This window comes from Ornithorhynchus anatinus, chromosome 6 (genome assembly GCF_004115215.2).
Source record: "Ornithorhynchus anatinus isolate Pmale09 chromosome 6, mOrnAna1.pri.v4, whole genome shotgun sequence".
Lineage (NCBI taxonomy): Eukaryota > Metazoa > Chordata > Mammalia > Monotremata > Ornithorhynchidae > Ornithorhynchus > Ornithorhynchus anatinus.
Genome location: NC_041733.1, coordinates 630,602 through 770,937, shown reverse-complemented (window position 1 = coordinate 770,937; position 140,336 = coordinate 630,602). Strand labels below are relative to the sequence as shown.

The 140,336-nt window shown below is 56.3% G+C and overlaps 3 protein-coding genes and 1 long non-coding RNA gene across 4 annotated transcripts; all 4 read left to right on the top strand.

Annotated features, from left to right (window-relative positions):
• The first annotated feature begins 30,218 nt into the window (after positions 1-30,218).
• Positions 30,219-48,303, top strand: CYSLTR1 (cysteinyl leukotriene receptor 1). Its single transcript, XM_029067031.2, has 2 exons — positions 30,219-30,593; positions 45,541-48,303. The coding sequence occupies exon 2, from the start codon at positions 45,568-45,570 to the stop codon at positions 46,585-46,587; it is 1,020 nt and encodes a 339-aa protein (XP_028922864.1). The 5' UTR covers positions 30,219-30,593; positions 45,541-45,567; the 3' UTR covers positions 46,588-48,303.
• Positions 48,304-49,771: 1,468 nt separating this feature from the next.
• On the top strand, positions 49,772-51,542 carry LOC114812890. The gene is made up of 2 exons (XR_003760512.1): positions 49,772-50,400; positions 51,053-51,542. It is a non-coding gene; the product is annotated as an uncharacterized LOC114812890 (long non-coding RNA).
• Positions 51,543-61,086: 9,544 nt separating this feature from the next.
• Positions 61,087-98,943, top strand: LOC100091680 (fibronectin type-III domain-containing protein 3A-like). The gene is made up of 26 exons (XM_029067582.2): positions 61,087-61,212; positions 71,416-71,554; positions 71,986-72,061; positions 72,890-72,966; positions 75,796-76,057; positions 76,550-76,828; positions 80,615-80,670; positions 84,179-84,336; positions 86,991-87,050; positions 87,453-87,591; positions 87,985-88,038; positions 90,137-90,258; positions 90,340-90,514; positions 90,696-90,782; positions 91,529-91,667; positions 92,248-92,316; positions 92,578-92,696; positions 93,019-93,124; positions 93,983-94,158; positions 94,275-94,388; positions 94,796-94,945; positions 96,008-96,291; positions 96,803-97,015; positions 97,237-97,403; positions 97,867-97,988; positions 98,091-98,943. Exons 2-26 carry the CDS (start codon positions 71,459-71,461, stop codon positions 98,412-98,414), a joined length of 3,624 nt encoding a protein of 1,207 aa, XP_028923415.1. The 5' UTR covers positions 61,087-61,212; positions 71,416-71,458; the 3' UTR covers positions 98,415-98,943.
• A 6,566-nt stretch (positions 98,944-105,509) lies between these two features.
• On the top strand, positions 105,510-115,405 carry TAF9B (TATA-box binding protein associated factor 9b). Its single transcript, XM_029067106.2, has 7 exons — positions 105,510-105,594; positions 107,862-107,943; positions 113,548-113,684; positions 113,827-113,961; positions 114,374-114,455; positions 114,656-114,772; positions 115,063-115,405. Exons 1-7 carry the CDS (start codon positions 105,532-105,534, stop codon positions 115,233-115,235), a joined length of 789 nt encoding a protein of 262 aa, XP_028922939.1. The 5' UTR covers positions 105,510-105,531; the 3' UTR covers positions 115,236-115,405.
• The last annotated feature ends 24,931 nt before the right edge of the window (positions 115,406-140,336 follow it).

Here is a 140,336-nt window from a genome sequence, read left to right as displayed (position 1 = left end):
AAATAAATTACAGATATGTATGTAAGTGCTATGGAGCTAAGAGTGGGGTGAAGATCAAGTGTTTAAAGGGGTACCTATCTAAATGCAACGGTGACATAGAAGAGAGAGGGTGTTGGGGAAATGAGAGCTCAGTTGGGTAAGGCCTCTTGGAGGAGATGTAATTTAAATAATTTTAATATAATTTTAATAACCTTCACAATATCGCTGAAGTCCGCCTTTTCCTCTCCATCCAAACTGCTACCATGTTAATCCAAGCTCTTATCCTACCCTGCCTGGATTACTGTATCAGCCTCTTTGCTGACCTCCCTGCCTTCTGTCTCTCCCCACTCCAGTTCATGCTTCATTCTACTGCCTGGATCATTTTTCTACAAAACCATTCAGTCCATGTTTCCCCACCCTTCACAACCTCCAGTGGTTGCCCATCCACTTCCACATCAAACAGAAACTCCTTGCCATCAGCTTTTGAGTGCTCAATTCCCTTGCCCGCTTCCTACCTTGCCTCTCTGATTTCCTCTCTACTACAATCCAGCCCACACATTTTGCTCCTTTCATGCCACTACTCACTGTACCTCAATCTTCTCTATCTCTCCAATGACTCCTCGTCCTCATCCTGCCTCTGGTGTGGAGCTCCCTTCCTCTTCATGTCTGACAGTCACTCTCCCTAACCCCAAAACCTTAGTAAAAACACATCTCCTCTAAGAGGCCTTCCCTGACGAAACCCTCATTATCTCTCCTCCCACTCTCTGCTGCGTCACTCTTGCACTTGGATTTGTACCCTTTTGTCACCCTACCCTCAGCCCCACAGTACTTATGGGCATATCCATAATTAATATATTTCTATTAATCGACACACTCAATACCACTCCACTCCCCTTGCTCCCCTAACCCTCCATCAATCTCATACCACTAACCCACAACCCTGGATCACCTCCACAGTACACTTCCTCAATTCCTGTGTCCAAACTTCAGAGCACTGTTGGAGGAAATCCAGATAATCACATAGTACGTGCTCAATAAATACCATCGATTGATCGATTGATAATACCTGTCTCTCCCTCTAAACTGTAAGCTCTTTGTGGGCAGGGAACATCTCCACCAACTCTGTTATATTGTACTCTCCCAAGCGCATAATACAGTGCTCTGCACACAGAAAGTGCTCAATAAATGCAATCGATTGATTGATATGAAAGGAGAGGGATTTGCATGCCAGAGGCAGGGCATGGGCAAGGGGTTAGCGGTGAGATAGACAAGATGGAGGTACCATGAATACTTTGGTTTTAGAGGAGCAAAGTGAACATGCTGGTTTGTAGTAGGAAATCGGGGGATACAGTAAGATGATTGAATGCTTTAAAGCTAATGGTTAGGAGTTTCTGTTTGATGCAGAAGTGGATAAGCAACCACTGGGGGTTGTTGAGGACTAAGGAAACATGGATTGAATGTCGCTCTAATGCCAACCTACTTACTCTTCCTCAATTTGTCTCTCTTGCCACTGACCCTATGCTCATGTCCTCTCTCTGGCCTGGAACTCCTTCCCACTTCACATCTGAGAAGCAGAGTGATCTGGTGGCAAAATCTTGGGCATGGGAGTAGGAAGACCTGGGTTCTAATCCCAGGAAAGGAAATGGAATGGAATGGAAAGATCCCGGGCTTGGGAGTCAGAGGTCATGGGTTCTAATCCCAGCTCTGCCGCTAGTCAGCTGTGTGACCTTGGGCAAGTCACTTAACTTCTCTGGGCCTCAGTTCCCTCATCTGTCAAATGGGGATTAAAAAACTGTGAGCCCCACGTGGGAAATCCTGATCACCTTGTATCCCCCAGTGCTTAGAACAGTGCTTTGCACATAGTAAGTGCTTAACAAATACAATTTATTTATTTATCCTAGCTCTGCCACTTGCTTGCTTTGTGACCATAAGTGATTTCTACTCTGTGCCTCAGTTTCCTCATCTGTAAATGGAGAAGTCATACCTGTTCTCCCTCCTACCCAAATTGTGAGCCCCAGGGTCTGTCTGACCTGATTATCTTTTATCTAGCCCAGGACTTAGTAGGGTTTTTGGTACGTAGCACTTAACAAACACCACCATTATTATTTAACAGATGACTACTATCCACTTGCTCAAAGAAAATGCTATTAAAATTGCATCTCCTTCAGGAAGCCTCCCATGATTAATCTCTTATCTTTCCAGCCTAGTCTCCCTCCTTTCTACTTCATCTCTGTACTTGGTCCTTACCCACTAAGCACTTTGAAACTCACCCCACCTTCGGCCCTACAGCATTTATGTCCATATCCTTATACTCTGCCATTTTCTCTATCTGTAATTTATTTTATTATCCATCTCTCCCACTAGAATGTAAGCTCCTTGAGAGCCGTGGTCTTGTCTGCCAACTGCATTGTATTCTCCCAAATGCCCGGTACAGTGCTTATCAGACAATAAGCATTCAATGAAGACCATGTTGCTTAGGACAGAGTGAAGGAGGAGGAGGTTAGTGGTGTTTGTCAGTCTTCTCTGACCATGAGATCGGGTGTTCACAAGGGAGACCATGGACGACTCTTCCAGGAATCCAGGAATCCATGTTGGAGACAGATTTCTGGGCTGGCCAGATGAGCCAGGTTGGGCCAAAGGGCTGACCCACGGGACAACTGCCCGCTCGCTGGGGTGATGGGAGGGTTGGCAGGAAATGAATTCATTCAATATTCATTCAATAGTATTTATTAAGCACTTACTATGTGCAGAGACTGTACTAAGTGCTTGGAATGTACAATTCGGCAACAGATAGAGACAATCTCTGCCCATTGACGGGCTTACAGTCTAATAGGGGGAGACAGACAGACAAAAACAATAGCAATAAATAGAATCAAGGGGACATACATCTAATTAACAAAATAAATAGGGTAATAAAAATATATACAAATGAGCTGATGAGCACAGTGCTAAGGGGAGGGGAAGGGAGAGGGGGAGGAGCAGAGGGAAAGAGGGGGAAAAAGGGGCTTAGCTGAGGGGAGGTGGGGGGGCATAGAGGGAGCAGAGGGAAAAGCGAAGCTCAGTCTGGGAAGGCCTCATGGAGGAGGTGAGCTCTCAATAGGGCTTTGAAGAGGGGAAGAGAGAATCTAGGGAAGAGTTGTTCTAGGTTGGGCCTGTTTGTTTTCCCAGTTTTCAGTTACTCCTCAAGCCTTGGCTACAAGTTGGAACCCCAGACCCAGAGGTGGATGGTTGGCAGCAGTTAGATCCCAGGGCCCCTACCCCCAGTCCCGAACCCCTCCCCAAAAAAACAGCCAAACTTGGGCAATGGTGGCCAATTCTTAATACATTGATTAATTTGGCCATGTGGAGCAGGTCTTGGGCTCTCATCTTGGCAGGGGCAAGTCCTCTGTCTTCCGGGTAATTCCTACTGGATCTCCTCCCAAAGGAACAGTCTGATCTCGCCGTACAAAGCGCTGGACCGGAATGTCGCAGAAAGTATCTCGAACTGTGGCTTTGACATTTGTTTTCCTGGATGCTGATTAAATCTTTGTTTCAGGCCAGATTACTACTACTTCTCAGAGACAGAGATTACAACATCAGCCCTATCTCTGTCTCCATCATCAGTACTTCTTGAGCAACCTTAGGGCAGAGTAGTCCCTGGACCACACTGCTTCCTTCTCCAGAAATACATTCAGAAAGTCCCTTCATCCCAGGCTGGAGTATCTGTATCCTACTTGGACTCTGAGCGCCATGAGGGACAGGGACTGCGTTTGACTTGATTAACTTGTATCTACCCAAGTGCTTTGAACTGTGCTTGACACAGAGTAAGACTTAACAAATAATAATAATAATAAATAATGACATGAGCAAGAGGTTGACAGTAAGAAGTGTGTTGCAGGGGTTATACTCACTCTCTTGGTGAACTAATTTGCTCCCATGGCTTCAACTATCATCTCTATGCAGATGACACCCAAATCTACATCTCCTCCCCTGTTCTCTCTCACTCCCTCTGGCTCATGTCTCCTCCTGCCTTCTGGACATCTGCACCTGGATGTCTGCCCGCCACCTAAAACTCAACATGTCCAAAACTGAGCTCCTTATCCTCCCTCCCAAACCCTATCCTCTCCCTGACTCTCCGTCACTGTGGACGACACTACCATCCTTCCCGTCTCACAAGTCCGCAACCTGGTGTCATCCTTGACTCTGCTCTCTCATTCACCCCACACATCCAATCCACCTCCAAAACCTGCCGGTCTCACCTTCACAACATCGCCAAGATCCGCCCTTTCCTCTCCATGCAAACTACTACCTTGCTGGTACAAGCTCTCATAATATCTCCACTGGATTATTGCATCTGCCTTCTCTCTGATCTCCCATCCTACTGTCTCTCCCTGCTCCAGTCTATACTTCACTCCGCTGCCCAGATTATCTTTCTTCAGAAACCCTCTGGGCATGTCACCCCCTTCCTCAAAAACCTCCAGTCATTGCCTATCAGCCTCCACACAAAACAAGAACTCCTCACTCTTGGCTTCAAAGCTCTTCATCACCTTGCCCCCTCCTACCTCACCTCCCTTCTCTTCTTCTACAGCCCACCCTATACGCTCCACCCCTCTGCCGCTCACCTCCTCACGGTCCCTCGTTCTCGCCTATCCCGCCGTCGACCCCTGGCCCACGTCCTACCACTGACCTGGAATGCCCTCCCTCCTCACCTCCGCCAAACTAACTCTCTTCCCCTCTTCAAAGCCCTACTGAAAGCTCACCTCCTTCAGAAGGTCTTTCCAGACTGAGCTCCCCTTTTCCTTCTTCCCCTCCTCCCCTCCCCATTCCCCTACTCCCTCCCTCTGCTCTACCCCTTTCCCCTCCCCACAGCACTTGTGTATATTTGTATATTTTTATTATTAATGTATTTACTTTATTAATGATGTGTATACATCTATGATTCTATTTATCCTGATGGTAATGATGCCTACTTGTTTTGTTTTGCCATCTGTCTCCCCCTTTTAGACTGTGATTCCGTTGTTGGGCAGGGATTATCTCTATCTTTTGCCAAATTATACATTCCAAGTACTTAGTACAGTGCTCTGCACACAGTAAGCACTCAATAAATACAAGTGAATGAATGAATGAATGAATGACAGGAGCAAGGACAGAAAGGGGAAAGAACTAAAGGAGGGCCTTAAAGTGAATTGCCCCCAGTGCCCCACTTCTCTGTTTCTCCTGCCTCCCTGGTCTCCTTCCTTCTCTTCTCCACCCTGTCTCCTTCTTTGTACCTGGTCTGAGAGGTTCCAAGTTCAAGCCCAGTCTAGGAGGGCCCATGTTGGTCGCTGGTCTGGATGGGCTTGTATTGGTACTTGATCTGGACAGATTAGTGTTTGTGCAACTGTGGCAGGGTCCATGTTGGTGCCAGGTCTAGGAGGGTTCACACTGGCACCCAGTGTGGGAGGGTCCACATTGGCACCTGGTGTGGGAGAGTCCTGATTGATATCCAGTCTGCCTGCCAAGTGGGTGGGGGCCTGGAAACAGTGGGGCACCTAATCTATCCATTTCCACCCCCTTTGCTGATGTGCTGGACCTTCTCCTGACCCTGGCCTCGACCCTGTTACAGCTGGATGGATCTGTCTGTTTTCAGACCAGCCTGGGCCTGGTGGGTTGCGTTGCTTCAGGGGTGTTGGGGTTGGTGGAGGACTGCAGGGCCTGTGACCCCCATGCCCTCCCCCTTCATTATTAACTTCCAAGCTGCTTCCCCAAGGAGAAGGCAAAGAGAAAACAATGCCTGGGGGGTCGGAAGACCTGGGTTCCACTTCCAACCTACTGCTGACTGGCTGGGTGACCTCAGACAAGTCACTGAACCTCTCTGGACCTCCATTTCCCCATCTGTGCCACGCAGCTGAGATAGAGGGGAACCTTCTGTGGGACAGGGACTGGATCCGGCCTGATAGCCTGTTGCCTAACCTGTCACTTAGCATATAGTGAATCAGTCGATCGATCTTTTTATTGAGTGCTCACTGTGTGTAGAGCCCTGTACTAAGCCCTTGGGAAAGTACAATACAAAAGAGCTGATAGACACATTCCCTGCCTACAAGGAGCTTACAGACCAGAGGGGGAGACAGACATTAATACAAATAAATTATGGATATGTATATAAGTGCTGTGGGTCTGAGGGTGGGGTGAATAAAGGGTACAAATCCAAGTGCCAGGGTGACGCAGAAATGAGGCCTTAGTTGGGGAAGGCCTTTGTGGAAGAGATGTGTTTTTAATAAGGCTTTGAAAGTGAGAAGAGTGGTGGTATGTCAATCAATCAGTCTTATTTACTGAGTGTTTAATGTGTTCAGAGCACTGCATTAAGTGCTTGGGAGATTACAGAGTTGGCAGACATATTCCCTGCCCACAGTGAGCTCATGGTCTAGAAGGGGAGACAGACATTAATATAAATAAACAAATAACGGATATATACATAAGTGTTATGGGACTGAGGGAGCAAATTAGGGCAATGCAGAAGAAAATGGGAAAAGAGGAAATGAGAGCTTTGTTGGAGAAGGTCTCTTGGTTGAGAGAAGAGATTAGAGAAGCAGCGTGGCTCAGTGGAAAGAGTCTGGGCTTGGGAGTCAGATGTCATGAGTTTGAATCCCGGCTCTGCCACTTTCATTCATTCATTCAATAGTATTTATTGAGCGCTTACTATGTGCAGAGCACTGTACTAAGTGCTTGGAATGAACAAGTCGGCAACAGATGAGACAGTCTCTGCCGTTTGACGGGCTTACGGTCTAATCGGGGGAGACAGGCAGACGAGAACAAAGGCAATAAATAGAGTCAAGGGGAAGAACATCTCGTAAAAGCAATGGCAACTAAATAGAATCAAGGCGAGGTACATTTCATTAACAAAATAAATAGGGTAATGAAAATATATACAGTTGAGCAGACGTGTACAGTTCTGAGGGGATGGGAAGGGAGAGGGGGAGGAGCAGAGGGAAACGGGGGGGAAAAGAGGGTTTAGCTGCGGAGAGGTGAAGGGGGGGCGGTAGAGGGAGTAGAGGGAGAAGGGGAGCTCAGTCTGGGAAGGCCTCTTGGAGGAGGTGAGTTTTAAGTAGGGTTTTGAAGAGGGGAAGAGAATCAGTTTGGTGGAGGTGAGGAGGGAGGGCATTCCGGGACCGCGGAAGGACGTGGCCCAGGGGTCGACGGCGGGACGGGCGAGACCGAGGGATGGTGATGAGGTGGGCGACAGAGGAGCGGAGCGTGCGGGGTGGGCGGTGGAAAGAGAGAAGGGAGGAGAGGTAGGAAGGGGCAAGGTGATGGAGAGCCTGAGTTTTTGTTTGGAGCGGAGGTCGATAGGCAACCACTGGAGGTGTTTAAGAAGGGGAGTGACATGCCTAGATCATTTCTGCAGGAAGATGAGCCGGGCAGCGGAGTGAAGAATAGACCGGAGTGGGGCGAGAGAGGAGGAAGGGAGATCAGAGAGAAGGCTGACACAGTAGTCTAGCCGGGATATAACGAGAGCCCGTAGCAGTAAGGTAGCCGTCTGGGTGGAGAGGAAAGGGCGGATCTTGGCGATATTGTAAAGGTGAAACCGGCAGGTCTTGGTAACGGATAGGATGTGTGGGGTGAATGGGAGAGTCAAAGATGACACCGAGATTGCGGGCCCGAGAGATGGGAAAGATGGTCGTGCCATCCACGGTGATAGGGAAGTCTGGGAGAGGACCGGGCATGGGAGGGAAGATGAGGAGCTCAGTCTTGTTCATGTTGAGTTTTAGGTGGCGGGCCGACATCCAGGTGGAGGCATCGAGGAGGCAGGATGAGATGCGAGCCCGAAGGGAGGGGGAGAGGACAGGGGCAGAGATGTAGATCTGCGCGTCATCTGCGTAGAGATGGTAGTCAAAGCCATGAGAGCGAACGAGTTCACCAAGGGAGTGAGTGTAAATGGAGAACAGAAGAGGGCCAAGAACTGACCCTTGAGGAACTCCAACAGTTAAAGGATGGGAGGGGGAGGAGGCGCCTGCGAAGGAGACCGAGAATGACCAGCCAGAGAGATAAGAGGAGAACCGGGAGAGGACGGAGTCCGTGAAGCCAAGGTGAGATAAGGTGTGGAGGAGGAGGGGATGGTCCACAGTGTCAAAGGCAGTAGAGAGATCAAGGAGGATCAAGGAGTAGGAGCCATTGGATTTGGCAAGAAGGAGGTCACGGGTGACCTTAGAGAGAGCAGTCTCGGTAGAGTGGAGGGGACGGAAGCCAGATCGGAGGGGGTCCGGGAGAGAATGGGAGTTAAGGAATTCTAAGCAGCGATTGTAGACCACTCGTTCTAGGATTTTGGAAAGGAAGGGTAGTAGGGAGATAGGGCGATAACTGGAAGGGGAAGTGGTCAGCTGTATGACTGTGGGCAAGTCACTTCACTTCTCTGTGCCTCAGTTACCTCAACTGTAAAATGGGGATTAACTGTGAGCCCCACGTGGGACAACCTGACTACCCTGTATCTCTCCCAGCACTTAGAACAGTGCTCTGCACATAGTAAGCGCTTAACAAATACCAACATTATTATTATTATTATGAGATGTGCCTTCAACAAGGCTTTGAAGGTGAGGAAAGTCATTGTCTGTCAGATATGAGGAGGGAGGACCTTACAGGCCTGAGGCAGAATGTGGACAAGAGATTGGAGGTGAGATAGGAGAAGCAGCGTGGCTCAGTGGAAAGAACACGGGCTTTGGAGTCAGGGCTCATGAGTTCGAATCCCAGCTCTGCCACTTGTCGGCTGTGTGACTGTGGGCAAGTCACTTAACTTCTCTGTGCCTCAGTTCCCTCATCTGTAAAATGGGGATTAAAAGTGTGAGCCCCACATGGGACAACCTAATTCCCCTATGTCTACCCCAGCGCTTAGAACAGTGCTCGGCACATAGTAAGCGCTTAACAAATACCAACATTATTATTATTATTAGATAGATGAGATCAAGGTATAGTGTGTAGGTGAAGTGTGTAGTGTGTAGTTTAGAAGAGTGAAGTGTGTGGGCTGGGTTGTAGTAGGAGAGTAGCAAGGTGAGGTAGGAAGGGTCAAGGTGATTAAATGCTTTAAAGTCATTCATTCATTCAATAGTATTTATTGAGTGCTTACTATGTGCAGAGCACTGTACTAAGCGCTTGGAATGTACAATTCGGCAACACATAGAGACAATCCCTGCCCAGTGACGGTCTTAAAGTCTAATCGGAGGAGACAGACAAAAACAAGTCAAAGGTAAGGTGTTTCTGTTTGATGCAGGGATGGATGGGCAACTACTGGAGGTTCTTGAGGAGTAGGGGAACATGGCCAGAACATTTTTGTAGAAAAATGAACTGTGCAGCAGAGTGAAGTATGGGTGACTGGAGTGGGAAGAGATAGGAGGCTGGAAGGTCAGCAAGGAGGCTGATACAGTAATCAAGGTGGGATAGGATGGGCCTGGGAGTCAGAAGGTCAAGGGTTCTAATCCCAGCTCTGTCACTTATCTGCTGTGTGACCTTGGGTAAGTCACTTCACCTCTCTGTGCCTCAGTTACCTCACTGTAAAATGGGGATTAAGACTGTGAGCCCCACAGGGGACAGGGATGATGTCCAACCCTATTTGCTTGTATCCACCCCAGCACTTAATACAGTGCCTGGCACACAGTAAGTGCTTAACAAATACCATCATCATCATCATCATCATCATCATTATTATTATTTTAAGTGCTTGGCTTAGTGTGATAGCAGTTTGAATGGAGGGGAAAGGGCAGATTTTCGCAGTATTGTGAAGGTTGAATTGACAGGATTGAGTGATAGACTGAATATGTGAGATGACTGAGCGAGAAGTCAAGGGTAACACCAAGGTTATGGGTTTGTGAGAGGAGGGATGGTGGTGCTGTCTACAGTAACAGGAAAATAGAGAAGCAGCATGGCCTAGTGGCAAGAGGATGGGCTTGGGAGTCATAGGTCATGGGTTCTAATTCCGGCTCCATCACTTGTCTGCTCTGTGACCTTGGGCAAGTCACTTCACTTCTCTGTGCTGCAGTTACCTCATCTATAAAATGGAGATTGAGATTGTGAGCCCCATATGGGACAACCTGATTACCTTGTGTCTACCCCAGTGCTTAGAACAGTGCTTGGTACATAGTAAGCACTTAACAAATACCATAGTTATTATTATCAAGAGGAAGGCAGGATTTGGGGGGGAAGATAAGGAGGTCTGTTTTGTAAATGTTGTTTGAGGTGTTGACGGAACATCCAAGGAGAGATGTCTTGAAGGCAGGAGGTAATGAGAGATTGCATAGGGGAAGAAAGATCAGGACTGGAGGTGTAGTTTTGTAGGGAGTTGAAGCCGTGGGAGCAAATGAGTACTCCAAGGGAGTGGATGGAGATGGAGAATAGAAATGGACTCAGAACTGAACCTGGAGAGAGAGTCCCACAGTTAGAGAATAGGAGGCAGAGGAAGAACCCGCAAAAAAGACTGAGAATGAGGGGCCAGAGAGATAGGAGGAGAACCAGGGAAGGACAGTATCAGTGAAGCCGAGGTCCGATAATGTTTCGAGAAGGGGGCGGTTGACAGGGTCAAATGCAGCTGAGAGGTTGAGGAGGATTAGTTTGGATTAGAGGCCATTGGATTTGGCAAGAAGCAGAGAGGTCGATTGCTGTGAAGTGAAGGGGAAGGAAGCGAGATTGGAGGAGGTCAAGCAGAGAATTGTATATGAAGGGCTTATGTCAGATATGAAACTCGAGGGAATTCCAGGCCTGATTTGGGGATGGGCGGGGTTGGCAAGGAAACCATTGACTAAATGCCACCGGGGAAGCAGCGTGGCTCAGGGGAAAGAGCCTGGGCTTCGGAGTCAGAGATCATGGGTTCGACTCCCGACTTGGCCACTTGTCAGCTGTGTGACTGTGGGCAAGTCACTTAACTTCTCTGTGCCTCAGTTCTCTCATCTGTAAAATGGGGATTAACTGTGAGCCTCACGTGGGACAACCTGATGACCCTGCATCTACCCCAGCGCTTAGAACAGTGCTCTGCACATAGTAAGCGCTTAACAAATGCCAACATTATTATTATTATTACTGTGATTATTGCTCGGGCCTGAGCTTGTCCTCCTGTTCTTGGTCCCCCTGTTCCCAACTCCCAACTGGAGCCCTGGTCCACCACAACACCCCCCCCCCCCCTCCCCCATCCCCCCGCTTCGCCTTCCCCTAGAGGTGGGGTCCAATTCAAAGGAGCTCCCGGAAATGTTGAGAACCGAGTTCCTGGTTCCCCGAGGAGTGAGTGGGTGGGGAGGAATGAAGGAAGGTCACTCCAGGCTATGCCAGCCTCCAGGGAAACATCTAGAGCCACAGGCTGGTGATGGGAGCGGAGGACGCATTCTCCTCTCCATGCTGCGCTACCTCCGCTCTGCTCTCACACAGTCTCTTTCCCCTCCCCAGGCCGTGGGACTCAGGCTACTTGTGCCCAACAGCCAGTGTGCACATACACACAGGTCTGTGTTGTGTATTCAGCACTGACTCTGCACCAAGCACTGCACTCAGCATTTGGGTAGGTGCAGGACCATCTAAATGGACAGAGTCTCCACATGGAGATCTCAAGTCTAGCACACTCCCCCCTTCAAAACCCTACTGAAAGCTCATCTCCTCTAGGAGGCCTTCCCAGACTGAGCCTCCCTTTTCCTCTGCTCCTCCTCCCCTCCCCATCGTCCTGACTCCCTCCCCTCTGCTCTACCCCCCTCCCCGCCCCACAGCACTTGTGTATATATGTACATATTATTACATTTATTTTATTAGTGATGCGTATATATCTATAATTCTATTTATTTAGATTCATTCAATAGTATTTATTGAGCACTTATGTGCAGAGCACTGTACTAAGCACTTGGATTGTATACTTCAGCAACAGAGAGAGACAATCCCTGCCCAGTGATGGGCTCACAGTCTAAAAGGGGGAAATTGATTATATTGATGCTACTGATGACTGTCTTCTCCTTTTGTTGTCTGTCTCCCCCCTTCTAGACTGTGAGCCCATTGTTGGGTAAGGATTGTCTCTATATGTTGCTAAATTGTATTTTCCAAGTGCTTAGTACAGTGCTCTGCATACAGTAAGCTCTCAATAAATACGAATGAATGAATGAATGAATGAATGAATGAATGAATGAATGAATGAGAGAAAGAGCAGGGATTTTTGTCCCCATTTTTCATTTTGGGCAGGGAACATGTCTACCATTTCTGTTATACTGTACTCTCCCAACCTTTTAGTATAGTGCTCTATACATAGTACACACTCAGTAAATATGATTAATCGACTAATTCAGATGAAGAAACTGAGGTCCTGAGAAGTGAAGTGACTCACTCAAGGTCATATAGTGGGTTATTGCCCTCTCTCCCTCTTCCCATTCCTGTTCAAGTTCTTTAATTGTCTGGTCACCCTGTCTGCATCAACTTCCTTCCCTCCACCGCCATCCTTGACCTACTACGTTCTCATTTCCACCTTCTTCACTCCACTAAGACTACTCTCTCTGAGTTTACCGATGACCTTCTTCTTGCCAGCTCTCATTGACTCTACCCTGTCCACATCCGCCTTGACCTCTCAGTAGCCTTTGACCATGTGGACATTATCCAACCTCCACTTCAATGACACTGCCCTCAAGGTTCTCCTCCTTCCTCTTTGGCTGCTCGTTTTCAGCCTCTTTTCTGGGCTCCTCCTCTGCCTCCCACACATGAACTATCGGGGTCCCTCAAGGTTCAGTTGTGGGTCCTCTTCTATTCTCCATCTACACGCACTTCTTTGGAGAACTCATTAGCTGCCAAGGCTTCAATTACCACCTCTATGAGGATGATTTCCAGATTTACACCTCCAGCCCTAACCTCTCTCCTTCTCTGCAGTCTCGCATTTCCTTTTGCCTTCAGGACGTTTCTCTCTGGTTGACCCCGACTCCTCCAAAACACTGAGCTTCTCATCTTCCCATGGCCCTTGGACTGTGATTAATAGAGCTGAGGGTGAGGTTACGTGTGAGAGAGAGAGAGAGAGTGTGTGTGTGAGAGTGTGTGCACCAGGAACAGTGCATAGTGGTCAGTGGGGAGGGAAGAGTGTGGCGGAGGGGAGGAGGGGGGTGTCAAAGTGCCACAGATCAGAGGGGGAGTCGCACAATAACCGGAAACAGTTCGAAAGTGTGGAGAGTTCACACCAGGGTCTTCCAGTCCAGACTAGCTTTACTGTTCCTGGTTCTTTCAGGCCCTCAGGCCAAGGGCGAGGTCCCTTCCTGTACCCGTCCTTAGCACCCCCGCCCCTGCCAGGAACAATGGTCCCATCCCTCCACAGCCTGTCCCAGCCAGGGGCAAGGTCCCTTCGCATCGGTCCCCCCTGCCAGGGGAGGGATCCTACCCTCCATACCCCCTCCCCACAGCCCCCAGCCAGGGACAAGATTTCTTCCTATCTCTCCAGACCACCCAGCCAGACATGGGCAGCTGGAAACACTGCAGCTGCTGACCTCCACCTGGCTTTGACTCTCTCTCTCTGACCCCCAGAATGGGCAGGCTCACAGCGGCGGCATACAAGTTGCAGAGACCCAATCTGGCCTGCCCCCCGCCAGGTCCCGGCAAGAGAGGACATTTGGGACCTAAATAATAATTATGGTATTTGTTAAGCACTTATTATGTGCCAGGCACTGTTCTGAGCATGGGGGAGTTACAAGATAAATCAGGTTGGACACAGCCCCTGTCCCATGTAGGGCTCACAGTCTTAATTTCCATTTTACAGATGAGAGAACTGAGGCACAGAGAAGTGAAGTGACCTGCCCAAGGTCACACAGCAGACAAGTGGCGGAGCTGGAATTAAAACCCATGACCTTCTGACTCCCAGGCCCGTGCTCTACCCACTAGGCCATGCTGCTTGTCCTTGGGCAGCAGGCCCCAGCACCTCCTCCCCAGCACCCAGAACCAGTCCCTATCTTGACCCCACCCCCCCAGGCTTGACTCCACACCCTAGCTTCCCTGCCCCCAGTCTTAACTCTCCACAACCAGTGCCTTGACTCCACACCCTAGCCCCCTGCCCCAACCTCAATTCCCTAACTCACCTTCCAGCCTCGACTCCATGCCCCAGCCCTATGCTCCCAACCTCAATTTCCTAGCCCCAACCTCGACTCCATGCCCTATTCTCCTTTGCCCCCAGACTCAACTCCCTACCCCAACCCCACCCCACCCCCAGGCCTGACTCCATGTCCCAACCTCCCGGCCCCCAGCCTCAACTCCCCTCACCCCCAGACTTAACTGCACCCCAGCCTCAACTCTCCACTCTGACCCCTAGCCTCATTCAGCCCCTCCTGGCCCAGCCTCAACTCCATGCCCCAACCCCCGTCCCCAGCCCCAGGAGGCCCAACTACCTGAAAAGCCTCCTCTTCCCCTGAGACCAGCTGCAGAAATTGAAGCCATTTCTAGCCTGCTACCAGGAGATGATCAGAGATTGAGTCTCTGATTATCTCTGGCTATCTTTCTCTTTGCATTTCTCTGCCTCTGTGTTTAACTGTGTCTCTCTCTGAACCTCTCTGACTCTATCTCTGCCTCTCTCTCTCTCTCCATCTCTCTGTTTCTCCTTGTTACAAATCACCTTTCTCTGTTTCATCTGTGTCTTTGTCTGTGGTCAAGGTGTTTAAGCACTTTAAGCACTGGTTAGATAGGAGGTAATCAGGGTGGACACAGTCCCTGTCCCAGACAGGGCTCAAAGTCTATGGGGGATTTAATCTCCATTTTACAGATGAGGAAACTGAAGCCCAGAGAAGTTAAATGACTTGCCCAAGGCCACAAAGCCAGTAAGTGGCAAACTCAGAATTAGGACCCAAGTAATAATAATGACTCTGGCGATTGTTAACCATTTACTATGTGCCAAGCACTGGACTAAACAGTGGGGTAAATGCAAGGAACAATTCTGCCCCAACCAGTGTTCACACTCTCAGTATGAGGGAGAACAGAGAACATGACAGGTCCTCTGACTCCCAGGCTTGTGCTGGGTGCTAGTTGTGTACAGAGCACTGTATAGGGTGCCATCTGTGTGCAGAGCACTATACAGGGTGCCTGTTTTATGCAAATAACTGTCAGAGCACAGTACTAGGAGCCTTCTGCAGACCTAATACTGTAGAAGGCAAGGGCTGGTCTGTTGTTTCTACCGAACACTCCTAAATGCTCAGTACAGTGCTCTGCACTTGGACACTCAGTGTATGCGCTGATTGATTGATTGTCAACCTCTAGCTGCTGCAGAGTGCCAACCGCAGCCCATGGAGGGCCCTGGCATGGCCTGTCCCCAAAATCCGTCAATCACTTGTATTGATTGAGTGCTTACTCTGTGCAGAGCAATGTACTAAGCATTTGGGAGAATACAATATAACGATAAAGAGACACATCCCCTGCCATAGGAGCTTACAGGCTAGAGGGACTTACAACGGGGGCAAAGGGGCAGAAGGGACATCTCTGCACCCTCCAGAGGTGGCAGAGTGTGGGTGGGCCGGATGGGGTTGAGGAGGGGCTAGGTGGTCCATTTGGCATTTTAGTGGGACACGGCCTGTGTGGACTCCTCTAGTGGACGCCACTCCCAGCCATCAGTGTGAGCCTCATTTAGATCCCTCCAGTGGGCCCCATCCTTGGCTTCCAGTGCATTTATTAATTCATTCAACTGTGTTTATTGAACACTTACTGTGTGCAAAGCCCTGTTCTAAAGGCTTGGGAGAGTACAATATAACAATAAACAGACACATTACCTGACCACAATGAGCTTACAGTCTAGAGGGGGAGACACACGTTAATATAAATAAATAAGTGCAGGTCTGGCTCATGTAGACTACTCCAACATGTCCCACCCCGGTCACCAGTGAGGACCTGCCTGTGTGGCCCCTCAAGTGGGCCTGGCCTATGGAGATCCCTCCAGTCCCCACCATGGAAGCCAATGTTGGCTGCGTGTAGACTCCTCCAATGGTCCCCACCCCTGTCATTTATTCATTGTCATATTTATTGAGCGCTTACTGTGTGCAGACCACTGTACTAAGCTCTTGGAAAGTACAATGCAGCAATCAAGAGAGACAGTCCCTTCCCACAAGGGGCTCACAGTCTAGAGGTGCCCATATTGGCCACCAATAAGGGTTGCTTGTAAACTCTTCTAGTGGGCCCTTGGCCTCGTGGTTAGAGCTTGGGCCCAGGAGTCTGAAGGTCGTGTGTTTTAATCCCGGCTCTGCTACTTGTCTACTGCATGACCTTGGGCAAGTCACTTCACTTCCTCTGCCTCAGTTACCTCATCTGTAAAATGGCAATTAAGACTGAGCCCGATGTGGGACAGGGATTATGTCCAACCTGATTTGCTTGCATTCCCCTCAGTGCTTAGTACAGTGCCTGGCACATAGTAAGTGCTTAACAAGTTCCACAATAATATACCTGCCCCGGGCCTCCAGTGTAGGCCTGGCTCATGTAGGGCCCTCCAGAGGGCCCCGCCCCCAGTCACCAGTGTGGACCTAGCTCATGAGGACCCCTCAAGCAGGTCCCAAGACCACCCAGCCCCACCCCTCCTAGTCCATCATGTAAAACAAAGAAACAGATGCATTAGCACCTTCCCCACCCCAGTTGCTCCCTCAGAGGGGTAAATGTGGGAGGGTTTCCCACCCTGATGTTAACATTGCCTGTAAGATTTGCTTCCAGCTGCTGCTGCCTAAACTGGCTTCACTCTCTATCCAGGTCTCACTGCATTTACAGTGTGCAGAGCACTGTACTAAGCATGTGGGAGAATATAACAATAAACAGGCATAGTCCCTGCCCTCAGTGAGCTCTTTACTCAGGTCCTTGCCTTGTAAGGCATCTCTCAGCTGCCTTCCACACTTCCCCTTCTATTCTCCATCTACACCCACTCCTTTGGAGGACTCATTCACTCACATGGCTTCAACTACCGCCTCTATACAGATGATTCCCAAATCTACATTTCCAACCCTGATCTCATACCTCTCTGCAGTCTTGCATTTCCTCCTGCCTTCAAGACAGCTCTACTTGGATGTCCCGCTGTCACCTCAAACTTAACATGTCAAAAAGGAAACTCCTATCTACCCTACCACACCCTATCCTTCCCCTGATTTTCCCATCACTGTACCATCCTTCCTGTGTCACAAGCCCCAAAACTTGGCATTCTCCTTGACTCCTCTCTTTCATTCAACCCACATATTCAGTCCACCACTAAATCCTGTCGGTTCATCCTTCTCAGCATCGCTAAAATCTGCCCTTTCCTCTTCATTCAAACTGCTACCATGTTAATCCAAGCACTTATCCTCTCCCACCTTGATTACTCTATCAGCCTCCTTGCTGACTTCCCTGCCTTCTGTCTCCCCCAACTCCCATCCATACATCACTCTGCTGCCCAGATCATTTTTCTGAAAAAACACTGTCCATGTTTCCCCACTCCTCAAGAACCTCCAGTGGCTGCCCATCCACCTCTGCATCAAACAGACATTCCTTACCATCACCTTTAAGCCACTCAATTGCCTTGCCTCCTCCTACTTCAACTCACTACTCTCCTACTACATCCCAGCCTGTAAACGTCACTCCTCTAATTCCAACCTACTCATTGTTCATCGATTTCATCTATCTCACCACCTTTTCCAGGGTCCATTCCCTTCCCCTCCCCCAGGAGGGCCTCACCTGAACTGGCACCACTTAGTGCTCGGTAGATAATAAACCCACAGCACAGTAATAATGGGAATGCTCCTTCATTGTTTTGGGGTGGCAGGTTTTACGGTATTTGTTAAGCACTTACTATGTGTCAGGCACTGTACTAAGCACCGAGGTAGATACAGGCTAATCAGGTTGGATACGGTACACGTCCCACATGGGGCTCACATTTTTAATTTTACAGATGAGGTAACTGAGGCACGGATAAGTGAAGTCACTTGCCCAGGGTCACCCGGCAGACATGTGGTGGAGCTGGGATTAAAACCCGGGTCTTCTGACTCCCAGGCTCGTGTCCTATCACCAGGCCACGCTACCCCACCAGACTCTTAGAGTCTTAGAAGGAGGGAGAGCAGGGATCTTATCCCTATTACACAGATGAGAAGAATGATGCCCAGAGAGATGAAGGGAATCACCTCATGTCATCCAGCAGGCCAGGGACAGAGCTGTGACTAGAACCCAGGCGTTTGGCTTCTCCAGTGACCAGCCCTGGTGTCATTTCCCTCCTCTCTCTCTATCATTCCCCCATTTTTTTTTTTCATGATATTTAAGTGCTTACTATGTGCCAGCCATTGTACCAAGGGCTGGTGTAGATACAAGCCAATCAGATAGGACTCTGTCCATGTCCCACATGGAGCTCACAGTCTTAATCCCCATTGTTACAGATAAGGTACGGCTTGGCTCAGTGGAAGATCCTGGGCTTGGGAATCAGAGGTCATGGGTTCGAATCCCCGCTCCGCCGCTTGTCAGCTGTGTGACTTTGGGCAAGTCACTTAACTTCCCTGTGCCTCAGTTACCTCATCTGTAAAAGGGGGATTAAAACTGTGAGCCCCACGTGGGACAGCCTGATCACCTTGTATCCCCCAGCGCTTAGAACAGTGCTTTGCACATAGTAAGCGCTTAACAAATACCACCGTTATTATTATTATAAGGTAACTGAGGCCCAGAGAAGTGAGATGAAGTGACTTGCTCAAGGTCACACAGCAGACAAGTGGTGGAGTGAGGATTAGAACCCAGGTCCTTCTGACTCCCAGGCCTGTCCTCTATCCACTAGGCCAAAACGCTCACAGAGGGACCCCATCCTGTCCAGAAGGAGCCCTGAAAGAACGCAGAAATAGAAGGCTCTCCATGGAGGATGCCCCCCCCAGATAATGGATAATGGATGCAGGAACACAAGGGATGCTGCTTGGAAGACACCTAGCACACAGTGTCATGTGATGTCACACACTTCATTTAGTTGGAGTCCACCCAAGAGACCCAAATTTATGGCCTGTAGGTGGGTGGAGAGGCTGCAGTGATGCAGGAACTAGGAGGCGGTCAGTCAGAGGTCCTGAGCTGCTGTGCCCCCCATCCCACCAATCCCCCTCTAGGTGGGCATCTTGTCTGAGTGGTGGTAAGAGTCAGTCAGTCATTCCTATTTATTGAATGCTTACTGTGTGCAGACCACTGTACTAAGTGCTTGGGAGAGTAGAGTGTAACAATGAATAGACACGTTCCCTGCCCACAGTGACCTTTCAATCTGCCGAGGTGGAGGGAGGAGGCTAGGAGGAAAAAATAATAATAATAGTATTTATTAAGCACTTGCTATGCGCCAGGCACTGTACTAAGTGCTGGAGTAGACATAAGCAAATCAGATTGGACAGTTCCTGTCCCACATGGGGCTCACAGGCTCAAACCTCATTTTACAGATGAGGTAACAGAGGCCCGGTCAAGTGAAGTGATTTGCTCAAGGTCACGCAGCAGGCAAATGGCAGAGATGGAATTAGAAGCTAGGTCTTTTCGACTCCCAGACCTGTGGTCTATCCACTAGGACATGCTGCTTTTACTAGACGACGACGCTCTAGGCCAGACACAGGTCTACGGTCCGTATCTCTACTGTGAGAGAACAGTCTGGTTGGACATCCTGATCCTGACTGCTGTGCCCGAGGAAGGCAGAGAGGAAGGGAGGGCAGGCCGCAGAGACCCTTCTGTCAGCCTGTGGCCAAAGTCAGAGAGGAGAGTCCAGCCAACACCAGACAGGCTGTGACATTGTCTCTGCTTTGGACCTGTGAATGGCGGTGAGACTCCAAAGGGGCCTTTAGCCAACCTCTTCCTTTGGAGGGGTCCAGAGCACCGTCCACCGCCCCCCCCCCCCCCCCCCCCCCGTCCCATCCATCCCCTGGGGCTGAGCAGCTCAGAGTCCAGTCTGGCAAGACCGGCAGATGGCCAAGCACCACTGGGGAGTTTTTCCCGGAGCTGGCCTGCCCGGCACGGAGGCGTGGTTGTCCCCTCGGCGATTCACACTGGCGCTTCCCACATCCGCGGGCTGGAGGAGTAGGGTGGAAGCCAGGAAGTGAGGTTAAAAGGGTTCATGGCGACAGTCCAGCTCCCTGTAAGCATCGTAAAGCAAGAGATGAAGCCGTGCCCCTCCCCTGCTCAGGATGGTAGCATACCAGGAAGGGGCCGGGGGCAGGGAGGGAGGCATGAGAAAGAGGTCTCCACCCTCCTGTGCGAATGGGAGTGGAGTCTTCGAACCTTCTGCAAGGGGCAATCAGAGTGAACGACAGGCCAGCCCTTGGGACTCAGTGTAGAGGGCATCCAAAGGCAGTCGACTGACGGGATTCATGGTATTGATGGTATTTACTGAGCACCTACTGTTGGTAGAGGACTCTGCTGAGCACTTGGGAGAGCTCTGCCTTCAGAGAGTTTCCAGTGTGGCAGAGGGAAGTGGAGATGGGCAGGCACAGATGATGTTAATTAAGCACTCATTATGTCCCAGGCACTTTTCTAAGCACTTAGTTAAATACAAGATAATTGGGTTGGACACAGTCCCTGCCCCCCAAAAAGCTCATAGTCGTAATCCTCATTTTACAGATGAGGGAACTGAGTCCCAAAGAAGTGAAGTGACTTACCCAAGGCCACGCAAAAGACAAGTGGCAAAACTGCGATTAAAACCCAGGTCCTTCTGACTCCCAGGCCCCTGCTCTAGCCACCAAGTCATGTTGTTTCTCTAGTGCGAGCTGGGGAATATTGGCAGGGAGAGCAGGGTCAGAACCTGGAAGCTGCGGGTCAGGAGCTGGTGCTTATTGCCAGGGAGGCAGAGACCAAGCGACACCTCAGGAAGATTATCTGGGTGGTGTCACAGAAGTACGGAGCCAAGGGAGAATAGGCTGACAAGTGGGAGACTCCTGGGGGGTGCTCCACGGGTCTCACTCTTTGGGGCAGGGGCACCGAGGGAGGCACAACATTTTCAGTGATATTATTGAGTGCTTACTGTATAATACCCACCCCCAGCCCCACCCCACTCAAGTTCTACTAAACCCTGCTCTCGCGTGGCTCAGTGGAAAGAGCCTGGGCTTCGGAGTCAGAGGTCATGAGTTCGACTCCCGGCTCTGCCACTTGTCAGCTGTGTGACTGTGGGCAAGTCACTTAACTTCTCTGGGCCTCAGTTCCCTCATCTGTAAAATAGGGATTAAGACTGTGAGCCCCACGTGGGACAACCTGATTACCCTGTATCTCCCCCAGCGCTTAGAACAGTGCTCGGCACCTAGTAAGCGCTTAACAAATACCAACATTATTATTATTATCACTAGAAACCCCATGGGGTAGGGGACTTGGTCCCATCTTATTATCTTGCATAATAATAATAATGATATCTGTTAAACATTTGTATGTGCTAGGCATTGTTCTAAGTGCCAGGGTAGATACAAGATTCATTCATTTAATAGTATTTATTGAGCGCCTTCTATGTGCGGAGCACTGTACTAAGAGCTTGAAGATAATAGGGTTGGATACAGCTCCTGTCCCACATAGGGTTTACAGTCTTAATCTCCATTTTAAAGATGAGGAAAGTGAGGCACAGAGAAGTTGAGTGCTCTAGCACTTAGAAGAGTGCTTTGTGCTTAATAAATAAATAATCGATCGATCATGTTTATCGAGTGCTCACTGTGTGCAGACCATTGAACTAAGTGCTTGGGAGAGTATGTTATAACTATACAACTGACACATTCCTTGTCCACAATGAGCTTACAGTCTAGGGAGATAGACAACAGTACTGAAACACTGTACTAAGTGCTCGGGAATACACAAGATCATCAGGTCCCACCTGGGACTCACAGCCTATGTAGAAGGCAGAAGAACAGGCAATGAATACCATTTTGCAGATGAGGGAACTGAGGAATAGAGAAGTGAAGTGACTTGCCCAAGGTCACACAGCAGACAGTGGTAAATCAGAATGAAAACCCAGGTCCTCTGACTCCCAGGCCTCTGCTTTTTTAACTAGGTCACACTGTTTGTCCCATTCCCATTAATATTATACTCCACCATTTCCCCTAATTATAATTTATTTTAATGTCTCTCTCCTCCAGTCGACTTTAAGATCCTTATGCTGCAGGGATCGTATCTACCAATTCTGTTATTGTACTCTCATGAGCACATAGTGCAGTGCTCTGCACACATTAAGTGCTCAATAAATATCATTGCTATCAGAGCAAGCACTGTACAGGGTACCTACAAAGAGCTGAGTAATGGACTATCATGTTTACTGAGTACTTTTCATGTGCAGACCTATATAAGGTGACTGGTGTGTGCAGATCACTTCGAAGCAGAGTGGTCCAGTCGATCGATCACAGGCCTGGTAGTTAGAAGGACCTGTGTTCTAATCCCGGTTCCCCAAATTGTCTGCTGGGTGACCTTGGGCAAGTCACTGGAGAAGTAGCGTGGCTCAGTGGAAAGAGCCCGGGTTTGGGAGTCAGAGGTCATGGGTTCGAATCCCCGCTCCGCCGCTTGCCAGCTGTGTGACTTGGGGCAAGTCACTTCACTTCTCTGTGTCTGTTACCTCATCTGTAAAATGGAGATTAAAAACTGTGAGCCCCACGTGGGACAACCTGATCACCTTGTATCCCCCCAGCGCTTAGAACAGTGTTTTGCACATGGTAAGCGCTTAACAAATACCACCATTGTTATTATTATTACTTCTCTGTGCCTCAGTCACCTCATCTGTAAAATGGAGATTAAGACTGTGAGCCCCTCCTGGGTCATGGACTGTGTCCAATCTGATTAGCTTGTATCTACCCCAGCGCTTAACATAGCCCCTGACACGCAAAAGTACCAAAAAAAATAGTAAGTACTTAACAGATACTATAAAAAAAAATCAGAGAATATATGCAGGGCGGATAATATACAGGACATATTTATTGAGTGACAATTGTGTGCAGAGATCTGGACTGGGTGCTTCTGGCGCTAACCTCCTCACTGGGCCTCGTTCTCGCCAGTCCTGCCGTCGACCCCTGGCTCATGTCCTACTCTGGCCTAAAAAACTAACTCTCTTCCCCTCTTCAAAGTCTTACTGAGGGCCCACCTCCTCCAGGAGGCCTTCCCAGATTGAAGCCCCTTTTGTTATGCTCCTCCCCTCCCCATCGCCTCGACTCCCTCCCTCTGCTGTACCCCCTCCCCGCCCCACAGCACTTGGGTATATATGCACATATCTATTATTCTATTTATTTTATTAATGATGTATGTATATCTAAAATTCTATTTATGTTGATGCTGTTGATGCCTGTCTACTTGTTTCCTTTTGTTTTGTTGTCTGTCTCCTCCCTTCTAGGCTGTGAGCCTGTTGTTGGGTAGGGAAAGAGCCCGGGCTTGGGAGTCAGAGGTCATGAGTTCGAATCCCGGCTCTGCCACTTGTCAGCTGTGTGACTGTGGGCAAGTCACTTAACTTCTCTGTGCCTCAGTTACCTCATCTGTAAAATGGGGATTAACTGTGAGCCTCACGTGGGACAACCTGATGACCCTGTATCTACTCCAGCGCTTAGAACAGTGCTTGGCACATAGTAAGCGCTAAACAAATACCAACATTATTATTATTATTATCTCTATCTGTCGCCGCATTGTACTTTCCAAGCGCTTAGTACAGTGCTCTGCACACAATAAGCCCTCAATAAATACGATTGAAAGAATGAATACTACGTGCAGAGCACTGGACTGACTGCTGCTTTGTGTAGAGCATCGTATTAGGAGCTTAACGATGCAGTCACCAGGAAAGACTGGTGAATCTTGGTCCGGGCGTGTGTGTGTGTGTGTCTGTGTGTGTGTGTCTGTTAGTTAACTTGCTAAACTGCTGCCTCGGAAATCCTGGGCGGGGGTCGGATGTCAGGTTGATCTATTAGGCTGCGGGTGGAGCATCTTATCAGTGATACTCCCTTCTCCTCTTCCCCCTCCTATTTCCCTCTTCTTCTTACCCTCCTCTTCCTCCTTCTCCTGTCCCCACCTCCTTCCCCTTTCCCTCCCTCTCCCCCTCCCCTTCCTCAGTCTCCAGCTCCCTTTTACCTCTCTTACTCCTTCCCCCGTTATCTCTTCCCCGATAATAAGATAGGGCTGGCGGAAGCACATCAACCTCCTTGAGGCCTAACTCAGTTCCTGAGCTCAGCTCCTCCTTGCCCCCACCCCCGCCCGGCTCGAGGTCTCCCCCTTGCCCCCCACCCCCCCCCCCCGGGCCGGGGTCTCATGGGCCTGCTTCCCTTCACTTCCCTCTGGCGGGGGTCTCAAACAGTCAATCAGTGATATTTATCGAGTGTTTACCTTATGCAGAGCACCGTACTAAGCGCTTGGAAGAGTAGAATACAATAGAGTTGGCTGACTAGTTCCCACAAGGATCTTACAACCTAGAGGAGGAGACAGAGAGTTAAATAAATTATGGATATGTACATAAGTTCTGTGGGACTGAGGGTGGTGTGAATATGAAGTGATTAGAGGGGACAGATCCTAAGGCATAAGTGACATAGAAAGGAGAGGGAATAGGGGAGAGGAGGGTTTAGTCAGGGAAGGCCACTTGGAGGAGATGGGATATTAATAAAGCTTTGAAGATGGGGAGGGTGGTGGACTGTAGGATATGAAGGGAGCGGGAGATGATTAAATGCATTAAAGCCAAAAGTCAGGAGTTTCTGTTAGGTGTTGGGGTGGATGGGCAATCACTGGCGTTTCTTAGGGAGTGGGGAAACATGGACTGAATATTTTTGTGGAAAAATGATCCAGGCAGCAGAGTGAAGTATGGACTGGTGTGGGGGAAAGACAGGAGGCAGGGAAGTCAGCAAAGAGGCTGATGCAGGAGTCAAAGCGGAATTGGATAAAAGCTTAAATCAGCATGGTAGCAGTTTGGATGAAGGGGAAAGGGCAGATTTTAGCAGTGTTGTGAACGTAGGATCTACAGGATTTGGTGATAGATTTGAATATGTGGGTTGAGTGAGAGAGATAAGTCAAACTATGGAGGATGGTGGTATTGTCTACATTGATGGGAGAGACAAGGGGAGGACAAGGTTTAGGTGGAAAGAGGAGGCGGTCTTTTTGAATTTGCTTAGTTTCAAGTGGGGAACATCCCGCACCTCATCCAGTTCACCTCCACGTGGACTGTAGACTGTAAACTCGTTGTGGGCTCAATAAATATGATTGAATGAATTAATGAACATGGATGCATCCTGCCTCTCCTTCCACCACCTTAATAATAATAATAATGTTGGTACTTGTTAAGCGCTTACTATGTGCGCTGTTCTAAGCGCTGGGGTAGACACAGGGTAATCAGATTGTCCCAAGTGAGGCTCACAGTCTTCATCCCATTTTACAGATGAGGTAACTGAGGCACAGAGAAGTTAAATGACTTGCCCACAGTCACACAGCTGACAAGTGGCAGAGCCGGGATTCGAACCCAGGACCTCTGACTCCCAAACCCATGCTCTTTCCACTGAGCCATGCTGCTTCCCAACACTCGGCATGGCCAGAATTGAACTCCCCACCCACCTCCCCTCCTTTTTTTTTATGGTATTTGTTAAGCGTTTACTTATACTTACACGTTTTACTTATATATTTTCTTATTTGTTAAGCGTTTTTATGCCAGGCACTGTACTAAGCGCTGGAGTAGATACAAGCTAACCAGGTTGGACGCAGTCCAGGTCTCACAAGGAGCTCACAGTCTTAACCCCCATTTTACAGAGGAGGTAACTGAGACAGAGCAGTGAATATTTGCCCAAGGTCATACAACAGAGAAGTAGTGGAGGTGGGATTAGAACCCAGGTCCTCTGACTCCCAGGCCATTGCTCTTTCCACTAGGCCATGACTGTCCCTCTCTGGGGCTATCACCCAATCAATCAATTGGATTCATTGAACGCATACTGTGTTTGGAGCACTGTACTGAGGCTTTGAGATAGTACAGTAGAATTGGTAAATGCAATTCCTGCCCACAAGAAGCCTTCAGTCTAGAGGGGGAGACATACATTAAAATGTTAGGAGAAATTGGTTGATAGAAAGCTACAGATAGGAGAAAGGGAACCAGTCTACCAACTCTGTTGCATCGTAATCTCCCAAGCACTTAATATAGTGCTCTGCTAATAGTAAGAGCTCAGTAAAGATCTCTAGTTGATGGATTGATAAGTACCTAACTGTTATGAGACAGAGGGTCGGGTGAATATCAAGTACTTAGAAGATGCAGATCCAAATGTGTTGGTGGCTTTGACGGTGGGAAGAGGGAAGGACTGTCAGATATGAAGGGCGAGGGAGTTACAGGCCAAAGGGAGGATGTGGGCAAAGTGGTTGTTGGTGGGATAGATGAGATGGAGGTAGAGCGATCAGATTGGCGTTACCCCAGTCTCCTACCCTATAAACCCCTTGGGTTCTCCATTGATTTATCCATTTTTCCAACCTCTTCATGGTAGCAGTCATACCTAAGTTTCTCTTCCTGCTTCCACTGTAGATCTATGCTCTCTCCTCTGCCTGCCTCACTCATTTGACTGTAGGTTCTCTGAAGTCAGGGCTTGTGTCTTTCGCTTTTGTTATACTCTTCCACGGGTCTAGTGCAGCGTTCTCCACCAATAGGAGCTCAGTAGGTATTCCTCAATGAGCAAATGAAGTGGCGTCGCCTTCCCAAAGCCCGGGTTCTGAGGGCGTCACCGGAGTTCTGCTCAGCTGCACGCCTGGCCGGTTCACCTGGGGTGACATCTCATGGCAGCCCCAGCCCTACCACAAGATAATAATAATAATAGTATTTAAGTGCTTAGTTGGAACCAGGCACTGTACTAAGCACCAGGGTGGATACAAGCAAATCTGATTGGACACAGTCCCTGACCTGTACGGAGCTCACAGTCTTAATCCCCACTTGACAGACGAGGTAATTGAGGCACAGAGAAGTTAAGTGACTTGCCAACGGCCATGCAGCAGACAAGTGGCAGAGCTGGAATTAGAACCCATGACCTTCTGACTTGCAGGCCTGTGCTCTATCCACTACGCCATGCTGCTTCCCCTCTAATGAGGATTGGCTCCCCTGGGTCTCTGTGTCATCTCCCAGTGCCCCTGGGCACAGTGTTCTGGTCCATCCTCCCTCCATGCCCCCAACGCAGGGCAGCCACCCTGATTAGCTTATATCTACCTCAGCTCTTAGAACAGTGGTTGGTTGACACATTCATTCAATAGTATTTATTGAGCGCTTACTATGTGCAGAGCACTGTACTAAGCGCTTGGGATGAACAAGTCGGCAACAGATAGCGACAGTCCCTGCCGTTGGACGGGCTTACGGTCTAATCGGGGGAGACGGACAGACGAGAACAATGGCAATAAATAGAGTCGAGGGGAAGAACATCTCGTAAAAACAATGGCGGCTAAATAGAATCGAGGCGATGTACATTTCATTAACAAAATAAATAGGGTAATGAAAATAAATACAGTTGAGCAGACGAGTACAGTGTTGAGGGGATGGGAAGTGGGGGGAGGAGCAGAAGGAGATGGGGGGAAAAGAGGGTTAAGATGCGGAGAGGTGAAGGCACTTAAAAAAATCCATCGTTACTATTATCAGATGGGCTGATGGGTCAGTGCCATGTCCCTGGACTTAGAGCTCTTAAGGAGTCAACCATCAGAAGCGTCTCACAGCTGTGGGCTGCCCTCCGCACGATTCCCACCCCAACCCCCAACTCTTCTTGTGTTAATTGCATGGCCCGAGGGTGTTGGGCCCAGCCGAAGGAGAATCCAGGGTTCCAGAGGGACATTTGCCTGGAGCTTAGGGACATACAGACTCCCTGCAGGCCACCATGAAGCAGCTAGTCCATCCCTTTTGCCCTGGAGGCCCCAAGCACAGATTCAGGACGCCGGCATCCCAGAGGGAACGGCAGTGCCCCTGGCAGAGTTCCACTCCTGGGCCCCTGCCTGGGCCGGGCAGCGCGGGCAGTGGGGCGGCAGCTGGAGGGGAAGTGGGTGCTGAGTGGCAGCGGGGCTCAGATCCCTTCCTGCCCAAGGAGGGGTTGCAGGGCATCAGGGTGAGCACGAGAAGGAAGTAGGACTGACAGAGAGTCATTCAGAGGAGCATGGCGTCCGGCCCAGCCACACATCCAGCTGGATTCTGAAGGAATTCTGAGCACTGCAGCCGTTGACAGCTGTGCAAAGGCTAGGAGCAGCTAGGCCTGGCCATAAATGGCAGCGCGATGCAGACGGCACTAGATCTTGGGAGATGATCATAATATGAGCTGTGTCACCCCGGCTCAGCCCTGGCGGACAAGGCCTACGCTCTTGTCTCCTTCAGTGGACACTGAGAGAACTGTGTGCTGATTGTCCTCCCTCAGGGTGAAGGTTGGGTCATCTGCTTGACTCTCCCTTCTCTGTTCCTGACTCTCACCCAGTGACCTACCACGGACCATCCTACACCTTTGACTCTCCCCTCTCTATCCCTGACTTCATTCATTCACTCATTCATTCAACCGTGTTTATTGAGCACTTACTGTGTGCAGAGCGCTGTACTAAGTACTTGGGAGAGTACAACAATAAACAGACACGTTCTCTGCCCGCAGTGAACTTACAGTATAGAGTGGGGGAGACAGACATTAATATAAATAAATTACAGATTTGTACATAAGTGCTGTGGGGCTGGGTGGGGAGAAGAACAAAGGAAGCAAGTCAGGGCGAGGCAGAAGGGAGTGGGAGAAGAGGAAAGGGGGGCTTAGTCAGGGAAGGCCTCCTGGAGGAGATGTGCCTTCATTAAGGCCTTGAACTAGGGGAGGGTAGTTGTCTGTCAGATTTGAGGAGGGAGGCCATTCCAGGCCAGGGGCTGGAAGTGGGCAAGGGGCTGGAGGTGAGATAGCTAAGATGGAGGCACAGTGAGAAGGTTAGCATTAGAGGAGCGAAGCGTGTGGGCCGAGTCATAGTAGGAGAGTAGTGAGGTGAGGTAGGTGGGGGCAAGATTATTGAGTATTTTAAAGCCGGTGGTGAGGTGTTTGATACGGAGTTGGATGGGTAACCACTGGAGTCTTCTGAGGAGTGGAGTGACACGTCCTGAATGTTTTTATAGAAGAATGATCCAGGCAGCAGAGTGAAGTATTGATTGGAGTGGAGAGAGACAGGAGGCTGGGTTGTCAGCAAGGAGGCTGATGCAGTAATCCAGGCTGTGTGGAGCCAGCCCCTGACTCTCATTCAGTGACCCAGTATGGACCACCCAACACCCCTGACCCTTTCTCCAACCCTGACTCTCCCCAGTGACCAAGCATAACCTAATCAACATCCCTGACTCTCCCTTCTTCATCCCTGACTCCCCCCAGAGTCCCAGCATGGACCATCCAATACCCCTGACTCTCCAGTCTCCATCCCTCCCTCTCCCCCAGTGACCCAGCGCGGATCATCCGACACCCTTGACTTTCCCTACTCCATCCCTGACTCTCCCCCAGTGACCCAGCATGGACCCCTGTGAGCACGGACCCCTGTGATACCCTCTAGACCGGCCAGTGTTCCCAGCCCACCCTGCACATCCCTGCTCAGATTCCCCGTTCTCAATCTCTGCTGGGGGAAAAAAGTTTTCCTGCTGTTTGTTCTGGACTTGCCGCCTTCCACCCCCAGCCCTGTGGGGTGGAAAAATTCCAGGTTCTCCCTGCTTCGATCTGGCCACTCTGTGCAGAGTATGGACTGAGCACTTATTGTGTGCAGAGCTGTGTACCGGTAGCTCCTATGTGCTAAATACTATATCTGGTGCCTTCTGAGTGCAGAGTCCTGTGCTCGAGTGCCCGCTGTTTACAGAGCACAGTACTGGACCTCTACTGCAGTCAGAGCACGGTGCCGAGCCCCTAAAATGTGCAGAGCAGTGTGTTCAGAAAGACACAAATGCCAGATGAGTTACCCCTCCCCACACTCAGCCCCCCTTTCTCCTGCTCCCCCCCCCCCTTTCCAGGATGAAGGGCCGGCTCCCCTTCCCAGACAGGAGGGAGCCAGCAAGTTTCTTGGAAGGGCCCTTTCCCCTTCCTGCCCCTCCTTCCCCTCTCCACCCTTTCCCCTTTCTGCCCCCCTTCCCTCTTCTTCCCTCCCCTTTCCCCCTCCTTTCTCTCCCCCATCTCCTTCCCCTTCCTGCCCCTCCTTATCCTCCCCACCCTTTCCCCCCCTCCCCCAACTCCCCCCCATCCTTTCTCCCCCCCCATCTCCTTCCCCCTCCCTTCCCCTTTCCCCCTTCTTTCCCCTCTCCCTCTCCTTGGTCCCTCATTCCTTCACCCCCTCCTTCGTCCCTCCCTCCCCTTCCTTTTTCCTCTCCCCCACCCCATCTCCTTCCCCCTCCCTTCCCCTCTTGCCCCTCCCTCTCTTTCCGCCCCCCCCCCCCCAGGAGCCGGCAGGCGGCCCCGGCCCCCCGAGCCCAGCAGGCCGAGCCAGCTGACCGCACCGCCCGCCTACAGCTCTTTTTCCGGGGGACCGCACACTAACACAGCCCAGACACGCACTTAGCCGGGACGCACACAGAGCCACACGTACCCCGCACGGAGCCGGCCGGAGCCAGAGAGACGGACCCGCGCGGACTTCTCAGTTCGAGGACGGACTCGGCTTCGCGGGGAGCCGGGGACCCCCCTCTCCCCCTCGGGCCGGTTTCTGGGGAGCCAGTGTCCCTTCCCGACCCGCCCAAGCTCCGGCCTTCGTCCTTCCTCCAAGGGTCTTCAGCATCTCCGGAGCCCCGAGTCCGCGCTGCCGGGGCCGGGCCCCAACGGTCAGCACAGCAGGTAAGACCCTGGTCCGAGCGCCGGCTGGACTCTTCCCCCAAGGTCCGCCTGCGGCGGGCTGGCTCGGACGTCTAGGTTTAGGGGGGAAAGACCCCCTTCCCCCCGACCTGCCTGACCCCTACCCTCTCCCCACGACCACCCCCGCCCCCCCGGCCTGGGTCCGGCGGGAGCCAGGAGGCCCCTCACTCGCCTCAGTTACCTCAACTGTAAAATAAGCCTTAAGACTGGGTGACAACCTAGTCACCTTGTATCCTCCCAGCGCTTAGAACAGTGTTCCGCGCGTAGTAAGCGCTTAACAAATGCCATTGTTATTATTATTGGCCAGCTCCCGGGAGACTGCAGCCTCAGCCCTCTCCGGGGGGACCGGCCCCTGCTCGGGGGGCGTCCGGGGGCACTAACGGTTCGACGGTGAGGGACGGAGGAACCGAGTGGGCAGAGCACTCCGTCCCTCCTGCTGTCCACAGTGCCGCGCGACGGGGTCGGCGCCCCCGGGTCCCGCCGGGGGTGGGGCGGGTGGGTGGGGGTGATGGGTCGGTGCCCCCGGGGCCCGGCCGAGAGGGCGATGGGACCGGTGACCCCGGGTCCCCGCTGTGGGGGCGATGGGTCGGTGCCCCCGGGGCCCGGCCGTGGGGGCGATGGGCCCGGTGCCCCCTGGTGCCCGCTGTGGGGGAGATGGAGGATATGGGGGTGATGGGTCGGTGCCCCCGGGGCCCGGCTGTGGGGGCGAGGGGGCCGGCGTCCCCGGGTTAGGGCTGTGGGGGCGATGGGACCTGTGCCCCCGGGGCCCGGCTGTGGGGGAGATGAAGGCTGTGGAGGCTGTGGGGGTGATGGGTCGGTGCCCCAAGGTCCAGGCTGTGGGGTCGAAGGGACCGGTGTCTCCAGCTGTAGCTGTGGGCGCGATGGGACCAGATGTCGGGGGGATAAAGGTTGGCATCTTCGGTTCTAGCCGTGGGGACGTTGGGACCCGTTCCCCCGGGTCCTGGCCGTGGGGGCGATGGGGCCGGTGGCCCCCCGATTCCGGCTCGGGGTGCGGGGGGCCATAGGGCCAGTGACCCCGGGTCTCGGCCTTGGAGGCGAAGCTCTTGGCTCCGCAAAGATGCTTGGCCGTATCCCACTAGACCTGGTGGAAAGAATACCGGCCCGGGAGTCGGGAGACCTCGGTTCCAATTCCGCTCTCCCGCTTGCCCGCCGTATGACCCCGGGGAAGTCATTTAACGTCCCCGGGCCTCAGTTTCCTCATCTGTAAAATGGTGATTAAATACCTGTTCTCCCCCATCACCTGCTTCGAACTGTGAGCCCCGTGCGGGACGGGGACGGCGTCCGACTTGATGTCCGACTTGCTTTTCTTCTATTTACCCCAGCGCTACGGACAATGGTCGGCCCCTAGTAGCACTAAAAACCTCAGTTATTTTCACGGTTGTCGTTATTACTGTTTGTTATTCTTAGCGGCTTGGAAAGCACCGAGAGAGTGTCACCGTGATCCGTTTGCTCTCTGCTGCCCTCCCGGATAACTCGGCCCATTCCCCCACCCAAAAAGCGAGGTTCCCCGGAGGGAACCGCCCCAACCAGGCTTCCGGGGACCCGCCGCCCAAGCTGAACCTTGGGCCGGACCACAACGCATCCACCCCTCCCCCTCCCGCCCCCCTTCCTCGTTCTCCCGCAGCTCCTCCCAGGCCGAGGGGGTGGGGAGGGGCCCGGGTCGGGGTCCGGACACCCGCCGGGTCCGGACGGGACAGAAGCTACCCGGGGTGGGACCAGCTGGGGCCAAGGCCGGCGGGGAGGGGAGGCAGGGGGGCGAGCGATTGGGAGCGCACTTTATTGTACTTTCCAAGAGCTTAGTACAGGGCTCTGCACCCAGTAAGCGCTCAATAAACACGATTGATTGAATGAATGGATGCTCCAGACAATTTCGCGGGGCAATGACTCTCCCCGCCTTCAAGGCCCATCTCCTCGAAGAGCGCTTAGCACAGTGCTCTGCACCCAGTAAGCGCTCAATAAACACGAGTGAATGAATGGATGCTCCAGACAATTTCGCCGGGCAATGACTCTCCCCGCCTTCAAGGCCCATCTCCTGGAAGAGCGCTTAGTACAGTGCTCTGCACCCAGTAAGCGCTCAATAAACCCGATTGAATGAATGGATGCTCCAGACAATTTCGCCGGGCAATGACTCTCCCCGCCTTCAAGGCCCATCTCCTGGAAGAGCGCTTAGTACAGTGGTCTGCACACAGTAAACGCTCAATTAATACGTTGAATGAATGGATGCTCCAGACAATTTCGCCGGGCAATGACTCTCCCGCCTTCAAGGCCCAACTCTTCCAAGAGGCCTTCCCAGATTAAGCCCCACTTTTCCTCAACTCCCACTCCCTTCTGCATCACCCTGACTCCCTTCCTTGGCTCTTCCCGCCTCTCCCCGCCCCACAGAATCTATGTACATAACTGTCATTTTATTTATTTATATTGATATCTCTTACTCGAATTGATGTCTGTCTCCCCGGCTCTAGGCTGTGAGCTCGTTGCGATCAGTAATTGTCTCTCTTTATGGCTGTATTGTGCTTTCCCAACCGCTTAGTACAGTGTTCCTCACCCAGTAAGCGCTCACGTGGCTTAGTGGAAAGGGGACGGGCAGAGATTTTAATCCCGGCTCTGCCACTTGTCTGCTCTGTGACCGTGGGTAAACCACTTTACCTCTCTGTGCCTCCGTTACCTCATCTGTAAAATGGAGGATTAAGATTGCGAGCCCCACTGGGACAAGCTGATTACCTTGGAATCTTCCCCAGCGCTTAGAACAGTGCTGGGCACAGAGTAAGCGCTTAACAAATACCATGATAGTAATAATAATAATTAACAGTAATAAATTCGGTTGAACTCATTCACTCCACACATCCAATCTGTCACCAATGCCTGTCGGTCTGACCTTTACAACATCGCCAAGATCCGCCCTTTCCTCTCCATCCAAACGGCTATCGTACTGGTACAAGCTCTCATAAAATCCCGGCTGGATTATTGTGTCAGCCTCCTCTCTGATCTCCCTTCCTCCTGTCTCTCCCCACTCCAGTCTATTCTTCGTTCCGCTGCCCGGATCATCTTCATGCAGAAACGCGCTGGGCCTGTCACTCCCCTCCTTAAAATCCTCCAGTGGTTGCCTATCAATCTCCGCACGAAACAAAAACTTCTCACTCTGGGCTTCAAGGCTCTCCATCCCCTCGCCCCCTCCTACCTCTCCTCCCTTCTCTCTTTCTCCTGCCCACCCCGTAGGCTCCGCTCCTCCGCCGCCCACCTCCTCACCGTCCCCCGTTCACGCCTATCCCACCGTCGACCTCTGACCCACGTCCTCCCGCGGTCCCGGAATGCCCTCCCTCCTCACCTCCGCCCAACTAACTCTCTTTCCCTCTTCAAAGCCCTCCTGAGAGCGCACCTCCTCCAAGAGGCCTTCCCAGACTGAGCTTCCCCTTTTCCCTCTGCTCCTTCTGCTCCCCCTCCGCCCTCTGCTCCCTCCCCCTTCCCCTTTCACCTCCCCTCATCTAAGCCCCCTTTCCCTCTGCTCCTCCCCATCTCTCTTTCCCTCCCCTCAGCACCGTGCTCATTTATATATATTTTTATTACCCTATTTATTTGTTAATGAGGTGTACATCCCCTTGATTCTATTTATAGTGATTATCTTGTCTTGTTTATGTCGGTCTGTCTCCCCCGATTAGACCGTGAGCCCGTCACTGGGCAGGGATGGTCTCTATCTGTTGCCGAATTGTCCATTCCAAGCGCTTAGTACCATGCTCTGCACATAGTAAACGCTCAATAAATACTATTGAATGAAGCAGCGTGGCTCAGTGGAAAGAGCATGGGCTTTGGAGTCAGAGGTCATGAGTTCGAATCCCGGCTCTGCCACTTGTCAACTGTGTGACTGTGGGCAAGTCACTCAACTTCTCTGTGCCTCAGTTCCCTCATCTGTAAAATGGGGATGAAGACTGGGAGCCCCACGTGGGACAACCTGATTCCGCTGTGTCTACCCCGGCGCTTAGAACAGTGCTCTGCACATAGTAAGTGCTTAACAAATACCAACGTTATTATTATTATTATTATAATGAATCTGTAAAATAGAGGATGAAGATTGCGAACCTGATGACCTTGTAATCTTCCCCAGCGCTTAGAACACTGCTGGGCACAGATGAAGCGCTTAACAGATACCGTGATAGTAATAATAATAATAAACAGTAATTAATTCGGTTGAAGGAATGAATGACCCCCGCGGACCCCTGCGTCGGGAGAGCTGGGTGAGCCCGGGGGGCCTCGACGGGGAGCGGAGCGGAGGTCACAGCCCTCCGGTGTCCAACGGGTTAGGGAATTGTGCCGCCCAAGGTGGTGTCCTCACAGGGTGTCCGCCTTAGAGAAGCAGCGTGGCTCAGTGGAAAGAGCCCGGGCTTGGGAGTCAGGGCTCATGAGTTCGAATCCCAGCTCTGCCACTTGTCGGCTGTGTGACTGTGGGCAAGTCACTTCACTTCTCTGTGCCTCAGTTCCCTCATCTGTAAAATGGGGATTAAGACTGTGAGCCCCACGTGGGACAACCTGATTCCCCTATGTCTACCCCAGCGCTTAGAACAGTGCTCGGCACATAGTAAGCGCTTAACAAATACCAACATTATTATTATTAAGTCATGGGTTCTAATGCCGCCTCTGCCCCTCGTCAGCTGTGTGGCAAGTCACTTCGCTTCTCCTGGCCTCAGTTCCCTCATCTGGAAAATGGGGATGAAGACTGTGAGCCTCACGTGGGACCACCTGATGACCCTGTCTCTCCCCCAGCGCTTAGAACAGTGCTCTGCACGTAGTAAGCGCTTAACAAATACCCACATTGTTATTGGGCCTCGGGCTGCGGGACGACGCGGGGCCCGGGGGGGCGGGAAAGTCGCTTAACACCTGCTTTGCTGCCATCTAGCGGCCGGACCCGGAACTGTGCGCAAAGCGGCAAGTGCGACTTTCTCATTCATTCAATCGTATTTATTGAGCGCTCACTATGTGCAGAGCACTGTACTAAGCGCTTGGAATCAACAGGTCGGCAACAGATAGAGACAGTCTCCATTCAGTCGTATTTATTGAGCGCTCACTATGTGCAGAGCACTGTACTAAGCGCTTGGAATCAACAAGTCGGCAACAGATAGAGACAGTCTCCATTCAGTCGTATTTATTGAGCGCTCACTATGTGCAGAGCACTGTACTAAGCGCTTGGAATCAACAAGTCGGCAACAGATAGAGACAGTCTCCATTCAGTCGTATTTATTGAGCGCTCACTATGTGCAGAGCACTGTACTAAGCGCTTGGAATCAACAAGTCGGCAACAGATAGAGACAGTCTCCATTCAGTCGTATTTATTGAGCGCTCACTATGTGCAGAGCACTGTACTAAGCGCTTGGAATCAACAAGTCGGCAACAGATAGAGACAGTTTCCATTCAGTCGTATTTATTGAGCGCTCACTATGTGCAGAGCACTGTACTAAGCGCTTGGAATCAACAAGTCGGCAACAGATAGAGACAGTCTCCATTCAGTCGTATTTATTGAGCGCTCACTATGTGCAGCGCACTGGCCTCAGCACTGTACTCGTCTGCTCAACTGTATATATTTTCATTACCCTATTTATTTTGTTAATGAAATGTTCACCGCCTTGATTCTATTTAGTTGCCATTGTTTTTACGAGATGTTCTTCCCCTCGACTCTATTTATCGCCACTGTTCTCGTCTGTCCGTCTCCCCCGATTAGACCGTAAGCCCGTCAAAGGGCAGGGACTGTCTCTATCTGTTGCCGACTTGTTCATTCCAAGCGCTTAGTACAGTGCTCTGCACATAGTAAGCGCTGAATAAATACTATTGAATGAATGAATGAATACTAAGCGCTTGGAATGAACAAGTCGGCAACAGATAGAGACAGTCTCCATTCAGTCGTATTTATTGAGCGCTCACTATGTGCAGAGCACTGTACTCAGCGCTTGGAATGAACAAGTCGGCAACAGATAGAGACAGTCTCCATTCAATCGTATTTATTGAGCGCTCACTATGTGCAGAGCACTGTACTAAGCGCTTGGAAAGTACCAGTCGGCAACAGATAGAAGCAATTCATTCATTCGATAGTATTTATTGAGCACTTAACTATAATAATAATAATAATAATGCTGGTATTTGTTAAGCGCTTACTATGTGCAGAGCACTGTTCTAGGCGCTGGGGTAGATACAGGGTAATCAGGTTGTCCCTTGTGAGGCTCACAGTCTTAATCCCCATTTTACAGATGAGGGAACTGAGGCACAGAGAAGTTAAGTGACTTGCCCACAGTCACACAGCTGACAAGTGGCGGAGCCGGGATTCGAACCCATGACCTCGGACTCCCAAGCCCGGGCTCTTTCCACTGAGCCAAGCTACTATGTGTAGAACACCGTACTAAGCGCTTGGAATATACAATTTGGCAACAGATAGAGACAATCCCTGCCCAATGATGGGTTCACAGTCTAAACAGGGGAGACAGACAGACAGCAAAGCAAAACGAGACAATATTATCAAGATACATAGAATCAAGGGGATGTACATCTCATTGACAAATAAATATGGTAATAATATGGAGAAGCAGCGTGGCTCAGTGGAAAGAGCACGGGCTTTGGAGTCAGGGCTCAGGAGTTCGAATCCCAGCTCTGCCACTTGTCGGCTGTGTGACTGTGGGCGAGTCACTTAACTTCTCTGTGCCTCAGTTCCCTCATCTGTAAAATGGGGATGAAGACCGTGAGCCCCACGTGGGACAACCTGATTCCCCTATGTCTACCCCAGCGCTTCGAACAGTGCTCGGCACATAGTAAGCGCTTAACAAATACCAACATTATTATTATTATTATTATTAATAAATAATATATACAAATGAACACAGTGCTGAGGGGAGGGGAAGTTGGAAGAGGAAGGAGCAGAGGGTAGGTGGGGATCCCTACCCAGCAACGAGTTCACAGTCTAGAAGGGGGAGAGAGTGTCAGGCCTTGAGCAGTGCTTTAGAGGGGCAGCTTCTTGTTGGTTGGACGTTCTCAGACTCAGAACAGTGAACTGCACCCAATGGGGGCTCATTTATTTATTTATTACTCTGGTTCAGCCCCACAATCCAACTAATCCTGCAACAGGGGTAGATGGGGAGAGCCCTCCTGGACGCTTAGCCTTATGGTTAAAGATGTGCCTTCCAACACTGACTCTCCCTTCTACGTCCCTGATTTTCCCCCAGCGACCCAACACTGACCATCCAACACCCCTGACTTTCCCCTCTTCATCCCCGACTTTCCCCTCTTCATCCCTGACTCTCCCCCAGGAATTCAGCGCGGAACATCTGACACCCCCGACTCTCCCCTTTCCACCCCTGATTCTCCCCCAGTGACCCAACACGGACCATCCGGCACAGCACTGCCCTCTCCGTCCCCGATTCTCTCCTCTCCATCCCTGACTTTCCCCCAGTGACCCAGCACAGGTCGTCCAACACCCCTGACTCCCCTCTCCATTCCTAACTCTCCCTCAGTGGCCCAACGTGGACCGTCCCACGGATCATCTGACATCCCTGACTCTCCCGTCTCCGTGCCTTCCTCTCCTCCCGCCCAGCCTGATTTCTCTCTCTCTATTTCCATGCGTCTGTGTGTATGTATGTGTATGTGTGTGTGTGTGTGTATTTGTCCTTCTCATCTCTGCTCTCTCCTCAGAAGCCCCGAGCAGAATCCCCACAGTTCAGCCCCGAACGCTATCTCTGGAGTGAAGTCCCGGGGGGCCCGGGGGACCGGCTGCTCTTCTAGAGAAGTTGTAACTGTCCTACCCGTGGCGGCCAACCCTGCTACCCTAGGAAATTTCCCAGCATTAATCTCCCCTGGCTTATCCCCAGTGGGAAACAATTGGAAGTGAGCCTTTTGGGCAGAGTTTGGATGTTTCAATTAAGCACGTCTCTGGGTGGAGTATTGGAGCTTGGAGTATTTCTGTTTCCCAGGCTGGGTCGAGAAGCTGTCATGCGATGACCAAAAGGGGCCGACCATCTGGAGCCCTCACGGTGGTCAGAAGGGCCGGGTCAGTCCTGCCTTCTGGAGTGGGGGTGAGGGGCACAGGAGATCAAACCGGGCACTGTGATATAGGGGATCTGGGAGACAGGAGCCCTGGGTTCTACTGTAAGTTCGTTGAAGGCAGGGAACGTGTCTCCCAAGCGCTTAGTACAGTGCTCTGCACACAGCAAGCACTCAGTAAATACGACTGATCGAGTGATTAACAGTGCCAGCCCTGCCATCGGCCTGTTGCTGTTGTCCCTCCTACTTAGACCGGGAGCCCCATGTGGGACAGGGACTGTGTCCGACCTGACTGACTCGTATCTACCCTAGTGCTTAGAACAGTGTTTGACACTCAGTAAGCACGTATCAGAAACCGTAACCATCACTGACCTGCTGTTGGTCCTTGAGCAGATCTCTGAACCTCTCTGCATCTCAGTTTTCTCCTCCTTTAAACTGTGGGAAGAGCCCTGCCTTTTCCCTAATAATAATAACTGTGGTATGGTTAAGGGTTTACTATGTACCGCGAACTGTATGAAGCGCTGGGGTAGATACGGCATGGCCTAGTGGAGAGAGCACAGGGCGAGGAGGCAGAGGTTTTAATCCCAGTTCTGCCCCTTGACTGCTGTGTGACCTTGGGAAAGCCACTTAACTTCTCCGTGCCTTGGTTACTTCATCTGTAAAACGGGGATGAAGACTGTGAGCCCCAGGTAGGACATAGACTGTATCCAACCAGATCAGCTGGTGTCTATCCGAGAGTTTAGTGCAGGGCCTGGCATATAATAAGCACCTAACAATTACCACTAAAAAAGGGATAATCAGTGCCTGTCCCACAAAGGGCTCACAGTCTAAAGGGGAGAAAGAACAAGTATTGCCACTTGTCAGCTGTGTGACTGTGGGCAAGTCACTTAACTTCTCTGTGCCTCAGTTACCTCATCTGTAAAATGGGGATGAAGACTGTGAGCCTCACGAGGGACAGCCTGATTACCCTTTATCTACCCCGGCGCTTAGAACAGTGCTCTGCACATAGTAAGCGCTTAACAAACAAATACCAACATTATTTTGCAGATGAGGAAAAGAGGCCAGATAAGTTAAGTGACTTGGCCAAGGACACGCAGCAGCTAAGTGGCAGAGCCGGGATTAGAACTCAGATCTTCTGACTCCCAGGCCTGGGCTTTTCCAGTCGGCCATGCTCCTTTTGTTCCCAGAGTTATTATGAAAGTATTTTGTGTTCTTAGTGTTGTGAAGGCACTTGGAGGACAGAGGGCCTGATCCCTGTCCTCAAGAGGTTTATGAGCTAAACAGAGGTGCCAGGCAACAGCCCTGGATACAAATAATCGACACTGAAGGAATGCGAAAGCAGGACCCGAGTAATGAAGGCGGCGGGTGAGTCAGTAAAGGAATCTGTAACAGGCGGGAGAACAGATGAACGGACCAGTTCTGGGGGTCAGAGATGCTGGTGCCGTTGGAGAGATTCCATCCGAGAGTGCCAGCGGAGGTCTCTGGGAGAGGATTCCTTGAACGTCGGTATTCATTCATTCATTCATTCATTCAATCGTATTTACTGAGCGCTCACTGTGTGCAGAGCACTGTACTAAGCATTGTGAGCCCGTCCCTGGGCAGGGATTGTCTCTATCTGCTGCCGAATTGTACATTCCAAGTGCTTAGTACAGTGCTCTGCACATAGTAAGCGCTCGATAATGAATGAATGAAAGTACAATATGGCGACAAATAGAGGCAATCCCTACACAACAACAGGCTCACAGTCTAGAAGATAGACGATAGAGTGCTCTGCACACAGTAGGTGTTCAGTACAGTACTCTGCATATAGTAAGTGCCCAGCACAGTGCTCTCCACACGAGAGACACCCATTCCAGTGCTCTGACTGCAGTAGGCACCCAATAAATCCCTTGGACATCGAAGATGGCTACTTTGGCCTGCATGATCCCGGCACTGCTAAGGTTAGTGTATACCCAGGCCAAGTTGGACCCAACAGGAATTTTCCACGAGTTTTTCTTGAGAAAGCTGGGCTAGCTAGGGATCAACTGCATCTCCCCGGGGAGTGGGGTGACTTCCGGACAGGATGGTTTCCATGCCCCGGGGGACCACAGGGGTCAGGGATCACCAGATGTCATTCAGGGCGGTTCCCACTGATGCTCTCCCCACGGCGACTCCCGGTGGGGCCGGGATCCCAGTTGAGAGCTGGTGTGCAAGGACCTCAGGGTGGAGACGAGAGGCTCCCCCAGCCGCCTCGGGGGACCACAGGGGTCAGGGATCACCAGATGTCAATCAGGGCGGTTCCCCCTGATGCTCTCCCCACGGCGACTCCTGATGGGGGTGGGACCCCAGCGTGGAAAGAGCTGGTGGGCAAAGATCCCAGGGTGGAGACAGGAGACGTCCCCAGCCCCCACCCTATCCCCAAATCTGCGGGCGGGGAGAAGTCGCTCGTGACAGATGGGCACTAGGTTAGGGTCAGAAATGACCGTGGGGCCGACCGGCCCTGGGATCAACTAGTCCCAAATATCTTCTGTGTACAGGGCACTGTACCGGAACCTTCCTGCGTACGGAGTGCTGTACCGGGCGCCTATTGCACTCAGTGATAGTTGTAGCAACAGTTAATATGAGAACCGGCACGGCCTAATGGAAAGAACGTGGGCCTGGAAGTCAGAAGATCTGGGTTCTAACTCTGGTTCCACCCCTTGTCCGTTGTGTGACCTTGGGCAGGTCGCTTCGCTTCTCGGTGCCTCAGTTATCTCATCTGCAAAATGGGGATTAAGACTGGGAACCCCACTTGGGACGGGGACCGTGTCCAACTTGATTAATTACCTAGTATCTACCCCAGAGTTAGACTAGTGCCTGGCACAGAGTAAGCGCTTAACAAATACCATTAACAACAAAAACAGCCAGCGGCAAGTTGGGGGGCTGGGGTCCCTGGCAAGGGGCGTTCCTGGGGCTCTCTGCACCGTGGCCAACACCAGGGAGGTAGAACTTGGCTTACAGATAGCCCCAGACGCTGGGGACTCGGTGTCCGTAATCGCGGTGACCTCCCGCTCCTCCCGGCTGGGGCCTGTGGCGATCCCGCCATGGGGGCTCCGGGCCACCCCGCCAGGGGCATCCCAGATCGCAGCAGCCCGGCTCTGGCTCTCCGGCAGGGTACCTGAGGCAGAGCCACTGGGCAGACCCCGGGAACCAGGCCAGAAATGGGCTGGACCCGGCAACCATGCAGGCTCTGGGGACTGGGCCAGAATGGGGCCAGAAACAGGCAAGCCCCAGGAACCAGGCCAGAACTGGGCCGGCCCCGGGAACCGGGCCAGAAAGGCTGCCTGTTGGCAGGAGAAATTCCCAGTAGTCCTGGGCAGGGAGAGGCCTCAGCGTCTGCATTCCGCAGCCCCCACTGCTCTGCTCTCTGATGATGATGATGATGGTATTTGTTAAGTGCTTACTATACGGCAAGCACCGTAGGAAGCGCTGGAGTGGATACAGGGTAATCAGGTTGTCCCATGTGGGGCTCACAGTCTTAATCTCCATTTTACAGATGAGGGAACTGAAGCACAGAGAAGTTAAGTGACTTGCCCACAGTCACACAGCCGACAAGTGGCCGCCCCCCCCTTCACCTCTCCGCAGCTTAACCCTCTTCTCCCCCCATCTCCCTCCGCTCCTCCCCCTCTCCCTTCCCATCCCCTCGGCACCGTACTCGTCCGCTCGACCGTATATATTTTCATCACCCTATTTATTCTGTTAATGAAATGTCCATCGCCTCGATTCTATTTAGTCGCCATCGTTTTTACGAGACGTCCTTCCCCTCGACTCTATTTATCGCCACTGTTCTCGTCCGTCCGTCTCCCCCGATTAGACCGGAAGCCCGTCCAACGGCGGGGACCGTCTCTATCTGTTGCCGACTTGTTCATTCCAAGCGCTCAGTACGGCGCTCTGCCCATAGTAAGCGCTCAATAAATACTATTGAATGAATGAATGAATGCAAAGTGGCAGAGCCAGGATTCAAACCCACGACCTCTGACTCCCAAGCCCATGCTCTTTCCACTAAGCCCCTTATCTCTCCCCACTCCCTGCGCTCCAATCCTGCTCTTTATCCTGAACCTGCCATCCTCCAGCTGAAGTGAGGGGCCCTGGACCAGGGATTCTCTCTTCTCCCCGTCCCCTGGTCTTTAAACCTCAACCTGCGTCCAGCCAGACGGCAGAGTCCGGACTCTCCTAGTGGGTCCTTGCCAGACGCCGCTCTGTCCCTGTGACCGTCTCGGTGCCCTGCTCTGCCCCTGCTCCGTCCACCTGTCTCTCTGTCCTGGGCAGAGCACTCAAACCTGCCTCCCATCCCGCTCCTGGGACCGGAGGACCGAGGAGATTACTGGAGAGCAGCGCTACGGGGACCGCAGGTCGCAGGGCCACCTCTGTGGATAGGACTTTCCCAGCTAGGGGAGCCGCAGGGCCCGAAGGAGTGGAGAGGGGAGAGCAGGCGTCAAAAGCGTCCCCCGACTTTGAGCTGCCGCTCAGGGCTTATCCCCACCGTCACCATTCCCAGCAGTACTTTGACTTCAAGCAGCGTGGCGTAGTGGTCCTAATTCCGGCTCCGCCACTCGTCTGCTGCGCGACCTTGGGCGAGTGTCTCCCCCGATTAGACCGTAAGCCCGTCAGAGGGCAGGGGCCGTCTCTGTCTGTTGCCGATTTGTACATCCCAAGCGCTTAGTACAGTGCTCTGCACATAGTAAGCGCTCAACAAATACTATTGAATGAATGAATGAATGAAAGTGACCTCACTTCTCTAAGTCTCAGTTACCTCATCTGTAAAATGGGGATTGAGACGGTGAACCCCCTGTGGGACAGGGACTGTGTCCAACCTTATTTGCTTGTATCTACCCCAGCACTTATTTCGGTGTCTGCCACTTGGTAAGTGCTTAACAAATACCATTATCATTGTCATTATGTCCCATAGGGGCCTGGGAGCATGGGCCCCCCGGTCGGGGGCTGTCCCAACCCTGGGCTTTGTCCCCCAGACACAAAGGAGAGGCTCAGTGGAAAGAGCACGGGCTTTGGAGTCAGGGCTCATGAGTTCGAATCCCAGCCCTGCCACTTGTCAGCTGGGTGACTGAGGGCAAGTCACTTCACTTCTCTGGGCCTCAGTTCCCTCATCTGTAAAATGGGGATGAAGACTGTGAGCCCCACGTGGGACAACCTGACTCCCCTGTGTCCACCCCAGCGCTTAGAACAGTGCTCTGCCCATAGTAAGCGCTTAACAAATACCAACGTTGTATTTATTTACTGTGGGCAGAGCACTGTACTAAACGCTTAGGAGAGTACAATATAACAATAAACAGACATATTCCCTGCCCAAGATGAGCTTACGGTCTGGAGTCTAGAGGTGGCAGTAACAGAGAGCCAGGACAGAGAAAGGCCCGGGACTCTGCCCCACCCCGACACGGATGCAGGGCTCGGGGGGTGGACTGGGCTTATCAGTATTATTATTATAATAATATTAATATGAATATTATTATATAATGTTAATAATGATGATGACGATGATTAATTAATGTTGGCATTTGTTAAGTGCTTACTTTGTGCCGAGCACCGTTCTAAGCGCTGGGGGAGATACAGGGGAATCAGGTTGTCCCACGTGAGGCTCACAGTCTTCATCCCCATTTTACAGATGAGGTCACTGAAGCCCAGAGAAGTGAAGTGACTTGCCCACAGTCACACAGCTGACAAGTGGGAGAGCCGGGATTTGTACTCATGATTTCTTGCTCCTGAGCCCGGGCTCTTTCCACTGAGCCACGCTGCTTCTCTGATGATAGTGATATTTGCTAAGCACTCACTAGTTGCCAAATACTGTGCTAAATGCTGCAGTAGATACCAGGAAATCAGTTCAGACATGGTCCCTGCCTCAGTGGGGCTTCCAGTCTAAGCAGGAGGGAGAATAGATATCTGGAGAGAATAGATACGCTGCTTCTCTCATTCCAAGCGCTTAGTACAGTGCTCTGCTCATAGGAAGCGCTCAGTAAATACTACTGAATGAATGAAAGTCAGGGATATTGGATAATCCAGAGAAGCAGCACGGTATAGTGGAGAGAGCGCAGGCCTGGGAGTGAGAAGGTCCCGGGTTCTAATCCCAGCTCCACCACTTATCTGCTGTACGACCTTGGGTAAGTCACTTTACCTCTCTGTGCCTCAGTTACCTCATCGGTAAAATGGGGATTGAGACTCTGAGCCCCATGTGGGACAGAGACCGAGTCCAACCTGATCTGCTCGTATCTACCGCAGCGCTTAGCACGACGCCTGGCACATAGTAAGTGCCTTACAAATACCATAATCATTATTATAATTACATTGTTATCATCCCTGCTGGGTCACTGGAGTCAGGGACGGAAATGGGAGAGTCAGGGGTTTTGGATGGTTTGTGCTGGGTCACTGGGAAGAGTCAGGGACAGAGAGGGGAGAGTCAGGGGTGTTGGATGGGCTGTGATGGGTGGGGAAGCAGCGTGGCTCAGTGGAAAGAGGCTGGGCTTCGGAGTCAGAGGTCATGGGTTCGACTCCCGGCTCTGCCCCTCGTCAGCTGTGTGACTGTGGGCGAGTCGCTTCACTTCTCTGCGCCTCAGTTCCCTCATCTGGAAAATGGGGATTAACTGTGAGCCTCACGTGGGACGACCTGATTCCCCTGTATCTCCTCCAGCGCTAAGAACAGCGCTCTGCACATAGTAAGCGCTTAACAAATACCAACATAATTGTTATTACGGGTCGCTGGAGCCAGGGACAGCGAGGGGAAAGTCAGGGGTGTCGGACGGTCCACCCCTAGCTATGAGGCTGGGGGTCAAGAAGGGTGACTCCCAACTCCCGGTCCCAACCCCCCTCCCCCAGGTCAACGATGTCCATGACCTCCGTCCACGAGCTCACCTCTCTGCCTCCCCCTCAGGCCCCGCGCCGACCCCTCCGACCCACCATGGACGGCGCGGCCAATACTACCCTCCCGGGAGTCAACGCGAGCTGCCCGGAGACCATCGACGACTTCCGGAACCAGGTGTACTCCACCGTATACTCCGCCATCACCGTGGTGGGCCTCCTGGGCAACGGCTTCGTCCTCTACGTGCTCCTCAAGACGTACCATGAGAAGTCGGCCTTCCAGGTGTACCTGGTCAACCTGGCCCTGTCTGACCTGCTGTTCGTCAGCACGCTGCCGCTGCGCGTGGTCTACTACGTGCACAGGGGCTCGTGGTTCTTCGGGGATCTGCTCTGCCGCCTCAGCACCTACATGCTCTACGTCAACCTGTACTGCAGCATCTTCTTCATGACCGCCATGAGCTTCTTCCGGTGCGTCGCCATCGTCTTCCCGGTGCAGAACATGAAGCTGGTGACGCAGAAGAAGGCCCGCTGGGTGTGTGCCTGCATCTGGGCCTTCGTCATCCTGACCAGCTCCCCGTTCCTGGCCAGCGGCTCCCACGTGGACAAGTACAACAAGACCAAGTGCTTCGAGCCCCCACAGTCCTCCTCTTCCCTCTCCTCCCTCCTGATCCTGCACTTCGTTGCCGTGGTCCTGGGCTTCCTCCTGCCCTTCCTGGTCATCACCATCTGCTACACCATGATCTCCTGGACGCTGCTGAAGAACTCTCTGAAGAAGAACCAGGCGGACCGCAGGAAGGCAGTCGGGATGATCCTGGTGGTCACCGCCGCCTTCCTGATGTGCTTCACGCCGTACCACGTGCAGCGCTCCGTGTACCTGCTCTCCATGGTCCCCCCCGGCCAGGACTGCATGACCCAGCTCAGGATGCAGAAGTCCGTGGTCATCACCCTGGCGCTGGCCGCCACCAACTGCTGTTTCGACCCCCTCCTCTACTTCTTCTCTGGGGGGAACTTCCGGCGGAAGCTCTCCACCTTCCGCAAACACTCATGGTCCAGCATGACCTCGGTGCCCAAGAGGCGGGTCTCCCTCCAGGACCAGTGTGGCGAGTCTTTCAAAGAATGATGACCCTCCCCCCCGCCCCGCCCCGCCCCCCGACTCCGACCTCACTCGGCTATGCGGGGCTGCGTGGCGGGGAGAGGAGGGGAGCGAGCGCTCGACAGTGAGAGACTTTGATCGCCCCGCCCAACCCCCCCACCCTGCAGAATCACAGGAATATTTCCTTCGTTGGAAGCCAAGCGGAAGAAGCTGGGAGACAGAGGTGGCAGATAGTCCGGACCGGCGTGCTGTCCTCCACAGCTCTTCCTGAGTCGGGGAGCGACAGACAAGAAGGAAGAGCGAGGAGACCGTTGGGCGCTGACTGCAGACGGCAAATATGGCGGCACAGGATGGACAGTCTGTGTGTGGGTGTGGGGGGGGGTGGGGGGGTGTTTGCGTGGGTGTGTTGTGTGTGCGTACGCACCCAGCTCAGCTGGGACTGTTGGTTGTACCCTGGCCCATCTGGCCACACTCACTCCCGCGGGGTAGCGTGGCCACCAGTGGCATCTTCCGCAAGCGCACAGGATTACACAAATTCTTTACGGCTGCCCGGGAGTGACTCCAGAGGAGCTGAGGGGCCTGCACCCTACTCCCTCACCAAGCCCCTTTCTGGGCTCCAAATGGAATTGGAACTTGGACAGAGGGGGAGCAGGTGGAAGAGGGAAGCAGGCGTTGGGGGTTGAGCTGTGGCAGAGGGTCGGTTCTCTGCCGCAGGCCACCCTCATCCCCAAATCAGCTGCTTGGCTGAGGAAATGTGAGGGTAGGGCTGCTGGGGGGGGGGGGGGAATATCCAGCACTTCTACATCCACTTGCAGATTGTAGGAACACTGTCCCGCCTCTTCCCCGGGAAAGAGGCAGAGAGAACGATGGGAAATTGACCCATTAGATCGGCCTCCCCCAACCCCAGTGACCCAGGCCTGGCGGGGGATGGAGGATGGAGTGAGAATGGAGCAGGTCTCTCCTCCTGCCTCTCCTTCGATCCAACCCCACTGAAGTTACAAAAGGGTCGGGGACTTGTCTCTAAGCTTCTCGTAGTGTCCATCATTACGAGTGGCCTTCTATTGCTCCCTCTCCCCCATGCCCCCCTACGGGGCGGGGGCGAAGAGGCTTTATTTGAGGTAAAGCTCCTAGCCTGAGAGAGCCCGGAGATTGTCCAGCCAGAATCAGGGAGCTGAACATTCGTCCCAAGCAATGCCAGCACTCTAGGCATTGGAGGGCTGAGCACTGGACAGTGGACTGAGCACAGTGGGCTGGCTGAGCGGGGGTCGGTGGTCTGGTCACAGTGGACTTGCTGAGTAGTGGACAGAGGACAGGCTGAAGAGTGGATTGGCCTCAGTTTTGGTTTCCATCTGCACCAGAATTCCAGATAGGTAAACCATTGTCAGTGTTTCTGGGCTGAGATCAGGGGCTGATTGAACAGATGACTGAGAGGAATTATCTTAAGCCTGCTCAGACAGGAGAAGTGGACTTCTCTCTCCCAAAGAGGAGCTTTCATTCCTGAATAGGACCTCGAGGATGGGGACTGTGTCTTCGCCTCTTGCTGAATGCTCCCAAGCACCTTATCCAGCACTCTGCCTCTGGGACAGTTCTCTCTACACAAGAGGTGCCCAGTACAGTGCTCTGGTGTCTGAGCTCCTGATAACCAACTGGCTGGGCTCAGTTGGTGTTTGATGACGATGATGATGACAATGATGACTGTGGTATTTGTTAAAAGCTTACTATGTACTATGTATATATTAAACGGTGAGGTGGACACAGTCTTAATTCCCATTTTACAGTTGAGGGAACTGAGGCCCAGAGAAGTTAAGCGACTTGCCCACAGTCAACAAGCGGTGGAGCTAGGATTATAACCCAGGTCCTTCTGACTCCCAGGCTCATGCTCTATCCATGAGGCCACCCTGCTTCTCTGCTTGATTCCCTAGCTTGGACCGGTCACCCCCAGACCCTTGTGAAGTCAGGCCTGTGGACACCCTGACCTTTCCCCTTAGCACCTCAACCCCCTCAGCACCCCCACCCCACCCCGTCAACAAGTCTCCTCAAAGCTAGTTGGCCTCTGCCTGGGCAGATGGTGGATGGGCTTGGTCATTTCAACCCAAGTGGTTTGAATCAAAGCATTTCTCATTCCAGGCAGGAGTTTATTATATTCTGTAATATGGTAGGCCCGGCCAAAACCGGGGTGTGTGTTTCGCACCTGGGAACCCAGCTTGGAGCACTGTCCTGAGCTAAAGAGGAGCTGTAAGCTAATTAACCCACAGTTCAGTGGGAGGAAACAGAAAACTCCTCTCCCCCCTTTTTTTTTTTTTTTTGATGGCATTTGTAAGCACTCACTAAGTGTCAGGCACTATAGTAAGCACTGCAGTAGATATGTGATCATCAGATTGGACACTGTCGATGCCCTACATGGGGCTCACAGTCTTAATCCCCATTTATAGATGCTATAACTGAAGCACAGAGAAGTCAAATGATTTGCCCAAGATCACATAGCAGACAGTGGCAGAGCCAGGATTTTATCCCAGATCCCCTGACTTCCAGGCCCAGGCTCTCTCCCACTAGGCCACGCTGCTTCTCACTCCCCTTCCCATCAGGGCTTCGTCACACTAAGTACCAGAGCTGAAACACACGACAGAAAAACTACTTTCAATAGGAAGCAGGCCATCTCTGAGCCAGAGGTCAGTGGCACCAATCAATCAAGGAATAATATTGACTGAAAACATCTCTTATGCAAAGCACTCTGCTTATTCCTTGGACCCCAGCAACATGTACCAAGTTCAGGCCTTTTTCCCTGATGGATTTCCACCAAGGCTTATGAGACTGTCCAGATGCCCGACCTTTTTCGGTGTCTCCAAAATAATAGCTTAGAAATAAATCTATTCTGAAGAGTTCAATTAAATTTGGACATGGTTTAATTTTTAGAGCAACAGACCATGAGCAGCATTTCCCTGCTTCACCCCAGACAGAGAGTCTGTCTCTGACAGTGGCAAGAGGAGCCTTGAGAAACCATGTGCAGGTTTCCCTCCTGGGCTCCAACCCACAGTGTTGGTATTTGTTAAGCGCTTACTATGTGCGGAGCACTGTTCTAAGCGCTGGGGTCGATACGGGGTAATCAGGTTGTCCCACGTGAGGCTCACAGTCTTCTTCCCCATTTTACAGATGAGGAAACGGAGGCCCAGAGAGGTGAAGTGACTTGCCCACAGTCACACAGCTGACAAGTGGCAGAGCCGGGATTCGAACCCGTGACCTCTGACTCCCAAGCCCGGGCTCTTTCCACTGAGCCACGTTGCTTCCAGTGTGAGGGGCAGACCATCCTACACCCCTGATAATCCCTTCTCGGTCCCTGAATCTCCCCACAGTGACCCAGCCTGGACCATCATACACCCCGACTCTCCCCTCTCCATCCCTGTCTCTCCCCAGTGACCCCGCATGGACCATCTGTCACCCCTGCCTCTCGTTCACTCATTCATTCAATAGTATTTATTGAGCGCTTACTACGTGCAGAGCACTGTACTAAGCGCTTGGTCCTAAACACTCTCCCCTCACCATCACTGACTGTCCTTTTTCTGTAGTAGAGCCCCATGGCTGGTGTCACTCAGTCCCCTGGGGCTGAGTTCCAGTATCTAGGAGATGTTGATTTTGGGGGGGATAGCCTGAATGCTGACTCCCACGGCGGCTGCCAGTCCCCCAGTCCTAAAACAACTGACCAGCGTGATCCATTTCCCCTGTGACATCTGGGCTGATTTCTGGGCAGGAAAACAAGAAGAAAAAGCTGTTCGTAGTTGGAGCCGAAACCCTTCCACAGCTCCACAGTCTATCAAATGTTAAACCTCCTGGCACCGAGTCAAGGTAAGGCTACGCACACGATACACCTAGGGCCTGGGGGAGGGAAAGATTTTTGAGGGGAGGGGGTTGGGGGTGACCAAAGCTGGCCCACACAGAACATGATTTTCAACTGGAGACTACGAGCTTCCAGACTGGTCCAGGAAGTCTCCTGACTGACATTATTCTTTCATTCATTCAATCGTATTTATTGAGCACTTACTGTGCGCAGAGAACTGTACTGAGCGCTTGAGAAAGGACACTATAACGATAAACAGACACATTCCCTGCCCACATCAGGCTTACGGTCTAAAGAGAGAGTTTATAGTCTAGAGGTGGAGTTTACAGTCTAGACAGTTGCCGTCCAAAGGTACCGCACTGCCCGCTTCCCCCGCGGTTGGTCCGCCTGGACTGGAGGTGGTCAGCGGGTGCCCGGGGAAGCCGTGGGGTGAAGGGGCAGAGTCTGCAGCTGGGACGAGCCCGCCAGCATCCGACCTGCCGGGCACACATGCCGACGCTGGGCCCCGGTCCCCAGGATCACGCGGGACCGAGCAGGACAAAATGACTGTCAGAGAGAGCTGGCTTGGGCGGAACTGTCCTTCTTTCCGTTTGGCCCGAAAGACTCCTTGGAGTCACCGTCCCCCTTGCCAGAGGCCTCGTTATGCCCTCTTCATCACAGCGGCACAAAGACGGTAGAGTGAAGTCAAGCAGCGGAATGAACTCAGCCGGCAGAGTGAACTCGGGCAACCGAACCAACGCGGGCTACAGATTGAAGTCGGGCAGCGGAACGGACTCAGCCGGCAGAGTGAAATCAGGCAGCAGAGTGAATTCACTCACGTGGCAGAGTGAAGTCCTGCGGCAGAATAAGTTTCAGAACTTAAGCTGTGGGATGACTGCGGCTATAGTAAGTGCTGGATTCTCAGCCGCCCTGCCTGGGCGGTGAGAGGCCTGGAACGGTAGCCCCTGGGGTACTTATTCTTGTCCCTGTCTCTTTAAGTCGTTTTTCTGTTTATCTTGCCTTTCCTTATGTGTCCATCACCATCTCTAACCCTGCTTATTCTCAGAAGCACAGGGCACCTGTCTAGTTCTCATCTGTATACTTTTTCTCAGTGCTTAGTACAATTCTCTGTAGACGATAAGTACTTAATAAATAGCGCTATTACCACTACTCCTGCTGCGACTTTTTGCTACTATTACTCCTGCTCCTCCTCCTTTTGGAGGCTCCCAGGTAGCAGGCATGAGGTCCCTGGGGTGGCTGTGGGGGCCGGGGTGGGGACAGGGAGGGGGAGGGCTGTCAATCCAAGGAAGACACGACCCCGCCCTCAGGAGGACCCAGGACAATGCGAGAGGTAAGAATTTCTGAGCTCAGATGTAAAGACTCCAAACCCTGGGTCTTTCTGCTCCTGTTAGCTCTCTGAAGTCAAAGGCCGCCTGCTCCTCCCTATTCCTGCCCTGCTTGCTTTCTCACCCACCTCCTCCCACACTCAAAATGGCCCCCATGATTGGAGTGGGGAGGAGATTGACCTCAAAACCACAAGAACCTCCAGTGGTTGTCAATCCACCTCCACATCAAACAGGAACTCCTTACCACGGATTCGAAAACACTTCATCACCTTGCCCCCTCCTACCTTACCTCCCTGATTTCCTACCACAACCCAGCCAATCGATCATATTTATTGAGCGTTTACTGCGTGCAGGGCACTATACTAAGCCTTTGGGACAGTGTCAACATAATAGAACAGACACATTCCCTGCCCACAACCAGCTTACCATCCACTTCGCTCCTCAAATGCCAACTTACTCACTACCTCAGTCTCATCTAACTCGCCAGCGAACTTTCGCCCACGTCCTGCCACTGGCCTGGAAGGCCCTCCCTCTTCATATCAAGCTGACGATCACTCTCCCCACCTTCGAAGCCTTATTAAAAGCCCAATTCCTCCAAGAGGTCTTCCCCTCCTAAGCCCTCATTTCCTTTTCTCCCACTCCCTTCTGGGTGGACTTTGCACTTTTGCCTCTAAACTGTGAGTTTGTTGTGGGCAGGGAATGTGTCTGTTATATCGCTATATTGTACTCACCCAAGCACTTAGTACAATAATAATAATGTTGGTATTTGTTAAGCGCTTACTATGTGCAGAGCACTGTTCTAAGCACTGGGGGAGATACAGGGTAACCAAGTTGTCCCACGTGAGACTCACAGTTAATCCCCATTTTACAGATGAGGGAACTGAGGCACAGAGAAGTGAAGTGACTCGCCCACAGTCACACAGCTGACGAGTGGCAGAGCCGGGAGTCGAACCCATGACCTCTGACTCCGAAGCCCAGGCTCTTTCCGCCGAGCTGTGCACACAGTAAGCACTTTAGAGAAGCAGCGTGGCTCAGTGGAAAGAGCCTGGGCTTGGGAGTCCGAAATCATGGGTTCAAACCCCGGCTCTCCCACTTGTCAGCTGTGTGACTGTGGGCAAGTCACTTCGCTTCTCGGTGCCTCAGTTCCCTCATCTGTAAAATGGGGATGAAGACTGGGAGCCCCACGTGGGACAACCTGATTCCCCTATGTCTACCCCAGAGCTTAGAACAGTGCTCTGCACATAGTAAGTGCTTAACAAATACCAACATTATAAGTATGACTGATTAAATGCCTTATTTTGTTTTGCACCCTTTATTCACCCCTCCCTCAGCCTCATAGCACTTAGGTATGTACCCAAAAATATTTATTTATATTAATGTCTATAGCCCCCTCTAGACTGTAAGCTCACTGTGGACAGGAAACATGTCTACCAACCCTGTTTTGTCTCCCAAGAGCTTATTACAGTGCAGTGCACACAGTAGATGCTCTATAAATTCATTCATTCATTCAATCGTATTCAATGAGTGCTTACTATTCATTCATTCAAGAGTATTTATTGAGCGCTTACTATGTGCAGAGCACTGTACTAAGTACTTGGAATGTACAATTCAGCAACAGAGACAATCCCTGCCCAACCACGGGCTCACAGTCTAAACGAGGGAGACAGACAACAAAACAAAACTAGTCTGGCATCACTATCAAGATAAACAGAATCGTAGATATATAATAATAATGTTGGTATTTGTTAAGCGCTTACTATGTGCAGAGCACTATTCTAAGCGCTGGGGTAAACACAGGGGAATCAGGTTGTCCCACGTGGGGCTCACAGTCTTAATCCCCATTTTACAGATGAGGGAACTGAGGCCCAGAGAAGCGAAGTGACTTGCCCACAGTCACCCAGCCGACAAGTGGCAGAGCAGGGATTCGAACTCATGAGCCCTGACTCCAAAGCCCGTGTTCTTTCCACTGAGCCACGCTGCTTCTCTATATACACATCATGATATACACATCATTAACAAAATAGAGTAATAAATAATATTTACAAATAGGCAGAAGTGCTGTGGGGAGGGGAAGGGGGAAGAGCAGAGGGAGGGAGTAGGGGGAATGGGGTGGGGAGGAGGAGCAGAGGGAAAGGGAGGGCTCAGTCTGGGAAGGCCTCCTGGAGGAGGTGAGCTCCCAGGAGGGCTTTGAAGAGGGGAAGAGAGTTTGGCGGCTGTGAGGAGGGAGGGCATTCCAGGACAGCGGTGGGACGTGGGCCAGGGGTCGACGGCGGGACAGAGGGACCGTGAGAAGGTGAGCGGCAGAGGAGCAGAGCGTACGGGGTGGGCGGTAGAAAGAGAGAAGGGAGGCGAGGTAGAAGGGGGCGAGGGGATGGACAGCTTTGAAGCCAAGAGTGAGGAGTTTTTGTTTTATGCGAAGGTTGATGGGCAACCACTGGAGGTTTTTGAGGAGGGGGTGACACGCCCAGAGCGTTTCTGTACAAAGATGATCCGGGCAGCGGAATGAAGAATAGACTGGAGTGGGGAGAGACGGGAGGAAGGGAGATCAGAGAGCAGACTGACACAATAATCCAGTCGGGAGTGAGTGATTGATTGAGAGGGCAGGAGACAGCACGGAAGAACTGTGTGACCTCGGGCAAGTTGCGCAAACCTGTTCTCCCTCTCCCTTTGACTGTGAGCCCCATGTAGGACACGGGCTGCATCAACCAGGCAATGAATCCTATTTATTGAGCATTTACTGTTTGTGGAGCACTGTACTAAGACCTGGGAGAGTACAACAGATAGAGTAGACATATATCTGATCTGCTTCCATTTGTTTCTATCCCAGCACGTACTAAGCGGCTAACATATAGCACAATTATTATTATGCTGGAGGTCAAATATGGGGGGGTGAGGGGAAGCAGTGGCCTGTGGGGGGGCACAGGGAATGGAAAGGAGACAAGCAGCTGGTAGTCCACAGCCCTATAGAGTCATGAGAAGCAGCGTGGCTCAGGGGAAAGAGCCCGGGCTTGGGAGTCAGAGGTCATGGGTTCGAATCCCTGCTCCGCCACTTGTCAGCTGTGTGACTGTGGGCAAGTCACTTCACTTCTCTGGGCCTCAGTTCCCTCATTTGTAAAATGGGGACTAACTGTGAGCCCCACGTGGGACGACCTGATTCCCCTGTATCTCCCCCAGCGCTTAGAACAGTGCTCTGCACATAGTAAGCGCTTAACAAATACCAACATCATTATTATTATTATTATTATTACCTCAGGGAGAGAAGGGGAGGGATATAAGACTAGTTTAGGAGGCTGAGAGGGTGGGGGGCAGGAAGGGGGTGGGGATGGGAAAGAGCAAGTAGGATCCCTGACCTCAGGGAAGGGCTGGCTGATAGAAGAAGGAAGGCAGAAACACATACTATTAGAAACAATAAGCATAATTAATTAATTTTTCATTCAATCATATTTATTGAGCACTTTCTAGTTGCAGAGCACTGTACTAAGCCTTTGGAAGAGTATGACAATATGCAGACACATTCCCCGCCCACGATGAACTTACAGTCTGGGGGTGGGGAGAGATAGGCATTAATATAAATAAAATAAGTGTTGGGTACATAATCCTTTGAATCTCTTATTTTCCAAAAACAGTTTCACATGACACATCTCACTTTGTCCTCACATCATCCTCGTGATAATAATGTTGGTATTTGTTAAGCGCTCACTATGTGCAGAGCACTGTTCTAAGCGCTGGGGTAGACACAAGGGAATCAGGTTGTCCCACGTGGGGCTCACGGTCTTCATCCCCATGTTGCAGATGAGGGAACTGAGGCACCGAGAAGTGAAGTGACTTGGCCGCAGTCACGCAGCTGACAAGTGGCAGAGCCGGAATTCAAACCCATGACCTCTGACTCCAAAGCCCGTGCTCTTTCCACTGAGCCACGCTGCTTCGTGATGATGATGTTGGTATTTCTTAAGCGCTTACTATGTGCCGAGCACCGTTCTAAGCGCTGGGGTAGACACAAGGGAATCATGAGGTAGGAAGAGGCAGGTGTTAGTTTATATCCATTTTCCAGATGAGGTCCACTGAGGTTCGGTGGCTTGCCCAAGGTCACACATCCCAGACCAATCGATGTTATTTATTGCATGCTTATTATGTGCGCAGCGCTCGAAGCACTAAGCAGAGTACAATACAACAGAAGTTAGCACTAAGAACTCAGCAGAGTACAACGGAATTGTTGTTGTTAAATTCTAAGGGGAACTTAGAGTTCAGTTCATTCATTCATTTATTCAATCGTATTTATTGAGCGCTTACTGTGTACAGAGCACTGTGTTAAGCACTTGGAAAGTACAATTCGGCAACAGATGTGGGAAGCAGCGTGGCTCAGTGGAAAGAGCCCTGGCTTGGGAGTCAGAGGTCATGGGTTCTAATCCCGGCTCCGCCGCTTACCAGCTGTGTGACCTGGGGCAAGTCGCTTCACTTCTCTGGGCCTCAGTGACCTCATCTGTAAAATGGGGATTAAGACTGTGAGCCCCACGTGGGACAAGGCAAGTCGCTTAACTTCTCTGGGCCTCAGTGACCTCATCTGTAAAATGGGGATTAAGACTGTGAGCCCCACGTGGGACAAGCTGATTACCCTGTATTTACCCCAGTGCTTAGAACAGTGCTTGCCACATAGTAAGCGCTTAACAAATACCAATTTTATAGAGACAATCCCTGCCCAACAACGGACTCACAGTCTAGAAGGGGGAGACAGACAACAAAACAAAACAAATAGACAGGCATCAATAGCATCAAAACAGATAAATAGAATTATAGATATATACACATCACTAATGAAATAAATAGAATAATAATGTTGATATTTGTTAAGCACTTACTATGTGCAGAGCACTGTTCTAAGCGCTGGGGTAGATACAGGGTCATCAGGTTGTCCCTCATGAGGCTCACAGTTAGTCCCCATTTTACAAATGAGGTCACTGAGGCCCAGAGAAGTGAAGTGACTTGGCCACAGTCACCCAGCTGACAAGTGGCAGAGCCGGGATTCGAACCCATGACCTCTGACTCCCAAGCCCGGGCTCTTTCCACGGAGCCACGCCGAATAATAAATACGTACACTCCTAGACCCCTGCTTTCTTCCTCTAGAGCCGCTGTCCTTCTGGAGGGCTTGGCTGGGCCCACCCTCTTCCCGTCCCCTCATCTCTTCCCCTCTTCAAAGCCCTCCTGAGAGCTCACCTCCTCCAAGAGGCCTTCCCAGACTGAGCTTCCCTTTTCCCTCTGCTCCCTCCCTCTTCCCTTCACCTCCCCTCAGCTAAGCCCTCTTTTCCTCTGCTCCTCCCCCTCTCCCTTCCCCTCAGCCCCGGGTTCATTTGGATAGATTTTTATTACCCTATTTATTTTATTAATGAAGTATACAACCCCTTGATTCTATTTATGGTGATTAAGTTGTCTTGTTTTTGTCCGTCTGTCTCCCCCCTTTAGGCTGTAAGCCCGTCAGTGGGCAGGGATGGTCTCTTATCTGTTGCCGATTTGTCCATTCCAAGCGCTTAGTACAGCGCTCTGCACATAGTAAGCGCTCAATAAATACTATTGAATGAATGAATGAATGAATGAATGAATGAATGAATCTCAGTTACAGTAGAGCTTAAGTGCTTGCAGGGCCCTAGGACAGGCACAAGGTATTCAAAACACAGCGTGGCTCAACGGAAAGAGCCCGGGCTTGGGAGTCCGAGGTCATGGGTTCGAATGCCGGTTCTGCCACTTGTCAGCTGTGTGACTGTGGGCGAGTCACTTCACTTCTCGGGGCCTCAGTGACCTCATCTGTAAAATGGGAATTAAGACTGTGAGCCTCATGTGGGACCACCTGATTACCTTGTATATGCCAGTGCTCAGAACAGTGCTCTGCACATAGCAAGCGCTTAATAAATACCAACATTATTAAAACAGTCACAGTCCCTGCCGGACAAGGGGCTCACAAATTTCCAGGCGCAGCAGTTGGGTGGATCTCAGGGACATTCTCGCGGATTGGGGCAGAATTACGGAAGGCTTCAAGGAGACAGCCTGGCCTAGTGGATACGACACGGGCCTGGGAGTCAGAGAGTCATGGGTTCTAATCCCAGCTCGGCCACGTGTCTGCTGGGGTGTTAAGTGCTCACTTTGTGTAAGGGCTGGGGTGGATACAAGGCAATCAGGTCCGATTCAGTCCCTGTCCTACGAGGGACTCACACTCTTAATCCCCATTTTACAGATGAGGTAACTGAGGCATAGAGAACCCGGGTCCTTCTTATATAGAGAAGCAGCGTGGCTCAGTGGAAAGAGCACGGGCTTTGGAGTCAGAGGTCATGGGTTCGAATCCCGGCTCAGCCACTTATCAGCTGTGTGACTGTGGGCGTCACTTCACTTCTCGGTGCCTCAGTTACCTCATCTGTAAAATGGGGGTGAAGACTGTGAGCCCCACGTGGGACAACCTGATTCCCTTGTGTCTACCCCAGAGCTTAGAACAGTGCTCGGCACATAGTAAGCGCTTAACAAATACCGACATTATTATTATTATTAATAATAATAAGTATGGTGTTTGTTAAGTGCTTCCTCTCTGCCCGCCACTGTATCACTTGCAGTCACTTCACTTCTCTGGGCCTCAGTTACCTCATCTGTGGAATGGGGATCGAGACTGTGGGACAGGGACTGTGTCCAACCCGACGTGCTTGTGTCCACCCCAGTGCTTAGTACAGTGGCTTGAAGTGAAGTGACTTGCCCGAAGTCACACAGCCGACAAGGGGGCGGAGCGGGGATTTGAACCCATGACCTCCGACTCCCCAGCCCGGGCTCTTTCCACTGAGCCACGCTGCTTTTCTCATTAATTCAATTGTATATTTGAGCGCTTACTGTGTGCAGAGCACTGTAGTAAGCACTTGGAAAGTACAATTCGGCAACGGAGACAATCCCTACCCAATAACGGACTCACGGTCTAGAAGCAGTATGGCCCAGTGGCAAGATCCCGGGCTTGGGAGTCAGAGGTCGTGGGTTCTAATCCCTGCTCCGCCGCTTGTCTGCTGTGTGACCTTGAGCAAGTCACTTAACTTCTCTATGCCTCAGTTACCTCATCTCTAAAATGGGGATTAACACTGTGAGCCCCAGGTAGGTTAACCTGATCACCTTGTATCTACCCCAGCGCTTAGAACAGTGCTTGACATATAGTAAGCGCTTAACAAATACCATCATTATTATTATAGAAGGGGAGACAGAGAACAAAACAAGTGATAATAATAATAATAATGTTGGAATTTGTTAAGCGCTTACTATGTGCCAAGCACTGTTCTAAGCGCTGGGGGAATACAAGGTAATCAGGTTGTCCCACACAGGGCTAACAGTCTTCATCCCCATTTTCCAGACGAGGTGACTGAGGCACAGAGACGTTAAGTGACTTGCCCAAAGTTACACAGCTGACAAGTGGCGGAGGTGGGATTAGAACCCATGACCTCTGACTCCCACAAAACAACAGGCATCAATACCATCAAAATAGATAAACAGAACCATTGATAAATGCACATCATTAATAAAAATAAATCAAGCGATAAATATGTACAGAGAAGCAGTGGCAGTGTGGCTCAGTGGAAAGAGCCTGGGCCAGGGAGTCAGAAGTCATGGGTTCTAATCCCACCTCTGCCCCTTGTCAGCTGGGTGACTTTGGGCAAGTCACTTCACTTCTCTGGACCTCAGTTCCCTCATCTGTAAATTGGGGATGAAGACTGTGAGCCCCACGTGGGACAAACTGATGACCTTGTATCCTCCCCAGCGCTTAGAACAGTGCTGGGCACATAGTAAGCGCTTAACAAATGCCATCATCATTATTATTATTATTATTATTATAAATATACCCAAGTGCAGAGGGAGGGAGTTGGGGCAATGGGGAGGGGAGGAGGGACAGAGGGAAAGGGAGGGCTCAGTCTGGGAAGGCCTCCTGGAGGAGGCCTGATGTTCATTCATTCTTTCAGTGGTATTTATTGAGCGCTTACTATATGCAGAGCACTGGACTCAGCGCTTGGAATGGACAATTGGGCAACAGAGAGAGACCAGCCCTGCCCCACAACGGGCTCCCAGTCTAAATGGGGGAGAGAGGCAACAAAAGTAGTAATAATAATAATAATAATGATGGCATTTGTTAAGCACTTACTATGTGCCCAGCACTGCTCTAAGCACTGAGGGGGAATACAATGTCATCGGGTTGTCCCACGTGGGGCTCACAGTCTTCACGCCTATTTTACAGATGATGTCACTGAGGCCCAGAGAAGTCAAGTGACAATTAATTAATGAGGGCCTTTGCTAAGCGCTTACTATGTGCCAAGCACTGTTCTAAGCACTGGGTCGGATAGAAAGTGATCAAGTTGTCCCACGTGGGGCTCACAGTCTTCATGCCCATTTTACAGATGAGATCACTGAGGCCCAGAGAAGTCAAGTGTCTTAATTAATGATGGCCTTTGTTAAGCGTTTGCTATGTGCCAAGCACTGTTCTAAGCGCTGGGTAGATACAAGGTCATCAGGTTGTTCCACGTGGGGCTCCCAGCCTTCATCCCCATTTTACAGAGGAGGTCACTGAGGCCCAGAGAATAATAATAATGTCGGTATTTGTTAAGCGCTTACTACGTGCCCAGCACTGTTGTAAGCGCTGGGGGAGATACAGGGGAATCAGGTCGTCCCACGTGAGGCTCACAGTTCATCCCCATTTTACAGATGAGGGAACTGAGGCTCAGAGAGGTGAAGTGACTTGGCCACAGTCACCCAGCTGGCAAGTGGCAGAGCGGGGATTCGAACCCATGACCTCTGACTCCCCAGCCCGGGCTCTTTCCCCTGAGCCACGCTGCTTCTCCGGGTGGGGGAGGAAGAGGACGGACATTGGGAGACACGTGCTGTCGAGAAGCGACCTCCGCCCTCCCGCCTCTTTTCGTCTCCTCAGAGGCCGCCCTCCCCCCGCCCCCAGGGCTGCGCCGCCGCGGCGCATGCGCGCTGTCCGCACTCTCCCCCCCACACCCGCGGCCGCCGCGGCGCCTGCGCCCTGCCCTCACTCCCCCTCCCCGCGGCCGCCCCGGCGCATGCGCTTCGTCCGCACGCTTCCCCCCTCCCGTATCCCGCGGCCGGCGCGGCGCATGCGCGCCGTCCACACCCTTCCCCTCCGCACCCTTCCCCTCCCCTTTTCGGCTCCCCGCGGCCGGCGCGGCGCATGCGCGCTGCCCTCACTCCCCCTCCCCGCGACGGCCCCGGCGCATGCGCGCCGTCCGCACGCTCCCCCCCTCCCGCTCCCCGCGGGCGGCGCATGCGCGCGGTCCCCGCTCTCCCCCTCCCCTTTTCGGCGCCCCGCGGGCGGCGCATGCGCGCTGGGCGCATTCCATCATGGCGGGGCCGTCTGGCGGCGGCGGCGGCGGCGGCGGCGGAGCGGTGTCTGGGCGCTGACGAGGCTGAGGAGGACGACGACCCGTAACGACCCTAACGACGAGGGGGAGGAGGAGGACGAGGAGGGCGCAGGTGATTGTGGCGTGCGCCCCCTGATCTCTCCCCTCCCCGCGGGGGCCGTCGTTGCGGAGGGGGAGCGGTCCCGCCGGCCGGTCTGTCGGTCAATCGGTGGGTGGGTGGGTGGGTGAGCGAGGCCCGCTCCTTTCTCCTCACCCACGGAAAGCGGGGGTCGAGGGGGGGTGTATGTGTGTGTGTGTGTGTGGTTGGGGGTCCCCCTCGACCCCCCCGTCCTCCTCCCCCATTCGCCCCTCGCACTGCCTCCCTCCTTCCCTCCTTTTTTCCCTCCCTCCCTCCCTCCCTCCCGCCTCCGTCTCCTCCTCCCTCGTCTCCTCCTCCTCCTCCTCCTCCTCCTCCCGGGAGTGCCACGTAGACTTGAGGCCGCCGCTTCTTCTCGGGAATTCACAGCGCCTCGGGCTCATCCTTCTGGCGGGATGGCGCCCTCCTCCTCCTCCTTTCCCTTCCCAGTTTTTCTATCCCTCCCCCCATCCCTTCCCAGTCCTCCCCTTCTCTCCACTCCTTCCCAGTCCTCTGATTCCCCCCATTTCTTCCCAGTCCTGTTCCCCCCACTCCTTCCCAGTCCTGTTCCCCCCACTCCTTCCCAGTCCTGTTCCCCCCCACTCCTTCCCAGTCCTGTTCCCCCCACCCCTTCCCAGTCCTCCTGTTCCCCCCACCCCTTCCCAGTCCTCCTGTTCCCCCCACCCCTTCCCAGTCCTCCTGTTCCCCCCACCCCTTCCCAGTCCTCTGTTTCCCCCCACTCCTTCCCAGTCCTCTGTTTCCCCCCACTCCTTCCCAGTCCTCTGTTTCCCCCCACCCCTTCCCAGTCCTCTGTTTCCCCCCACCCCTTCCCCGTCCTCCTTTCCCCCCATTCCTTCCCTCCTGTTTCCCCCCACCCCTTCCCAGTTCTCTGTTTCCCCCTCCCCGCCCAGTCCTTTCCCAGGCCTCCTGTCCCCCCCACACCTTCTCAGTCTTGTTCTCCTCCATCTCTTCGCAGTCCTCCTGTTTCCCCCACCCCTTCCCCGTCCTCCTTTCCCCCCATTCCTTCCCTCCTGTTTCCCCCCACCCCTTCCCAGTTCTCTGTTTCCCCCTCCCCGCCCAGTCCTTTCCCAGGCCTCCTGTCCCCCCCACACCTTCTCAGTCTTGTTCTCCTCCATCTCTTCGCAGTCCTCCTGTTTCCCCCACCCCTTCCCAGTTCTCTTATCCTCCCCCATCCTTTCCCAGTCCTCCAGTTACCCCCCGCTTCTTTCCAATCCTCCTCTCCGTCCTTCCCCCACTCCTTCCCAGTTCTCCTGTTGCTCCCACCCTTTCCCAATTCTCCAGTTCCCCATCCCTTCCAAGTCCTTTGATTACCCCCATCTTTTCCCAATTCCAACTCTCTGATCCGCCCATCCCTTCCCAGTCTTCTGATTCCCCCCATCCTTTCCCAGTCCTGCTCCTCCCACTCCTTCCCAGTCCTGTCCCCCATCCCTTCCGAGTCCTCTTGTTCCCCCATCCTTCCAAGTCCTTTGATTCCTCCCCATCCTTTCCCAGTCCAGTTCCCCCCCACTCCTTCCCAGTCCTGTCCCCCACCCCTTCCCAGTCCTCTTGTTCCCCCATCCTTCCAAGTCCTCTAATTCCCCTCATCCTTTCCAAGGCCTCCTGTTGTCCCCACTCCTTCCCAGTCCTCCTGTTCCCCCCACTCCTTCCCAACCCGCCTCTTCCACCCATCCCTCCTCTTCTTCCATCCCCCTGCCCCCCAGCCCAACTCTTCCCCCATCCCCTCTAGATTGTAAGCTCGTTTGGGGCAGGTAGTGTGTCTGCTGTCCCTATCGTACCGTACTCTCCCAAGTGCTTTGCCCGTAGTAAGTGTTCATTAAACACCAGTGAAGATGATTCCCCTCCCCACCCCCAAGCCCTCCTACCCCCATCCAATCAATTGTATTTGTTGCGCGCTTACTATGTCCAGGCCACTGTACTGAACCCTTGAGAAAGTGCTGTATCTGTAATTTATATTCATGTCTGTCCCGTCCCGTCCCCCCGCCCCCAGATTGTAAGCTCATTGTGGGCGGGGAATGTGTCTGTTTATTGGACTCGCCAAGTGCTTAGTACGGTGCTGTGCGCTCAGTACATATGATGGAACGAATGCATACAGTCTATCGAAGTTGGTAGCCACATTCCTGGCAGAATGGTGCCATCCTCCCGTTCCATCCCCACCAGCCCTCCTCCTCCCCCATCTCCCCCAAAATCCTCCACCCCCATCTCCCCCAAAATCCTCCACCCCTCAGTCTTCTTCCTCTTCCCTTCATCCCCCAGTCCTCCCCCTCCATCCCCGCCAGTCCCCCCCCTTGCCTCCTCTGTCCTCTCCCTCGGTCCCACCCCATTCCTCCCCTTGCCCCCTCAGTTCTCCTCCTCCCCAACCTCCCTCCCCCCAGCCCCCAAACTCTTGAGAAAGCCTGGCTCCTTCCTTCCATCCCGACGGGGGTGGCCAATACCTGCCCGTGGGGAGGGGGCGGCCCCCGTTGGCTTCTTCCTTCTCCCCTCCCGGTTCAATCAGCCCTACTTATTGAGCGCTTCCTTTGTGCAGAACGCCGTATTAAGCACTCTCTGTGGAATCCAGGCGGTTTGCCGGAGGCGCTGGGATGGTGAAAGCCCGGACCCCCACACCCCCGAGCTCACTTTTGGAGACCCCCCCCCCCAACTGCTCCCCTTCCTTTCCCCCAATCTTCTGGGGGTGCTGAGGCGCGGTCCCTGCGCCGTCTATGTGGTAGCCGACCCCAGGAGTGCTCATCTCCTACGTGTCCGGGCTCCGCCGCCCTCACGGCTCATTCGGGTGGAGAAAAGGGTATCTGTTGTCTGTCAGATGGCGTAACCCAGACTTGGCCTGCCGAGGTCCCGCGTCCCACCCGCGGAGGCCCGGGCGAGGGGCAGGAGCCAGCAGATCAATGTCTCCGGCCGTTCCCCGGCATGGACACGCACCCTCTCCCGGCTTCTGGGGAGCCCCTTCCTGGGAGGGGAGGACTGGAGTCGCAAAAGGAGAGTGGGGGGTTGGGGGTGGACTTTGTCAGCCCGGCTAGAAATGGTTTCACTGTCGTTTTTATTACCGGGCTACTGAATAGGTGCCTTGTGTAAGAGTGTCTTAAACAGTTCTCTGGAGCAGGCTCTTGCAAGCGGGTTACTGCGGGGTAGGCTCAGTACTGTCGCAACGAGTTTTCTTTTCCTTCACAGTTGGCCCGAAGAGAGCGGGCAAGATCTTGGCAGTGACGCAGAAAAATGTGTTTTTTGAAGAGCCTCTATTAAAAAATAGGCAAATATTCCCATTTGGCGTCTTTTATTCAGAAATAATAATGTTGGTATTTGTTAAGCGCTTACTATGTGCCGAGCACTGTTCTAAGCGTTGGGGTAGACACAGGGGAATCAGGTTGTCCCAGTGGGGCTCACAGTCTTAATCCCCATTTTACAGATGAGGTAACTGAGGCACCAAGTTGCCCAAAGTGACACGGCTGACCAGTGGCCGAGTCGGGATTCGAACCCATGACCTCTGACTCCAAAGCCCGTGCTCTTTCCACGGAGTCACGCTGCTTCTCTAATGAAGAGACAGAGAAATGAGACGCTTCTAGGGTTTCAGGTGAGCTGAAAGCGGAGGCTGAGGGGTTAAGGCATTTAGTGGAGTCATTTGTAATTTTCACGTCTTGGGAGAAAGCATATCCTCGCCTTGCTGGTGCAGTAGGCCGCCCCCGGGTGGGCCTTCCCTCTGGGTGCCCGGTACCCATGGTCGGTTCGGGTGTGACAGTTCTCTGGAAAATCCCACACTCGCTTCTGGGAAGGGCGTTTGTCCTTGGCTGTCCTGGGGTCGACATCCGACCCAGAGGTCTCAGAAAGTGCTTGGCGAGCTTGCCCTTTAGGGGACCCTCGGGGCTTGCTTCTCGCACCCCAGCTTTTCCTGTTTACTCAGGGGTCAGGGTTGCTGGGGCAGCAACCCCTGGGGGGTCTGACCACCCCAGAGACATGGGACTGGCGGTGTTTCCAGAGGCTCAGCTGGGTGAGCGGGACCCAGGCCTAAGCAGGGGTGCTGTCGTTGGCAGCTCAGGGGAGTCGGAGAGCTTGCAGGACAGCCACTTCATTTGGTCCTTTTCATTGAGCGCTTGGTATGTGCAGAGCCCCGTACTAAGCCCTTGGGAGAGGACAGTACAACAATCAACAGACACATTCCCTCCCCACAACGAGCTGGCAGTCTAGAGTCGGGGCCCGATTCCGCGGTGGCCTGACTCCGGGTAATCCCACGTGCTGCCCTTGGGGTCCTGACATCCTAGGAGGCTGCTGACTGTCCCTGTGGCCAGCTCAGGGCTGGAGGAAGCCTCTGAACAGAAGCTGTTGGAGGGGAGACCGGCTGCACTGCGTGGGGACCCCCTCCTGCCCTGAGCCCGCCTCTTGCTGGGCGGATGAACCCCGTGAAAAACCAAGTCCCCCAAACACCCCACGGTCTGGCCCCAACAGTCAGCGGCGGCCCAGAGGTGTGAGGGGAGGAGGGGGGGGAGATGAGAGGGAGGGTCACCCAAGGGCCAGCTGGGTGTCACCTGGGGCCGGTCAGGGGCACTGAATTGGGGCGTGCGAGTGCCACTAAAGGGAGCACCTCTCGATAATTGTGGTATTTGTTGAGTGCTTACGACGTGCAAAGGCACTGTACTAAGCACTGAGGTGGATACGAGCGAATGGGGTTGGACACAGTCCCTGTCCCACCTGGGGCTCACAGTCTCAATCCCCATTTTACAGCTGAGGTAACTGAGGCACAGAGAAGTTGACCTGCTCAAGGACATAGAGCAGACAAGTGGAGGAGCCGGGAGTGGAACCCGTGATCTCCCGCCCCCCCTCTTAGGTGATCTGACGGTCTCCCGCCGGCCACGGCGTCCTCTGCCCAAAGATCGACCTGGTCGCTTGGTTCCCATCTCGGGGACCCTTGCAGTCTCCGCTTTGGGGTCATTCCCGTCCTTTGCCCGGGCCCGGTGACTCCGGAGGGGCCCCGTCCCCGAGCCGGAGTGTTGGCAGCCCTTCCCCTTCACTCCATTCTTGTTGGTTTCCTCTTGAGGTCTGCAGGAGGGGCCGGATTTTCTTTGGGTCAGATCACCTCCCTGCTGCTTGGAAATTCTGAAGCCGGAACAATCACAGTCCTGCCTTTTGCAGAAGACTTCTTCCCACCTGCTTTCGTACCTATCTCGGAGCCGGAGGTGGCGGCCCGTATCAGGGTTAAAGGTGGTTGTTTTCCTCCGCTATCACTGCTGCAAGCCAGCCTTTGCTAGGGAGAAAGTACACACACTGAACCCTTTATTACATTCCTGAGAAGCTTATTGCCAAACCACTGGGCGATCGATTCGTGTCCTACTGCGTGCTCCCCATTTCGGGGCTGGTCGGTGCAAGGCCGAGGGACTCGAGGGCCCCAAGCCCACATTCAGCTTTTATGGAAAGTTCCCGTCACTTTTGTCCGGCCAGAATAGGTTTTTTTTAAGGAAAATATGACCCGGTTTTCTTTTTCCCGGGTTGTCTGTCAGCACAGGCCCCGCCTGCACCAAACTTTGGTGTGCACTTGGTGACAGGCGGCACCCCCGCCCTCCTTCTCTCTCACTGCGCTCTGTGTCCTGGCAGGAGCGCATCAGGAAGGGACGGGAGAGCACTTGTGGCGCAGGGCAAGCCACCAGCTCTAGAATCAACTCTTGCTCATGGGGTCGCCGTCCTGGGCCGGCCGGTCGGTAGGATTTACTAGCACCTACTGTGCGGGACGCTGTGTCGAGCACTTGGGAGACTCTACTAGAATGAATAGACATGGTCCCCGGCCTCAAGAAGCTTCCAGTCTAACGGGGGAGTCAGAGGATCCTTTTATCGTGTTTATCGTAATGGCTAATGTAATATCACTGCCTTGACGAGAAAGATTTTTTTTTCTTCAGAGGAAGGGATCGATTAGCTTTTCCCAACTCAGTGAGGTGTAGGGTGTTTTGATTTCTTTAAAACCCTTCACCTTGGACATGAGGAATTGGAGTCATTTTTCCATTTGAGTAGTCTCTGAGGTATGCCGAGCTGTGTCCCCTGAGCGTAGCGGAAAGGGCGGGCCGTTAAGTCACTACAGGCTCTGACCCCCTAGGGATCCTCTGCCAAAATGGGGGATGCTGACCACAAGAAACGGGATCAGGATAAAGGGGCAGATGCAACCAAAGGGGCAGGTCGCGGCCTAGACAGACGGGCAGCCCCCGGTCAACGCGAAGCTGAGTCCCCGGTGGAAGGAGCCGTTCTCGGGCTGCTTGTTGTTCTTGCCGGACGGGACGGGACATTGTCCCACCACTCACAGTCTCCTGGAAGAGCCCCTGGGTGTCAGGACGGGGAGTCCAAGGGGAGAACAGCACCACAGGGCTGCAGAGGCAGGTCATCTTCCCCCTCCTCACCTCCCCCGGATTGTGGCTGGTGGGGCTGGACTGTGGTTACAGTTCCCGCTCCCACCCACCACCGGGACTCCTAAACTTTTCCAGGTCACCGAATCCAAAAGTAAGGCTGGGAGTGACAGAGACCTCCCCCTCCCTGCCCGGATGCGTCTCTCTGCAAGCGCCAGAGTTTGGTTCCTGAAAATGAAGAAACCGATTTGCTTCTGTGCTATTTTCAGGGAGATGCTGGGTTTGTATCTGTAAGGAACCAACCCGATTTGCTTGCATCCACCCCAACGCTTAGTACAGTGCCGCTGAACTAAGAACCGGGTTGATCTCTTCCTGAGCAGTCGGGAGGCCTCGAGCCTGACCCTAACCGTGCCCTCGGGAAGCGGGCAGGCAAGCAGAGGGGAACAAGGAGGTGGGCAAGCAGACCCCTTGTTGCAAACGACCCCTGTTGCCTTAGTGCCCGATGCCCTAGATAGGACAACCTGGCCCTGGCACTGGCCGCGTCTCGCTGTCCAGGAAGTCTCACTGCCGGGTGCGGGGGTGGGGCCTCAAACAAGAAGCTGAAGTTTACAGTTCTGTCTAGGAATTGGCGCCTGGGAATCATTGATGACCCGTGGCCTTGGCCCAGAAACTAGACTTCGCAGGGTTTCTCGGTTTCGCAAAGGTGATGGGAGGGTGGAGTCTGACATAGTTGTTGAAAAAGCCCTAGATTTGCCCATGGTTGCTCCGGCCCGGGCCCGGTTCTCCGAAGAGGGAACTTGGGGAAGGGGCAGTTGTCTGGGGGTGGGTCCGACCGCCACGGAAGGGGGTGTCTAGCGCGCTCGGCCTGCTCCCACGGGAGGGCACCCACAGTGGACAACCGGTGGGAGACGGCGGGTGTCGGCCAGTGAGAATTCGTCTGTCCTCCGAGTGCGGCTGTTGTCGGCCCTTTGCCCCCCCCCCCCGGGTGAATCTGGGGGCAAAGAGAAGCAGCGAGGCCTAGCGGATTGAGCCCGGGCCTGGGAATCGGAAGGACCTGAGATCTAATCCCAACTCTGCCACTAGTCTGCTGGGTAACCTTGGGCAAGTCACTTCACTTCTCTGTGCCTCAGTTCATCTGCAAAACGGGGATTGAGACCGTGAGCTCCGTATGGTACGAGAAGCAGCCTGGCTCAGTGGAAAGAGCACGGGCTTGGGAGTCGGAGGTCGTGGGTTCTAATCCCAGCTCCCCCACCTGTCTGCTGTGTGACCTTGGGCAACTCACTTAACATCTCTGCACCTCAGTTACCTCATCTGTCAAAATGGGGATTAAAAAAATGTGAGCCCCACGTGGGACAACCTGATTCCCCTGTATCTCCCCCAGCGCTTAGAACGGTGCTCTGCACGTAGGAAGCGCTTAACAAATACCATAATTATTATTACCGTCCAATCCCACAGACTCCATTCCAGTGCTCAGAGTGGTGACTGCCACATAGTAAGAACTTAACAAAGACGATTATTTTTATAATTATCATCTATGAGAGGGAAGCTCCTACAGGATCAGGTAATCAGGTTGTCCCACGTGGGGCTCACAGTCTTCATCCCCATTTTACAGATGAGGTAACTGAGGCCCAGAGAAGTTCAGTAACTTGCCCCAAGTCGCACAGCTGACCAGATCTCCTACAGGAGAGTTGATTTTTGTTCCTGTAAGCGACTAGAGTAGCGGCTCTCAGTCGTGCCAGCCAGGGTCTGAGCCATACAGGGCTGTGCCCCTCAGCCCTGGACGAAGACGGGGACAGTGAGGAGTGGGATTAGGGGTCACCCCACGGCCTAGCTTTGCCGCTCTGGGGCTTCTGGCCCTCGGAGGTGGCCGGCTTCCAGTGGAGTTGGCTCAATGTCAGGAACTTTACAGAAGTGTGGTGGGGATGAGGGTTGGGTGGATACGCAATGCTTAAGGGGTACAGATCTGAGAGCCCAGTGGCACGGAGAGATGATGGAAAATGAGGGCATAGTTAGGGAAAGTGTCCAGGAGGAGATGTGATTTTAGTTGACCTTTGTAGGAGAAGGGAGTTCCAGGCCCGAGGGAGGACGTGGGCAAGGGGGCAGTGACGAAACATGACATTCACATAGGAGCAACTAGTTTGGTCTCAGAAGAGCAGAGTGTACAGATTGGTTGTAGATGATTAATGAGGTAAGGTAGGATGGGGAGAGCTCGATTGGTGCCCTAAAACCAACTGTGAGGAACTTCATTCAGTCGTATTTATCGAGCACTTAACTGGGTGCATTCTGTGTGATGCTGAGGTGGACGGACAACCACTCGAGGTTCTTGAGGAGTTGGGAGACTGAGTGGGGTTTTTTTGCTCATTTTGGGGGGGCGGTTTTGTTGTTTTGTTTTAGAGGAGAATGATCTGGGCAGCAGAGTGGAGTGTGGACTAGAGGAGAGGGAGACAAGAGGTCAGTGAGGAGGCCGATGCAGCAGTCAGGATGGGAAATAAGTGCTTGGATCAGCGAAGTAACGGTTTGGATGAAGAGGAAAGGGCAGTTTCCAGAGATGGTGTTTCCCCTTCAGAGCCGGAGCCAGCAGGGGCGTTTTGCAGTCAGACGGTCTCTGGGCCCCGCCAGCGGCCCGTCCCTCCCCTCCGCCCCCGCCAGTCTGCCCAGAGGTGGAAGCGACTGTGTCTCGGCGTGCCACGCCGCCCCCCGAGAGGTGCCTGGTGATGCCTAGCGCAGACGGTGCTCCTGCTGCTTCCCGCCCCCGCCTGGCTGGCTTGGTAGACCGCACCCATAGATTGTTGTTGTTGTTGTTGTTGTTGTTGTTGTTCGCTTAGCTTTTGCTTCTTGCCTCTGCTTTACGCCTGGTTTCTGGAAGAAGGTGGAAAAACAGCCCTTTTCCCTTACCGAGTCCGTCTGAGGGTCGCAGTCGGTGATGGCTCGCCCAGTGGGTGAAGATGACGTGCTCTCTTTCTGCCGTCGGGGCCTCAGAGGTGTCCGGCTCTGGTACCACGGGCTGCGCCCGTCCTCCCCCTGCCAAACCTCTCGCCGTCCAGGCCGCCGGGCACGTGTTCGTGTGGTCGGCCGGCCGGGTGGCCGGGGCCGAGCCGGAGCGTGTGAGTGGCCGAGTGCCGGCCGACTCCCTTCTCCTCTTCCCGTTCTCGTTGCACACCAGCCACGTTCAGGGGAGACGGCTGCCTCGGCGTACCTCCCTACGAGCAAAGGTCCCCCGGTTCTGGCCCCGCGCTGCCTCCCAGCTGGCGGGGCTGCCACCCTGGGCCTTGCCAGGGCTGGTGACAGCTTCGGTGACCCAGGTGATTGCCGGGCTGAGGCTCTACTCCCTGGTGGGCGGCCCTGGATGGGGGCTACGTGTCTTCTCCTCCACACCCTCAGCCAGATGCGGCCTGTGGAACCCCCGCTCCCTCAGGGGGAAGCTTCCCTTCGACCTTGTCCTCTTCCTGACCCAGTTACTCCTCCTCCTCACCATCGCTGAAACCTGGCTCTCCCCACGCGATACGGTCTCCCCTGCTGCTCTCTCCGGAGGGGCCCCGACCTTCACCCACTCCTCCAGACTCGCTGGGAAAGGAGGAGGTGATGGCTTCCTTCTCGCTCCACGGGGCCGCTTTCGCTCCGTACCTCCTCCCCCATCCCTTTCTTTTCCTTCAGGGACCGTGTCAGTTGGCCCTACCACCCATTCCAAATTCTAGCAACGGTCTTCTACCACCTCCCAGGCCCTACCTCCAATTATTTTGATTCCTTCTTCAAACACAACTCCTCACTCCCCTCTGTTCCTGACCCCTTTCCCCTGGTTCCCCCGTGGGACAAGATACTCAGAATGTGAATTTAAAAGCTCCTCTTCCGGCTTTTCCCCTGCCAGGTTTGTCCGTGAGAGACCCGGTCAATGCCTGGCCCCGTTGGACATGATGGCTGACCAGCCCCCTCCCCTGGAGGCCACCCCCATGCTGAGCGAAGTGCCTCTTCTCTCCGCCATGGTCAACGGAGACAGCATCCAGCAGGTGAGGGCACCAGGCGGACTCTGGCTGGCCGAGCTCGTTCCCTTCCGCTGGGGCCGAAGGGAAAAGGGGATCCCAGCTCCGCCCCCGGTCTGCTGTGCGACTTGGGGCGAGTTGCTTAACTTCTCTTTGCCTCAGTGACCTCATCTGTAAAATGGGGGTGAAGACTGTGAGCCCCACGTGGGACGACCTGATACCTCGTATCTTCTCCAGCGCTTAGAACAGCGCTTGGCACGTAGCCCTTAAATGCCGTCATTATCATTATTATTACGCGCGGGGGCCGTGGGAGTTAAGGTGTGCGACCCCTCACCCTAAGACTGAACCGGTGGCCCAGAGAGACCCCTCCCATCCCCACCTTATAGCCCTGGACTCCCCCAGACCAGGCAGTTGCTTCTCCAGAGACCAACCAACTCTCCTCCCCTGTCTCTCCGCAGGTGATACTGGTGCAAGTGAACCCGGGAGAGACCTTCACCATCCGAACCGAAGATGGGCACATCCAGTGTATTCAAGGTAATGTCAAAGAGAATTGATTGTGTTTTTGTTGAGTAGTGTGTGTGTGTGCGTGGGTAGAGAAACTCCAGAAGGCCGGGGAGCCTCATGGCAGCAGGCTTCCATGCTGGGTCTCCGGCCCAGTCCGCGGAAAGGAAACGTGTCCCAAGGGGCGGGGAAGTATCTTCCCTTCCCAGGCGCCTGCTGCCTCTTGCTCCCAAAGAGGGACCGTGTCCACCCTGGGGAGTAACTCGCAGGCACGACACGATCAAGAAGCAGTGCAGCTTGGTGGAGAGAGCATGGGACTGGGAGTCAGGGGACCTGGGATCTTGCTTTGTGACCATGGGCGAGTCACTTCACTTCTCTGAGCCTCAGTTTCCTCATCTGTAAAATGGAGATTCATCCTTTTCTCCCTGGTACTTAAACTGTGAGCCCCATGTGAGACAGGGACTGTGTCCAACCAGATTAACTTCTGTCTACACCAGAGCTTAAAACGGGGTTTGACACATAGTCGTGTAGACTGTGAGCCCATTGTTGGGCAGGGATTGTCTCTATCTGTTGCCGAATTGTACATTCCAAGCGCTTAGTACAGTGCTCTGCATAGAGTAAGTGCTCAATAAATACGATTGAATGAATGAGCGTAGTAAGCATTTAATAAATACCATTAAAACAATTCAGTAATTTTCTTCATTCTCCCTACTTTTCGCCCTAGATTTCCCCACCCTATAAAAATACAGTCGTGTTAGTTGGTGGTTGTTTACTGAACTCTTGCTAGCTCTGATGAGATGTGTGTTAATAATAACATCAGTAATAATGCTACTTATATTAATACTGCTTATGTTTCTTTAGGACCAGCCCACGTTCCTATGATGTCACCAAACGGTTCTATGCCTCCAATTTTTGTTCCTCCCGGTTATGTATCTCAGGTAGGTCCATGGGTGAGGCCAAGTTGTTGTGTGTCGAGGTGGCACGCAGACAGGGGAGCCTAGGGGTCTGAGTGTGAGGCTGCTGTGGATGCCCCCTTCCGCCCCCCCCCCCCCCCCAAAGGGTCTAGGCTCCAAACTGTTCCCCTGGTCCAGAGAACTTGGGACACTGCCGGCCATCCCCAGACCGCAACACCTGGCCCAGCGGCAACGCAGTGACCCAGTCTTCCCTTTGGGCCAGCAAGTGGCCAGAGAGTCTGTCCTGTCCTGCCCTCAGAGCCTCTCTCCTACCTCTACCGTGGGCATCAGAGTCCCTCTGGAGGCAACGGAGGTGGGGGTGGGTGAGGGGCTCTTGTCAACTGGGCCACCCCTGCCTGCTGCCAACACCAGGCCACTTGTGTTGCCTCCTTCCAATCCCTCCTTCTCCTTCCCTTCTCCCCTGCCTCTCTGCTCCTTCCCTCTTATTCTCCCTTCTCCCCTCCCTACATCCCCCTCCCGCTTCCCCTCCTCCTCCTCTCTCCTTCTCCAGCTCTGCCCTTGTCACGGCCGTGGCGTTGGCCTGCACTGTCACCCTGGGTCATTTAGTGGTGTTCGTTGAACACCTGAGGTGTGCAGAGCGTCATGCACAGAGCACAGTAAAGTAGGCACAACCCCTGCTCTTGAAGAATGTATAATGTTCTGTGCAAAGATTTGAACTAAGCATTTGGGAGTAATGGAGTGAGCAGATATGATCTCCATCCTCAATGAGCTTATAGTATATTTACTGAAAGTCACTGCGTGCAGAGTGCTGTACTGAGCACTTGGGAGAGTACAGTGGAGTAAGTAGGCGCGATCCCTACCCCGAGCTGAGACTCAGGCCTTACAGCGGTGCTGTCGTCTCCTCACCCCAGCCCCACCCGGCCCCGCTCCTAGGGCTCTGCACCGGACAAGACGTTGGCAGAGGACCACACGGCCTAGAGGTCACAGGGATGAGATTAATCAGGGAAGGCGTCCAGGAGGAGAGAGACTGTAGGAAACTTTGAAGGGTGAGGTTCTTGGGGTTCGGCCGATGTGGGGAGAGAGGGAGTTCCAGGCCAGGGGCACAGCACGAGTGAGGGGACGGAGGCGGGGGAATCGAGGGTGAGGCCCCATGAGAAGGTGAGCTGGGGCGAAGTGTTAGCTGGGGAGCGCTGGTGCAGAGAGCAGACCTGTAGGTTGGGGAGCACGCTGGTGACAAGTGAAATCCAGAAGCGGCGGTCCAAGCACCGAGGACCATGGGCTGCCCACGGTCGGCCTTCCCCAAATCACATTTGATTGATTCCCTGCTAGACTGGAAGGTCCCTGAGAGCAGAGTTCAGGTATATGAAACCTCTCCTATGCTCCCAAACGTTCAGGACAGTGCTCTGTCCCAGAAGGCACTCAATCAGTCGTCTCCCTAACGCAGAGTAATGGGGAAGGTTGCGGCCGAGAGGCGAAGCCCAGGGTAGATGTGCTGAGGGTCGATGTCTTCAAGAAGAGGAAACAGACCCCCCTCCCATCCCTATTAAGATCAGTTTGAAAACAAGCTGGCAGGGCGGCCAGAGAAGATGAGAAGAGCAGGAAGGGGAAGAGCCGAGTTGGTGTAAGTTGTCAGGACATTTGGAGACTTGCGGGAGAATTTATCTGTTGGGGACGGGGTGTGGGTAGAAGAGCCGGGCGGGGACAGGGCGGTGGCCTGGTGCCCTCTGGTGCCGTGATCAGAGAGAGGTTGCCAGCAGCCCGTTACCACCCAGAGATGAGGCAGGCAGCTGCCCACGGGCCCATCTCGAGCCGGGCCTGGAGAAATTCCTCGGCTCATTCATTCATTCAGCGGTATTTATTCGCCACACCTTCTCTCCCGAGTCTCTCTCCAGGACTGGTCTTGGCCCATCTCACTTTGAGGTGAACCGGAGGGCACGGACATCCCAGGGATCCGGGCCGTTTTCGCCATCGTCCCCCAGCAGACGCATTTCTTCCTTCTCCTCCTTCCCCTCCTCCTCTTCTTTGACTTTCTCCGAGGTCATCCCACTGGGTCTTCTACTCCAGAACGGGGCGATCTGCCCTAGGGCCCAGCAGTCACTTCCGTATCCACAGCCCCAGTGTTGCTCAACAGGAAATGCTAAGTTTTCGGTTTGGTTTCTCAGACGGCCAGATGCAACCCTCGGGGAGCGGGGAGGGTCTCAGAGGAACTTTTGGAACCGGGCGAGCATTCCTTCTTGAAGTGGCGTTCCCCCTGGAGCGACGAGAGATCCCGGGAGAGGTTGGGGCTGGGATTCCCCCTCACGGGCAGGGGCTTCGAATCGGACCTCTGCTGGGGATCGCCGACTGACCCGCTCGCTTGTGGCCAGGGGTCCAGGTTCCGGGAGGGCTGAATGTCCTAAGCTGTTTTCACTCCGAGACATTTGAAGAGATCTAAGGGAGGAGCTTTGGTCCTTTCCCCTGGGGCTCCCGGGCCGGGGAAACAATCACGGCCAACTTGGGAGCCAGATGTCTGCATTGGTCTGGCAGCACTGCTCTCGTTCTGGAATATGCCGTGTCCTCCCCTCTGCTGACGTCCCTGCCCCGGTCCGCTCCGTTCCACTCTTTCCCAGTTCCCAGTTTGCACGGCTTTTGCCTTTTGCTCTGAACCAGTAGCTCCTCTGGCTCCCGGGCTCCCTCTGCGGTTCAGAGTTCAGGGCTCTCTTGGGCTGCCGACGTGCCCGCACTGGGCCTGGGGGGGGTGGTTTCCTGTCTGTCGAGCCTGACCACGATCTTGGGCGTAAACCCCGAGCGGGCACGGAAAAGGAAGGACGGCGGGCCCACTCTAAGTGGTGTCTGTTTCTTTTTCCGACACAGGTGGTGGAAGAAAACGGAGTCCGGAAAGTGGTCGTCTTGCCCCATTCGGCTGACTTCCACCCTTCGCTGCACCCCCCACCGCCTCCTCCCCCTCCGCCCCCGCACGTGCCGCACTACATGCACCCCCACCCCGCCCTGCTTCCTCACCCGCCTCACCCTGTGTACCCCCCGGTTCCAGGAGCGGGAGAGCTCCCGCCCCAGTTTCTCCACCAGCACCCGCCGCCCCCGCCGCCGCCCCCATCCCATGTTTACCAAGAGCAAGGTAAAGGGGCGCTGAACTTCCCCGGAGGGAGGGGTGGCGTGAGAGCCCTGGGGCAGAAGGGAAAGCAAGGGGTCAGCCGGTGGGCATTCCCAGGGTGGCTGGAGGTCGAGACCTTTTGGGGTGGGCCAGACGGTCCAGTCCGTCCTAGCCCCTCCGCCGACCTGGCCCAGAGCCCCCCCGGGCTGGCCAGATCTGCGGCTGCCGGAGAGCAGGCGGGCTGGTCCGCCCGAAAGGCCCGTTGGACACGCCCACCGCCCTCGGACCTTCAGGTCCCAGTCTCGCTGCCCGATCGGGAGACCTTTCCGGGATTCACCGACACTCCTCTCCATGGGAATCTTCCAGCCGCTGGGGGAGACGGACCGCCGCCTTTGCAAAGTGTGGATGTTGAAACCAGAGTGGAACTTGGGTTCCCAAACGCTTCGGCTCCGATCGTGATCTGTGGGATCGGTTGGCCGTTCGCGGCTCACCCGCTCTCGCGTTGGTTTGTTGTAGAGTCCCGGGGCCACGGAAGGACAAACTTTATTCAGAGAGACGAAAGAACTGTTAAGATGCAAGAGCATCTGAAGAAAAGACTGAAAGAACGGCAGGCCGGCGGGCCCAGCGGAAGCCAAGTGAACAGCCCGCCATCCTCCCCGCACAAGGGCCCCGGCCCCTGCGCGGCGAACGCTCAGAACGGCTGCGGGAAGGACCCGCCCACCGCGGGGGTGCCAGCCAAGCACAAGCCGGCGGCCAGGACGAGGGGCGGCCCACCCGCGGAGGTGGGCGTCGCAGGTGAGGCTTCGGGCTTTGCGGGCAGGTGGGGCCGCGGGGGTCTCCCGTCCGTCGGAGGTAGAGACCGAACCTGAGCCTGGACCGTGGCACGGTAGTCAGCCAGCCCGGGAAGACCGGCTCTAGATCTGAGCCTCCGCGGCGCCGCCGCCCCGCCCGCGTCTACCACTTGCCATCGGGAGCCTCTCTCTCTCTTCCGGTGCCCCGTGCCCACCCCCTTTTCATTCATTCATTCGATAGTATTTATTGAGCGCTTACTGTGTGCAGAGCGCTGTACTAAGCACTTGGAATGAACAAGTCGGCAACAGATAGAGACGGTCCCTGCCGTTTGACGGGCTTACGGTCTAACCCCCTTGAGCTTAGGCTGTGACAGGAGACCCTCACGATAGACAGCACCAGACTTTTCCTGGTGGGTGAGGGCAGAGGGGAGCCTTCGGATCGGGCGGTAGGTGGAGGTGACTCATCTCAGGAGATTTGCCCGGTCCTTCCCCCCATTCAAAGCCATCGCCGATTGAGCCTGCCGAACCTTTTACGGAGACACAGACCCGCTCTTTCTCGAGCGCTCTCCCTGGGTTCCCCGGCCAGCTTGAGGTGTAGACCCTTGCGTTTCTCCCCCAACGGGCTCAGCATGTTTATTGTTGACATCTGAGTCTCTGCTCACACCTGCCGAGGCTCTGTGGTTCGATCAGTGACGTGGCACTGTCCAGCGTGACCTGTTGCCCGCCGCCGTTCTGGACGGCCTGAGGTGCGTCTCTCATTATCCCACTGGCAAAGGTGCAACTTCCACCTCCTCTCCTCAGGAAACCAGTCTGCTGGAGCGCTCTTCCATCTGGCTGAGGCGCCTGCTCCCATCTGTGTCCCTTCAGTCTTAAGAAGTGATTCTGCTTTGCTCTGGGGGATCGCGTCTGTCCGGCTCTGTATTTCTAACCGTTGATATCCCGCCCGCCCCTTCGGTCGTTGCCCTGCTTCTTTGTCTCTTCCCGTTCCATCCTGCGTTTTGTGTCCCCTCTCCTCTTATTTTTCCCTCCCTTACCTGTCCTCCCCTCTCCTTCCCGCTCCTTCACCAGCTCTTTTGGCCACGGGGCAGGGGATCGTTCGAGGAAGCGGGAGGCGGGGTGGGCCGTGCGGTCGGCGGGCGGGGAAACGTCGGTCATCAGGGTGGACGCAGTAGCCGGGTTTGGGGCGTGGAGGGATGAGGACAGGTGCCATCGGGGGGAGCTGAAAGAGCGGCCGAGACCCCCCCCCCGCCGCCGCCGCCACCCGACTCTGCACCGGACACCAATGCCGAGAAGTCATTTGCAGCGGTCCCAGACTCATCCGTGTAATGCAGAGCACCTGGGGACATGTTGCCAGACTCCTGTCATTTCTCACCTGAAACCGCACCCAAGATGTAGCCGTTCTCTCGGCGTGGATGCTCCCTCACAGCCACTCATCCCCGACGTCTCTGCCCCACCGTCCATTCTCGATATAATGATGTTATTTGTTAAGGGGTTACTAGGTGCCAGGCACTTTGGATGGAGGGCGTGGGGGCTTCCCCTCCAACAGAGGACCGGTATCAGTGCCGAGGCCTCGGGAGAAGCCCTGTGTAGAGAAGTGGATTGTAGCCCAGGGTGGCTGTCACTGTGCCACCCTTGCTCTGGTTCCCTCCCCTTTGTGTTCCCGGTGGGGTCCAGGGTGCACTCTACTTAAAAACTCACCTCCTCCAAGAGGCCTTCCCAGACCGAGCTCCCCTTCTCCCTCTACTCCCTCTCCCGCCCCCCCTTCGCCTCTCCGTAGCTTAACCCTCTTCTCCCCAAATCTCCCTCCGCTCCTCCCCCTCTCCCTTCCCATCCCCTCGGCACCGTACTCGTCCGCTCGACCGTATATATTTTCATCACCCTATTTATTCTGTTAATGAAATGTCCATCGCCTCGATTCTGTTTAGTCGCCATCGTTTTTACGAGACGTCCTTCCCCTCGACTCTGTTTATCGCCATCGTTCTCGTCCGTCCGTCTCCCCCGATTAGACCGTAAGCCCGACCAACGGCTGGGACCGTCTCTATCTGTTGCCGACTTGTTCATTCCAAGCGCTCAGTGCGGTGCTCTGCACGTAGTAAGCGCTCAATAAATACTATTGAATGAACGAATGAATGAACAAGATGGGGGCGGGAGGGCGTAGAGGAACGGCACATGAAGATGTCGGACTTGTCGTGCCTACCGATGGCCCCCGTGTCGTCCCTGGGCTGCAGCACCGTGACCCGGCAGGCGGTGGCTGCAGTTCTCACTGCCCAAGTCCGCCAGCTTTTGGTCAGGATTCCCGGTGGGCTTGCCCACCTCTTGTAACTCCCTGGGCAGTTCCCCCGTCAGGATCAGAAACCTACCCCGGGAGTGAGATCTGTGACTGAAACACAGGTGCCCCAGTTTCCGGAGGCAGGCTTACTCCCAACAGGTCTGAGATTGGGTCCCCCGGGTCAGCTTACAGTCGAGCGGGCGGCCACGTGACCCCAGCCGGCTACGGTGCCGATCGGCTCCCTGCGGGTTCCGTCTCTGGCCGAGACCCTGGGTCCAGCTGGGATATCGGCTGTCAGACAAGGCTAGCGAGCGGGCCAGAGTCGCGGAGCGAGGGTGGACATCCCGTGACCTTCCGGAGTCGGTTTGTGTTGCCAGTATCCACGTAGAAGGGGGCCGTTGGCTGGGCCTTCGCCCACTCGGGAGTCGTAACGTCACGGGCTCCGGGGTGACCGTTTCGACAGCGAGGACGGCAAACGAATAAGTTTGCGTTTTGGCGGAGAATGAGTCCTTCCGTTCTCGGAACGGAGTAAACACTTCCTGACCGAATGCGTATTCTCCCTTGGCGATGGGATGGGACAGCTGCCTCGGCTCACCCCACCCGGCCCCGCCGGAGGCAGCTGTAAGGCGTACGTTCTGAGCTGAGGGTCAGTGAGATGAGAAGTTCAGTGCACCGTCCCAAGTCTGTGCCCGGGAAATCCTAATGCAGTCAGCACCGTCCCTCTGCCCCTCACCGGGGGCGCAGGCTAAGGTCGGGGGCGGAGAGCCGGGATCTTCTCCTCACTCACGGTTGGGAAATGGAGGCCCAGAGAGGTCGAGTGACCTGCCCGAGACCCCGTAGGCCGGGGACGGGCCTGAGGTTGGAACCCGGGCCTCAGGCCCTGCCCGTGCCGGCTTTCCGAAAGCCAGTGAAGAGCAGAGAGCATTCTTATGGGTCGAGCACCCGTGTGCAGACCACTGCAACCGAGTGCCTGGAAAGAGTACAGTACGACAGAGTCAGAAGACACGTTCCGTATCCAAAACGAGCTTATCTGTGTGGCTTCTTACGATGGGGCCGATTGGATCTGGGGTAGGTCGAGGGTTGGGAGGGGCCCCAGGGGCCGGGGCTGGGCGGCCGGTTTGGCGTTCGGCCGCGACGGGACCCGTGCGGCCCCCTCGTCAGGCTCGATCTACCCTCCCGGCGGCCGACACCGTAGCTCCGTCCTCAAGGCCGGCGGGACCCCCTGGACCGGGCCAAGCTCAGCCGCCTCGGTTTCCGGGGGAGGTTGGAGGCACAGAAGAAGTGATTCGGGGAAGCGGCTAGATGCTGGTGGGCAGACCAGCCGTGGGCGCTCCGGATGACCTCCGGTTTCTCCCAGGGTATCTTTCAGGCTGAACTGTTCCTGGAAGTCGCCCTCCCACTGGAGCTGACTCCACCCCCACGGGAGCCGGGCCCAGTATTGTGGCCTTGCGGCTGGGCAGAGCCGTCGGCCCCGATCCCCTATCGCTTCCTGTAACGTCTTCCCTTCTCAATCTTTCCTAGAGTTTGACGTAGACGTGCAAAAGTCGCCAGACCTCCTAAGCATCAGTAAACCTCTGGTAAGTAGCTCGGTGGTATTTAAAGCCCCCCGTCCTCCGGTTGCATGCTCTCTTCTTCCGCCCTGAAACCCGTCTGCCGGAAGAACTCGAATTTGGGATCGGATTTCGCTTTTAAAATGAGCTCTCGATTTTTGGCTCGCCTTCCCCATCCCCCCTCCCGCCTCTCCACCGGCGCGCCTAGAGGTGGGTGCCCCCTGGGTCGTCCTCTGTCGATGGAGGTCAGAGATCAGCTGTGTCTGTGTCTGCTCTGCCAACCGAGTAAGACTGACTAACGCCGAACCTCTTTCTCCTCCGCCCCAGGGCTTTAATTTTGAAATAATTGCGGTGTCTGTTAAGCGATTTCTGTGTTCCAAGCACTGTATTCATTGTGGGCTAGGTAATAGTATATGCAGATGGAGCCCAGTCCCCGTCCCACATGAGGCTCCACGGTCCAGCGGGGAAGGAGAACGGGCGTGGAATTTTACAGTTGAAAAAAACCAAAGCCCAGAGGAGCGCAGCGACTTGTCCAAGGTCACCCAGCGGGCAGAGGGTGGAGCTGGGATTAGAACCCAGGCCCTCTGACTCCCCGGGCTCGGGCTCTTTTTCCACCGGGACCCGCTGCCTCTGCTGTCGTAGGCCTTCTGTTTTGCAGAGCGCTTGGCCGTCGTCTGTTACGTTGCCCCCGTCAGTGCTATCTAGTAATTATGTTGGAGTGTAGTTAGCAGCGGCCTGGAATGCAAATTGGAATTGATGAGCATTGTAAAATTAGATTAAAAATCTCAGAGCTCCGGGTCCATAAATGAGCATTAGTAATTCTTCTCTCCGTTTGGGCTCGTGCTCGTTTCTCTTGGCTCCTGAGTATTTTTCTTTGTTACCCCAGCTGCGCTAGGTCTTCATTTTTTATTGTCTCATGGCTTCTCTCCCCCACGCCCCCGCTCACCCCCGCCCCCCCCCCCCCCAAGCTTATAAAATTGCTTCCTTCACAGTTACATTGCCTGGAGGTACGAGCCCAGAACTGTTAGCGTAAAAGTAAGTGTCCCTTGTGGGTCCGTAACAAAGCTAGATTGCCTGTGCTGAGACATTAGCTCTCTTTATTCTCTAGCAAGGGTATTTAAGTACGGGCTAGATGCCAGGCACTGGGCTAAACGCTCGGGTGGGCGCCGGATAATCACGTCAGATACAGCGCCCGTCCCGCCCCGGCTCCCGGCCTCCAAGGGAGAGACGTGCTCTTACCCCATTGTACGGATGGGAAGACGAGGGGCCAGGGAGAGAAGGGGATTTGGCCGTGGCCTCACAACGGGCCGGGACGGAGGCGGGAGTAGAACCTGGTCTCCTGAGTCCCCGACCCAGGCTCTCCCCACTAGGTGACACCGCCTTCTGAGGAGGTCTGCTTTTCGCCCCTCAGCTCCCTGCGTGGGCTGTGTCGGCCACATGGCGCCACTGCCCCCAGCCCTCGGAGACCCTCACCTATCCTCCCGATCCCACCTCGATCGCACCTACCCAGCAGGGCGCCCGGGCCCTCCCTTTGCGGAGGGGGTGTTGGGGTGCTCCAGTAAAGTGTTGCTGGGAGCAAGTAGCCACCGCTCAGTGTTCCCGCCCCCCACCGGCATGGCCCACCGAAACATCTCCCTCACATTCCCTCAGTCAGTTAGTGGTATATATTGAGCACCTACTGGGCTCGGTTTTTTACAGATGAGATAACTGAGGCACAGAGAAGTCAAGTGGCTTGCCCGAGGTCACACAGCAGACAAGTGGTGGAGCTGGGATTCGAACCCATCACCTTCTGGCTCCTCGGCCTGTGCTTCAGCTGGTTTCCCCTCTACCTCCCTTTACACTCCCCTTATGTCCCCATCCCCACACAGGTGGGCCCCTTCCCCACCCAAAACGTGCCTGGGCACCGCAAAGCCCTTGTGCACCCTCGCCCTATTGGTTGCGGGGTCGGCGGGGTCTCGGGCCCGGGCTCCCACCGGCCACCCCGGTGGCCGAGCCCCCCTCAGGAGCACCCCAGAGTCGTCCTCGGGGGGTTTGGCGGGGAGCCTTGAGACCGAGACGCTCCCCGCGCCTCCCCTTGCGCTCACTTCCCCGTAGAGGGGTGGGAAAGGCGGGAACCCGGCCTCCGGACGACTCGGCCGGGAGGAGAAAGCGGAAATGCCGACGGCAGTAAATGCTGGCAGCTCTCCAAGAAGAATCCTGCCGTTTGTTTCGGTTTCTGTATACCCCCGCGCCGGCTAGCCCTGGGGACCGGCTCCTGGACCGAGGAATTGTGCCCGAAACGGGAGCACGCCCTCGAGAGAAGCCTCAGGCTGAGGAGGGCCACTGTGATGGAGGAAGTCGGGCCCAGTGGCCCCACGTTTGAGTCCCAGGCCCGCCGTGTGGCCTTGGGCAAGTCACCGAACCTCTCTGGACCGCACTCTCCTCCTGCACGGGACTGTGTCCGATCCCGTTATCCTGTATCTACCCTGGTGCTGAGCACAGTGTTTCCCACCCGGTGGATGCTGAATAAACCCCACCGTGGTTTCTGTTATTTGTGACAGCCTCCTGACGGGTAGGGGTACGGGTCTCCCAAGCCCTGTTTCTTTTTCCCTCTGATGAGTCGCTTCCCGCAGCCGGGCCCCACGTGAGAGACGAGGGGCCGAGGGGTTGCTTCCGGAGCAGAGAGGGAGCCGGGTTAAAACCGAACAAGAGAAGCAGCGAGGCCTAATGGAGAGAGCCCGGGCTTGAGAGTCAGAAGGACCCGAGTTCTAACCCTGCTCCAGCGTGGCTCACTGAGAAGCAGCGTGGTTCTCTGCGAAGCAGCGTGGCTCACTGGAAAGAGCACGGGCTTTGGAGTCAGAGGTCACGGGTTCGAACCCCGGCTCTGCCATTTGCCAGCTGTGTGACTTTGGGCAAGTCACTTAACTTCTCGGTGCCTCAGTTCCCTCATCTGTAAAATGGGGATTAAGACTGTGAGCCCCACGTGGGACGACCTGATTCCCCTGTGTCTACCCCAGCGCTTAGAACAGTGCTCGGCACATAGTAAGCGCTTAACAAATACCAACATTATTATTATTATTATTACTTGTCTTCTGCGTGACCATGGGCAAGTCTTTACGCTTCTTGTGCCTCAGTTACCGCATCTGTAAAGCGGGGATTAAGACTGTAAATCCTTATTACAGTGCACTGCGCACAGTAAGCGCTCAATAAATACGATCGAATGAATGACTGTGTCTGACCCGGTTTTTTTTTTTGTCTTTACCCCAGCACTTAGTACAGTGCCTGGCATATAGTAGCGCTTAACAAATACCACAATTGTTGTTGTTGTTGTTATGGCTTTTCGGGGCCGCTCCCACGTCCCGGCTGCCCAGATCAGCTGACCTTCCACTCTGGCCCGGGCTCCTCAGGACCGCCCAGTTCTTCTGACCCTCCATCCCAGGGTCCTCCTCCGGCCTCCCCTCAATCCCAATGGCACCGTGTCGTGTCAGGGCGGTGGCACAAGGCCCGGTTCTGCCCGAGGCATTGGGAGGCTCAGCGCGTGTGTTGTCTCCACCAGGTCTCGTCCCTTCGGGCCCGGTCAGCCGTCCTGTCGTGGGTCCCCACGGTGAGGGCGCCCAGCGGAGATGGCCCCGCCGGACGCCTCCCAGGAGCCCTCACATTCGAAGTGGCGCTGTCCGTCAGCGGGAAGAACGGCAAATTCAAATCGGTTTACGTGTGAGTCTCTCTTCTCGACTCTACCGAGGGCCCTCGGGGACGCACCGGCCGGGGTTTCCGAGGGGTCGGAGCCACCGTTCTGAGACGGACCGGGCGCTTCACGCTGGGCGGGAGGTCCGGGGAACCGGGAGGCATCAGTGGGGTGGGCACAGCGTCGGGACCCCATCAGCTCGAGAGCTTTTGGTGTCATTAGAAAGCAGGAAGGTGTGTCTGTGGCGGGCAGTTGGGATTAAGTTGGCTCAGACATCCAGCAGGCGGACTTGGAAAGCCCCTTTCTCTAGTGGTCACTAAAGGCCTTGATTTGGTCGTGGAGCACCTCGGCAGCTGGAATGTAAACTTTTCACCGTGGACATGTGCAGTCTGTAAGGCAGAGCAGCGACTAGACGAAGCACGGACGTGGGCCGTGCCTGCAGATGTATATATCTGCTCACACATACGCACCCGTGTGTCCTCGGCGTTCCCCGAGAAACGTCGGCATGGTTTGGTTTTCCCAAGTGTGAGTTTCGGATCAGGGTTCCTCACTTATTGATAGAGGCCCCGCGAGCATCTTGAACTTCTCTGTCAGCCCCCAGCCCCCACCCCTTCCCACCACCCCCAGTCTTCCCCACTCTGTTCCGGTACCCGAGAGGAGGCAGCCAGCGCCCCAGCCATCTGCCTCCTCTTTCAATCAGTCAGTCCATCAGTGGTATTTATTGAGCTACCTCCTGGGGGTAGAGCGCTGAATTTAGCATTTAGAACAGTCCAATAGAGTGAGCAGAGGCAATACCTGCCCTGGAGAAGGTTATGGTGCAGTGGGTGCAGCGCTCACTGAAGTGAGCACTGTAGTGAGCACTTGAAAAAGTTCGATGAAGTTAGTAGACACGATGCCTGCCCTTAAGGTTAAAGTGTAGCGGGCAAGACAGACACTATCCTGTAGGTGGGAGGATGGAGAGGAAGGGCATTTTTTAAGGGATGGTGCCCCTAACTAACAGGGTGTGTAAGATAAGTCGCTTGCCTGGACTAGGGGCATATAACCCTATAGGGCAGCTGGGCTTCATGTTCTGGACCTCACCGATCCCAGGGTGGAGCCTGTGGGCACAGTCGATCAGTCACTCGTATTTATCGAGCACTTACTTTGCCCAGAGCACTGTACTGAGCACTTGAGGCAGTTAGAGGAGAACCAGTGGGGCCCAGCTCCATCACTCCGGCTCCCACTTGCACAGATCCTCGGAAGCGTGGGTGAAATTATATGTTCTGGAAGCTTACAGTCAGGTTGCCGTTGCAGTCCTCTTCGTTTGAAATCAGTCCGTGGCATTTACTGAGTGCCGGATGTGCGAAGTGCTATACCGACCACTTGGGAGAGTAGTCTAGTGGTGTAGGATGGGACATTTTTACCCTCGTTAATCAGTCAATGGTATTGGAGTGCTTACCGTGTGCAGAGCACTGTACCGAGCGCCAGGGTACAAGACGACAAGGAGCTTTCGATCTCGAGGGGGAGACAATCACATAAATTACAGATATGAACACAAATTGTGTGGGGCAGAGGGTGAGGTGAATATCAAGTGCTAAAAGGGTACAGCCGTAGGCGATGCAGAAAGCAGAGGGAGTAGGGGAGATGAGGGCTTATTTGGGGAAGTCCTTCTCGGAGGAGATGCGGATTTAGGAGGGTTTTGCGGATGGGGCGAGCAGTGGTCTTGTCGGACATGAAGAGGGAGGGAGGAGGTTCCGGGCTAGAGGTGGAACACGGGCAGTGAGTCGGCAGCGAGATGGACAAGATCGAGGTACGGTGAGTAGGTTGGCCTTAGAGAAGCGAATTGTACGGACTGGGTCGTAGTAGGAAATCAGCAAGGGAAGGTAGGAGGGGGAGGGAGAGCGGATTGAATGCTTTAAAGTCAGGGGTAAGGAGTTTCTGTTTAATGTGGACGTGGCTGGGCAACCACTGGAAGTTTAAGCAATAAAAAGGCAACAATTAGGGATTCATTAAAATCACTCGTATTTATTGAGGGCTTACTGCGTGCAGAGCACTGTACTAAGCCCTTGGGAGAATATACTGTAACAGAGTTGGTAGACATGCTCCCTTTCCACAGCAAACTTACAGTGTAGGTAGAGTGTGTGCATAATGGAGCCGTGGATACCAATAAAGGTTTCTGTCTATTTAGAAAACCTTTTCGTACGGGCACGTGTTCTAGGCTAAATTTCCATTGGGTGAAGAGGTTAGGTATCGATCCGCGGTATCTATTGAGCACTTACTGTGTGCAGAGCACTGTACCAAGCACTTGGGAAAGTGCAATACAACAGAATGAGCAGACACACAGCATGACAAGCGCAGCTAATAAGAAATAGTCAGGGGTATTGGTTGGTCTAGGTTGGGTCACCGGAGGAGAGTCAGGGATGGAGCAGAGGGGGTCAGCGGTGTCGAATGGTCCTGGCTGGGTCACCGAGGGGAGAATCGGAGATGTCGGGTGGTCCGTCCCTAACCATAAGGAAGGGTGTCCGGGAGGGCGACCGACCCAGGTCTTCCGGGTGTTTCGGCGCCCCTCTCGGAGGCGGAGTCCCTGGCTGGGTGGATCGGTGAACCGGGCGAGAGCATTTATGTTGTTCTTCTGGTGGCTTTCCTTAGTCTGTGTAAAGTTCAGTGAGGACTGAGAAAGATGTATTAATCTTAATCTTCACAGCGGAGAAGAAGTAACGGTTACCCTACCCGATCTCCGGCCCGCAACGGACTATCATGTAAGGTGGGTGCCCAAACTCCGGGGCGGTGCGTACAGCTTGGTACAGCCCAACGGATGTTAAAGAGCCGTTTCGGGAACTGTCACTCATTGCCCCCGGGCCCGGGGCTTCTCCCCTAAGGCAAGCGACGAGCCTCCAACCTCTCAGAATCCCCGGCAGCCACGAGCCTCCAGCCTCCCAGAACCCACGGCGGTGGCGAGCCTCCTGTCCTATCAGCGGCTTCTTTAACTTGGGCCTAGCAGGGGAGTTGAGATTGAGCTGGGGCCTGCGGGCCTGTGCCTTGCCCCGGGCACCTCTTGCGCCAGGCGGGCAGGGTCATAGCTTCCCGCGGTGCTTGGGCCCCGGTTGTACGCCTGAGGCTGTCGTGGAGCCCTTGGGAAACGGGCAGCAATCTTTCCGCGTTGCAGGGTTTCAGCTACGTGCAGCTCCGTGAAGGAGTCTGCTTCTGAGCTGGTCAGCTTTACCACTGAGAGTTGTGAGCCAGACCCACCCGCCCCTCCCCGCCTCGTCAGCCGGACCAAAAACAGCCTCAGTTTACAGTGGAAAGTGAGTAACGGTCAACCTGCCACTCCCCACGGCCCGCCTCCCTGCCTGCCCGACTGCCCTCCCTCTCTGTCTCCTCGCGTCTCCCGCGCTCTCCGTCCCCTCTGGCAGGCCTGGGCTGGAAGCAGAGTTTTTCTCCTCAGTAAATGATCGCCCTGGCCAGATCTAGCCAACGTGAAATGTTATTTGGGAAAAGATCTGAGCCCGGAAGGCAGAGCAAACGGAGTTTACGGCCTTTAAAAGCACAGTGCCAGAAACCAACCGAAACGGAACACCATCTTTAGGGGGAAACATCGGATGGGATTGTGCCTCCAATCCCCTGCAGTCGTTTTAAAGTCTATTGAGTGAAAGAAGCCGAAACGCTCACTTGATTTATTCCTTTTATCTGTCCCCCAGACCCCCAACGACAACGGTTCCAAAGTGACCAACTTTCTTCTGGAGTGGGATGAGGTAGGTTCTTTTCGGGGAGGGTTGTTGCTCGGCCTTTCCCCGTCAGCGTCTAAGTGGCCGAGGACCGTGGCGAGCTGCGGGGTGGTCCGGGTGCTGCTGTCAAGCGCCCCCTGAGAAACCGTGTCCAGAGAAGTCTTCGTGGTTGGCTCATCATGCCGTTTTACGCCGTGTGTCCTGGCCAGAGAAGAGATAGGAAGTGAGGGAACGCGTTATGAAAGATCGCCGAGAGTCGCCTGCCTTCCCCCCTCCCCCCCCCCCCCGGTCATTCATTCATTCGTTCAATTCAGTAGTATGTATTGAGCGCTTACTATGTGCAGAGCACTGTACTAAGCACTTGGAATGTACAGTTCGGCAACGGATGGAGACGATCCCTGCCCAGTGACGTCCGAAAGAGCTGGCTGAACTTAAGGCTCTTTCAGATAAAACAAGGCTGTATTTGTCAGCCAGATTTAAGGTTTAACCCAGCATGGGTTTCTGAGCGGCTCAGCTCCGAGTCCAGAAGTCACCAACTTCCAGACTCACAGCTTCAGGACTGACGTGGCCGGCGTTCACCCGTGCTCGGCCCCGGAGACCCTCTCTGGAGGGGAGGCTTCATTCCTGTAGCGGTGACGGTGGTGACTCGGTGTCGACCTAACTCTGTCCCATGGGAAGCTCGTAATAATCACACCTTGGTTTTCGTATAGAGCTTTTATTCTCAAAGTGCTCTCCCGGTACTTATCTCACACTCGCCCCCACGACAACCCTGTGAGGTAGGTAAAAAGACTGGTAGCTGTATCCCCATTTTTGCAGAAAAGCAAACCGAGGAACAAGGAGATTGCGACTCGCCCAAGGTCACCCAGGCCGGTGGCGAAGCTCGGACTGGAACCCGGGTCCTCCGGCTTCCCGACTGGTGTTCTTCCACCCCGTCACCATGTGCGGGCAGTCGGGGTGTTGGCTGGGCTGTGCCGAGTCACCGGCGAGGACCCGGTCCGTGCGGGGAGCCGGAGTAGTCGTGTAGTCCGAGCTGGGTCACTGGAGCGGAGGATGAGGGATATTGGGTCATCTGTCCCCAACCGTGAGGACCGGTGTTCATGGGGACAACCAGCACGTGGTTCTTCCAAGAGTCGGCGCTCCTTTCGGAGACAAGAGTCCTGAGCCGGTTGACCCAGGAGGCCTAACAGGCGGTTGGTTCGGGCTCTGCCGGTGCGGCTCCGATCCCCAGATTGTTGCTTTTCTACATGTTTAATGGAAGACCTGGGCAAAGGGCCCGAGCGTGGAGCTCCCCCAATTCCCAGTTGATCGCGATGGCGCCGGATCGCTGTCCCTTTCCAGGATTGGAACGGAGTTCCCTGCGGCCCAGCTCCACGGGCAATGTTATGAGAATGAATCCGGGGCAGAGCGGGCGAGGATGGCAAATCAAAGATGCAGGACACCGCCCCGGCAAGGCCCTGCCTCTAAGCATTTTCCAGACCCGTGGAAGGGGATGGCGACGAGAGCGTCATTTTCACTAGGAAGAGAGGACAGAGCAGGGGATGGATTGCCAGCTCAGCTTCCCGAGGAAGATGGGGCCAAACCCTGCCCCTGATGTGGAGTCGGGCGAAGAGCGGGAGGGGGAGGGCGGCGTGACTTGGGCCTGCGGGGGGGGGGGGGGGGTCTGGTCCCGGCGTGTAGGATCACATCTGATTTTCGACCTCGTTGGAACAGTGGAAGTGCTCAGTACGGTGCCCGCCCACAGACGAATTGCGCAGTAAATGCCACCTGATGAATGGGTAGGGAAGCCCGCCAGCTTCCTGTGTTTTGGAATCCAGCTTCTCCATTCTTTATGCTCGTCTTCTCCTCGTTTGCTTCCGTGGTTGCCGACGGGTATTCGGTGGCGGCCTGGTATTTCTCCAGGGTGCCCTCATCGGGCCTTCCTTGCTCTTTTATGACTTCGTTAGAAGTACCCGTTGGCCGGGGGTGGAGAGGCGACGGCGTTTGAGCACTCCCCAAGTGCCAGACGCTGCACCGAGCGCAAGAAGCAAGCTAACAGATTTCCGCATCGTGCATTCGCGCTTCAATCCGTCGTCACCGCAGAGCGTGTTCTAACTTGCTAGTGCGTGCGTGCGCACCTGTGTTTCAGGGGGTGCCCGGAACCTTCAAGGAATGCTATTTTGGCCACCTCAAACAACACAAACTAAGCCGACTCACTCCTTCGACCAAGTACTCGTTTCGACTCGCTGCTAAGAATGACTTCGGACAGAGGTACGTTGTCCTTCCGCGCCCCTCCCCGCCCGGCAGCACCGCCCCGGGGCCGCCTCCCCCTGACCGCGCTCCCTTTTCCAGTGGGTTTGGCGAGACGGCGCTCTACTACACGGCGGGGAGCGTCCCCCCGCCCCCTGCGGCCCCTCGCGTGGTGCGAGCCGGCACCACGTATCTGTCGCTGGAGTGGAGCCGCCCCGGGGCCGTCACGGCGGACGAGGCGCTCAGCTACACGCTGGACGTGGAGGAGGAGGGCACCGTGAGTGGCGGCGGGGCCGTGGCGTGGACCCCCTCGCTTCCGAACCCCGAGAATCGCGTGGGGGGGGGGGGCAGACCCCGTCCTGGTCCCTGACGGCCCAGCCGTCCTAAGTAAGAGCTGGCGGGCGTGACGGGGGCCGTGCCCAGATCGGCCCCCCGAGAGTGTGTGTTTCCTCTCGCAGGGTTATGGTTTCCAGCCCAGGCACAATGGAGAGGAGCTGTCGTGCACTCTAAAGAACCTCCGGAGGTGCACCTTGTACAGGCTTAGGGTGAGAGTCCGTCAAGGATTGGTTTGGAGGTCCGGGCCTTGTCTCCGTGGGTGAGGGTCACCATAAGGAAGGGATGCAGTGAGTAGTTTCTTTCCAACCCCTGTCTCGGGAATAATAGCTGTGCTAGTCATCGAGCGCCTTTACTACGTGCCAAGCACCGAACTGAGCTATTGGAGTAGGTACGAGACCGGTGGGTCCGGTCTAAATAGAGGGAGAACAGGGATCGAACCCCCGTTCTGCGGATGAGGGAGCTGAGGCACCGTGAAATGAAGTGACTTGCCCAGGGTCACCCAGCAAGCAAGGGGCGGAGCCAGAAGGGCGGCGCCTACCTGGGGCTGCAGCCGTGGCTCCCCGGCCACCTGGCCTCTCCCTTGGCTCCCCAGCTGCCACCGGAGTGCCAGCCGACTCCTGGCCTCCCAGAGCACTTCCGTTTTGAAGAATTAACCCAGGGGCCTCTCTGCTTTTCCTTGGAATCTCCTACCTTTTTTGTGCTGTCCCAAGCTCTCGGTACAGCGCTCCGCACGGAGCAAGTAGTCTGCGATCTCCTTGAGAGCAGGGGGGCCTATCTGCTGACTGCATCGGTGCTCAGCACACGGTAGGGTGTTGGCCGAGGGTGCTGCTGGGCTCTGTTGGCTTCTCGCACCAGAATCAAGATGAGCGCAAACTGAATGGTTTTGCCTCCCCGTATCCCTCCCTCCCTCCCTCCCTCCCTCCATCTTCCCCTTCCCCCCCCGCTGCCCCGGCAGGTCTTTGCCCACAACAACGAAGGGAAAAGCGGCCCCAGCGAGGTCACCGAGTGTACCACGTGCCCTGAGCGGCCGGGACCCCCGGCCCGGCCGACGGTCAGGGGAAAGATCCACGCGCACAGCGTCAAGGTCACCTGGGGTAGGTGGTGCCACGGGCTCTCGAGCCCCAGGTCAGCGTGTCCCGTCCCGTCTGCCCCCCGCACCCGCCTCGGCGGGCCCCTGACCAGAGGACTGCTGGTGGCTTGTGTTTTGTGTGGTATTGTAGCTCGCCCACCTCCGTGCTGGCATTTTATTATTAAGTATTGTTATCGTAGTTGTTGTTGTCGTTGGATTTAAGAGCTTACTGTGTGTTCTAAGTGCTGGGTAAGTCCTGGGGGTAGATACAGCTTAATCGGATTGGACACGGTCCCTGCCCCACCTGGAGCTCACAGTCTTAAGAAGAGGGAGAACAGCTATTTATCCTCGCTTTACAGTTGCGGAAACTGAGGCAGAGAGGAGTCAAGTGACTTGTCCGAGGTCACACCGTAAGCAATTGTCAGAGCTGGGATTAGAACCGGGTCCTCTGAATCTCAGAAAGTTAGGCCGTGCCGCTTTGAAGGAAAACCCTTTCTCGAAATATCGGGCAGGTAATCGGTAGCCGGTAAATAGTCAGAAGGGTGATTTTTTTTTTTTCCCCTTCAGGATTTAGAAAATAATTTGGATTGCAACTCTCTTTCCAGACCCACCCAGGGATGACGGGGGAGCGGAAATTTCCAAATATGTTCTCGAAATTTCGGAGAGTTTGACAGGTGAGGACTCCGATGTTTCCTCTTCTCTGGAGCAGGGGGTGAGGGGACGTAACTTATTTGGACAGCCCCACCGGTGGCTCGCGTCTCTGAAAACGGCGAACTGGGTGTCTTCGCTACTTGGGGCGCGTTGCCGGAGCGCCGGTGGCGCCGGGATAAGACGCTTGGGGAGGGAGCACGTGTTCTGTGACGAGGCCCCGGCCCGCCGCTCGAAGGAACAGACTGGGCTTCCCATTTCCGTCTCCCCCCGCCCCTCACTCCCAGGAAGCACCTGGGACACGGCGTACAGCGGCCCTTGCAGAGAACACGTGTGTGACCGTCTCAGACCCGGCACGTGGTACCGGCTGAGGGTCTCCTGCGTGAATGTCGCCGGCCCGAGCCAGGTGAGAGCGTGGGAGGAGGGGGCCTGAGACCCCGGGCTCGCTCTTAGCCAGACGCTAACCGCCTCCGGGCTCCCCTACCGTGGCTGTCCAGAGTAGCCGGTCCCCCAGGTCGGGGGACGGTACGCGGCCGTCGCTCCCGCGTGGTGGGACCCCAGGGCGAGGAGAGAGGACGTGGCCGTTTTCCCCCGCCGCGACCCCGAGCGGTCCCTCGCTCCCTCGAGCCGCTCGTGCGGGGACCACCCACGGTCCCCGTCCCCGGAAGGACGGGCCGGCGGGCTCCCCCGACCCGGGCCCCGAGCTGACGCGCGGCCTCTTCCGCCAGGTCTCGGACACGTCGTCCGTGCAGACGCCCGCCGTCCCCCCGGGGCCCTGCCGGCCTCCCGGCCCGGCGGGCCGAGCGAAGGCCAGAGAGATCGGCCTGCTGTGGGGTAAGCCCAGCGCCCGCTCCCGTTCCCTGGCCCGTTCCTCGGAGCCCCGGGGCCGGGCTCAGAAGCGACTCCGTGCCCTCCTCTCCCCGTGCAAGTTGGGTATCGTGGAGGACCGGTGTAGCACGTTGGCCACCCGGGGTCTCGCTGGGGCCAGCCGGCCCGCGTCCGAGGGGGTCCGGCCCACCCGGCGAGGGGCTGTTTTCCGCGGGCCGGCTTCCGTTGGCCTCAGGGGACCTGGGCTCCGGCCCCGGGCCGTCCTCCCCCGAAGCACCTGGGCGCGGGGTCGCAGCCGCGTGGCTCCGGGAGCCCGCTCGGCCGGCCGCACCCAGCGGCCGCGGCGGAGCGGAGGCCCGGGCCGTTGTCGTGGGACGCGGGAGGCGGCGCGGCTCAGCGGAAAGAGCCCGGGCTTTGGGGTCCGGGGTCATGGGTTCGAATCCCCGCCGCTCGTCGCCCGTGCGACTGTGGGCGGGTCACTTCACTTCTCTGGGCCTCAGTTCCCTCATCTGTAAAATGGGGATGTACCGTGAGCCTCACGTGGGACGACCCGATGACCCCGTATCTCCCCCAGCGCTCAGAACAGTGCCCTGCACGTAGTAAGCGCTTCGCGAATACCAGTATGATTATTACGAGCCCCGCCGGTCGCCTCGGCCGGGGAGCTCTTAGGCACTCTGTGGCCGAGGGGCCCCAACCCGTCGGATTGGCGAGGCGTCCTGGGTCGGGAGGGCCGGAGGGCGGCCTCCCCGTCCGGCGGCCGGTGGGAGCGGCGGGCCGAGCCCCCCCCCCCCCCCCGCCGCGGTCTCGCGAGGCGGCCCCCGGTGGAGCGGCCAGCACGCCTCTGACTCCTCCGCCGTTCCCCAGCCGCCCCGTCGGAGGACGGGGGCTCGCAGGTGACCGAGTATGTGGTGGACATGGCGGGCGGCGAGCAGGAGGAGCGCCGCCAGGTGTACCGGGGCCCCGAGCCGGACTGTACCGTCAGCGGCCTGCTGCCCGGGAGAACCTACAGCTTCTGGCTCAAGGCGGCCAACGTCGCCGGGGTAAGGCGGGAACCCTCCCACCTGCGCTCCCACACCTCACCAACCCCCCCCCCCCCCCCCCCCACCCCCGCTCACCCCCGCTCACCCCCCGAGCCGATCGCCGTGCCTTCTTCTAGTTCGGCCCGTTCTCGGGCCCAGAGGAGATCGCCACCGCTCCGGGGCCCCCGGAACGGTGCGGCGTTCCGCTGCTCGCCTGTAAAGCCGCCACCTGCGTCCTGGCCAGCTGGGAGGTACGTTCCCGGCAACGGGGAGGGCGGGACGGGAGGGGGGTCCGCCTTCCGGCGGGAACGAGGCGGGGGCAGGAGGAAGAGGGGCGGGTACTCGCCGGGGAGGCGGGGGGGCCGGGCTGGGGACCCGCCGGCGGGGGCCCACTCTGTCCCGTCCGGTGAGCCGGTGTCTGGTCGTGTCCCTCCGGGCTGTCCGGCTTATTCGTTCCGTGGTATTCACTGAGCGCTTCCTACGTGCAGGGCTGCGTACTAAGCGCCGTACCGGCCCAGAGCCCCCGGGCATCCCCGCGGCTTCCGGGCCGGGCGGACGAGGCCTGGCCGGGTCCGGGCCGCGGAGGGGGCCGGGAGGGGGTAAGAGGGGGACGGCGTTCCGTGTGGGGCGCGGTCAGGAACGCGCCCTGCCTCTCCAGGTCCCCGCGTGCAACGGTGCCGAAATCAGCGATTACAAGCTGGAGTGGGGCCAGACGGAGGGTTCGATGGCGGTCATCTACAGCGGTCCCTGCCCGAGTTTCGAGGTGAAGGGCCTCGCGCCGGCGACCACTTACCTCTGCCGGGTCCAGGTACGGATGCGGCATCTCCCCCCCCCCCCCCCCCGCCCCCCGGCCCCCGTACACACCCCTCCGCCGTGGGCCCCCGAGGACCTCCCGGGAGCACGGCCGGAACAGAAGGCCCAGTGGGAGCATTGAGCTCCTGCGCATCTGTCAGGCTCAGGGCTAGCGGAAAGAGCCCGGGCTGGGGAGTCAGAGGCCGGGGGTTCAGATCCCGGCTCCGCCGCTCGTCAGCTGTGTGACCCGGGGCGAGTCGCTTCTCTGCGTCTCGGTTACCTCATCCGTAAAATGAACGTTGAGACCGTGAGCCCCACGTGGGACAGCCTCGTCGCTTCGTGTCCTCTCCGGCGCTTAGAACGGTGCTTCGCACGTGGTGAGCGCTTAACAGACGCCCTCGTCGTTATTACGAGAAGCAGCGTGGCGCAGTGGAAGGAGCCCGGGCTGGGGAGTCAGAGGTCGTGGGCGCGGATCCCGGCCCCGCCGCTTGTCTGCCGCGCGACCGCGGGCGAGACGCTCCACTTCTCCGTGCCTCGGATACCTCGTCTGTAAAACGGGGATGAAGACTGTGCGCCCCACCCGGGACATCCTGATCGCCTCGTATCCTCCCCGGCTCTCGGAACGGTGCTCTGCGCCTAGTAAGCGCTTAACAGATACCACCGCCGTTTGGACACCACGTATCGTCCGTGGACAGTCAGCAGCCCCTCGCTCACACCCCGCCTCCTCCCCGGAGTTCCCTCTCCCTTCACGTCCGACAGGCTGTCGCCCCCCCCGGCCTTCAAAGCCCTTGGGTCATTCACACGAGGAAAGGGAGACCCGAAGAAGTGAGGTGACTGGCCCGAGGTCACACGGCAGGCGGCGGAGCCAGGATGGGAACCCGGGTCCCGCGACTCCCAGCACCGTGCTCCCTCCCCCCCTCGGACACGCGGCTCGTCCGACCGCCGCCGATGTGAATCGGCAGCGGGGCCGATATCCGGGGACACCCCCCCCCCCCGGGACCTGGGTTTCGGGGAATCACTTGGAGAGAGGCGCGGCCCGGCCCCTCCTGACCCTGACGGGGGACCTTTCCGCTTTCAGGCGGCGAACGCCGCCGGGGCCGGGTCGTTCGGGGAGACGGGCCGCGTGACCACGCCGGCGTCGCCGCCGGCCGCGGTGACGGTGCTGCGGGTCCTGGAGGACGGGCCGGCCGAGACCCCCCGGCCGCCGCCGGCCACCACCCTGGCCCTGCGGTGGGAAGAGCCCAGCTGCCACGGCGAGGAGATCACCGGCTACAACATCGACTACGGAGAGAGGCAGGCCGTGGCCGTGACCCGGGGGACGAGCCACGTCCTGGACTCTCTGCAGCCGGACACGGTCTACAGGTAGAGGGCGGATGGTCCCTCCCCCTCCCGTGCCGCGCGGATTCATCCGTCCGTTCGATGGTGGTTACCGGGCGCTTACTACGTGCGGACCACCGTACCGAGCGCTTGGAATGCACTTGCGATCGGGCGGGCGAGGGCCGCCGTGGAGCTCTGGGGCGGTCTTCGCCTCAGGCGTTGACCTCGAGCGGTCGGCGTCACGCGGCGTCCCCAAACGTCAGGGCCCGGGCGACGACCTATCCTCCGTCGTAGGCGCGGTCGTGGTCCGTCGGTCAGCCGGTCGTATTTACGGGGAGCTTCCTGCGTGCGGGGCGCCGTCCTGAGCACTTGCAAGAGTACGGTGTAACCGTCAGTTAACCTTCCTTGCCCCTGGTCCCGCCCGCCGGTCCCGGGCCTCGCGCCGGCCCTCGCTTCGGGACGACGAGGGCCGGGCGGGCGTCGGTCCGGGGCCGGGCGGCGAGGCGGGCCCCGGGCCGGGCCGGCGGTGACCCCGCCCCTCCTCCCTCGCCCGCAGGATCAGAGTCCAGGCCGTCAACAGCCTCGGTCCCGGGCCCTTCGGCCCGACGATCAGAGGCAAGACGCGGCCCCTCCCCCCGGCCCCTCCGCCGCTGGAGTGCGCGGCGGTGGGCTCCCAGAGCCTCAGGCTCAAGTGGGGCGACGGGCCGGGCCGGGCCCCGCATCCCAACCCCACGCAGTTCACCCTGCAGATGGAAGACCGACCCGGCAGGTGAGCGGGCCCCGAGCGGCACCTCGGCCGTGGGGCCGGCGAGGGCGCTTCCCCGCGGCTCGGCGCGGAGGGCCGGGCGAGGCCGACGCCGTGCCGGTCCCGTGGGGTCTCCGCCATCCCTTTGGCGACGGTCGCCGAGCGGCGTCCCCGGGCCTCCGGAAGCGGGGCGACGGCCCCGTGGGCCGGGGCGGGCGTCGGTCGCGGACGGTCATCTCCGGCAGGTTCGTCACGCTGCACAGCGGGCCCTGTCACACCTACAAGGTGCAGCGGCTGAACGAGGCCACCGCCTACCGCTTCAAGATCCAAGCCTACAACGGAGCCGGGGAGGGACCCTTCTCCGACGTCTACACTTTCGCCACCGCCAGGTCTCCGCCGTCGGCGCCGAGGGGTAGGTGACGGCTCGGAGCCGCGGCCCGGGGCAGAGAGCCGCGCGGCCCGGCGGGTTCCTCCGGGAAGGCTAGTCCGTCCGGCCCCCCGGGGACCGGCGGCGGTCAGGCTCCGGTTTCTCTCCCGGGCTCCCGAAGAGCCGAGGACGGCGCCCCGGCGCGCGCGGGGAGGTCCGAGCCGCCGGAGCCCGAGACGGCGGCGGCGGGGGGGTCGGCGTCCGGTCACGGACGGGCTCCGCGGGCCGGCCCGCGGGAGGGACGACGGGGCCTCTCCTCCCGTTGGCAGAAATCCTCCCGTTCGTCCGTCGCCCCGGGGACGGCCCGAGGGAAGCCGGGGGTCGCGGCCCCGACGGGGAGACGGGCGGCCTCCCACGGAGTCGTCCCCGGGCGCGTCGACCCGCTTCGGAGGGAGGGCGGGGCGGGAGGGGGGTCACGGGACGGGCTCACGTCGGTCGGCTTTTCCAGCGCCCAGGGTCCGTCGGCTGGCCGACGGGCTGTGCGAAGTGACGTGGGAGCCGGTGGCCCCGATGAGGGGAGACCCCATCGTTTACCTGCTGCAGCTGGTCCACGGGCGGGGCGCGGAGCAGGTACGGTGGCGTGCGCCGGCCCCTCTTCCCGGCCCCGGGGCCCCCCGCGAGCCGCACGGGGCACCCACCCCCGTGTCCCCTGTCCCCCGTCCCCCCCCCCAGGTGTACAAGGGACCGGAGACCTCATTCCGCCTGTGCAACTTCCAGCCCGACCCCGACCACCGGGTGCGGGTGTGCGCCGGCCGCCGGTACCGGGACGCCGCCGGGCCGCAGGAGCTCTGCGGGCCGTACAGCCCGGGCGCCGCCTTCCCCTGCCCGAAGCCCGCGGCGACGGGGCCGGAGCCGGAGGCGGCGCCGGGGCCCGGGGCGGGGCCGGCCCGCCAGACCGAGCTGAGCGACGAGCAGTTCGCCCTGATCCTGGTGGTGGGGTTCGCCGCCGTCGCGGTGCTGTTCGCCGCCGTCATCCAGTACTTCATGATCAAGTGACGGGCCGCGGCGCCGCCCCGACCGGCCGCGGGGTCCCAGCGGGAGCCGTGGCCGGGAGCGGCGGGCCGCCCTGCCCTCCCTCCGGCCGGTCCCGGAGGCGGGGGGCGCCCCCTCTGCCCCTGAATCTTCGGAACGGTCCCCTTCCCGGCCCCCTCCCCGCCGGCGCCTCAGGGCGGCCGGCCCTCCTCTTCGGGGTTGGCCCTGAGGAGACGGCACGCAAGCGCCTTACCGGTCCCTCCCCGCCCCGCCGCCCTTCCTCTCCCTCCCCTGGCTCCGGGGACCCCCCAGGGGCGCTGCCGGCGCCGGGTCGCGCCGCGCCTCCGCCGGTCCGGGTCGGGGGCCCGATCCCGCCTCCTCCCGAGGAGCCCGGGGGCCGGGCTCGGCGAGGGCGCCGTCCGGACGCGCGCGGGCGCGCCCGCCGCGGTGTCGGGATCTGGCGCGAGACCGCGCCGGAAGGCTCCGGTCCGCGAAGCCCGCCGGCCGTCGCGCCGAAGACGGGCTGCAAGCCGGGACCGCGTCGGGCCGGGGCGTCCCGCCCGGCGGCGACCCGCCCGGCCGGCCCCCGTCGGCCCACGGGGCCGAGGGGCCGGCGGGAGGGGAGCGGAGGGGCGCCGGGCCCCGCGGCCGGAGGGGAGGGCCCGCGGGGGCGTCCGCGGACCCCCGGCGCGACCGGGGCGGACCCGACGGCGGGAGGGCTGCGACGTGGCGATGCGCGGACCGTCCTCCGACCGCGTTCCGCTCCTCCGGCGGAGAGTTTCCGTCTCTCCCGGCCAGAGCGGCCTCGGGATTTCTCTCTCTCTCTGGCGCCGTCTTGAGAGCCGCGGGACCGAGGCCTTTCCGTTCCGGGGGGTGGGCTTGGGCGGGGACGCTCGGGCTGGAGACGGCAAGTTTTTAACGGCGCGTCGGTCTCGGTCGAGGGGGCGACGGGACGTCGGCCGTGGGACGGGCGTCGACCCCGGTCCCCGGAGTCCGTCTAGTCCCTGCGCGTCGGAGATGGCCCCGGTGGGCGGCGTGTCTCTCGAGAGGTGCGATGGCGGGGGGTCCGGCAAGCCGCCCGGCGGAGAACCGGGATGTTGAGAGACGGCGGAGGAGCCGGGCCGGGGGCGAGGTCGAGGGCGGCGTTTCCTCCGGGAGTAGGTCGGGTGCAATCTGAACGAACCGTTTGGAAAGAAAAGATACGCTCATTTTGTATTCTATTTATTTTGATTAAGAAGTCCTGGAAAAACACGTATGTTTGAATGTATTGTTCTACTTGTAGCAGAACTTTTTAACTTAATCGTCTATCATACCGTGAAAGCCTTTTCTCCCACGACGAGAGAGTTTTATACAGATGATAGTATTTCTAGTTCGCGGAAGAGTTTCTATTCTGCCTTTTTTCTCTCCCCCCCCCCCCACCCCCCCCGCCCCCTTTTTCTCTCAGATTTTTAAAAAATAAAATAGCCCGCTTTCGGCAAACCTCTATTCCCCTCGTTTTTCCCGAAGAGAAATTTAGAAAGGTGCGATGAGAATCGAGGCTGGCTAGGGATGCCTGCCGATCGTAGGAGGGGGGGTTCTTCTAATCAGCTGAAGACGGCTGGATTGGGCTTTCCGAACGCGCGCCGACTGGGATCGCGGCCGCCCCTAGGGAGCGGAAACGCTCCGTACCGATCCCGGAGATGGCATTGTCCGAGCACCTTCCGGGGGAGAGGGTTTTCTGTCAGAGAGTTGGAGGAGACCGGGGCGTTCCGAGCGCGCGGACGCCCCGCGGTGGCACCCTGCGCCAGGCGCTCGCCGCTTCTCCGGGGGCGGCGTCCAGATCTCCCCAGCTTGTGTTAAGGCTGCCGTGCATCTGTAATAACGAAATTGTACTATCAGATAGATAATATATTGAAAACGGCCAATAAACATTACAAAAGCCTTCCGACCCGCTTGTGCCGGTGAGTTTCTCGTTGGGTTTCGCTCGCCGGCCAGAGGGCCGGGAGACGGGACGGGTGCCGTCCGAGTCTTCCGATCCCGCTGGGCGGCTGGGTTCAGAGTCCCGGGCCGGGCGCCCGGGGCGGGCGGAGCACCGCGACGGGCGCCCGGGGTGGGTCCGGCGCCAGACCGGGTGCCCCCGGGGTGGGCGGGGCGCCGGGCCCGGCGTCGGGGGCGGACGGGGCGCCGGGCCGGGCACCCGGGGCGGGCAGAGCCCCGCGGAGGGCGTCCGGGGTCGGCGGGGCGCCCGGCGCTCGTGAGGACGGGGCCCCTGCTCTCCCGGCTCACAGTCCCGCGGGGGAAATGAGCCAGAAATATTTCCGGACCCCGAAAGCCAGAGGAAGAACGGAGATGAAACAGGCGTGGGGACGAAATCGAGGGCGCCCCGGCGGCGGGGGCCGGCGGCGGGACAGACTGGACCGTGGCCCGGGGAAGGCAACCGCCCCATCTCCGCTTCGGGCGGTAAGAGGTAGCGTCGGCGTTTATCGGGCGCTCAGCGCGCGTCCGGCGCAGCGTCCCGCACGGAGGTGCCCAGTAAGCGGTCAGTCGTTTTTACTGAGCACTACGCCGTGCACAGAGCGCCGTGCTAAGCGCTTGGGAACGAGAGGCGGACACGTTCCCCGCCCACGGCCGGCTCACGTGAGCTCGGGGAGAAGCGGCGCGGCGCGGCGCGGCGGAACGGACACGGGCTCGGGAGTCGGAGCCCGCGGGTTCGGATCCCGACTCCGCCGCTTGCCGGCCGTGGGGCTCTGGGCAGGTCGCTTCGCTCCTCTGGGCCCCCGTTCCCTCGTCAGTAAAATGGGCATTCGGATCGCGGGACACCCCGGTCACCTCGTCTCCCCCGGCGCTTTAGGGCAGCGCTTCGCACGTAGCGGAGAAGCAGCGCGGCTCGGTGGAAAGGACACGGGCTCGGGAGTCCCGGGTCGTGGGTTCGAATGCCGGCCCAAGCGGCCGGGTGACCGCGGGCGGGTCGCTTCACTTCTCCGGGCCCCAGTCAGCGTAAAACGGGGATGGAGACCGTGAGCCTCACGTGGGGCAACCTGACGACCCCGCATCTCCCCCGGCGCTTAGAACGGCGCCCCGCACACAGTCAGCGCCTGACGGATACCGACGTGTAAGCGCCTGACGGATACCGCCGTTCGTCTGTTCGCAGTCTACGCCAAGAGATGTCCTAGGCCGACGCTCGGCGTGCGGCGTGCGCACAGATCGACCCGCGCGCTCGGAGGAGACGTGGCCGGCGGCGACGCGGCCCCGCGGTAGAAGCAGCGCGGCTCGGTGGCGAGAGCCCGGGCTTGGGCGTCAGGGGTCGGGGGGGGTTCGGATCCCGGCTCCGCCGCGCGGCGGCCGCGGGACTGTGGGCCGGTCGCCCCCCTCTGAGAAGCAGCCGCGGCTCAGTGGAGAGAGCCTGGGCTTTGGGGTCAGAGGTCACGAGTTCGAATCGCGGCTCTGCCGCTTGTCGGCTGGGTGACTGTGGCCGGGTCACTTCACTTCTCGGGGCCTCGGTTCCCTCATCTGTCCGATGGGGATGAAGACCGGGAGCCCCGCCTGGGACGGCCCGATGACCCCGGATCTCCCCCGGCGCTTAGAACGGTGCCCCGCGCGTAGTAAGCGCTTAACGGATGCCAACGTTGTCCCGTGGCCAGACGGGCCGGTGCCGGACCCGCCGTCCTTCCCGCCCGTGCTGTGAATGCCCGGGCGCGTGCACAGACACGCACGCACGCACGCACGCGCGCGGTCTCTGCGGTGCCGCGGGGCCCCACGTCCGTTCATTCAGTAGTATCGATTGAGCGCTTACTAGGTGCGGGGCGCCGTGCCGAGCGCCTGGAACGAACAAGTCGGCAACGGAACATCTTCATTTTTCCCCGTCGTCTCTTACGGCTCCCGGGGCGTCCGTCCGTTCATTCAATAGTATTTAATGGTAACGACAACGTCGGCGCTGGTTAAGCGCTCGCTGCGTGCCGAGCGCCGGGGGAGACCACGGGGGAGTCGGGCGGTCCCACGTGAGGCCCACGGTCTTCATCCCCGTTCGACAGGTGAGGTCGCCGAGGCGCCGAGGGGTGATTTGCCCCAAGGCGCCCAGCCGACGGGTGGCCGAGGCGGGACTCGAACCCACGACCCCGGACTCCGCAGCCCGGGCTCTTCCCGCCGCGCCGCTTCCCTATTGGTCGCCCGCTTACCACGTGCCGAGCACCGGACGAAGCGCCTGATCCGCCGAGAGCCGCCCGTGGCCGGACGCCGTGCGCCGGGCCGGACCGGCACCCGCCGGAGTCTCCCGGCGCGGGGTGCGAAGGCTTGGTTCTCTGTCCCGCAAACGTCCCCTCCTCCTTCCCTCTTGGCATCTCCGTCTCGGCTCACCCCGCGACGGCGGCACGGGCGCCCTCCGTGCTCACGCTTGGTCGTCCCTAACGTTCTTGTGTTCCTATTGCTGCGTCTCTGCCCTCGTGCCTGGCGCCGACCCTCCCCGACCTCCCTCGTTCTCCGGGGTGAGCGGGGCTCCGACGCTGGGCCGCTGACTGCGCTCCGGGCCTCTGTTTTCCGCGACCCCGTCCTGCCTCTTGGTCCTCCATCTGGCCCACTGGAGGAACAGGTGGAATCGGATGATGATAATCGTAGCGATGTCGGTGTCTGTCAAGCGCTCACTATGTGCGGGGCACCCTTCTCGGCGCCGGGGTAGACACACGGTCATCAGGTTGTCCCGCGTGGGGCTCCCGGTCTTGGTCCCCATTTCGATGATGATGATGATGATGATGATGATGTTGGTAGCGGTTAAGCGCTTACTGTGGGCCGAGCACCGTTCTAAGCGCCGGGGTAGACACGGGGGAATCGGGTCGTCCCGCGTGGGCCTCCCGGTCTTCATCCCCGTTTTACAGAGGAGGGAACTGAGGCCCAGAGAAGTGGAGCGACTCGCCCGCGGTCACACGGCCGACAAGGGGCGGGGCCGGGATTCGGACTCATGAGCCCCGACTCCCAAGCCCGGGCCCTTTCCGCTGAGCCACGCTGCAGGTCACTGAGGCCCGGAGAAGTGAAGCGACTCGCCCGCGGTCACACAGCGGACGGGCGGCGGAGCCCGGGATTCGAACCCGTGACCGCGGACTCCGAGGCCCGGGCTCTTTCCACCGAGCCACGCTGAATAGTGACGTTGCTATCTGTTAAGCGCTTACGACGTGCAGAGCACTGTTCATTCGCTCGATGGTATTTATTGAGCGCTTACTGTGTGCGGAGCACTGTCCGTTCATTCAGTAGTATTTATTGAGCGCCTACTACGTGCAGAGCACTGGACTAAGCGCTTGGAATGGACCAGTCGGCGACAGGTAGTTCTAAGCGCCGGGGGAGACACAGGGGAATCGGGTTGCCCCACGTGGGGCTCACGGTCTTCATCCCCATTTTACAGAGGAGGGAACTGAGGCCCAGTGAAGTGACCCGCCCACGGTCACCCAGCTGCCGAGCGGCGGAGCCGGGATTCGAACCCATGACCTAATCCTAGTAATGTTGGTATTTGTTAAGCGCTTACTACGGGCCGGGCACCGTTCTAAGCGCTGGGGGAGATTCACGGGGTCATGGGGCCGTCCCACGTGAGGCTCCCGGTTAATCCCCATCTTCCAGAGGAGGAGGGTTCTAATCCCGGCTCCGCCACTCGTCAGCTGTGTGACCTTGGGCCAGTCACTTCACTTCCCTGGGCCTCAGTTCCCTCATCTATAAAATGGGGATGAAGACTGCGAGTCTCACGTGCGACGACCTGATGACCCCGTATCTCCCGTGCTCGGCACATAGTACGCACTTAACGAATACCAGCATTATTATTATCTACCTCAGCGTTGAGAACAGTGCTCTGCACATAGTAAGCGCTTAAATACCAGCAGTATTATTATCATTGTCTACCCCGGCATTTAGAACAGTGTTCCGCACATAGTAAGCGCTTAACAAATACCGACATTATTCTTATTATTATCTCCCCCAGCACTTAGAACAGTGCTCTGCGCATAGTAAGCGCTTAACAAATACCATCATGATTATAATTATTATGAATTCTATTTAATTGCCATCGTTTTTACGAGACGTTCCTCCCCTCCACTCTATTCATCGCCATCGTTCTCGTCCGTCCGTCTCCCCCGATCAGACCGGAAGCCCGTCCCCCGGCAGGGACCGTCTCCATCTGTTGCCGACTTGTTCATTCCAAGCGCTTAGTACAGTGCTCTGCACATAGTAAGCGCTCAATAAATAATAATGTTGGTATTTGTTAAGCGCTTACTATGTGCAGAGCACTGTTCTAAGCGCCGGGGTAGACACAGGGGAATCAGGATGTCCCACGTGGGGCTCACAGTCTTCATCCCCATTTGACAGCTGAGGGAACTGAGGCCCAGAGAAGTGAAGTGACCGGCCCACAGTCACACGGCTGACGAGTGGCAGAGCCGGGATTCGAACTCATGACCTCTGACTCCAAAGCCTCTGCTCTTTCCACTGAGCCGCGCTGCTTCTCTGACTACTATTGAATGAATGAATGAAGGAAGGAAGGAATGAAGGGATGAGCAGGGCGCGGCGCTCGGCCCTCAGCCCCGCCCTTCCCCAGGAGGGGGCGGGGAAAAACCTCCCTCCCCCTCTCCCATTGGTCCGCTCCTGCCTGGCGGGTCTCCCCGCCCTCTCATTGGCGAATCCCTCGGCCCCGCCCCCTTAGCGGCTCCCCATTGGTCCGCTCCTGATCGCCCCCCGCCCTCCCATCGGCGAATCCCTCGGCCCCGCCCTCCTAGCGGCTCCCCATTGGTCCGCTCCTGCCCGGCGGGTCTCCCCGCCCTCTCATTGGCGAATCTCTCGGCCCCGCCCCCCCCCCGGCGCCTCCCCATTGGCCCGCTCCCGACCGGCCCCCTCCCGCCCTCTCTTCGGCGAATCCTTCGGCCCCGCCCCCGTAGCGGCTCCCCATTGGCCCGCTCCCGACTGCCCCTCCCTCTGATTGGTGAATCTGTCGGCCCCGCCCCCCGAGCGGCTCCCCATTGGCCCGCTCCCGCCCGGCCCCCTCCCGCCCTCCCATTGGCGAATCTCCCGGCCCCGCCCTCCTGGCGGCTTCCCATTGGCTCGATCCCCCTTCGGGGGCGGGGCTCGGGCGGCGGGGCTATAAAAGGGAGGCGCGGCCTCGGCTTCGCCAGTGTCGGCGAGGAGGCGGAGGGGGAGGATGGAGGCGGCCACCGCGGCCGCCAAGATGGCGTCGCCCAAGAGCGCGCCCAAAGACGCTCAGGTGAGGACGGGCCGCGCCCGCCTTTAGGGAGCGCTTAGTACGGGCCCAGCGCTGTGCTAAACGCCGGGGAGACGTCACCCTCATCAGGTCTCCCACGTGGGGCTCGCGGTCTGCCTCCACATTCTAGTAATGAGATAATGTTGCTATTTGGTAAGCGCTTCCTAGGTGCCCAGCACTGTGCTAAGCGTTGGGATGGATGCAAGGCGATCACAATGATGATGGTATTTGTCAAGCGCTTCCTAGGTGCCCAGCACTGTGCGAAGCGCTGAGATGGATGCAAGGTGATGATAATGTTGGTATTTGGTAAGCGCTTACTAGATGCCCGGCACTGTGCTGAGCGCTGGGATGGCTGCAAGGTGATCATAATGATGTTGGTATTTGGTAAGCGCTTCCTAGGTGCCCGGCACTGTGCTAGGCGCTGGGGGAGAGACGAGGTAATGATAATAGTGATGGCATTTGGTAAGCGCTTACTAGGTGCCCGGCACTGTGCTGAGCGCTGGGTTGGCTGCAAGGTGATCATAATGACGTTGGTATTTGGTAAGCGCTTCCTAGGTGGCCGGCACTGTGCTGAGCGCTGGGATGGAGGCAAGGCGATCATAATGACGATTGGTATTTGGTAAGCGCTGCCTAGGTGGCCGGCACTGTGCTGAGCGCTGGGATGGAGGCAAGGCGATCATAATGACGATGTCATTTGTTAAGCGCTTCCTAGGTGCCCGGCACTGTGCGAAGCTCTGGGGGAGATCCAAGGTAATAATAATGACGATGGTATTTGTTAAGCGCTTACTAGGTGCCCGGCACTGTGCGGAGCGCCGGGGGGAGACAAGCTGATCAGGAGGTCCCACGTGGGGCTCGCGGTCTTTATCCCCATTTTAATAATAATAATAATAATAATAATGTTGGTATTTGGTAGGCGCTTACTATGTGCAGAGCACTGTTGTAAGCACTGGGGGAGATCCGGGGGAATCCAGTTGTCCCACCTATTCATTCATTCAATCCTATTTATGGAGCGCTTACTATATGCCCAGCGCTGTTCGAAGCGCTGGAGTAGAGCAGCGTAACCCAGTGGCAAGAGCCCCGGCTTGGGAGTCCGAGGTCGTGGGTTCAGATCCCGGCTCAGCCGCTTGTCAACTGTGTGACTCCGGGCAAGTCACTTCACTGCCCTGTGCCTCCGTTACCGCATCTGTAAAATGGGGATGAAGACTGCGAGCCCCACCTGGGACAATCCGATCACCTCGTATCCCTCCAGAGCTTAGAACGGTGCTGCGCACGGAGTAAGCATTTAAATGCCGTCGTTATTGTGATTATTCATTCAGTCGTAGAGAAGCCGCTTGAGAAGCAGCGTGGCTCAGCGGAAAGAGCACGGGCTTTGGAGTCAGAGGTCATGGGTTCGTATCCCGGCCCGGCCGCTTGTCAGCTGTGTGACTCTGGGCGAGTCACTTCACTTCTCGGTGCCTCGGTTACCTCATCTGTAAAATGGGCGTTAAGACTGTGAGCCCCACGTGGGACGGCCTGATTCCCCTCTGTATCCCCCAGCGCTCAGAACGGTGCTCGGCACATGGTAAGCGCTTAACGAACGCCCACATCATTATCATCATCGTATTTATCGAGCGCTTACTATGTAGCAGAGCACCGGACTAAGCGCCTGGACTGGACAATCCGGCAACAGAGAGAGACCGTCCCTGCCCAACGGCAGGCTCACGGTCTAAAGAGAATAATGACGTGGGTGTTGGTGAAGCGCTCACTATGCGCCAGGCACTGTTGTAAGCGCTGGGGCGGTTAGAAGGTAATCTGGTTGTCCCACGTATTCATTCATTCGGTGGTATTTATCGAGCGCTTACTATGTGCAGAGCACCGTCCTAAGCGCCTGGAAGGTACGGTTCGGCATCAGATAGTGACCGTCCCTGCCCGGCGATGGGCTCACGGTTTTCATTCCCATTTCGATGATGAGATCACTGAGGCCCGGAGACGGGAAGGGACTTGCCCAAGGTCACACAGCGGACAGGCGGCGGAGCCGGGATTAGACCCCGCGACCTCTGACTCCCGAGGCCGGGCTCTCCCCACTGGGCTGGGGAGTCAGAGGTGGTGGGTTCGTTCAGTAGTATTTATTGAGCGCTCGCTACGCGCGGAGCACCGGACCAAGCGCTCGGAGTGTAATCCCCGGAGGGGTGAGGAGGGCGGGAGCGGGTTCGAGGGCTCCGAGAGACGCGCCCCCCCCCCCCCCGTCCGTCCGTCCGTCCGTCCGACCCGTCCGTCCGTCCTTCCCGCAGGTGATGGCCCAGATCCTGAAGGACATGGGGATCACGGAGTACGAGCCGAGGGTCATCAATCAGATGCTGGAGTTCGCCTTCCGTGAGTGAGCCGTCCGAGCCGGGGCGGGGGGTGGAGTCGGTATCTCTTAAGCGCTCGCTACGTGCCAGGCGCCGTTCGCGGCTGCCGGGGGGTGATCCGAGGTCCTGAGGTTGTCCCTCGCGGGGCTCCCGGTCTTCACCCCCGTTGGACGGGTGAGATGACCGAGGCGCAGAGAAATGAAGTGACTTGCCCGGAGTCACCCAGCTGCCAAGTGGAAGAGCCGAGATCAGAACCCAAGACCGCTGGGTCCCAAGCCCTCCTAATGATAAGAATGTTGGTATTTGGTATCGGTTAAGCGCTTACTATGCGCCGAGCACCGTTCTGAGCGCCGGGGTAGGCACAGGGGAATCAGGATGTCCCACGTGGGGCTCCCGGTCTTGGTCCCCCTTTGACAGATGAGGGAACTGCGGCCCAGAGAAGTGAAGCGACTCGCCCGCGGTCACCCAGCCGACAGGTGGCAGAGCCGGGATTCGAACTCATGACCCCGGAGTCCAAAGCCCGTGCTCTTTCCACTGAGCCACGCTGCTTCTCTGATAATAAGGACGTTGGTATTCGACAAGTGCCCACTGGGTGCCGAGCGCCGTTCTAAGCGCCGGGGGAGATCCGAGGGCATCGGGTCGGCCCCCGTGGGGCTCCCGGTCTCCACCCCCGTTTGACGGGGGGGGGGGTCGCCGAGGCGCCGCCGGGATTAGAACCCGCCACCTCTGGCGTCCTCCCCAGGGCTTGAAATGACGACCCTGTACCCACCCCGGCGCTGAGAACGGTGCTTGGCGCGTAGGAGGCGCTTTAACAAATGCCGTCATCGTCGCCGACGGTGCCTGGCGCGTGGGAAGCGCTTAACGAACGCCGTCGTCGTCGTCGTCACTGCTGTGTGCTCTGCACGTAGTAGGCGCGCAGTCAATACTATTGAATGAATGGATGAATCGTTAGGATGAGAAACCTCTCCGGGGCTGCGATGGTCTGCCCGTTGCGCGCAGCGTGCCGGCCGGGGAGGCGGGAGAATCTGGGTTCCGGGCCCGGGCCCGCTACTCGATGATGACGAGCCCCGCCGAGGGGTCACCTCCTCCGGGAGGCCTTCCCAGACTGCGCCCTTCCTTTCCCTCTGCTCCTCCTCCGCGTTCCCCCTCCTCCCGCCCTCTGCTCTTCCCCCTTCCCCTCCCCACGGCCCTTGTGCCCGTTTATGTATATCATTTATTACCCTCTTTATTTCGTTAATGGTGCGTGTAGGTCTGTGATTCTATCTATCTGGATGATGTGGATGCCGGGCTACTTAGAGAAGCAGCGCGGCTCGGTGGAGAGAGCCCGGGCTTGGGAGTCAGAGGTCACGGGTTCGAATCCCCGCCACGTGTCAGCTGTGGGACCGTGGGCGAGTCACTTCTCTGGGCCTCGGTGACCTCATCCGGAAGATGGGGATTGACCGGGAGCCTCAGGTGGGCCGACCGGATGGCCCCGTATCTCCCCCGGCGCTCAGACCGGTGCTCGGCGCCTAGTAAGCGCTCAACGGATACCAGCAGACACCGACGTTGTCATTATCGGAGGAGCAGCGTGGCTCAGCGCGGAGAGCCCGGGCCTCGGAGTCGGGGGTCGTGAGTTCGACTCCCGGCTTTGCCGCTTGTCAGCTGTGTGACTGTGGGCGAGTCACTTCACTGGGCCTCAGTTCCCTCATCTGTAAGATGGGGATTAACCCCCATGGGGCAACCTGCTGACCCCGTATCTCCCCCCAGCGCTTAGAACGGTGCTCGGCACCTAGGAAGCGCCTAACAAATACCAACGTTATTATTACTTGTTTTCTTCCGCTGTCCGTCTCCCCCGTTTAGACTGTGAAGCCCGTTGTTGGGCAGGGATGGTCTCGCTCTCTCTCTGGTGCAGTCCAAGCGCTTAGTATTCTTTTTCCCTCTGCCCCCCCCTTCACCTCTCCGCAGCTAAACCCTCTTCTCCCCCCTCCTCCCGCTCCTCCTCCCCCTCTCCCGTCCCACCCCCTCGGCGCCGTACTCGTCCGCTCCGCTGTCCGTATCTTGGCCACCCCGTTCATTTCGTTTAATGCGATGGTGATGTTGGTATTTGTTAAGCGCTTACTATGTGCCGAGCACTGTTCTAAGCGCCGGGGTATACGAGGTAATCAGGTTGTCCCACGTGGGGCTCACAGTCTTCATCCCCATTTTACAGGTGAGGTCACTGAGGCACAGAGAAGTTAAGTGACAAGTGGCAGAGCTGGGATTCGAACCCATGACCCCTGGCTCCCAAGCCCATGCTCTTTCCACTGAGCCACGCTGCTCCTCTATGCACATCACCCTGATTCTAGTTAGCCGCCGTCGTTTTGACGAGACGTTCCTCCCCTCGACTCCCTTTATCGCCGTCGCCCTCGTCCGCCCGTCTCCCCCGATCAGACCGTGAGCCCGTCCGAGGGCGGGGACCGTCTCTGTCTGTTGCCGACCTGTTCGTTCCAAACGCTCAGTACGGTGCTCTGCGCAGAGTAAGCGCCCAGTAGATACTATCGGATGCCGATTCCGCCCACAGGAGGCGCTCAGTAAATAGGATTGAACGAATGAATAACGATGACAGCTGTTAGGCGCTGACCGTGTGCCAGGCCCCGTACTGAGCTCCGGGGTGGTCACGGGCAAATCGAGCTGGACACGGACCGTGCCCCGTGTGGGGCTCACAGTCTCGACGGCTGTTCCACGGATGGGGTAACCGAGGCACGGAGAAGTGAACCGACCGTCCCGGGGTCACGTAGACGAGCGGCGGAGCCGGGATTAGAACCCACGACCTTCTGACCGCCGGGCCCGTCCTCCATCCCCTACCCCCTTGCTGGTACTTGTCTGCCGCGTGACCTCGGGCAGCTTACCTTCTCTGTGCCTCGGTCTATAACCCCCGTCTATAAAATGGGGGTTAACACACCGTGAGCCCCCTGTGGGACGGGGGCTGGGTCCAACCTGATTATCTTGTATCCACCCCAGCGCTTAGTACAGTGCCTCTTGCCTAGTGAGGGCTTAGGAAATACCATAAAACACATCCCGAATCGAGCTCCCGGAGGGGGAGGGAGGGAGGGAGGGCGTATCCTAAATAGGAGTGGCTCGCATTCTCGTTCTTGCGGGGTCGCCCGCTGGGACCCTTGTCGTGGAGCAGATGGATGGCACGGTGATAGAATTCTCCGCTATTCATCTGTTATCGTGATCCTGTTGACGGAGCGCTTACTGTACGCAGAGCGCCGTAAGCACGTTGGTATCTGTTAAGCGCTCACTGTGTGCCAGGCACTGTTCCGATTAGACCGTGAGCCCGTCAGAGGGCAGGGACCGTCTCTATCTGTCGCCGACTCGTTCGTTCCAAGCGCCTAGTACGGTGCCCTGCACGGAGTAAGCGCTCAATAAATGCTATCGAATGGATGGAAGCACGGAGGTAGCTCAAAGGTGATGGGGTTGTCCCACGTGAGGCTCAACGGTCTTCATCCCCGTTTCACAGATGAGGGAAGTGAGGCACGCAGAAGCGAGGCGACTTGCCCCAAGTCCCACAGCTGGCAAGCAGTGAAGCCGGGATTAGAACCCACCACCTCTGACTCCCAGGCCCGGGCTCCTTCCACTGAGCCACGCTGTTTCTCCAAGGGCCTCGGAGAATATACCGTAGCAATAAGCGGACGCGTTCCCTGCCGACACTGAGCTTACAGTCCAGAGAAGCGGCGGGGCTCAGTGGAGAGAGCCCGGGCCTGGGAGTCGGAGGTGGTGGGTTCGAATCCCGACTCTGCCGCTTGTCAGCTGTGTGACCGGGGTCAGGTCACCTCACTTCTCTGGGCCTCAGTGACCTCGTCTGGAAAATGGGGGTGAAGACCGTGAGCCCCGCGTGGGACAGCCCGATCACCTTGTCTCCCCCAGCGCTCAGAACGGGGCTCTGCACAGAGTAAGCGCTTAACAAATACCAACTTTATCATCATTAGAGGGAGGGAGACGTAAATGTAAGTAAATTACAGGTATGTACAGTGCTCTGCACGTAGTAAGCGCTCGATAAACACTATCGAATGAATATGTATAAAAGTGCCGTGGGGTTGGGAGATGGGGATAATAATAATAATAATAATGATGATGTTGGTATTTGTTAAGCGCTTACCGTGTGCCAAGCACTGTTCTAAGCGCCGGGGTAGACACAGGGGAATCGGGTCGTCCCACGTGGGGCTCCCGGTCTTCATCCCCATTTTACAGATGAGGGAACTGAGGCCCAGAGAAGTGAAGCGACTCGCCCACGGTCACCCAGCCGACAAGTGGCGGAGCCGGGATTCGAACCCATGACCTCTGACTCCAAAGCCCGGGCTCTTTCCACTGAGCCACGCTGCTTCTCTGATGAATGAGTGGTGCAGAAGGGAGAGGGAGAAGAGGAAAGGAGAGCTTAGGGAAGGCTTCTTGGGAGAGAGTGATCGCCTGTCGGATTTGAGGAGGGAGGGAGGGAATTCCAGGCCGGAGAGGTGGCATGTGGGCAGTTGAAGTGGCGGGATAGACGAGATTGAAGTACAGCGAGAAGGATAACGTCAGAGGAGCGAAGCGTGTCTGCGTTCGTCCGTTAGTAGGAGAGTAGCGAGGTGAGGTGGGAGGGGGCAAGGGGGCAAGGGCAAGGCGGCGGTGGATGGGCAGAGTTTCCCGAGCAGTGGGGAAACGTGATTCGGCCGTGCAGTCGTATTTATTGAGCGCGGAGCACTGTACTGAGCGCTTGGGATGTACAGTTGGGCAACCGATAGGGACAGTCTCTGTCCAACAGCAGGCTCACAGTCTAAAAGGTTGAATATTCTTGTAGAAAAATGACTGGGGCAACCGGAGTGAAGAATGGACCGGAGTGGGGAGAGACAGGAGGCAGGGAGGTCAGCAAGGAGGCCGCTAGAGTAATCAAGGCAGGGTGATGATGATGATGACGTTGGTCTTTGTTAAGCTATTTGCCGAGCGCTGTTTTAAACGCTGGGGGAGATACGGGGTCATCAGATTATCCCACGTGAGGTTTACGGTCTCCGTCCCCATTTTACGGATGAGGGAACCGAGGCCCAGAGAAGTAAAGTGACTTGCCCGCGGTTAGACAGGCGGCAGGGCGGGGATTCGAACCCGTGACCTCCGAAAAGTGGAAAAGTTTGCATGGGGAGGAGAGGGCGGATTTCAGCGATGTTGCGCAGGGTGAACTGACACGGTTTAGTGACGGATTGAGCGTGGATTGGGATGAATGAGAGAGGAGGCGAGGGTAACGCCTAGACTGGGCAACGCTCAGGTCACGGGCTTGTGAAACGGGGAGGACGGTGGTGCCCTCTCCAGTGAGGGGAAAATCAGGGGGAGGACAGGGTTCAGGCGGAAAGATAAGTTCTGTTTTAGTCCTGACCCCAGCGTGAGCGTTCTCGTTTGGGGAATGTTGGGAGCAAGTAGCTCCCCTCCCCCAGTCGGGCGTCCGGCGGGAGACCCGCCTGAGCCGGCCGGGCCGCCGGCGGCTCGTCCGGCGGGAGAGGGGGACGGCAGGAGCGGGCGGCGTCCCGCCGGAGACCCGCGGGGGCCGGTGGGAGTTGAACGGCGGCCGGTGGGGAGGAGCGAGCTCCCCCGCTCCAGCGGGCCCGCCTCTGATGGCCACGCCGCCTTCCCGTCCCAGGGTACGTGACCACGATCCTGGAGGATGCCAAGATCTACTCGAGCCACGCCAAGAAGTCGAACGTCGACCCAGATGACGTGAGATTGGCGATCCAGTGCCGCACCGACCAGTCGTTCACTTCCCCTCCCCCCAGGGATGTGAGTGGCCTTTCTCCTCCCCCCCCCCCCCCCCCCCCCGCCCCCGCCCCGCGGCACGGTGAGCCGGTCCCCCAGACCCTGAGCGTGATCGGGTTGTGGCCCGGGGCGGCGCGGCGGTGCTCACCGCCGCCTCTGCTTCCAGTTTCTGTTAGACATCGCGAGACAGAAAAATCAGACCCCGCTCCCCCTCATCAAGCCGTACTCCGGCCCGCGGCTGCCCCCGGACAGGTACTGCCTCACGGCTCCCAACTACCGGCTGAAACCCCTGCAGAAGAAGGTATGTGCGCGGACCTCCCCCCGGGCCGGGGACCCCTCTTGGCCCTCGGCCGGTCCCCCCGCCGCCGATGGGCCCCGGCTGGACCCGTGCAGGCCCCTGTCTCTGGGACCCAACTGCCCTGGGGTTGCTGCTGGCCCCGTCTCCCCGTGCGATTGGCCGCGCCAGGCGGGGACCCCGGAGACCTCTCGCTCCCGTCTGGGGGCCGCACTGGGGATGCCACCGAGGGTGGGGAGGACCCGAGGCGCGAGGGCCGGTCCGCGAGGAAGGGGGCCGCTGCGCGGGGAGACTCCGTCCGTGTGACGGTCCGGGAGGGAGGCGACCGAGAGTCTCGTGGAGGGCAGCGAAGGGGAGGGGGCCCCGCGCGGATCGGCCCCCGGAGGTTTCAGTCGACATCTGCCCTCCCCTCCCGCAGGTGTCGTCCTCGGCCGGCAGGATCACCGTGCCGCGGCTCAGCGTCGGCGCCGTCGGCAGCCGCCCCAGCACCCCCACCCTGGGTAAGGGCTCCCCGGGGCCGGGCCGACGGCGGGGGGATGGTAGGGGGACGCCACGGGGGCGGCACGGCCCGGGGCAGTCCAGGCCCCCGGTGCTGCCGGGAGGGGGAGGGGACCGATCCCGTCCCCCGATGTCCAGAACCGGCCGTGGTTCTTCCCTCCTCCGCCCCGCTCCCCGGGATCGACTCTCGCTGTGGTTTCAGGAACCCCTTCGGCCCAGGCGGTATCGGTGTCGGCCAAAGTGGGGGGCCCCGTGTCCCTGGCCGGCCAGAGGTTCACGGTGCAGATCCCCAACTCCCAGGCCTCCAACGTCAAGTCAGGTGAGCACGGGGCTGGGGGGGCGGGGGGCCGGCGCCGAGCCGAGCGGACTCAGTCTGTCGACCGTGGTCTTCGGCGCCCGCCCGACCCTTTTCGGTGGCCTCGACCGCTCCGGCCTGGCCCCGATGACCACTAGGGCTGGGGTTTGGGCGTCTCTTTGTTTGAAGGGTTCGGGAGCTCTTCGGGGCGGGAAGGGCAGGGAGCTCGGGGCCGGGGCGGGGCCGCCCCTCACTTGGCTTCCTGCCCCGGCGGGGGCCTCCGAGTGACGTGACGGTGTCGGACCTTCGCCCAGCCCTTCCCGCGAGCCCGGCGGTCCAGAACGTGCTCATCAACCCCTCCCTCATCGCATCCAAGAACATCCTGATCACCACCAACATGGTGGCGGCCACCCAGAGCGCCGGCTCCGAGCCCTCGGGGCCGCTCAAACGGAAGCACGAGGACGACGACGACCTGGACGGCCTGTGAGGGGCCGGGCCGCCGGGAGGCGGCACCTGCGAGGGGGCATCGAGTCGGACGCCGGGTTAGTGGCGCGACGCAGCCGGGACCGTTGGGTTGGTTTTCGTCTGAGGGAGCGGGGATTCCGACAGCCTTCGGCCCCGGGAAATAAAGCTGCCGCCCTCCTCCTCCGCCCGTTAGGAATGAATCCGGGAGCTTGTTCTGCCCTCCCCGTTGCGCTCGGCAAGGGGCGGGCTCCGGACCATCAGCTCGGACGCCGCTTTCCGTCCCGCACGCGGCTCGCCGTCAGGGAGGGAGGGCGGCCCAGGGGACCGAGGCCCCGAGAGATTCAGCCGCTTGCCTGAAGTCACGCGGTCGAGCCGGGGCTAGAAGCGGGACTCCCGCCGGCCCTTCCCCCTCTCCGACAGCCCCAGCCGGTGACGCTCGGGTCCCCAGCGCGGCCCGGATGTGGGCGGTGACCGCGGGCAGGTCCGGTAATGATCGCTGACACCTCGTGAGCCCCGTGGGTGGGTTGCAGTTGGGCTCCGCTGACCGGGACCCCCGGTTCCCTTCCAGGTCCTCGGGGTCCCCACTCCCCTGTCGCGCCGAAGGGAGACAGGCGAGATGTAGCGGGCGGGGCGGAGGCCTGGGAGTCAGAGGGTCATGGGTTCTAATCTCGGCTTGTCCGTTGTGTGACCTCGGGTAACTCACGTGACCTCTCTGGGCCTCAGGTCCCTCATCTTTTTTTTTTTAAAAAAAAAAAAAAAAAATGGGGATTAAGCACGTGAGCCCGACGTGGGCCGGGGACTGTGTTCAACCCGATTAACTCGTTTCTGCCCCGGTGTTTAGAACAGGGCTTAGCACACGGTAAGCGCTTAGCGAGTACCGTAATTTATAATTATTATTCTCCCGTGAACCAGCCCGACCTCACGACCCCCACCTGCGCCAGGCGAGCACCCCTTCGGACCGTGGCCGGGGGTCACCCGAGGAGCATCCTGCCGCTGTGGGAGGTGGAGGTATCAGAGAAGGTACAGGCGGGACAGGATTCAGAGCTGGGGGGCTTCGGGGCACAGCCGGGATTGGGGGAGTCACCCTTCGGGGGCAGGGTCAGGGTGAGGAGAAGAACGCAGGGTCAGGTCGACAAGCCTCTGGCCGAGGGGCACCGTGGTTTGAAAGGTGCACGCGATGTCTGGATGAAACTGGAGTCACCACTCCTGGACTCACCGTCCCACCTGGGCTTGCCCGTTTCCGGGCGAGGCTGGCACCGAGCTTGGGGCCGGCCGAGGAGGAAGGCGCGTGCTGGTGTGTAAGGGGTCACTGATGCGCTCTGCGTGCGTTATTCCCTTCCCCAGAGGCTCGTCCGGCACTCGGAACCCCTTAGTGGCATTCAGCCCTCCCTTCCTACCACTTCCACCTCCTCCTCTCAACACCCCCACATCCCTCTCCCCGCCCTCCCCACCCCCGGCTCCCTCGCTTTGTTTCTCTCAACTGTAGATGTCAGCACAGCACGGGGAATTTCCAGAGAACGTTCCTCTCGTCCGTGCACGCGGAGTGGGCTTGTACCCAACCCCGGGTGTACGCGTATGCACAGTCGCGCACGCATATGCACCCCCTCACCCAGGGCCACTTCCCTTGGAGAATTTGCCGTGTCTAATCCATTCTCTCCCTCCACTGATATAAGCCCTTATCCTATCCTGCCTTGACCGCTGCACCTGCCTCCATCAGTTAGTGGTTTTATTGAACGTTTACTATATGCGGAGCACTGTACTGAGGTCTGACAGGGTACAACCGAATTAGAAGATGTTTCCCTGCCCATAATGAGGTTAGTCTGGAGGGGGAGACGCGTTAATGTAATTTCTAATATAGTTTAAAGATGTGTAAATAAATCCTGCGGGGCTGCGGGACAGATAGCACAGATGATTCAGAAGGGAGTGTGAGCCGGGGAAGAGAGGGTTTAGTTGAGGAAGGCCTCTCGGAGGGGATGGTGACCTTCATGCTTCGATGGTGGGGAAAGTCTCTATGGAGGGGGAGGATGCGGGAAAGGGATCCACGACGAGATAGACGAGATCGGGCCACAGTGAGTAAGTTGGCCCTAGAGGAGTCGAGTACTGGCTGGGGGAGATGATAATGGAGGTATTTGTTAAGCGCTTACTCTAGGCCGAGCACTGTTCTAAGCACTGGGATAGATACAGGGGGATCAGGTTGTCCCACATGGGGCTCACAATCCCCCTTTTACAGATGAGGTAACTGAGGCCCAGAGAAGTTAAGTGACTTGCCCAAGGTCACACAGCAGACATAGGGCAGAGCCAGGACTGGGACCCAAGTCCTTCCGACTCCCAGGCCCGTGCTTTCTATCCGCTAAACCACAATGCTTCTCCAAACTGGGATCCCAAGCTATCTACACCAGCGTTGAGAACGGCGCCTGGCACATAGTAAGCGCTTAACGAATACCACGGTTATTATACGGGCTTCACAAGAAGGGAAAGAGAGAGATGGGGTGGTGCGAAAGCGCATCGGGGAGTGAGAAGGACGCGTACTCCTCCCGGTTTCCCAGTGAGTGCGGGGGAGTGGGAGAAGATGAGGCCCCCTCTAGAGAGACGGCTTTCAGTAGTGGCGAGAGGGAGCAGTGACTGGATCAGGAACAGGTCCACGATGAAAGGAAGTTTCCTCATGATGAGGAGGGGTTTCCGTTGGCGGCACTTGGTTAGGACAGTGGGGACAGTGCGATGGGACAGTAGGGAGGGTTTGGAAGGGAGTGAGTTTGAGGAGGGAGAGGGGTGCGGAGAGGCCCTGGGCCAGGGTGACTGACAGGGCCGGGGTGAGGGTGGTGGAATAATAGCATTTATTGAGCCCTTATTATGTGCAGAACACTGTACTAAGCTCTTGGAAAGTACACTACGGCAATAAATACAGTTGTATTTGGAAGTGCTTATTCATTCAATAGTATTTATTGAGCGCTTACTATGGGCAGAGCACTGTACTAAGCGCTTGGAGTGTACAATTCGGCAACGGATAGGGACAGTCCCTGCCCACTGATGGATTTATAGTCTAATCGGGGGAGACAGATGTGCCAAGCACTGTTCTAAATGCTGGGGTAGATACAGGGAAATCTACCGTGGCCTCACAATCTTAATTGAGAAGTAGCGTGGCTTAGTGGATGGAGCATGGACCTAGGAGTCGGGAGGACCTGGGTTCTAATCCCGGATCCGTCTGCCTGGGCAAGTCAAGGGGTGGGGAGAGGGTGGATGGGAGTCGTGGGAGAGGGATGGGGAGGGGTCCTGGGTCCGGAGGGCAGGGGTTGGGGGATAGGAGTGGGTGGAGCGGAGGGCACGTGACGGGGGGCGGCCAGGAGGACGCTGGGGCGCGAAGGAAAGAAAGCCCAGAGCCGCAGCGGCTGATCTTTAGGCCCGGTGGCCAACACGCGTTCCTCCGGTAGACGACGACTCCACCAATCCCGGCTAGGGGGGATTCCAAAGGTTCTCAGCTACGACTAGCGAATCATGGAAACTTCTGTCCGGAGCGAATGGGCAAATGCTAGCGAGTCCTTTAGGTGCGAGGGGCGAGCTTCGACACGTCGTTAGCCCCTTGGTGAGCGGTAGTCCTAATTCTTGGGCGGACGGTATCTATCGAGTCCCTTAGATGCGAGGGGTGAGCTTCGACACGTCGTCATCCCCCTGGCCCAGTCGCGGTCCTAATTCTTGGGCGTCGGATCCCGGTGTGGGCAGGGGTTGGGGTCGAGGTGGAGGGAGGTCGGCGAGTCCTTCCTCCTGGCCTAGTCCTCGGTGCCCGGTTATGGGGATGGGCGGAAAAAGTTAATCAGGTGGGACGCGGTCCGTGGCGGGGGGAGAGGGGGCCGAGGGGGTCTCTTCCCTCCGGGCAATCCTGGGATTCCGGTGGGCGGGTTTGGGGGAATGAGCCTCCCCTCTGCTCAGTCCTCATGCCCCCACGTGCAGAGGGCGACCCTTCCCTCAGGCGGGATCCTAGGCCTCCGGTGTGAGGGGGAGTGGGGGTGGCGGAGACTCTCCCCTTGCCTCGGTCCATGGCCCCTGTCTCGCGGAGTGGGCGCCGTGGCTGCCGTTCCCTCCGCGGCCTCCTGTCTATATCCCCACTCTGGTCCTTACTTCACTCTCTGCTGTCCAGGGCATTTTTCAACAGAACTGTCAAATCCCTGTTTCCCCACTCCTCAACAACCTCCGTCTACCTCCGCATCAAACAGAAAGTTCCTACCGTTGGCCTAAAAGCGCTCAATCAACCCGCCCTCTTACTGCACCGTACTGCCCAACTCGCGCACTTCGCTCCCGTAGCACCAGCTTTACTCCCTGCCTCCACTTTGACTATCTCGTCGCCGCTCCCTTTTCCACGTTCTCCCCTAGCCTGGAACTTCCTCCCCACCTCCATATATGCCAGTCCACCCTTCTCCCCACCTTTTTTTTTTTTCATTCAATGGTATTTAAGCACTTTACTGTGTGTCGAGCGTTGTTCAAAGCCCTGGGGAAGATTCAAGTTAGGTTGGGCTCAGTCCCTGCCCCCAGATGGGGCTCACAGATTAAGTAGGAGGGAAAACAAGTATTGAATCTCCATTTTGAAGTTGAGGAAACTGAGGCACAGAGAAATTAAGTGATAGCAGGCAAGTGATGGAGCCAGGATTAGAAGCCAGGCGCTCTGGCTCCCAGGTCCGTGCTTTATCCACTAATAATAATGTTGGTATTTGTTAAGGGGTTACTACGGGCCGGGCACGGTTCTAAGCGCCGGGGGAGATACAGGGTCATCAGGTTGTCCCACGTGAGTCTCACACTTAATCCCCATTTGACAGATGAGGTAACCGAAGCCCAGAGAAGTGAAGTGACTCGCCCACAGTCACACAGCTGACAAGTGGCGGAGCCGGGAGTCGAACCCATGACCTCTGACTCCGAAGCCCGAGCTCTTTCCACCGAGCCACGCTGTCTCCCGAGGTTTATAAGGGTCACATCTCCAAGAGGCCTTCCCCCATTAATTCCTCTTTTCCGTGGCCCCCTCCCCCTTCTCCGTCGTCTGTTCGCTTGGAGCCGTACCCTTCGGACGCTTCTTATTCGCTCCGCCCTCCGCCCCGCGGCACTTATAGCTATAATTTATCTTTATTAATGTCTGTCTCCCCCTCTAATCTGGTTATGGGTTCTAATCCCCGCTCCGCTGCTTGTCTGCTGTGTGACCTTGGGCAAGTCACTTCTCTGTGCCTCAATTACTTCATCTGAAAGATAGAAATTGAGACCGTGAGCCCCACGTAGGACAGGGACTGTGTCCAGTCTGATTGGCTTGTATCCACTCCAGCGCTTAGTCAAGTGCCCGGCGCATAGTAAGTGCCCAACAAATACCATAATTACTATTTTTCTTAGTCTACAAATTCTTTGTGGGCAGGGACCGTGTCTACCATCTCTGTTGATTTAAGCTTTCCCGAAGGCTTAGTTGGGTGCTTTGCACACAGTAAGCGCTCAGTGAATACCATTAAAAAAGAAACCGAGTCCTGCCCCCCCAGGGGGCTAGAGAGGGCCGTGGGGCAGGAGCTGAGTCCAGGTGTCCACTCGGCGGAGTTGAGGGGGCAGAGGGGTTGGTAATTCCCAAGACTGTGGGAGCCAAGGGTTCCCACGTGGTGATTCTGTGGCCTGTTTGCTCTTGAAAGCACAGCCCGCCCTCTGCCGGCTCCCTCCTTCCCCCCCAGGTCCCTACCCCATGGCACCCCCTGATGCCCCCCGCGCTCCCAGGGAAAAGTTGACCCGGGGCTGTGGTGGAGACCCTCCCCTGGAGCCCCGAGCCCTGCCCGCCAATCTGTCCGTCCTCCCGCCCGTCTCCTGCCCCGGGTTCCAGACTCTGCCTGTCCTGCTGCTCAAAAGGTCCCGAAGCACCCTGGTGCCATACGAGTACCGGACAGGATGAGCCAGGTGGGTGGTTTGGCAGGATGATAAGAGGTCACAGTACCATCTGGCCCTGCTGCTCTGTGCATCTGGAGATCTGATTGGTCCTTCGTTCGTTCGTTCGTTCATTCAGTCGTATTTATTGAGAGCTTACTGTGTCTAAAGCACTGTACTAAGCGCCTGGGAAGTACAATTCAGCAACAAATAGAGACAATCCCTGCCCACAGCGGGCTCACAGTCTGGGAACCAGCCAGCAGAACCAAGTACTACAGTGTAAATCAATAATAATAATAGTACTGTTAAGCGCTTACTTAGTGCCAGGCACTGTACCAGGCGCCCGGGTGGATACGAGCAAATTGGTTTGGACGCGGTCCCTGTCCCCCGGGGGGCTCACGGTCTCAATCCCCATTTTGCAGATGAGGGAACTGAAGCCCAGAGAAATGAAGTGACTTGCCCAAGGTTACACAACATTCGTTCGGTTGTATTTATTGAGCACTTACTGTGGGCAGAGCACTGTACTAAGCGCTTAGAAAGTACAATTCAGCAATAAGGAGAGACGATCCCCGCCCATAGCGGGCTTACAGTCTAGAAGGGGGGAGACAGACATCGAAACAAGTAAACAGGCATCAATATAAATAGTATAGATACGTACGTATATATTTTCAAGGGCAGGGGGGCCGGTAGAGCAAAGGGAGCGAGTCGGGGCACCACGGAGGGGAGGGGGAGCTGAGGAAAAGGGGGGCTCAGTCTGGGAAGACCTCTTGGAGGAGGTGAGCCTTCAGTAGGACTTTGAAGGAAGGCAGTGCGATTGTTTTGGCGGATTTGAGGAGGAAGGGCGTTCCAGGCCAGCGGTAGGACGTGGGCCGGGGGTCGACGGCGGGACAGGCGAGAAGGAGGCCGGTGAGAAGGTGAGCGGCACTAGAGGAGCGGAGTGTGCGGATTGGGCTGTAGGAGGAGAGAAGGGAGGTGGCGTAAGAAGGGGCAAGGAGACGAGAGAGCTGTGAAACCAATAGGAGTTTCCGTTTGATATGGAGGTCGATAGGCAACCCCTGGAGATTTTTGAGGAGAACTCTTCTGTAGAAAGATAATCCAGGCAGCAGAATGAAGTACGGACTTAAGTGGCGAGAGACGGGGTTGGGAGCTCGGAAAGAAGGCTGGTGCAGTAATTAAGTGGTGGAGCCGGGATCAACACTCATGACCTGACTCCCAGGCCCGTGCTTTATCCGCTACGCCATGCCGCTTCTCGTATTTGTTGGGTGCTCATTAGGTGTACAGAACTCAATCTTGTGCATTGAGCGCTTACTATTGGCAGAGCACTGTATAAAGACCGTGAGAGAATGCAATACAACAGAATAAGCAAACACGTCCCCTACCTTTAAAGCGCTTACAGTCTAGAGGATGCGCCTTGAGAGCAGGCAGTGTGTGTCTTGGTTCTGGGTTGCTGTCCCAGTCGCTCAGTACAGCGTTGCACATCCAGTAGGCATCCAGTACATCCCAGGAATAGATGTGGAAAGTACAATTCAGCAATAAAGACAGACAATCCCTGCCCACACTGGGCACTTGACACTAACCGGGCCTTTCCCAGACTATGCCCTCATTTCTGTTTCTGCCGCTCCCTCCTGTGTCACCCTTGCACTTGGGTTTGCACTCTCAATTTGTCCCTCCCTCACCTCCACAGCACTTAAAATAATGATATTTGTTAAGCGCTTACTATGTGCCAAGCACTGTTCTAAGTGCTGGGCTAGATACGTGGTCACCAGGTTGTCCCACGTGGGGCTCACAGTCTTCATCCCCATTTTCCGGATGAGGTAACCGAGGCACAGAGAAGTGACTTGCCCGAAGTCACACGGCTCACAGTGGCGGATTGGGGATTAGAACCCACGACCTCTGACTCCCAAGCCTGTGTTTATGTCCGTATCCATAATTTTTAATCTATAGTCGTGCCCGTTTCCCCCTCTGGACCGCAAGCTCGCTGTGGGCAGGTGAGGTGTCTACCGACTCTGTTGCGCCGTGCTCTTTCGAGCGCTTAATTCGGGGCTGTGCACACAGTAAATGCTCAATAACTGCCATCGATCGACTGACTGGCAAGCCGAGGTGAGGCTCTGAGGAAATCAGCTGCTCGACTCCTCGGGACGATCGGCAAGGTGGGACAGCCTCCCTCTAGCCCGACCAGGTGGTCCGGGCCAATGCCGCGGGCTGCAGGAGGACCCGGAGACCAAGGAGGGTTGGTTGCTGGTCCTGACTGAGGCCTCGCCCCTCCTTCACCCCCGTGCCCCAAGCTGTTGCCAATTACCTCTCCGAGTTAAAAAGGGGACAATTAGATACATATTCTTATGTTAATAACCATCAGATTATTTAAAACTGTTTTTCTCTTAAATTCTTTCAAGGGAGAATTGGTAGGGGCGGGGAAACGTGGAAAAGTAGCAATTTCCCCTTTTTAGCGCAGAGCTGTTCTCATAAACACGTCTCCGAGAGCGGTGTCGAGAGCTATTTTTCTAAGACTCACTGAGGAACACACCATCCTCCCTCTGATAACCTCCCGGAAACTGAAGGCGGCGTTACAGCCAAGTGCTGTGACTCTCGGAAACAGGTCAGACCCTGAGCCAACTTCCCATCCCACTTAGGACTCTAAGTTAGTTATAATAATAAATATTAATGATGGTATTTGTTAAGCGCTTACTATGTGCCGAGCACTGTTCTAAGCACTGGGGTAGGTACAAGGTAACCAGATCTCCCCGGACGGTGGGGCTCCCAGTCTTAATCCTCATTTTACAGTCGAAGTAACTGAGGCACAGAGAGGTTAAGTGACGTGCCCAAAGTCACACAGCTGACGAGTGGCGGATTCGGGATTAAAACTCACGACCTCCGATTCCCAAGCCCGGGCCCTTTCTACCAAGCCATGGGACTGTAAACTTCTTGTGGGCGGGGATTGCGTCTACCCTCTCAGTTGAAACACGCTTTCCCAAACGCCTAGTACGGTGCTGTGAACGCAGGAAGCGCTCACTATATACCGTTGATTGATCAGTCTCCCAAGGGCTCAGTACAGTGCTCTGCATACAATAAGTGCTCAGTAAATACCATTGATTGATTGACTGTGGGACAGGGATCTCAAAGCATCGGGAGGTTCCCGTGTGCCGGTTGTCCTTCTGAACAAGTGGTCAGTGCTAGACCACCCCTGACTCGCTCTCTCTCCATCCTTGACTCTCAGCCAGCGTCTCAGCCCCTCCGACACCCCTGACTCTACCCAGTTCATCCCCGGGTCTTCCCCAGTGACCCAGCACTGACACCCCGACTCTCCCCTCTCCACCCTTGAGAAGCAGCGTGGCTCAGTGGAAAGAGCACGGGCTTTGGAGCCAGAGGTCATGGGTTCGGATTCCGGCTCTGCCACCTGTCAGCTGGGTGACTGTGGGCAAGTCACTTAACCTCTCTGTGCCTCAGTTACCTCATCTGGAAAATGGGGATGAAGACTGTGAGCCCCATGTGGGACAACCTGATTCCCCTGTGTCTACCCCGGCGCTTAGAACAGTGCTCTGCACATAGTAAGCGCTTAACAAATAGCGACATTATTATTATTATTACTTGACTCCACCCCAGTGACCGACACAAATCAGTCAACACCCCTGACTCTCCCCTCTCCACCCTGACTCCCTGCTAGTGACCGAACACGGACCATCCGACACCCTGACCACCCCCCTTCTCTGTACTGGCCCTAGCCCCCCCCCCCCCCTTCATAAGGGGGTGCCCGTTCCCCTCGACACCCTGGCGGTCAGCGGTCCCGGGTGTCCGCAGCCCGCGCTACTCCGAGCACCCGAGGCGGGATCCGGAGCGAAATGAATGGGATTCGTTCCCGACCGAGCAACCTGCCGAGCCTTGCGGCGGCCTGAAGCTTTTTCTCTGAAAAGTGCTGAACTCATTTTCCTCCCCAATCTTTAAAAGACAAAAAATATCTCCTTTCCTCAGCCGGAGGGATTAATATCTTCAACTTTCCATTCGAAAAGCGGACATCGCGATGGCAATATCTGCGGAGTTGTGTTCTCAGAGCGCAGGCAAGCTGATACAGTAAAGAACACCCGCCTGTGGGGTGGGAAGAATGTGGGGCTGGGAATCAGAAGACCTGGGTTCGAGTGCTGACCCAGGCCTGTAAAGTGATAAGATCCCTCTTCTCCCTCCTTTTCAGGAGATGAATACCGACTGAGGTAGGCACTGTATCCGATTATCGTGTGCTTAGCCCAGGGAGAGACCGGTGAATTCCTTGAGGAAGAGCAGGATCTTAGTCTGCTGAGAAGCTCTGTTGCATTCTCAATTGCTTAGTGCAGAGCTGCACGCTCTGTAGGCGCTCAGCAAGAACCGTTGATGATGGTGAACAGGTGGAAAACCAAAAGGTCCCAATCACACCCCAGGGTCAGGTGTCCACGGCCGTGCTGGGTCACTGGGGAAGAGTCAGAGAAAGTCACGGGTGATGGATGGTCCATGCTGGGTCCCTTGGGGGACAGGGATGCGGAGGGGATCCGTCGGGGTGATGGATGATCCGTATTAGGTCACTTGGGGAGAGTCAGGGATGGAGAGGGAAAGTCGGGGGTGGTGGATGGTCCATGCTGGGTCACTGGGGTAGAGTCAGGGATGGAGGGAAGAAGCAGCATGGTTCTTATAGTGAATGGAGCCCGGGCCTGGGACTCAGAAGGACCTGGATTCTAATCCTGGATCTCTCACTTGACTGCTGGGTGACTTGGGGCAATCACTTCATTCAATAGTATTTATTTATTTATTGAGCGCTTACTATGTGCAGAGCACTGTACTAAGCGCTTGGAATGAACAGGTCGGCAACAGATAGAGACGGTCCCCGCCGTTTGACGGGCTTACGGTCTAATCACGGGCTTACGGTCTAATCACTTCACTTGTCTGAGCCTCAGTTACCCCATCTAACATGGGGACTAAAACTTTGAGCACCATGTGGGACGTGGACTGCGTCCAACCTGACTACCTGGTATCTACCCTTGTGCTTCGAACCGTGCCTGGCACATAGTAGAGGCTTAACAGATGCCACACGCAGAAAAAAGAAGTCAGGGGTGTCGAAGGGTCCGTGCTGGGTCACTGGGGGAGAGTCGGGGATGTTGGATGGTCCGTGCCGGCTCTCCGGGGAGAGTCAGGGAAGGAGTGGGGAGAGTTCCTCACTATGGTCAAAGGGGAAAACTGTGAGTTCCTTATGAGCAGGGAACGTGTCTACCGACTCTTCTGTTCTGGACTCTCCCAGGCGCTTAGTACAGCGCTGTGCACACAGAAACCACTTAATAATCACCACTGACGGACCGTTTGAAGGAAAGCTCTTTCCCAAGGACAGAAATTCTTGTCAGAGCAGCGGGACGGCGCACTGCGGGGGCCCGGGGATGCCAGCAGCCCGGTGGTGACCCCAGAGCCCTGGCGGTGGCTGGGTAGCCGGGACTGACGGGGGCGGCGCCGGGGCCGTTGGTGTGGCAGGGAGAGGAGCCGGGCTCCGCTAGTTCCCCGGCGGTTCGGAAGCAGCAGGCGGGCCGGCAGCTGGTCCGGTAAGCCGTGCCCGCCCCCTCTGCGGTACCTGGTGACTGTGCGGGGGCAGGGTAGTGCGGGGCGACGAGCGCCTCGGGCTGTCTCAGACAGGAGAAGAGATGGGCGGGGGGGGGGGGGTGCTGGTGGCTTTAATAATAATAATGATGATAATCATGGTATTTCTTAAGCCTTTATTCTGTGCCAGGCATTTTACCACGCCTGGGGTGGAAACAAGCAAATTGAGTTGGACACAGTCCCTGTCCCTCGCGGGGCTCACAGTCTTAATCCCGTTTTACAGATGAGGTAACCGAAGCACAGAGAAGTGAAGCGGCTTGCCCAGGATCACACAGCAGACAAGTGGAGGAGGCGGGACTAGAACCCACGTCCTCCGACTCGCAGGCCCGGGCCCTTTCCACTAAGCCGCGCTGCTTCAATTCACCCCTTTACTCACCCCTCCCTCGGTCATTTATTTCTATTAAGGTTTCTCTCCCCCTCTAGACTGTAAGCTCTTCGTGGGCGGGGAACCCGACTACCAACTCTGTTACACTGTCCTCTCCCAAGCATTAGTACAGTGCTCTGCACCCAGTAAGGGCTCGGTCAGTACCATCGATTGATGGCGTCGACTCTGCCTCGGAGGGCCTGGGGTGGGATGCTTCTCCCGCGTGCTTCCCGAACCCCGAGCCAGAGGTGAGCCGGGGGTCACCGCCCCCGTCCCTGGAGGGTCCCCGGCCAGTTCCACCTGGTCGAGCCCTGGGGCCAGGAGGAAACAGACCCGAAGGGGAATTTGCCCCCGGGCCCCCCTCGACCCCTCCCCTAACCCCCCAGCCCTGGACCCTTCCTCCTCTGCTCCTCCCTGCTCCCCACGTTCTGGACCCCTTCCCGGCACAACTGCGGAACACAAGTGGGTGAAGCCCACAGACATCTTTAATAAATTACCATCAAACCCGGCTAATTAAAAGCTAATCAGCCAGCTGTGCCTTTTCCCCAGCCATACACACTGCGGCACTTAATCCTCGTCCAATTTTTAAAAATTTCTCTGGATTTTAATTGCTGGCTGTTATGGAAATCAGATGGATCCCAGGGCTCCGTTTTGGGCCCGAAACAGAGCCTGCGATCCCACTCTGAAATCGCCCCTCTGGATGGTCGAGGGGTGGGCGCGGGGACGTCACCTGGGAGCCGGTGGCCGGGGTCCGGCGCCCGGTGCCAAGCCGCCAGCTGGGATTAAGGGCGCAGGACGTTGGTTGAAGGGGCCGCCGCGGAGGGAGGGAGGTGGTGACCCGTGAGTCGGCGGTGGGTACTGAGTGCCCAGAGGGTGCTTGGCGCAGTTCAGGGGGCACTTGGGAGAGTGCAGCCGCAGCAGCCCCCGGTCCAGCCCCCAGGGAGCGGCTCTCTGGCAGGAACCGGGCCCGTGGCCGGAGTCAGGCCCGAGCCCAAGCCCACCTGTGCAGCCTGAGCACGCCCATGGAACTCTGCCCTGTCCCACCCAATCCACGTGCATTGTCACGTCATTGTCCAGTTTTTCACTCAGTCATATTTTTTAGCGCTTACTGTGTGCATAGCACTGTATTAAGCACTTGGGAAAGTACCAGTATGGTCCATGGGGAGGGCTGAAATAATGTTGGCATTTGTTAAGCGCTTACTATGTGCAGAGCACTGTTCTCAGTGCTGGGGTAGATCCAGGGTAATCAGGTTGTCCCACGTGAGACTCGTAGTTGACCCCCATTTTACAGATGAGGGAACTGAGGCACAGAGAAGTTACGTGACTTGCCCATAGTCACACAGCTGGCAGGAACTGTATCTGTTACCGAATTGTACATTCCAAGCACTTAGTCCAGTGCTCTGCACATAGTAAGCGCTCAATAAATACTATTGAATGAAGTGGCAGAGCTGGGATTTGAACCCATGACCTCTGACTCCCACGCCCTGGCTCTTTCCACTGAGCCACGCCGGAAATCTAGCACCCAGGTGGTCCCACCTGGACCCCATCCAACTCCAACTACAGCCTCCGTGCCCATTCCCAGCTGGGATTCGCCCCCGAGGATCCTTCCTACTATCGTCCGGGGCCGGCGTGCCCGGTTCCGGCCGTGGGGGCGATGGGACCGGTGTCCCCGGTTCCGGCTGTGGGGGTGAAGCCGTCGTTTCCCCGCGACCGTCCTCGCTGAACTGCAGCCGGGTCTCCGACGGACCTGAGAACTTCCGAGCGGCTGGAAAGACCCCAAATCAGGACTTTTGGGGGGAGCAGCTGCGGACGGCCTGCTCGGCCCTGACACGCTCCGCTCCAAGGCGGCCCCCCTTCAGCCCTGCCCAGTCTCCTGCGGCCCCTCCCTCGCCCCCACGCTTCTAAGGTCTGGGTTCGAGAAATTCCCCCCACCCCCCAAAGCTGGCTCCTTCCCAACCCCGCCTTCAGCCCGGAACCGTAGAGGGAAACCCCCGCCCGGGTGAATACTTCGTGGAGTCATTCCAAGACTCATGATTTTTTGGCTAGGCCTCAGCATAGCTAATAGATACCAAACAACACGGGAGAGAGGGTAATTCGACTTGAAAGAGGAAACCGAGATGAAAAGGAGAATCCAGGATCTCCGTTGAATCTATTAAAGTCGCCCACGGGGACGTTTAGCTGCTGAGCGGGGACAAGAATGAAATTTACCGCATTATAGAAGATCCACCGAGGGAGGGTCGGGGCCTGAAAGGTTCGGGCTGGAACAGCGGAAAGAGTCAGGGACGGAGACGGGAGAGTCAGGGTTGTTGGATGGTCCTCGTCGGGTCGACGGGGGAGAGTCAGGGAAGGAGAGGGAGAGGTCAGAGGCAGGGGTGTTGGATGAGAAGCAGCGCGGCTCAGTGGAAGGAGCCCGGGCTTGGGAGTCAGAGGTCATGGGTTCGTATCCCGCCTCTGCCACGTGTCAGGCTGCGTGACTGTGGGCGGGTCACTTCATTTCTCTGGGCCTCAGTGACCTCTGTAAAATGGGGATGAAGACTGCGAGCCTCACGTGGGACAACCCGATCCCCCTGTATCTACCCCAGCGCTTAGAACGGTGCTCTGCACGAAGTAAGCGCTTAACAAATACCAACATTATTATTATTTTATTATCATGGTCCATGCTGGCTCACTGGGGGGCAATCATAAATGAAGAGGGAAGAGTCGGGTGTCGGATGTGCTGTGCTGGGTCACTGGGGGAGAATCAGGGATGGACAAGAGTCAGGGATGGAGAAGAGTCAGGAATGGCCAAGGGGGTCCGTGCCGTCGGACCGTCCGTGCCGAGACCCTGGGGGAGGGTCAGGGTTGTCGGATGGCCCGTACCGAGAAGCAGCGTGGCTCAGTGGAAAGAGCATGGGCTTTGGAGTCAGAAGGTCATGAGTTCAAATCCTGGCTCGGCCATTTGTCAGCTGTGTGACTTTGGGCAAGTCACTTCACTTCTCGGTGCCTCAGTTACCTCATCTGTAAAATGGGGATTAAGACTGTGAGCCCCACGTGGGACGACCTGATTCCCTTGTGTCTACCCCAGCGCTTAGAACAGTGCTCGGCACATAGTAAGCGCTTAACAAATACCAACGTTATTACTGGGTCAGTGGAGGAGAGTCAGGGATGGAGAGGGGAGAGTCGGGGTGTCGGATGATCGATGACTCTACTCTGGGGACCCCAGATTGACCCGTTAATCCAATTGAATCGTTTTCGATCCGTCCGGAAGACTTCAGCATCGCGTCCGATCTCTGCCCTTATTAGGACTGAGAGCTGCTTATTCATGCGGAACTGTTCCGTTTGTGATTCTGATGAACCTTTCTCCCAATAAAGACGTGTGTAAATGGCATTTGCAGTAACGAGGTTTCCGTCGGTAACGCGCTTCGGCCTTCTTACGCACCGACAACTGGAGCTCCGTGGCCGGGGGGAGGAGAGACACTTGGGAATGGGGCAGGGGTGACGGCGCTTGGCCCCGGAGGAGGATGGAGGAATGGGGCTGGGGCCTGGCTCTCGAGAGAGCCCGGGTGGGGCGAAGGGGTTCCAACGGGCAGTGCGGAGGGCGGGGTAAGGGCCGTGGGAAAGAGTCCAGTCGATCACCGTCCACATCGCCGGCGTATGCTGGGTGCCTACTGTGTGCAGAACATTGTACCCGTCACCTCCTGTTTATAGATCGCAGTTGCCTTCTCACTGTGCCTCAATCTCACCTGGCTCACGTCCTGCCTCTGGCCTGCAACGCCCTCCCTCCTCAAATCCCACAGACGGTTACTCTCCTCCCCTTCAGAGCTCTACTGAAGGCCCGTCTCCTCCAAGAGGCCTTCCCAGACTAAACCCCACTTTTCCTCATCCCCCGCTACCTTTCCGCGTCGCCCTGACTTGCTCCCTTTGCTCTCTCCCCGCTCCCAGCCCCACAGCACTTATGTGTCTATCCGTACTTTTATTTATTTATATTGATGTCTGTCATCCTCCCTCTAGACTGAGCGTGTTGCGGGCGGGGAACGTCACCGTTTATTGTTGTATTGGACTTTGCCAAGAGCTTAGTACGGTGCTGCGCACACGGTGAGCGCTTGATAAATACGATCGAATGAATGAATTGGCCGCCGATCCCCGTACTCGTTGCCCGTTAGGGGCAGAGTGCAGGGCTCTGTGCAGAGTGCAGTGCCTGCGACCTGCTTTAATAATAATAATGTCGGTATTTGTTAAGCGCTTACTATGTGCCGAGCACCGTTCTAAGCGCTGGGGTAGACACAGGGGAATCGGGTCGTCCCACGTGGGGCTCACGGTCTTCATCCCCATTTTACGGATGAGGTAACTGAGACACCGAGAAGTGAAGTGACTTGCCCAAAGTCACACAGCTGACAAGTGGCGGAGCTGGGATTCCAACCCATGACCTCTGACTCCAAAGCCCGTGCTCTTTCCACTGAGCCACGCTGCTTCTCTTTCTGCTTTGTGCAGAGCACTTTACTGGACACCTGTTCATTCGTTCAGTCGTATTTATTAATCGCTTTACTGTGTGCAGAGCACTGTGCAGAGAAGCAGCGTGACTCACTGGAAGGGGCCCGGGCTTGGGAGTCAGAGGTCATTGGATCTAATCCCGGCTCCGCCACTTGTCAGCTGTGTGACTTTGGGCAAGTCACTTCACATCTCTGGGCCTCAGTTACCTCATCTGTAAAATGGGGATGAAGACTGTGATCCCCACGTGGGACAACCTGATTACCTTGTACTCCCCCCCCACCAAGTGCTTAGAACAGTGCATGGCACATAGTAAGTGCTTAACAAATGCCATTATTATTATTATTAATAAATATTTGGGAATATACAACACTGCAATAAAGAGTGAGGATCCCTGCCCACAACGAGCTTACAGTCTAGAGCTTTGTGCAGGGTGTTGCACTGAACGTTTGGACCCAGACAGTGAAAGGGGGATCCCTTGTGCTGGCAGGGCTGAAGGGGCAGGGGCGGGGGGAGCCGGGAGGGTGAGGAGGGGGAGCCTCGTGGACAGCGTGCGGGGTGGTGCGGGGCAGGAGGAGGATGCTCGGCTGAGCGGCCCGTCTATGTCTTCATCACCCTATTTATTTTGTTTAATGAGATGTACATCACCCTGATTCTATTTATTTGCCATTGTTTTTATGAGATGTTCTTCCCCTCGACTCTATTTATCGCCATCGTTCTCGTCTGCCCGTCTCCCCCGATTAGACCGTGAGCCCGTCAGACGGCAGGGACTGTCTCTATCTGTTGCCGACTTGTACATTCCAAGCGCTCAGTACAGTGCTCTGCACATAGTGAGCGCTCAATAAATACTATCGAATGAATGAATGACTGTCAGGGCCCGCCGGGCCGATTCGGGGGCAGAGCGAGAGGGGGTGGACCCGGGAGCTATGAATAATAATAATAATAATGACGGTATTTATTGAACACCTCGTTTGTGCCCGGCACTCTACTAGAGAAGCAGCGTGGCTTAGAGGGAAGAGTTCGGGCTTGGGAGTCAGAGGGTGTGGGTTCTAATCCCGATTCCGCCCCTTGCCTGCTGTGTGACCTCGAGCAAGTCACTTCACTTCTCTATGCCTCGGTTCCCTCATCTGGAAAATGGGGATTAAGACTGTGAGTCCCACGTGGGGCAACCTGATAACTTCGTATCTACCCCAGCGCTTAGAACAGTGCTTGGCACATATTAGCGCTTAATAAATACCGTGATGACTATTACTAAGCGTCAGGGTGGATACCAGCAAATTACGTTGGACACAGCCCCTGTCCCACTTGGGGCTCCCAGTCTCAGTCCCATTTAACAGATGAGGTCACTGAGGCATAGAGAATAATAATAATATTGTGGGAGTCAGAGTTCATGGGGATTGAGAATGTGAGCCCCATACGAGTCGGGGACCGTGCCCAACTTGATTTGCTTGACTCCATCCTAGCACTTAACACGGTGCCTGACGCGTAGTAAGTGCTTAACACATACCATCATTATTAAAGTTAATTTTGAGGGAGCTGCCGGAGGATTGGGATGAGAGAAGAGATATGGGCCTAGCAATGCATCAACCAACCGGTGGCATTCTGTGAGTGCTAACTGGATGCAAAGCACTGTACTAAACTCTTGGGAGAGTCCACTGTACCATGTCATGAACATGCCTAACGATTCTGGTATATTGGACTCTCCCAAGAGTTTAGTACAGTGCTTTGCATCCAGTAAGGAGAGCGGTTTAGAAGAAGATCATCTGGCTGGTAGCCACAGTGTGCAGTGACTGGAGAGGGCAAGGGGGAAAGGCTGGGGGCAGAGAGGAGGATGCAGTGGTCCAGCCACGATACGGCAAGTACGGTATGTCATTTTTTAAATTGCACTTGATAAGCACTTACAGTTCGTCAGCCACCGTCCTGAGCGTGAGGGAGATACAAGGTAATTGGGATAGACGGTCTCAGTCCCCGTTTTACAGGTGAGGTAACTGAGGCCCGGTGAAGTGACGTGCCCACGATTACATAGCAGACAAGTGGTGGAGCTGGAATTAGAACCCGAGTGGAATTAGATCTAATTAGAATTAGATCCTTCTGACTCCCAGGTCTAGGTTCTTTCCACTAGGCCAAACTGTGTAGGTAGGTGGTGGCCGCTCGGGTGGCTGGGGGAGCTGTCGGCCAGCAGGATTGGCGGGTGGATTGAACGGGGCGGCTGCGCACCGAGGTCGGGGGTGACTGGGAACATGGGGCATTGTCGACCGAGATGGGAAAGCTGGTGGGGAGTGTGGGTTTAGGCAGAAAAATGAGGCTGTGTACTATCGATGGATGATATTAGAGTGCTTATTATATGCAGAACGCTGGACTGAGCAGTGGGGCCGAGAGGGGTATTGAAAGGGCTTAAGGGGTGCACAGACAAGAGCTTGTACAAAGTGCTCAGGAGTGTACCACACACCTTCTCTGCCTTCCAGGAGCTCACAGTCTAAGGGGGAGTCAGAACTCAAATCAGGTGAGACAGAAAGGAGCAAGCAGTTCCCAAAAGGGAAGAGTCCTTCCCCCCCCCACTTCAGCTCCCCACCATGTTTCATCCCATATTTTCAGCTCTTCCACGTCCTCCCTTCCCTCACCACAGCACTTATGTGCATTATCTTTCTACTCTGTCGCTTCCCCTAACTATAACTATTTCTAGTGTTTCTCTTCTCTGCTGGGACTGAGATTGTGTTTACCAACTCTACCGTACTCTCTCAAGCATTTAGTAAAGCGCTCTGCCTACGGGAAACTGTAAATTCTGAAAAGGCAGGGATGGCGCCTACTGGTGCCGTCTGTTCTTTTCCAAGCACTTAGCCCTGTGCTTTGCGCAGAGTAGGTACTCCATTAAATACCACTGATCTTCCTTTCTGGGAACAATTTCTCCCCCTTGCAGTCCCCAAGAGCTTCCTGCACTGAGGTCCGGGGCAGGGGAGACTACGGGGAGTGGGGAGAAACGTGATCAGCTGAGCCATCGGCCGTCCCGGATGTCAAAGTGACCGTGTGCTGTGCCCCTGCCCGCCTCCCCGTACGTTGCGCCTTGGGGCCCGGTGGGGAAGCAGCGTGGCTCAGTGGAAAGAGCCTGGGCTTCGGAGTCAGAGGTCATGGGTTCGACTCCCGGCTCTGCCACCCGTCAGCTGTGTGACGGTGGGCGAGTCACTTAACTTCTCTGTGCCTCAGTTCCCTCATCTGTAAAATGGGGATTAACTGTGAGCCTCATATAGGACAACCTGATTATCCCGTGTCTACCCCAGCGCTGAGAACAGTGCTCTGCACATAGTAAGCGCTTAACAAAGGCCAACATTATCATCATCGTGACGGGCAGGATTGAATGAGCACGATACCGATACTGGAATCGACTCCGCGGGCAGGGTCTCCATCCGTAAGCCTCTGTGACTCGATTGATGACAAAGAATGCCAGAGTTAGCGTCCTCGTCGTTATTGAGATGACACGACTGGCCCGGGAAGGTGAGGGGCGTTGGGGGAGGGTGAGGCTCAGCTTCCGTGGCAGAAAGAGTTCGGAGGAGCGAGGTCTTGGCTGGTGAGAGCGAGAGGGGCCGCCCCGATTCCTGGGCCCTCGTGGGGCGCCAGGGTGGGTGGTGCCACAGGAGATGTGGGGTGGTGCTAGGCGGGGGCGGGTGAGCGGCTCGGGTGGACCTGCCTCTTCTGGTCCCAAGCGAGGAAACGGCCCCCTCTCCCACCCCGGCCTTTCCGCCACGCGGCTGGATCGGGCCGAGCGAGGGCCGTCCTCCAAGACAACCGGTGTTTCTTTCAGCGCTGTTGTCGGAACTTGGATTTGCATCTTCGTCTACTTTAATAGAAAGGAAAAACAACAATTAAAATTCTGCAGCGTTTCTGTTTTGCTCGGTTGCTACAGTAACTGAAAACTTTCCCCCTAATCTTCCGCGTCTATTTTTTGCCTCTCGTTTGACAGGGAAGGGCGGAGAGTCGACCCCCGGCAGGCACCGGGACGAGCTGCCGGGTCTGCCCGGCGCCAAGTCGGGCTGGCCTCTCGCTCCCCAGTTGAGCCCCGGGCGGTCTCGGGGGAGACCGGAACGGATCTGGGGTGGGATGGGACGGCGGGGAGGTGGTGACGGCGGTGGTGGGAGACCCAGAATCCACTGGGGACAACTGCTTGCCGGGAGCCAGATCACACAGGCGGAATGAAGCCATCTAGCTCAGAGTGAGATGTGAGACCGGACGGCCCGCTGGGCGGGAGGATTGGGGCTGGGGGGGGGGGGTCTGTTGCCTGGCGTTACAGTCAGTGCAACGGCTTCTCAGGGCCGGAGGTCACCTCCACCCCCACAACGCTCCTCTGGGTGCCGACTACCATGCTGCGTATGGCTAGTCCTCAATAAATATCAGAGCCGGCTGGATGGTGGTGCAGGTGCCTGTGCGCGCTGGTCGCTGTGGTCAGACTCCACCCTGCTGGTTACTAATTTGAGTCATTTGCTTTTGACCAGGTTGCCCCCACTGCCGGTGACTCGGATCAGCTTCTGTCTGGGGAGAGCTCCTCGGGAGTTAGCTTCTACTGACCGCCCCTCTCCCGCCCCCACTCTGCCCCCGAGCTCCCGCAGCCTGACTTGCGTGAGCCGCGGTAACCCGCCGTGACCGGTGCCTTGCCCGGTCAAAGGCCACCCTGGCCCGGGCAGCTGGCGGCTTGAGGCCTGCCCCGGGGTCACCGCGGGGGAGACCACAATTCCTGGCCCCGTCGGCCGGTAGCGCGGGGTCACGGTGCGTGCTGGGCTCTGCCTGGGTTATCGGGGGGCGGGAAGCTGTGGCTCTTCTGACGAGATGCCTCAGCCGTCCTCATCTCTGCTGGCCGGTGGCCGTGGCCCCTGTGGAACCCTAACTGTTGCTGGGCGCCGGGGGCCTGGTGGTGTCAGGGAGTGAGGGATGATCCTGCGCCTCACGTCAGGCTGGCCCCGGCCCACCGCTCATGATCTCCCTATCACGGAGGGGCATGGGATGTTCTCCCCGGGGTCCTCGGCTCCCGCCCACCGTGGCCGGTGCTGGGCCGGGAGAGTCTGGGCCCGAGGTGCAGTCGGGGCATCAATCAGTCGGTCGTATTTGCGTGCTTACTGTGTGCAGGGCACTGTACTGAGCGCTTGGGAGAGTACGATGTGACAAGATAACATTTGGAAGATACGTTGCCTGCCTGAAACGAGCTTACAGTTTAGAAGGGAATCCTGCTAAAAGCGTTCTACAACCCAGAGAGCTCTCTCTTCCTCCTAACCCCATGAGGTAGGTAGAAATAGTAATAATAATAGTAGTGATGATGAAATTTAAGTGCTTACTACGCGGCAAGCACTATTCTAAGCACTGGGGTAGATATAAGTTAATCCGGTTGGACGCAGTCCCTGTCCCACGAGGGGCTCGACACTCGTAATCCGCATTTGACAGATGGGGTAACTGAGGCCCAGAGAATAATAATAATAATGTTGGTATTTGTTAAGCACTTACTCTCTGCAGAGCACTGTTCTAAGCGCTGGGGTAGATAGAGGGCATTCAGGTTGTCCCACGTGAGGCTCACGGTCTTCATCCCCATTTTACAGATGAGGTAACTGAGGCACAGAGAAGTGAAGCGACTTGCCCAAGGTCACACAGCAGACATGTGACAGAGCTGGGATTAGAACTCAGCTCTTTCTGATTCGCAGGCCCATGCCCTCTCCACTAGGCCAGAAAGGTATTTTTATCCCCATCTTGCTGACGAGGGAACCGAGGCCTGATTTGTCCACTGTCACACGGCAGCAGGCCGGTGGCAGAGATCGGGGGCAAACCCACTAGATTGTAAACTCCATGGGGTCAGGGAACACGCCTGCCAACTCGGTTGTATTGGACTCTCCCAAACGTTCAGTCCGGGGCTCTTGGAAAACTAAACACTCAGATACCAGCGATTGATCAAATCTAGATCCATCGGCTTCCAGACACTCTTCCGGGCTCCTCTGTGGGATGGTTGCTGAGGTGTGGGATGTGGATAGGGTGCGTGACCGTGGGAGAATGACCGGTGGATGGAGGCAGGAGGACTTAACAAATACCACAATTATTATTATTAAGTGCTTACTATGGGTCAGGCACTGTACTAAGCTCTGAGGTGGATACAAGGAAATCAGGGTGGACCTAGTCCCTGTCCCACACAGCTTCAGGACACTGTAGAGGTTTCCAGTGTCTGTCACTGGGCAGAGTGGAACTGGGGTGTTGTGGGGGGCGGTGGCAGAGCCCTGCCGCGTGAGGGAGAGGGTGGGTCGGTTCCCGTTGCTTAGCCTGGCTGGACACTCGCTTTCTGTGCAGGAACAAAGAGCATCTGTGGGGTTTCCTTTCCATTTCTGCTGTTGGAGCTTCTGTCGGAGGGATGTGACGGGCGAGGGGAGAGGGCGAGTGGTAGCACTGGCCCCTGGCACAGAAACTGCCAGGGTCGTCTGGAGGTAAAGCATCAGCATCTTCGTCACCGTCGGTGCCATTTATCGGCCACCTACAGTGGACAGAAAACTGTACTTATTCCTTGAGAGAGAACAATAGCATTGAGACACAATTCTTGTCCTCCCTCCAGGAGTTAATAATCTCACATGGGAGGTGGATATGGAATATTTTACAGCTGGGAGGAACAAGAGAAAAGAAAGAGAGAGGTGAATCAAACACTGCTTTAATAGGAGAGTGCGTACATGACTAGGCTCTGAAGTACTTTAGCCAGTTGAGTGTGCCGGGGGGCGAGGGGAGAGTGGCCGGGTGGTTCTGGGGGGGCCAAGGTGGGGGCGGAGTGGCCAGGCGATCCCAGGAGGCTGAGGTGGGATTAGCGGAGAATGTGTCTTCCGACTCTGTTTTAGTGTACTCTCCCAAATGCTTATACAGTGCTCTGCGCACAGTAAGCGTTCAATAAATACCGATCGGTGGATGACCCGAGGCCTTGAAGGAGAGGATTGCTGGTTCTGACAGGTGTGATGGGGCAGTGTAGGCAGGAGAAGAGTGTCTGGAGGAGTTGGAAGCGGAAAAGTGGAGAACGAGGCCCAGGGAAGTGGTGTGGCTGGAAGAAGGGGGCAGGGCTTCTGGATGCCCTTGGTCACCCTCCCCAGTACATTTCTTTTCCCACGAGGCCTCCATCTGATGCGCTCCCAGTGTGACCCAGTGATAAGGGCCTGAACCCTGGCCCATCTCCAAGCCAGCTGTGCTTCAATCAATCAGTCAATTGTATTTGAGTGCTTACTGTGTGCTGCACAAAGCACTTGGGAGAGTACAGTATAATAGACTGTAGACCCATTCCCTGCCCACAATGAGCTTACAGTCTAGAGGGGGAGACAGACATGAATATAAATAAACTACGGATATGGATGTAAGTGTTGTGGGGCTGAGGGAGGGGGTGAATAAAGGGTGCATATCCAAGGGCAAGGACAACACAGAAGGTAATGGGAGAAAAGGAAATGAGGGCTTAGTCGTGGAAGGCCTCTTGGAGAAGATGGCCTTTTTATAAAGCTGTGAAGGAGGAGAGAGTGATCCTCTGTCAAATATGAGAAGAGAGGGCATTCCAGGTCAGAGACGGGATGTGGGCGAGAGGTCAGCAGTGAGATTGAGGTAGCATGAGGAGGTTGGCGTTAGAGGAGCCAAGTGCGTGGGCAGGATGTAGTAGAATATCAGGGAGTTGAGGCAGGAGGGGCCAAGGGGATAGAGTGCTTTAAAACATGTGGTAGGGAGTTTCTGTTTGATGCAGGGGAGGATGGGCAACCCTGGAGGTTCTTAAGGAGTGGGGAAACGTGGACTGAACATTTTTGTAGAAAAATGACCTGAGCAGTAAAGTATGGACTGGAGTGGAGCGAGACGGGAGACGGAACTTTGGGAACGGGTGACTTCCCTGCCTAGTGGGGCCAGCCTTGCTCAGGAAAGTGGTGAGTCCGACACCCCAGAGCAAGGCTGTCCCCTTGCAGCGTGTTATCTGCGGGAAGAGCAGGGCCTCGGGCTGCAGGCCCGGGGAGCAGAGGATGCCAGGCTCAGGACTCTGCCATCACAGTTCCTTGTTGCCACGTCAGACCAAGCAGGAAAACGAGCAGGACCAGGGGGAGCCTCCCTGCTACCCTCAAACTTGGCTCCTCTCCATGTGCCAGACTTCCCAGGGTGGATCTGCTCATTGGGTACCAGTGGACGGATCCGGGTCCAGCAGTTCAGAAACTAACCCAGACCAGGGCTTGGTTTCAGGTGGCGGGAGCACTGGGAAGCTGGGACCAACCGGGTGCCCTCCTGGATTCCTGCCTTCGTAGTTAGGGATGGACCGTTCGACACCCCTGACTCTCGCCTTTCCATTCTTGGCGGTCCCTCAGTGGCCATCTAACACCCCTGACACTGCTGTCCATCCCTGGCTCTCCCTTAGTGGCCCAGCCCATTTAGCGCCCCTGACTCTCTCCGACCCAGTGACCCAGCGCGGACCTTCCGACAGCCCCGACGCCCCCCTCTTCATCCCTGGCTCTCCCCCACTGACCCAGCCCAGGACATCTAACACCAATGACTTGCTCCTCTCCATCTCTGACCCTCACCCAGTGACCCAGCATGGACCGTCTGACACCCCTGACTTACCCCTTTTCATCTCTGGCACATAGTAAGTGCTTAAAAAAAAATATGGTATTTGTTAAGCGCTTACTATGTGCAGAGCACTGGTCTAAGCGCTGGGGTAGATACAGGATAATCAGATTGTCCCACGTGGGGCTCACATTTTTTAATCCCCATTTTTGCTGATGAGGTAACTGAGGCACCGAGAAGTGAAGTGACTTGCCCAAGGTCACAGCAGACAAGTGGCAAAGCCAGGATTAG

What these genes read in the sequence shown, in the direction of transcription:
- CYSLTR1 (XM_029067031.2), top strand. Translation starts at nt 45,568, where the DNA reads ATGGACGGCGCGGCCAATACTACCCTCCCGGGAGTCAACGCGAGCTGC.
- LOC100091680 (XM_029067582.2), top strand. Translation starts at nt 71,459, where the DNA reads ATGATGGCTGACCAGCCCCCTCCCCTGGAGGCCACCCCCATGCTGAGC. An exon ending in GCACCTTGTACAGGCTTAGG is followed by an intron (nt 90,783 to 91,528) that starts GTGAGAGTCCGT and finishes CTGCCCCGGCAG; the next exon opens with GTCTTTGCCCACAACAACGA. An exon ending in AGAGATCGGCCTGCTGTGGG is followed by an intron (nt 93,125 to 93,982) that starts GTAAGCCCAGCG and finishes GCCGTTCCCCAG; the next exon opens with CCGCCCCGTCGGAGGACGGG.
- TAF9B (XM_029067106.2), top strand. Translation starts at nt 105,532, where the DNA reads ATGGAGGCGGCCACCGCGGCCGCCAAGATGGCGTCGCCCAAGAGCGCG. An exon ending in GCGCGCCCAAAGACGCTCAG is followed by an intron (nt 105,595 to 107,861) that starts GTGAGGACGGGC and finishes TCCTTCCCGCAG; the next exon opens with GTGATGGCCCAGATCCTGAA. An exon ending in GGCCTCCAACGTCAAGTCAG is followed by an intron (nt 114,773 to 115,062) that starts GTGAGCACGGGG and finishes ACCTTCGCCCAG; the next exon opens with CCCTTCCCGCGAGCCCGGCG.